General features: G+C 34.5%; 11 protein-coding genes, 2 long non-coding RNA genes, 1 other non-coding gene and 1 pseudogene across 16 annotated transcripts in view; 9 read left to right on the top strand and 6 right to left on the bottom strand.

Annotated features, from left to right (window-relative positions):
• Positions 1 to 6,552: 6,552 nt before the first annotated feature.
• Positions 6,553 to 11,002, top strand: LOC125201301 (mucin-5AC-like). Its single transcript, XM_048099361.1, has 6 exons — positions 6,553 to 6,778; positions 6,948 to 7,284; positions 7,580 to 7,700; positions 8,673 to 8,787; positions 9,408 to 10,457; positions 10,532 to 11,002. Exons 2-6 carry the CDS (start codon positions 7,119 to 7,121, stop codon positions 10,781 to 10,783), a joined length of 1,704 nt encoding a protein of 567 aa, XP_047955318.1. The 5' UTR covers positions 6,553 to 6,778; positions 6,948 to 7,118; the 3' UTR covers positions 10,784 to 11,002.
• A 2,496-nt stretch (positions 11,003 to 13,498) lies between these two features.
• Positions 13,499 to 15,086, bottom strand: LOC125212802 (clathrin light chain 2-like). Its single transcript, XM_048113064.1, has 3 exons — positions 14,756 to 15,086; positions 14,143 to 14,296; positions 13,499 to 13,970 (listed from the first exon to the last, which is right to left on the bottom strand). The coding sequence occupies exons 1-3, from the start codon at positions 15,016 to 15,018 to the stop codon at positions 13,692 to 13,694; spliced, it is 696 nt and encodes a 231-aa protein (XP_047969021.1). The 5' UTR covers positions 15,019 to 15,086; the 3' UTR covers positions 13,499 to 13,691.
• A 2,533-nt stretch (positions 15,087 to 17,619) lies between these two features.
• On the top strand, positions 17,620 to 18,355 carry LOC125208021 (pleckstrin homology domain-containing protein 1-like). Its single transcript, XM_048107568.1, has one exon. It carries the CDS (start codon positions 17,724 to 17,726, stop codon positions 18,156 to 18,158), a length of 435 nt encoding a protein of 144 aa, XP_047963525.1. The 5' UTR covers positions 17,620 to 17,723; the 3' UTR covers positions 18,159 to 18,355.
• A 17,344-nt stretch (positions 18,356 to 35,699) lies between these two features.
• Positions 35,700 to 35,772, bottom strand: TRNAK-CUU. The gene has a single exon. It is a non-coding gene; the product is annotated as a tRNA-Lys (tRNA).
• A 1,570-nt stretch (positions 35,773 to 37,342) lies between these two features.
• LOC125212821 (xylan O-acetyltransferase 1-like) lies at positions 37,343 to 39,909 on the top strand. Its single transcript, XM_048113087.1, has 5 exons — positions 37,343 to 37,704; positions 37,967 to 38,138; positions 38,431 to 38,630; positions 39,329 to 39,487; positions 39,561 to 39,909. The coding sequence occupies exons 1-5, from the start codon at positions 37,343 to 37,345 to the stop codon at positions 39,907 to 39,909; spliced, it is 1,242 nt and encodes a 413-aa protein (XP_047969044.1).
• Positions 39,910 to 40,763: 854 nt separating this feature from the next.
• On the bottom strand, positions 40,764 to 42,141 carry LOC125204880. The gene is made up of 2 exons (XR_007173656.1): positions 42,049 to 42,141; positions 40,764 to 41,242 (listed from the first exon to the last, which is right to left on the bottom strand). It is a non-coding gene; the product is annotated as an uncharacterized LOC125204880 (long non-coding RNA).
• A 1,656-nt stretch (positions 42,142 to 43,797) lies between these two features.
• Positions 43,798 to 45,427, bottom strand: LOC125204875. Its single transcript, XR_007173654.1, has 2 exons — positions 45,290 to 45,427; positions 43,798 to 44,273 (listed from the first exon to the last, which is right to left on the bottom strand). It is a non-coding gene; the product is annotated as an uncharacterized LOC125204875 (long non-coding RNA).
• A 4,515-nt stretch (positions 45,428 to 49,942) lies between these two features.
• Positions 49,943 to 52,380, bottom strand: LOC125204864 (annotated as a pseudogene).
• A 3,133-nt stretch (positions 52,381 to 55,513) lies between these two features.
• Positions 55,514 to 58,360, top strand: LOC125204857 (xylan O-acetyltransferase 1-like). Its single transcript, XM_048103612.1, has 5 exons — positions 55,514 to 56,053; positions 56,426 to 56,597; positions 57,133 to 57,332; positions 57,719 to 57,877; positions 57,954 to 58,360. The coding sequence occupies exons 1-5, from the start codon at positions 55,584 to 55,586 to the stop codon at positions 58,300 to 58,302; spliced, it is 1,350 nt and encodes a 449-aa protein (XP_047959569.1). The 5' UTR covers positions 55,514 to 55,583; the 3' UTR covers positions 58,303 to 58,360.
• Positions 58,361 to 61,840: 3,480 nt separating this feature from the next.
• LOC125208098 (probable protein phosphatase 2C 25) lies at positions 61,841 to 63,625 on the top strand. The gene is made up of 4 exons (XM_048107658.1): positions 61,841 to 62,323; positions 62,655 to 62,990; positions 63,076 to 63,255; positions 63,342 to 63,625. Exons 1-4 carry the CDS (start codon positions 61,922 to 61,924, stop codon positions 63,504 to 63,506), a joined length of 1,083 nt encoding a protein of 360 aa, XP_047963615.1. The 5' UTR covers positions 61,841 to 61,921; the 3' UTR covers positions 63,507 to 63,625.
• Positions 63,626 to 66,116: 2,491 nt separating this feature from the next.
• On the top strand, positions 66,117 to 77,554 carry LOC125201663 (clathrin heavy chain 1-like). Its single transcript, XM_048099870.1, has 30 exons — positions 66,117 to 66,390; positions 66,666 to 66,870; positions 68,395 to 68,483; positions 68,597 to 68,675; positions 68,759 to 68,886; positions 69,720 to 69,818; positions 69,909 to 70,017; positions 70,162 to 70,241; positions 70,341 to 70,568; positions 70,662 to 70,727; positions 70,934 to 71,050; positions 71,166 to 71,363; positions 71,473 to 71,589; positions 71,677 to 71,736; positions 71,871 to 71,957; positions 72,089 to 72,172; positions 72,265 to 72,399; positions 72,518 to 72,580; positions 72,655 to 72,759; positions 72,967 to 73,079; positions 73,176 to 73,428; positions 73,511 to 73,647; positions 73,726 to 74,004; positions 74,093 to 75,095; positions 75,220 to 75,705; positions 75,819 to 75,989; positions 76,068 to 76,253; positions 76,596 to 76,718; positions 76,837 to 76,947; positions 77,037 to 77,554. The coding sequence occupies exons 1-30, from the start codon at positions 66,346 to 66,348 to the stop codon at positions 77,202 to 77,204; spliced, it is 5,124 nt and encodes a 1,707-aa protein (XP_047955827.1). The 5' UTR covers positions 66,117 to 66,345; the 3' UTR covers positions 77,205 to 77,554.
• Positions 77,555 to 78,634: 1,080 nt separating this feature from the next.
• On the top strand, positions 78,635 to 81,786 carry LOC125206788 (GDP-Man:Man(3)GlcNAc(2)-PP-Dol alpha-1,2-mannosyltransferase-like). Its single transcript, XM_048106014.1, has 7 exons — positions 78,635 to 78,956; positions 79,435 to 79,721; positions 79,994 to 80,180; positions 80,445 to 80,513; positions 80,627 to 80,820; positions 81,166 to 81,275; positions 81,348 to 81,786. The coding sequence occupies exons 1-7, from the start codon at positions 78,654 to 78,656 to the stop codon at positions 81,599 to 81,601; spliced, it is 1,404 nt and encodes a 467-aa protein (XP_047961971.1). The 5' UTR covers positions 78,635 to 78,653; the 3' UTR covers positions 81,602 to 81,786.
• A 4,682-nt stretch (positions 81,787 to 86,468) lies between these two features.
• On the top strand, positions 86,469 to 87,431 carry LOC125202137 (transcription factor bHLH51-like). The gene is made up of 2 exons (XM_048100484.1): positions 86,469 to 86,696; positions 86,811 to 87,431. The coding sequence occupies exons 1-2, from the start codon at positions 86,508 to 86,510 to the stop codon at positions 87,225 to 87,227; spliced, it is 606 nt and encodes a 201-aa protein (XP_047956441.1). The 5' UTR covers positions 86,469 to 86,507; the 3' UTR covers positions 87,228 to 87,431.
• A 4,153-nt stretch (positions 87,432 to 91,584) lies between these two features.
• Positions 91,585 to 92,314, bottom strand: LOC125202258 (RING-H2 finger protein ATL66-like). The gene has a single exon (XM_048100623.1). It carries the CDS (start codon positions 92,242 to 92,244, stop codon positions 91,786 to 91,788), a length of 459 nt encoding a protein of 152 aa, XP_047956580.1. The 5' UTR covers positions 92,245 to 92,314; the 3' UTR covers positions 91,585 to 91,785.
• Positions 92,315 to 107,353: 15,039 nt separating this feature from the next.
• The window catches only part of LOC125220301 (disease resistance protein RGA2-like), a 4,361-nt gene continuing 169 nt past the window's right edge, over positions 107,354 to 111,545 (top strand). The window contains exons 1-4 of one of the 3 annotated variants that reach the window (XM_048122469.1): positions 107,354 to 110,773; positions 110,967 to 111,001; positions 111,200 to 111,287; positions 111,377 to 111,545. The exon at positions 111,377 to 111,545 is cut by the window's right edge and continues 169 nt beyond it. In XM_048122469.1, the coding sequence (XP_047978426.1) occupies positions 107,483 to 110,704 (3,222 nt within the window). In that variant the 5' untranslated portion in view covers positions 107,354 to 107,482 and the 3' untranslated portion in view covers positions 110,705 to 110,773; positions 110,967 to 111,001; positions 111,200 to 111,287; positions 111,377 to 111,545. The remainder of the gene's footprint in view (positions 110,774 to 110,966; positions 111,002 to 111,199; positions 111,288 to 111,376) is intronic. The other 2 variants (XM_048122474.1, XM_048122463.1) reach the window with 2 other exon arrangements.

The following is a 111,545-nucleotide window of genomic DNA, read 5'->3' as shown; positions in this document are numbered from 1 at the left end:
ATCATCATCAACAACAACAAAAATAGTTTTTCCACAAATCTTAACTACACATTCTTATAAACAAGATCTATAATTAATTAATGGTTGGTTAAGAATTAATATGTCTAGGATTTAACATTGAGTTGCATCGCTGTAACCTTATTACAAACCCAATTTAGAGTGTGCTTTAAGGATAAATCATAAATGGATTAAATAAAATAGATTCTGTTTTAAAGTATTTAATTCTGGTCATAATGGTTGGGGGTGGTTACGAATGTTTGGTGAGACATTATTAATAAACAAATCTAATTAAATCGGAATAAAACAAGAAGTAGGTGGCCTTGATAACATTGGTCAGTGTCTCAGTGCCTGTACAAGACATTCTTTACTGCAATAATCAATTATTGAAATAATGGATAATATATAATACCCTCTCCCATGGATAAATACGGTGTTTTGACTTAGGTACATTTTTAAATAAAAAAAATATTATTAAAAAAAGTCAATAAAAATTTAGAAAGTATAATGAGTCAGTGAAATGAAATAGTACATTACATTTATTAAAGATCAAATTTTTATAAAAATCATGATTTTTTTGTTGAATTTTGGTTTTTCCTGCAATTTTATATTTTAGCAGAAACAAGTCATAAAATATGGATTTATTCTCAATTATTCTATGACGAAAAAATACAGTGACTACAAGTAAAATATTGATGATGTTTATCAACCAAATAACGATTATGTATAGATGATATTTAGTGACGTCTATGTATGATTTAGGACTTCCATATTTTCATTATTGAATAACTGAGAAAAAAAAATCAAATTGAATGATTTTCCAAATATTAAAATTAAATGACCAAGACTTGACTAAACTTTTGAACAATTCATCTTCTACTATAAAATAGAAATATTTAATAACGGGTGAAAGAAATATGATATTTAATTAATGTTCGTGTATTTTAAAGATTCCATCATTTTTATAGTATAAAGTGTAAAGTACAAAATGGGAAACTCCACGTATCAGATTTAACAATTGACATTGTCTCTGTCCTTATTTTAAATATTTATTTTAGTATTATATTTTTGATTAATTATTATTTTTTGATAGAGATATTCATCATGTTGCATACCCTTTGAAGTAAACTGGTTGCTATGGATGATGCTATCTTGCTTCCTACTTATGGAGCCCCCCATCTTCTCTCTAACTTGGCCAAATAATGATTGAAAAGACCAACATATATGTAAACTAAAAAGATCAAATAATGCGTTACATAAATTATGAAAATTGCATATTTACAACGTGTATAAATATGTTAGTAGTCTACAAATTTACGAAAAATACTCCCTCTGTCCCATTAGAAACGAAACGTTTGCTTTTTCACACATGTTTTGAAAAAATAATAATAAATAGTTAAATTAGAGAAAAAATAAAGTACAAATAAGAATAATATAAAGGGGACTCTCCTCTACATTATTCTCTCTCTTAATTTATTTTTTCACCACTTTAGTTATTTATTATAACTTTTCCAAAACAAGTGCGCAAAAGCAAACGTTGCATTTTTAATGGGACGGAGGGAGTATTTCTTTTTTGTTTGTCCCACGCCTTTTTAAAAGTTGAACGGAAAATTGCAAATTTTCAAATTTTCGTAATTATCACATCTGACCAATTTTTATATTTATTACTCCTTCCGTCCGTTATTAGGAGTCTCATTCATGGGCAGCACGGGTTTTAAGAAATGTTAAAAAAAGTGAGTAGAAAAAAGTTAGTGGAATAATGGTCCCACTTGTATATATTAGTTTTAAATGAAATGTGGGTGGAATGAGTTAGAGCATCTTCAATGTCGGCTAGCCAACCGGCTAGCCGAACCATTGCAGCCGGCCAGCCCGAAATCGGCGTGGGCTAGCCAATCGCGTGGCGCTGGCCGCCATTGTGGCGTGCCGATCGGCCAACGGCCTATTTCGATTTTTTTTTTAGAAAACCTATATAAACGCGATTTTATTTCAATTTCGTAAATTTAATTCCGTAATTTAATCGTAATTTTAATTCCGTAAATGTAGTATTTTTTGAATTATTTTTATTGCGGCTAGCCTATGGCTGACCTAAATCTGATATGGCAGGTGGATTTTTAGTGCTGCTGACGTGGCAGGGAGAGAGAGTGGTTGGCCTATTTGCATTGGAGATGCTCTTAGTGGAAGGTGAGACCCTATTATCATTTATGGTAAAAGTGAATCGGGACTCCTATTCGCGGACGGATTAAAATGCAAAAACGGAACTCTTATTCTTAGCATCAAATACAGTCATTCCATGTCATCATATTATTGCACATTTGTGTTACTATACATCCATATCATAAAAATATTACATATGTGCTTCAATTAGGATCAGATTTTAAGAAATAGTACTCCATAAAATAAAGTTGGTGGAAAAATAATGTGAATTGAGACTCCTAATCACCGACGAACCAAAATGGCAAACCGGGACTCCTAATTTCAAATGGAGGGAGTATTTTTATTGAATTTCTTTATATGTATATTAATGCACATAAGTTTACATTATCGTCTATGCCTACTCTTCATATTCTATTTATTGATTTCTTATATGAACTCTATATAGCTTGAATTATTGCAACTATAATTAATGATATGTAGACAAAATTTGATGTTGAAACATAAATTCTAATACTTCCAAAATTGTAGTTATTGCACTTATGGGAGCTCTTGCAAAAAAAGTTCGTGGACAAAATTTATGCGTTGTGCATTCATAGACAAAATGTGTCACATCTAATTCTAGGAGAAGAATGCCATAGAGGTGGATTATCAAGACATTTTCTAACTCATTAGGAAAAATGTTAGTAAAAAGGAAAATCGAGATATAAAATTTCATCTTTGTTATAGTGAGCAAGTTTTTGTCGAGAGACTTAACTAATCAATGATTCTCCTCTCTATAAAAAGTGAAAAGTCTTGAATTCAATCTCAATACTCCTTAGGCTATCTAACTCATACAAAAAAAAAAAAAAAGTCATCCAAAAATTATTATTCACCTTTTGAGGCCGATATTTTAAAATTTAGCCACAATATCAACAATTCAGTCACAAACAATAATACTACTACTAGTTATCTCTTTAAATTCATTATTTTTTTTTAATTAGTCTCTAATTTTATATATTTCTTTAAATTACTATATTTGTAAATACATTTATCTATATTGTGAATGATTGAAAATATCATTTATACAAAAAATAAAAAAGAAAAAAAAGGAAAGAGAAAAAGGAACCAAAACTGAAAATACAAAGTAAAAACAAATTAAAAAACCTAGCGGCTCCGTTCCGACGCAACGAACACCCCAAACACGGTTTTAGCTGCTGTGCCGCACTCTTCCCCCTCGAACGCCACCACGACTCCCGTTCATGTTGCATGCTGCTTTTATGAATCCGTTGCAAATGCTTGTATACATAGTTTATATAAGGTACTATAAGGATTTGTAAGATAATGATATAGGTTTGTGTTAAAATGACCCTTCCCCTCGGATATTGCTGGATAAAGACAGCAAATTGCTGACCGTCTTTTTCAGTCTTTTTTTTTTTTTTTTTTTTTTTTTTTTTTTTTTTTTTTTTGCCACGTGGCAGCTTATTATTCATCCACGTGTACAAATGATTGACTAGGAATGGTGGTATGGTGTTATTTTAAGGAGTGATAACACCCTAACATGTCCTTAATGATATATTCTTTGGATATCATATATAGTTAAAAATTAAATTGTAGGAGCAATAGTATATACTTATATGATCCAACATGAATTGAGAATAAAAAAATACTCCATATTATTGTCGAGGGAGCACGTGGAATATCAATGTACTACTTCTTAATTAATTATGTATCCATACATGTACGAGGGGAGTAAACTATGTGGAAGAATATATGGTACATTCCAAAAAAAATTATTTTGTCTTGCTCTTTATATGTGGTGTACGTATTGGCAAATAATTAGTGTTTAATTGAGAATAATGGTACCACTTTATCCAAATTAACTTCGAGTGGTCACAATATTTTCTTCCATGATGAATATAATCCGTTCATGTAAGTACAAATCAATGAATTATAGAACCTTTCACATCTTATAAATTATTGTCTAGTAACCGTTGTAGCTTGTAATAAATTAAGTACAAATTAATGAATTATTGAACCTTTCACATCTTATAAATTATTGTCTTGTATTATAACCGTTGTAGTAACTTGTAATTTGGATTATTCTCATTTAACTGAAGACAATTTTTCATCAGTGATTATGTACCAAAATTATGAGCTACATTAATTTAATGGCAGATCAAAAGAGTAAAAGTTTGTTATTAGTGTAGAGAAGAGCCAATTGCTAATATGATCACATACTAGGCACTTTCGTCAAAACATTGATAGTTATTTCATATGAAAATGAATTTTATCTTGCTAATAAAACTAAATATTTTCTCCATACAAATTGTATATTAAATACATTTCCATGAGTGAAAAATTAGATTTCGGATTTGATTTTTTTCATAACTGATTCAAAATTTCAAATTTTGAGGGAATATGAATTTGAAGTGATCCTAAATATTTGAAAATACGAATCTGAAAATCTAATTTTTAAAAATTCTCTCCAAACATCAAATGATATATCCAAACAATCCCAAAAGAAAAAGCAAAATTCCAAAAATCAGAAATACTACTATAATTTATTAATTATTATACATGCATTATGTTATATATATGATAATCATTCATATGAATTAAGTATTTTATGCAAATATAGTAAATACACCATAAATATATATATACACTAAATTAAATAAAAAAAACAAATCCAAAACAAACTTAAAATCCAAATTCTTCAGAAATCAAAATTCGTTTTAAACCGAATTTAGTGGTACTTGTTCAATATTCACTTTGGCCTATAGCAACAAAAACAAAAAATAAGGTCCAAAATATTATCTCACCCAACACAAATAGCTAGAAAATGTGACAGATAACAAAGAAAATAGAAAGATACATAAAAATTGGAGTATAAAAATGGGCTTATCCCATAAAGATAAATTGGACCTTTTTCCATCTTCCTATATCAAATTTTCCAATCACAAGTATCTCTCATAATTTCTCTCGTGATGGACCACTTACTTTATTCAACACCTCCAAATTAAATTTCTGAACTTAATATCGCATTTCTAATTATTTAAATACATATTTATTCGTCCACAGTCAATAGTCATGTATTTTTCATATTGAAATATATAAAAAATAATCCATTCATAATAAAATTATTCTTTCTTATTAGACCACCTTTATTTATATCTCTCTTATACTATATCAATTTTTTTTTATTAAAATCGATATCGTCCACCGCCACGACTATTGATATTTAATATATGTAGTAAGATATTTTTATATGAAATTATAGTCATTTTGAATCTTGAACCTATATAATCACAAGATCTCTTAGAACCTATATAATCACATTTAATATATGTAGTAAGATATTTTTACATGAAATTATAGTCATTTTGAATCCTGAACCTATATAATCACAAGATCTCTTGGACCTATATAATCACAAGTACTGTATCAATTTTTCGTAATCATCTCATTCATATAAAATGAGGTGAAATCAATTAAGTATATGGCAGTAAAATTGTCACAGTGTGCCTAATTCCAACCTCTATCTCCCACATATTTTATTGATTATATATTAAAATTCATAAAATTACTCCCTCCGTCACGGATAATTTGTCCCATTTTTCCATTTTAATCCATCACACATAATTTGTCGTGTTTCACTTTTTACCATTTTTTTTGTAGTAAACCCATATTCCACTAACTCATTACTACTTACATTTTATTATAAAACTAACTAATACTCCCTCCGTCCCTGAAAATTTGTCACATATTTCTTTTTTCCGTTCGTCCCTAAAAATTTGTCACCTTTCACTTTTACCATTTTTAGTAGTGAATCCTACATTCAACTAACTCTTTTACACTCACATTTTATTACTCCCTCTGTCCCACATAATTTTACATAGTTTGACTTGGCACGGGTTTTAAGAAATGTAATAGAAAGTGAGTTGAAAAAATTGGTGGGATTTTGGGTCCTACTTTTAAAGTACTATTAGTTTTATAATAAAAGGTGAGTATGAATGAGTTAGCGGTAAAAGTGAAATGGATAAAATTATGTGGGATGGAAGAAGTATAAAACTAATATATAAAAGTAGGACCCACGTGCCACCAACTTTTTCAACTCACTTTCTATTGCATTTCTTAAAACCCGTGCTCGGTCAAATGGTGACGAATTATGGGGGACGGAGGGAATATGTAAAAGTAGAACCCATATTCCACTAACTTTTTTAACTCACGGTTGCCCAGTTAAAATGAGACTAATTATCCGGGACGAATGGGGTATTTTGTGTTTTCTCCAATTAAAAAAAAAAAAGAGAGAAAGCAATTCCCTTCATCTGAAGAAATTCGAAAATCATTACAACAGGTGGGGAGTATAAATTGAAAGAAAACCGCCGAATATTCCCATTCTACCCCTCATTTTCCCTCAAATTACACCCTCTGCCACTCTCTTCTCCATCTCCTTCAAATCTCCTTTCTCTCTCTCTCACTGACCCACCGTTTGGTTGCAGGATGTTGTAGAGCAAAACCGAAGCTTAATTCATGACTTTTCTGTGTTTTTTACTCAAACATTCCGGTGATCCGAGATCTGTCCTCGCTTAATCGCTGCTGCAGTCGACGTTTTATGCTGAGAGATCCGCGGCCTAAGCTCCTCTCGGTACTCTCTCTCTACATTGAAATTATTGCACAGAGGTGTTTCGTGTGTGTGCGTTTTCTCTATCTAGGTTTTAGCGGTGTGTGTAAATGCGGAAATTTCGGGTTTTAGTGTGAAATTTTGGAATGTGGACTGATTTTGAGCTGCTTTTTGGTGTTAATTGTTGCTCCAGGTGGTCGCGGCTGGCTCGTCGATCTTCGTCGGTTTTTTTTTTTACTGAGGATTAAGCGGTTTCTGAGCTGGAGAGAAGCTAGGGTTTTCGAATTCGGGGGTTATGGAATGTGGATGGAGGATTAGGGTTTAAATTAGGCGTTATCGTGTTGTGTTTAATTAATTTTTGGGGATGAATCGGAGTTTTAGGGCTCCTGAGAGGGGGCAGATGGGGAGTCTGAGGTTGAGGGATAATAAAGATGAGGAGTTGGCGTTGTTTCGGGAAATGCGGAGGCGCGACAAGGAAAGGAACGATCTTCTTCTTCTGCAGAACTCCGATGAGTTCGATGCTCCACTTGGTAATTTGAATTTGAATTTTCGAATTTTTTTTTTTTTTTTTTTTTTTTTTTTTTTTTTTTTTTTTTTTCCCCCCTTTTTCTTCGATGAAGAAGGCTTGGTGTTTCTTGATTAGTTTGCCAATTGATTGTTTACTCAATCAATTTGGCAGATTTTTATGTTTGAATGTTTCTTTTGCCTGAATATTGTGTTTGGTTGATTCATGTATTGATCTGATTCTTATTTGTATCAGATTAGGATTATAATTTAAGAAAAAAAGAAGTATTATTGTTATTTCTTACGAATCCGTGTTTGCAGGACAAAGGAGTGGTAGTTCGCCAATATTTAACATAAATTCTGGTACCACTGCGCCACCAGTCCGGAAGAACGTTGCTGACGAGTTTCTCAATTCGGAGAATGATAAAAATGATTATGATTGGTAATTGCAGCTTACTTCTTTTATGTGATTGTGTTTTGTACTATTTCGTTTGCTATCCTGTGGTGTGCTGAGTCCCTATGAAGGTGAAGTCTTGAATTATTATGTGGAAGGGCTTAAAACTTGATGTGAACTCTTAGTAGTTGGAGCTCAAGGAATGGCACTGTGTACATTATTGTAATGAAAACTTAGTACTCCTAATGTTTTCTAAATCCTCTTACTATGCATTATCGTAATTAGCAAGCGAATTTAGGAAATATGTTCTTGACTTCACAGTCTCCACTGTAAACGCAGTCAAGATTTTGTTGGTTTTTTAGTTGTCTGGTGTGGAATTTATCAAGGATCAACCTTTCCACACATATTGGGATATCATAAGACTCTATAATTTATAAATTCCATTTCTTCATATATTTTTATGGCAGCTTTTGTTAGTAATTGTGTAATCTTGCTTTGAATGTATTCATTCATGTCCTTCCCAAATTCATAAATCTATTTGTACGTGATTTGCTCTTTTTTCCCACTAGTAAGTACTCCACTAAATAATGTTCTGTTAGAGGTTGGCCACTGTAAATTTGGATACCATTCTTTCGTTTTGCTCCAGTGGTTGATATTTCTCTGGAGGGGTTACAGACTAGAGTCTGACTAGCCTGACAATGGCTACTGCACAATAAAGTTCAGCCTTGATTTTCTTAGCCCATCTGTTTTAATTATATTGTGGTTTCTTCCTTTTTTTTTTCTACGAAGAAAAATGTGTTACTTCATGGACATCTTTGCATCTAGAGATGATTTAGCATCTTTTGGAATAATTCGCATTTTATATCAAACTGGATATTTAAGTGTGATTTCTCAAAGTTATATTCACTGCTGCTGGTGTTTAATTGGATTTCTGTTTCGATTATTGTTCAAACTTTCTGTAGAGTACCCTTCATTGTTTTTTTCTGTAAAGTATTTATGCATAATCGTGTATATTTTCAGGCTTTTAACACCTCCTGGCACCCCACTTTTTCCTTCACTAGAAATGGAAGGACAAAAAACCGTCATGAGCCAGCTAGGCACTCCAAAAGCTCGCCCTACTGCTCTTAAGTCTAGAGTAAGTAATCCTACTTTTTTTTATTCTGTGCTGTAATACTAATAACTGAAAACTGTTAAGTGGCTTCACCTTGTTTGGGCCGATATATGACACTAGGGGTGACCATTCGGATTTTCACCCGATCCTATCTGAAAATCTAAAAACTTTCTGATCCGAATTGTCTGAAAATCCCTAATCTAAATTATGAAATCCGATCCGAACCTAAAAACCATAAAATCCAATACCAAAAATCCGAAAATGAGAAAATCCAATACTAAAATCTGAAAATCTAAAACTCTCAAACACTATTAGAATTGTTCCACACAAAGGTTTTATATTCGTTAAGTTTACCATTAGAATTGGTAAATTCGTTCCAATCATAATATTCATGTAGCAAATGCCAGATGTCATTGACTAATATGTGATCTGTATTTTTATATTTCTAATGTGTTATATCTGCTGGAGCAGTTAGTGGAAATATATATAGCTTATCTTTTCAATGTTTAATTCAGTGCAAACCTCTTCTTCTTGTTCTGTTATGTGTGCGGTGGAAGCACAATCTATATCTGCCATATACATATTATACCAGCATTTTTTAAAATTAATCTAACTCTTTCTCCAACTTATTTCTGTGACTGAAGCTTGCCAATGCCCAATCGGAGCCTGCTGCTAGGGGCAATTTGTCATCTAGACAGCAAGTCTCATCTCCTGGGCTAAATACTTCAACTGGAGGACTTCGCCGGCCAACTTCTTCCGGTGGTCCTGGGTCAAGACCTGGAACACCAACTGGTCGCCCAACTGTGAGCTCAATAACCAGATCCACCTTGACCTCAACGTCAAATAGGGCTGCAATGAACACGTCAGTTAGAATAACCTCCAACACTGCATCTAAAATGCCAACTACAACATCAAAACCTTCAAGATCTTCTACACCCACTTCTCGCCCCACGTTGTCTTCAGCAAAGCCCACAGGTCCTCCAAGATCTTCCACCCCGACAGGCAGGTCTACTATAAGATCCTCAACACCGACAAGCAGCGTGTCTCTACCAGCATCTAGGTCGACATCCAGAGCCTCGACTCCTACTCGCAGACCAACACCATCCTCTGCTACAAAAACGCCTGCTGTTTCATCAAAGTCTCCAACGACCTCTTCAGTTTCCAAGCCAGTTTCTACTGCCTCGAAGAATCCAATGCAAGCACGGTCCAATTCTCCTACAGTGAGACCTAGACCGTGGAAGCCTTCAGAGATGCCTGGATTTTCTCTTGATGTTCCACCAAACCTGAGAACGTCTCTGTCCGACAGGCCACCTTCAGCCACTAGAGGTAGACCAGGTGCACCAAGTTCCCGGTCATCATCTATTGAGCCTCCTTCAAATGGAAGGATTAGAAGACAATCCTGTTCTCCTGCAAGAGGCCGACCTCCTAATGGTATGAGCCGTAACAGCGGAAGCTCTGTGCCTGTTCCCGCTGCAAGTCGGTTGCATGCTAAGGCTAATGACAACGTGAGCCCTGCTCTAGTCGGAACTAAAATGGTCGAAAGGGTGATAAATATGAGGAAACTAGCTCCCCCCAAGCAAGACGATAAACACTCTCCCCACAGCAGCTTATCCGGAAAGTCCTTATCGCCAGACAGTGCAGGGTTCGGAAGAACACTTTCAAAGAAATCCTTAGATATGGCCATGAGACATATGGTAATATAATTATTCATTATCACCACACGCACACAATTTTTGTCGACTTGATACCTAAGTGTCGCCCTTTGCAGGATATAAGACGGACAATTCCAGGCAATCTGCGGCCTCTTATGACCAACATCCCTGCATCCTCGCTGTATAGTGTGAGATCGGGACCTAACAGAAGGACAACCAGCATCTCAGATTCTCCGCTTGCAACGAGCAGTAACTGCAGCTCCGAATTGAGTGTCAACAACGGCCTATGCATGGATGGAGGCGAAGCAGATGAGGATGTGAGCAGTGACAAGTGCCTCCGTTCTCCACGAAGCTTACGGGGCAGGTGATGATGGTACGTATTTTCTGTTGTAGACACCGATTTCAACTGAACCACTACTGGCAAGCAAGAGTAACAACTGAAACATAATCAGTAGTATGCCATTCAACTATCCTGTATTAATCTGTATCAGCTGTCTTCCAGTTTGTTGTTTGTCGGCTAATCGAATGTAACACCTATTATTGAATCTCTAATTTGTTCAAAGCTAATTTGGAAAAGTTTCTGTCAACATTTTGATGCATGTTAACTGCATAATTTCATTGTTTGTGGGGCTGAGTTGACATTTGTATAGTTCATAAGGAGTGGTAATGCTGAAAACTTCCTTTAAACAGGACCACATTGTCTCAACTTTTCCCCTTTTTATACTAATGCTAAGGGTGCTTTTTACTTCAAAACTTACATTATTAACGTGTTACATTATCTTTTAGACTATGCCTCAAACACCCATGTCCCACAAATTAGGTTATGCCGCAAAAATTCTAACTATGAATACTATTAAAATAGAAAGAAGAAACAAAGTTGGGGTCATGTGACACTTAACAAATTAGGTTATGCCACAAAAATTCTAACTACGAATACAATTAAAATAGAAAGAAAAAACAAAGTTGGGGTCATGTGACACTTCCGGATTGGCCGAACCCATGGACTAAGCAGAGGAGGCGGTTGATGGGCGGCTCGGTGCTGAGCCACCGATGGTGCGTCATGGCCCGCGTAGTATTAGATATCATCAATCTCATAAGAAAGTCCATCCACATAATCAATTTTGTGTAATCGAAGTATATGTCGTAAAACCATGCCGGACTAGAAAAGAGACTCTAAGCAATGTCTATTGTAGGGATCAGACTAGGAGCGGATTCACTAATTACCAAGACCTCTTTGTTCTTCATTATGGGAGCTCAGTCAAACTCCAACCATGCGACTGACATGTATCAAAGATTACAATAAAATCCCTCACAACTATTACAATTACAGTAACTAGTTCTAGCTAGGGTTCTTGAGTAATCTTGACTCGTTGGTAAACCTGCACACTCAAGCAACTTGTTATTACACCAACACCAAATCCTTGCGGATCTTAAACAATTACTAACAAGAGAAACGAAGCAAAACAGAATAGATCACAAAATATGGCTCAAAACCCGCCACATAGCCCAGATCTATTTAACTAGAACCGAATCCAAGGGAGCACCGATGAATTGACTGGAGTCTACCCTCACACCGTCAATACCTCCACCACACCGCCCCTTCACACCAGATTAGTTCACCACACACAACTCAGAGAAGAAACCCTAGTTCTCACAAACGCTAAGCAACCGAAGAAGTTGCCTTCCAACAACTTACACTAGATTAATCATACAACAACTGTGAAGAATCTCAAGGAATCAACCGGAGAAGCCATCAGAGAAGCAGAGAGAAAACAGAGAGTCTCAGAGAGTAGAGAGAGAAAGAGTAGAGTGTAGAATGAGAATCAGAAACAGCTCCCACTCTCACTTAACAAACACAACACACAAACCCTCAATCCAACGGCCAAGAAGCAGGATCCAAGTGAAGAGGTACGTGGCAGCCATCCAGGTGTGAAGGATAAGCAGCTGGGCTTCTGGGCCAAGTCCGGTAAGGATAAAAAACCCAGACACAAATTAAATCAGGCCCAACAATAATAGTCTACATATATTTAAATCTATAAATACTTAAAGGTTAAGATATAGGTGTAAAGAGCTTTGCAAGTAATGATGCAAAAATATAGATGCAATATCTAATTGAAAGAATGGACCTCAATGATCAATATATATGCTCTATCTTGAAGGTAATATTATAGAATAAGTATTCCATATCGGTTAATGTCTCTTGTATTATGTACACTATATATGTTTGCTTTGTAAGTGATGAAACATACCTACTATTTTTCTCAAAAAAAGAGATTAATGTTATAAAGTATACATTGGATATGTGTCTTAGTCAGACTTGAGATTCTTGTAGTTTTTCTTTATCTTTGGAAGTTTTTTGGTGTATCTTTTTTCCTTAAATACCAACAACCCATATTCCGTAATTCACGAGAGGCACGCAAAAAAAATTATTTATCACCCAACTCTTAACCACATTTGAGTAACAAGAAACAATTAAACAGTTGCAAAACTATACCAATCACAAGTGTTTGCTCCAATCAATTATGATTATATATGTTCCTGATTCACAAATACATTAGCGAAAGGTTGGGAAATTAAAATAGATAACAACAATACAAAAGAGATGAACACACAAATTGCTTACCTAGTTTCCAATTTGATACGATGATTGAGGATGCCAAACTAGTGATTTCACTACATACATTTTGGAGATATTTCAGAAAAAATGTCTCAATTCGCAGGTCTTTCAAAATTTGAGATTAAATTCGTTGACCTTTCGAAGTATGGGACTGTGGCATGAGAATTTTTCGAAATAACGGATTTTCGAATTTTCATGTATTTTCACTTATGATTTCTATTATAATATTTACTCCAATTTCATTTTTTAACTCCAATTTTATAAATTACCACTAATAACTTCCTAAGGAAATATATGGTAGGTAGATATTGAGTCTGATTTAGTTCCTTTTATTTTCTATAATGAAAGATCAAACTTCATGATTCATTTCTATTCCTGTGTTATTCACTTTCAATGTTGAAATATAATTTAGTATACCAAATTACCAATTGTTTGCAGTTCATAATATACTTTTTAAGATTTCAACTTTAGACGTTTAATCATCTCTTCTTGGATATTTTATTTCTCAATGTAATAAAAAAACAAAAGGTAATCTCCAAAGATGATAAAAAGATGCTACATTCTTATCTATGAATGTAATAATTAAACCTTGTGATGTGGCGTTCTAGGTTGAGCTTGCTCCATGGGCTGTGTCTCTTCACAGGCCGCGTTGGATACGGCTAGGCCCGTGTCACGACGGGCACAGCGGGAGACTGGTTGAGGTGGGGAGGGGTGTTTTGCTTCAGCTTCAGCAGTAGCTGCCGCATTCTGGACAAATCAGTCGGTCTCCCCGGCTTAGGCCCTTGCACCACCACGACCGACGCCTTCTTCTCATCCTTCTCTTTCCCGCCTCTTCTCTTCTCGACTGCAGCAACCTCCTTCGGTATCAGCTCTGCGATAGATTTCCAATAATCCTTGTCAGCTTCAGCGTAAAATTTCTCCAGCTCAGCAACAAATACCTGATCAAACAAGAATCACTCAATTATTCAATTCTTGATCAACAACACCACCAATCAAACATCAACCCTTTCACAATAATCCACTATTGTTTGCTTTTCTACAACATACTAATCGGGCTTGCATGAGTATAGACTGGAATAAGGTAAATCGACATGATTCTTTAGCGTGTACCTGCTCCTTTTCGCGGTTAGTCAATCTGTTGGTTTCCGAGGTGATTTGCCTCTTTCTGTGAAACTCAACCTTGTAGTCATCAGCCTCAACTATGATTCGGCTCAGCAATTCCCTCTCTCTCTTCTCCTTCTCCTCTAACCGAGCTGTGTTTTGTCTGTTAACCGAATTAAACAAACGAACACATATCATACAAACTCCCTTCAAGCTCTAGACTAAATAGCATATAACATAAATTAAAATGTAAACAACTTGAAATATACTAATCCAAAACCCATTCATTTTACATCCATCCATGATCCATTTAACACTAATCATTAGAATTCATAATAAAACCAACAATTTAAATTTGTCAAATGATATAATCAACCTGAATTAACAATACATAAGCCTTTTTTGTTTCCAAGAAACGATCTTTCCCCTAATAATTAAAATTATGCATCCCAAACCATTCAAAATCCATCTAATTGCAATAATTAGAAACACAATTGAAAATCCAATCAATTTCTAAAAAAACGCAATCAGAAAATAAAGAGCACTAAATTCATCTGTAAAACCCTAACACGATCATAAAAATCCCCAATTCGATAACCAGAGATTCAAAGAAAGACTTTACCTTCTCCACTCTCTGAGCGCGTAGCTCTCCTCGTGCTCCATCTCCGCCGGTGGCGGGAGAATCGGATCGTTGTCAATTGCTTCCGACGAGAAGTGCGAGGGATCAGTGAATTCTCCGCCGGAGGAGTAGGACGGCGGGGGGAAATCGGCGACGGTCGAATCAAATGTGGAAATCGGCTGAGCGCCAAAGCCGTCGTCGTAGGAGGCGGCCGCCGGGAAATCACCGCCGAATTGATTGAGCGAGTGAGTGAAGGGAGACGACATCGTTTTGGAGAATTATCGGTTTTGCTGATCTAATTCTTCACCAATGGGTGGTGATATAATTATAATCCATTAATATATTGCCTTTTGGTATGTTGTAATAAATGAATTTAATGGTGTTGTGACGAAGATTTCCTGCTATTATTATTGATTAATTTCATTTAGACCTGAGGATTTGACAATCAAAATAGGTCATTTTTATTAAATAATAATAATAGTACTTATTACTCCCTCCGTCCGCCATTATGAGTTTCATTTTCCAATGTCACGGGTTATAAGAAATGTTAAGAAAAGTAGATGAAAATTAGTTAGTGGAATAGTGGTCCCACTTGTATATATTAGTTTTAAATAAAATGTCAGTGGAATGAGTTAGTGGAAGGTGAGATTTTATTACTCCATTTATGGTAAAAGTGAAACAGGACTTTTATTCACGGACGAACTAAAATGAAAAAACGAGACTCCTATTCGCGGATGGAGGGAGTATGATATATTCAATACTGATAATATTGGTAATAAAAGTTAATGCAAATTGCCAAAAAAATTTGAAAGTTAATTAATTTTTGATCAATCTCACAATTTAAATAAATACGTGTATCATAACTTTTACATTTTTCTTAGTTTTCCATTGATAAAATTTAATGTGACTAATTGTATTAGTTTTCCATTGATAAAATTTAATGTGACTAATTGTATTGAATGATATCGTTTATATATCCAAACATTTTCCATATAGAATTGTTCGTTTACCACATCATGGGTACTTTTTTCCAAATACTACTATGAAACTATAAAATCATTGAGAAATATCTCAAACTTGTGATATAACCAATGTTTTAAAAATCGGATCGGCCGTTGAACCGGTGAGGCTACTGGTTCACGGTTCAACCGGTCCGACCGGTTCAATCACTGGTCGAATCGTTTTACCTTGCAAAAATTAAATTAAATATGATCTTACAAAATATATTAAATTTGGTGAGCATATATTACAATTAATATTAACATATAACAAAAATATATATTAAACATTTTAAATAAATTAAATATTAAGAGTATTTAAAGTAAGTGAATGGTAAAATTTAAATATTTATTAAATATATAAAATTTTAATTAATGTAGCCAAAAAAAGTACATATTTTACATATAATAAATAGATAAAATTCATATTATCTCAAAACATTTATATGGTTAAATAATATTATAGACAAATATATAAAACTAAATATCAATTTTTAGTTACTTTGGATAAATATATACTATAATAGTATTATTAGTTATTACATAAAATTAAACTTGAATTATTAGTAAATATGAAGTAATAAACTATATTAATAATATATACTCCATATTGCATCAAGTAAAATAAAATTTAGTGGCTTATAATTAAAATTAAACATATCATAACTAAAAATTATTTTTAAGTATAAAACTAAACACAAATTATTAATTTGTGTGGACAAAAAATTATAGAGTTAATATATAACAATAATTAATGTTCACAATATTTCATTCAAGACCATGTGGTGGAGTGGTAGAAGTGTTGGTTTATTACCTAGAGGTCTAGGGTTCAATTCCCTCTAGAATCATATTTTGAACAAGCTTTTAAATATAAAAACCGGTTCCCGGTTACTGGTTCAACCGGTCTGACCGGCCGGTTCCAGCGGTTCAAGGTGGCTCAACACATGAACGGTTTTAGGGGCCGAATCGGACCGGACCAGCTGCCGGTTCGCGGTCCAACCGGTTGAACCGGCCGGTCCGGTCCGGTTTTTAAAACACTGAATATAACTAATCATTCTTCAAAAGTGATAGAACCGATAAAAAATGACTAAACTTGATAATTTTTCCGACGATTCATAAAAAAAGTCTTTTATACATGGGCAAAAGGGCAACACACTAGAGTTCAAACTCAGTCTCTATATTAGCTCACGTCACACACTAATTCTTTGTTACGGACTCAATTTCCACATCGGTTGTGAGAGCAACTAGTGTGGGATATATAGGCTAAATAGGCTCTCTCTCCTAACAGATTAGTCTTTTGGGATGAGTTCTCATGTTTGGTCTGTATCATTCTTCTACGAAATTTTACTCCAATTATATCATAATTCGAAGGTTTCTCGACTCTCGTCAACACCAAGAAATTAAATCAGTTACCCTATGATTCAATCAAAACATCCCTACTATTAGACCATTTCATTGTATTCTACAATAAAATCAAAAGTTTTGTATAAGTGAGGATTTTCTTCGTATAATAGAAAGCATTATTAAACTTACAACAACAACATATGCTATCCATAATACATACTCCCTCCGTCCACGAATAGGAGTTCCGTTTTACCATTTTAGTCCGTCCGCGAATAAGAGTCCCGTTTCACTTTTACGGTAATAGGGTCCCACCTTCCACTAATTCATTCTACTCACATTTCATTTAAAACTAATATATACAAATGAGACCCATATTCCACTAACTTTTTTCTACCCACTTTTCTTAACATTTCTTAAAATCTGCGCCGCCCATAAATGGAACTCCTAATGGCGGACGGACAGAGTAATCAAAATTCTAAAACAAAATTAAATTTTTAATTTTAAATATAGCTAAGTCACAAACAAGCAAACAGCATCAGCTCGTGCTGTGACAGCTCTCTCCACTCTCCCCCTTTTCCATCGCCTCATCTCATCTCATCTCCACCACCAAATCCCCCAAATCCGCATCAATGGTGAGCCTGTGGCGAGCGGCGATGGGCGCCGCCCAGCCCAACGCCGACGACTACGACGGCGTCGAGTTCTGGTCCGCGGCCGAGCGCGCCGGCTGGCTCACCAAGCAGGGCGAGTACATCAAGACCTGGCGCCGCCGCTGGTTCGTCCTCAAGCAGGGGAAGCTCTTCTGGTTCAAGGAATCCAACGTCACCCGCGCCTCCCGCCCCCGCGGCGTCATCCCCGTCGCCGATTGCCTCACCGTCAAGGGCGCCGAGGACGTCCTCCATCGCCAATTCGCCTTCGAGCTCTCCACTCGGAGCGACACCATGTATTTCATCGCCGATGCGGAGAAGGAGAAGGAGGATTGGATCAATTCGATCGGCCGATCTATCGTTCAGCACTCGAGATCGGTTACCGATGACGAGATCCTCGATTACGATAGCCGGAAATAGTTTGAATTCAGTAGCAGGTACTGTTTGTTGATTCCGCCTTTTTTTTCTTCTGAAATTATAGGTGTTTCTCTGTTTATATTGCTGGTTGATGTATGATCCTCCATTTTCTGGTTTTAAATTGGGGGTTAGGGTTCCAAACATTGATGTGTAATTTAATATTGATTATATGAGCTGCAGTATGATTTCCACACTGAAAATTGGGGTGAATAATAATTAACCTCAAGCTTCAAGCTTATGGCATATTCAAGTTCCAGTTATGGATTTTGATTGCTTGTTTTTCTGTTTATATTGCTGGTTGATGTATGTTCCTCCATTTTCTGGTTTTAAATTGGGGGTTAGGGTTTCAAACATTGATATGTGTAATTTGATATTGATACTGCATGATTTCCACTTTGAAAATCGGGGTGAATAATAGTAATAACCTCAAGCTTCAAGTTTATGGAAAAATTCAAGTTTGGTAAATATTTCCTAATTTCTGGAATTTGTAGGAATTATAGTTGTTTCTCTGTTTATATTGCTGGTTTTTGGTTTGGGGGTTAGGGTTTCAAGCATTGATGTGTGTGATTTGATATTGATACTATGAGATGCAGTATGATTTCCACTTTGAAAATTGGGGTGAATATCTCCAGTTATGAACAGAAATCTGCTGGTTTGATTCCTTGTTTCTCAATGTTATTGTTCGGTTTTGGCGCGACACATTCAGTTGTTTGATCTCCTTTATCATTCTTCCCGAAATTAGTTTAGTTCAGAATTGAAATTATAGCTGTTTCTCTGTTTATGGATTATGTATATTGCTGGTTAATGTATGCTGATTTTGATTTGGGGGTTAGGGTTTCGAAATTCGAACATTGCTGTGTGAAATTCGATTTTGATAAGCTGGAGTGTGATTTGCACTGAAAACTGGGGTGAATTGCTTCAAGTTTGGTAAAATCTTGTTTCTCGATGTTGTCGTTCCATTTTGGCGCGACATATTCAGATGTTGTACTGAGATCGTGTTATGTTTCTGAGCACCATCTAAACCATTCTCGCCCCTTCCGACGTTTAGGCCAATTATCATACATACCCTATTTCATCGTTTTTCTCCAACTACTTACATGGAGAAACTCGGTTCTTGGCATTGAGCACCTTTTCGTATTCAAAAAGGGTGCTATATTCACCATTTGAATTGTTGTTTAAACTGTAGAATATAATACACTTTTTCGAAAAAAAAGTATTGAAGTATTAAGCTTTTATTCCGCCCCCTCCGATTCCTGGGCAATCAGCATTCATATGAACAAACACAATAAGTTCTGGATATAATATCTGCATTGCAAAAGCTCCATTGAAGATGTGCCGGACTAACCGCATTTTGGCATGGTCCATCGCAAAAGGATTCAATGTTTTTGTCACATGGAATATTTGTGCCCAATTTGCACGACGCTCCATGAACCAGACAATCTGAAACGAATGAAAAAAGGGTCATTCGGCATATACATTTTTATCGATAAATCAACGACACTGGCTGAAGTTCACAACCAAGAATAGTTCAAACCTAACATACATCAAAACAAGCAATAGCAAATTTTATAAGTATATATTTGAAAATGAAAATCAAATTTAATACCAGATGCAAGAGCAACGAGGACGACCATAAACAAAATTGACTTAAAAAACTTTGCCATTTTGAGGTTTCGAATCCAGTGACTGTATATGAATATGGGACTAATAATTCGTTATGGGATTTGCTTTAAATAATAATTTAGGATATATCGACATTATGAATTAGCTGTTGACATTACTATTAGGTTTGTTGGGATAGTGGAATTTATGGCTATTATCAATATTTAGTTTTGGGACTGATGGATATAAACACATTTAGTATTGGGATTGATGGATATAAACAACTTTTAAACTTTATGGGTTTTAGTTAATTTTTCTTAATAAATTCATTAGTACCTAGCTAGAAGTCTTCTAAATACATATTGTAATTTTATAAGCATAAGCAGTAATTCACCCGTCCTTAAAATTTTGTCACATATTTTCATTTCCATCCGTCTTATAAAATTTATATCATATTTCACTTTTTATCATTTTTGATAGTGGACCTCACATTTCAATACCTCATTCTCAATCACATTTTATTAAATATAAAATTAGTAGTATTTAAAAGTAGGAACCACATTCCACTAACTTTTCCAACTTGTTTTCCATTACATTTCTTAAAACTCGTGCCCAGGCAAAATGTGATAAATTTTAGGGACCGAGGTAGTGCCTACTAATAATTATAAATAATAAAAATTGAGAGATAAATAACTTTAATTATATGATGAAATTTTAAAAATCAATTTCAAAAGTATTACTGGCTATATATCAAGATAGTTTATTTATTATTCACGTAAAATTTAAACAATGAGAATGATACATGGAAAGTAATATTTTTAATTTGATTTTTAGAATTTAAACGATCCTGATATGCAAGTTGTGTGCATCTCTATCCAAAATACTCTTTCCATGAGAAAAAAAAATAATCATTTTGTTATAGTGGACGTGTGCAATTAAAAATTATTTTTATTTTTAGTAAACACATCTTACTACAATTTAATAAATTATTTTACTCATATTCTGTTATAAAATTAATATTTCATATAAAAGCAGACGTTAAATTTTATCAATTTTTTCACTTATCTTTTTAAAAAATGCAATGAGTCAAAATAAGACTTTATCTAGATATATAGTTAAATCAATACAAACTTATTGGACCAATTGAAGTTATAAAAGCAGCATATATTTATAAATAATTGTCGTTTTGTAAACACCAATTGAAATTGTTACTTCAGAGCGAAATTATAAAATTATCCAACTATATGAAACAATTTATATTTGAGTTACACAATGACAAATATGCCAACTAGATTTTGGATCATATTCATCATTTCATAAAGCAATAATTAAGATGGGAGTAATTAAGAAAATACTAACCAATTGTTGTATAATTTGCAAATTAACTGAAATATTCGTTTGTTGAAGACTAATATTTGTATTTCATAATTAGTTGAAACTGTAGAATACACTTGTGTATAAAAAATACATTGAAGCATTACATTTAAACTCTTATATTCCGCCCCTCTGATTTCGTGGGCAATCAACACGAATACGAACAAACACAATAAGTTTTGTCTGGATTATCTGCATTGCAAAAGCTCCATTCAAGATGATTTGGACTAACAGCATTTTGGCATGGTCTAACACAAAATGATTCATTATTTGCGTCACATTGAATATCCGTGCCCAATTTGCACGACGCTCCACAAACCAGACAATCTGAAACGAATAAAAAAGGGTCATTCGGCATGTACATTTTTATCGATAAATCAAAGACTCCATCTGAAGAATAGTAAGCAATTAATCCAAATTATCCCTAATAGAGAAGTTCACTACCAAGAATAGTAAAAAATAACAAAGGTCAATTGCCAACACACAGACTAAGAGTGTCCACAATAGGACCGCCGCAGTGGCCGCGAAATGAACAAAAAGTCATAGCATGCATCTTTAGGTACTATATATTTAAAATTGGAAATCAAAATTTATACCAGATGCAAGAGCAATGAGGACGACCACAAACAAAATTGACTTCAAAAACTTTGCCATTTTGAGGTTTTGAATCAAGTTTTGAATCTAGACACTTATATGAATATGAGACTAATAATTCGTTATGGGATTCGTTAAATACTAGTTTAGGACATGTAGACATTATGAATTGGTTGGATTCTTTTTAACTATTGAGATTACTATTAGGTTTGTTGGGATAGTTGAATTTATGGCTATTATCAATATTTAGTATTTAATGGGATTGAGAACCTTAAATTTAGTTAAATTTTTTTATGAAATTTGAATTTTTCTTAACTATTTTATGTGGAAAAAATCTGATTGTGTGCATCTAATATATTGATCAGATTGCTATTAGGTTTATTGGGATGGTGGAATTTATGGCTATTATCAATATTTTAATATTTGGGATTACGAAATTCGAATTTTGTGCATTTAATATTTGGGATTACGAAATTTGTGTCAAGTATTCTAAGTCGAAAAATCTGATTTTGTGCATCTAATAGTTTGCTTATGCGTTTTGAATCAAACGATTTCGTTTTCTATATAAATAGACGAAATTGTTTCACGTGATGCGATGAGATTAATGTATGATTTTTAATTTATAAAATAAAACTAATAAAGTATATGAAAGGGGAACTTAAATTTTACCAAATTTTTTTTTCAAAGAATGCGACGGGAGTTAAAATAAGACTTTATTTTAGACCAACTGAAATTATAAAAGCTGCATATATTTGTAAGTATTGCCGTTTTGTAAGGATATTATTTATACTAAAATGACAATCCAAATTAATATGACAATCTATCACTAATGGGGACCCTTAGAGTGTCCACTATAGGAGAGCCGCGGCTCGTGGCTCTCCCGTGGCCCAGCCACGACTCCCTATAGTGAGTATCATGGGTGTTGGTGGCCGGGGGAGGGGGGGCGGGGCACGAGAGCGCCACTCGCGTGGCTCGGCCGTGGCTCTTGGGCGGGAGCTGCGGCTCTCCTATTGCAGCGGCCACGAGCCGCGGCTCTTCCTGTTTTCAATTTTTTTTTCTTAATTCTATAAATATATCTATTTTTTAACCCATTCCTACACAAATTCTATAAATATACCCATTTTCCCCATTTTCTTAATTAAAATATACACAAATTGAAAAAAAATAATTTATTTGGTGGCTTGGGCATGTCCACCATAGTGGAAAACAAGTTTTTTGGTGGCCCGGCCACGCTTTGTGGCTTGGCCGGCCAACTATAGTGGACACCCTTAGATTCACGTGGCAGGCTTGCTTGCCTATGTATCGCAAATTATTTGTTTATCTTTGATTTCGTATCGCCGATTGCTTGGAACCATTTGCCAAGTTACTTGCCTATGTATCACTGATTGTTTGCCTATGTATCGTAATTGCTTACCTAGATTATCATCATAACTATGGTGTCACCATAATACTCTGATTTCATATTGTTTATTGCTTGGAACCATACGCTTGCCGTATTGCTTGCTTATGTATCGTAGATTATTTGTCTAGTTTGTCATTTTAGCTATGGTATTACCGTAGTGCTTCTTTATGGTGCTCACCTATGGAGTAATTATTAGAAATACCAATTGAAATTGTGAGTTCAGAGTGACACTATTAAAATATGAAACAATTTAAATTTGAGTTGCACAATAAAATAGACTAATAGAGGCCAACTAGATTTTGGATTTTCTACTCATCATTTCATAAAACAATAAGATGGGAGTAATTAAGAGTAAATTATTGGTTAGCTTGTGATTTTATAGTTTAACTGAAATATTCAATTACTGACTGACAAATATTTGTATTTCATAATTGTTGAAAATACACTTGTGTATAAAAATACATGGAAGTATTACATTTAAACTCTTATGCTGCGCCCTCTGATTTCCTTGGCAATCAACACGAATACGAACAAACACAATAAGTTTTGTCTGGATTATCTGCATTGCAAAAGCTCCATTCAAGATGATTTGGACTAACTGCATTTTGGCATGGTCTAACACAAAAGGATTCATTATTTGCGTCACATTGAATCTCCGTGCCCAATTTGCATGACGCTCCACAAACTAGACAATCTGAAACGAATAAAAAAAGTGTCATTCAGCATGTACATACAAGTAAAAACTCATCGCACATCGGGAGTCTGAGGAAAGTTGGAAAGTGTATATAATTCCTATCTAACCCCTAATCAGTTTGAGACTATTTGGGATTGGGCATGCCATTTGGGACAGAAATTATATACACTTTTTTCCTCACAAACCACGCAACAAACTCACAGAACAAGCAACACTGAAGAACAAAAATAAAAAACCAAACAATCTGAAATGAAAGAAAGTCATGGCATGCATCTTTATAAGTGCATATTTAAAAATGGAAATCAAATTTTATACCAGATGAAAGAGCAATGAGGATGGCTACAAACAAAATTGATTTCAAAAACTTTGCCATTTTGAGGTTTTCAATCAAGTTTTTGAATCTAGTAGTGACTGTATATGAATATGAGACTAATGATTCGTTATGGGATTCCTTAAATACTAGTTTAGAACATATAGACATTATGAATTAGTTGGATTCTTTTTAACTATAGAGATTACTATTAGGTTTGTTGGGATAGTGGAATTTATGGCTATTATCAATATTTAGTATTAATGATGGGATTGATAACCTCGAATTTAGTTAAAATATTTTATGAAATTTAAATTTGTATTAACTATTTTATGTGGAAAAAATATGATTGTGTGCATCTAATATATTGAAATTACTAGTATTAGGTTTGTTGGGATGATGGAATTTATGGCTATTATCAATATTTTAATATTTGGGATTACGAAATTTGAATTTGTCTCAAGTATTCTAATTCAGAAAAATCTGATTTTGTGCATCTAATAGTTTGCTTATGCGTTTTGAATCAAACGATTTCATTTTCTATATAAATAGACGATATCGTTTCACTTCACTGTGATGCGATGAGATTAATGTATAATTTTCAATTTATAATATAAAACTCATACAGTATATGAAAGCGGAACTTAAATTTTACCATTTTTTTTTCGAAAAATGCAACGGGAGTTAAAATAAGACTTTATTTTGGACCAATTGAAATTATAAAAGCTGCATATATTTGTAAGTATTGTCGTTTTGTAAAGATATAGTGTATGAGTTATACTAAAATGACAATCCAAATTAATATGCCAATCTATCATCAATGGGGACCCTTAGATTTAGGAGCAGATTCAACTTGACAGGCTTGCTTGCCTATGTATCGCAGATTGTTTGTTTATCTTTGATTTCGTATCGCGTATTGCTTGGAACCATTTGCCAAGTTGCTTGCCTATGTATCACAAATTGTTTGCCTACGAATGATAGATTGTTTGACTAGATTATCATTTTAGTTATGGTGTCACCATAATACTCTGATTTCATATTGTTTATTGCTTGGAACTATATACATGTTGTATTGCTTGCTTATGTATTGTAGATTATTTGTCTAGGTTATCATTTTAATTATGATGTCATCATAGTGCTCTCCCATGCAGTAATTACTAGAAATACCAGTTGAAGTTGTGAATTTAGAGTGAAACTATTGAAATATGAAACAATTTAAATTTGAGTTGCACAATAAATAGAGGCCAACTAGATTTTGGATTCTACTCATCATTTCATAAATCAATAAGATGGGTGTAATTAAGAGTAAATTAATGGTTAGCTTGTGATATTAAAGTTTAACTGAAATATTCAATTACTGACCGACAAATATTTGTATTTCATAATTGTTGAAAATACACTTGTGTATAAAAATATATTGAAGTATTACATTTAAAATCTTATTCTGCCCCCTCTGATTTCGTGGGCAATCAACACGTATACGAACAAACACAATAAGTTTTGTCTGGATTATCTGCATTGCAAAAGCTCCATTCAAGATGATTTGGACTAACTGCATTTTGGCAATGTCGAACACAAAAGGATTCTTGATTTGGATCGCATTGAATATCCGTGCCCAATTTGCACGACGCTCCACAAACCAAACAATCTGAAATGGAAAAAAAACAAAGTCATGGCATGCATCTTTCTAAGTACATATTTAAAAATGGAAATCTAATATTTATACCAGATGCAAGAGCAATGAGGACGGCCATAAACAAAATCGACTTCAAAAATTTTGCCATTTTAATTTGAGGTTTTGAATCTAGTGATTGTATATGAATATGAGACTAATAATTCGTGATGTGATTCGCTTAAATACTAGTTTAGGACATATAGACATTATGAATTAGTTGGATTCTTTTTAACTATTGAGATTACTATTAGGTTTGTTGGGATAGTGGAATTTATGGCTATTATCAATATATAATGTGAATGGGATTGATGGATTAAACAACCTTAAAATTAGTTAAAACTTTTTATGAAATTTGAATATGTCTTAACTATTTTATGTCGTAAAAATCAGATTGTGTGCATCTTATATATTGAAATTACTAGTATTAGGTTTGTTGGGATAGTGGAATTCATGGCTATTATCAATATTTAGTATTGGCATTGATGGATATAAACAACCTTAAAATTAGTTAAAAAAATTTATGAAATTTGAATTGTCTTGATCATATTATGACGAAAATAATAGTGATTGTGTGCATCTAATATATTGAGAATAATATTAGGTTTGTTGGGATGGTGGAATTTATGGCTGTTATCGATATTTAGTATTGTGATTAATGGATATAAATAAATTTAGTATTGGGAATGATAGATTTAAACAACCTTAATGTTAGTTAAAATTTCTTATGAAATAGTATGAATTATTTGCAACTATTTTACGTTGAAAATATCTGGTTTTGAGCATCTAATATAATTGCTTATGTTTTTTAATCAATCGACATCATTTATATAGCTTATGTTTTTTAATCAAACGACATCATTTTTTTATATAAGTAGACGACATCGTTTCACTCTCCTTCTCTCCTTCGATGTGATACAAGGAGATCAATGTATGATTAGTTTAATGATTGTTGTCATCAAATACAATATAACTACAAAAATTTATTGTTTGAATAATTGAGAACAAATCCAAATTCATGTTTATTCCAAGTGATTCTTAAATTTGCATTACAAATCAAAATTTTTGATAATTAAACTCAGGTTTCAGTCAGTTTTCCCTTCATAGCTAAGCTTTATTATATTGATTCGTTAAAATTTGGAAATATTATGTTTGCACGTCATCGTATTTTGAATCATTTTAAAATAGAATGGGGAAACTTAAATAAAATATAATAAAGAAAATTAACTAAAATTTAGGCAGTGAATTGCAAGTTACTGAGATTTTTGTTTAGTTAATGACAAGTACTTTTGCTTCATCAATTGTTGAAACTTTTGAGTGCACTAGTAAATTATTTATCAGAAAAGAATAATATAAAAATCAAATTGATGTATTTCATTAAAATTTTTAATAGTTTCATTTTGTCCCCTTAATTTTATAACTAATCAAGAGCAATGAGGACGGCCATAAACAAAATTGACTTCAAAATTTTTGCCATTTTAATTTGAGGTTTTGAATCTAGTGATTGTATATGAATACGAGACTAATAATATAAAATCAAATTGATGTATTTCATTTAAATTTTTTATAGTTTAATTTTGATGGACATTCATACACCGCAAGTATATGCACAAACACAATAAGTATTATTTAAATTATCTGCATTGCTAAAGCTCCATTAAGGTGCTGGACTAACTTTATTTGTGCATGGTCTAACACAAAATATAATATTATGTGGGCCGGGACATTTAATCCTTGTCGTTTTTCTGCACTCCGTTCCACAAACCCGACAATCTGAAATATATATTTAAAAAAGGTCATTTGGCATTCACATTTTTTTGTTGAAATGTATTAGAAATATCAACACGAGACATTAAAATGTCAATACATTATTTTGTTAGTTGACATTTCAATTAACTGTGTTGACATTATGTGTTGATATTTTAATGTCACTGTGTTGATATTTTTAACAAACTGCATTAATGAGTTAACAGAGTTATCAATTAAAAGGTTAGAATTAGAAATTTAACGCACCCCATATATACTATAGTTAAATCAATACAAACTTATTGGACCAATTGAAATTATAAAAGCAACATATATTTATAAATAACTGCCGTTTCGTAAAACACCAATTGAAATTGTGACTTCGAAGCGAAATATCAAATTATCCAACTAAATGAAACAATTTATATTTGAGTTACACAATGACAAAGATGCCAACTAGATTTTGGATCCTATTCATCATTTCATAAAGCAATAATTAAGATTGGAGTAATTAAGAAAATACTAAATTATTGGTTAGGTTGTATAATTTGCAAGTAAACTGAAATATTCGTTTGTTGAAGACTAATATTTGTATTTCAAAGTTGTTGAAACTGTAGAATACACTTGTGTATAAAAAATACATTGAAGTATTACGTTTAAACTCTTATATTCCGCCCCCTCTGATTTCGTGGGCAATCAACACGAATATGAACAAACACAATAAGTTTTGTCTGGATTATCTGCATTGCAAAAGCTCCATTCAAGATGATTTGGACTAACTGCATTTTGGCAATGTTGAACACAAAAGGATTCTTGATTTGGATCGCATTGAATATCCGTGCCCAATTTGCACGACGCTCCAAAAACCAGACAATCTGAAACGTATAAGAAAAGGGTCATTCAGCATGTACATTTTTATCGATAAATCAAAGACTCCATCTGAAGAATAGTAAGCAAGTAATCCAATTTATCCCTAATAGAGACGTTCACTACCAAGAATTGTAAAAAAAAACAAAGTTCAATTGCCAACAAACAGACTAAGAGTGTCCATAATAGGACCGCCGCAGTTTCCGCGAAATGAATAAAAAGGCATCCATGATGCATCTTTTTAAGTACATATTTAAAAATGGAAATCTAATTTTATACCAGATGCAAGAGCAATGAGGACGGCCACAAACAAAATTGACTTCAAAAACTTTGCCATTTTGAGGTTTTCAATCAAGTTTTTGAATCTAGTGACTTATATGAATATGAGACTAATAATTCGTTATGGGATTCGTTAAATACTAGTTTAGGACATATAGACATTATGAATTAGTTTAATTCTTTTTAAGTATTGAGATTACTATTAGGTTTATTGGGATAGTGGAATTTATGGCTATTATCAATATTTAGTATTAATGGGATTGATAAACTCAAATTTAGTTATTTTTTTTAATGAAATTTTAATTTGTCTTAACTATTTTATGTGGAAAAAATCTGATTGTGTGCATCTAATATATTGATCAGATTACTATTAGGTTTGTTTGGATGGTGGAATTTATGGCTATTATCAATATTTAATATTTGGGATTACAAAATTTGAATTTGTTTTAAGTATTCAATGTCGAAAAATCAGATTTTGTGCATCTAATAATTTGCTTATGCGTTTTGAATTAAACGATTTCATTTTCTATATAAATAGACAACATCGTTTCACTTGACCGTGATGCGATGAGATTAATGAATGATTTTCAATTTATAAAATAAAACTAATACGAAAGCGGAACTTATATTTTACCACTTTTTTTCAAATAATGACGAGAGTTAAAATTAAGACTTTATTGTGGACCAATTGAAATTATAAAAGCTGCATATATTTGTAAGTATTGCCGTTTTGTAAGGATATGGTGTATGAGTTATACTAAAATGACAATCCAAATCAATATGACAATCTATCACCAATGGTGACCCTTAGATTTAGGAGCAGATTCAACGTGACAGGCTTGCTTGCCTATGTATCGCAGATTGTTTGTTTATCTATGATTTCGTATCATGGATTGCTTGGAACCATTGCCAAGTTGCTTGCCTATGTATCACAGATTGTTTGCCAATGTATCGTAGATTGCTTACCTAGATTATCATTTTAATTATGGTGTCACCATAATACTGTGATTTCATATTGTTTATTGCTTGGAACCATACGCATGTTGCTTGCTTATGTATTATAGATTATTTGTCTAGGTTATCATTTTAATTATGATGTCATCATAGTGCTCTCCTATGTAGTAATTATTAGAAATACCAACTGAAGTTGTGAATTTAGAGTGAAACTATTGAAATATGAAACAATTTAAATTTGAGTTGCACAATAAATAGAGGCCAACTAGATTTTGGATTCTACTCATCATTTCATAAAACAATAAGATGGGTGTAATTAAGAGTAAATTATTGGTTAGCCTGTGATTTTAAAGTTTAACTGAAATATTCAATTACTGACTTGACAAATATTTGTATTTCATAATTGTTGAAAATACACTTGTGTATAAAAATACATTGAAGTATTACATTTAAAATCTTATTCTGCCCCCTCTGATTTCGTAGGCAATCAACACGTATATGAACAAACACAATAAGTTTTGTCTGGATTATCTGCGTTGCAAAAGCTCCATTCAAGATGATTTGGACTAACTGCATTTTGGCAATGTCGAACACAAAAGGATTCTTGATTTGGATCGCATTGAATATCCGTGCCCAATTTGCACGACGCTCCACAAACCAAACAATCTGAAATGGAAAAAAAACAAGTCATGGCATGCATCTTTCTAAGTACATATTTAAAAATGGAAATCTAATTTTATACCAGATGCAAGAGCAATGAAGACGGCCATAAACAAAATCGACTTCAAAAATTTTGCCATTTTAATTTGAGGTTTTGAATCTAGTGATTGTATATGAATATGAGACTAATAATTCGTTATGGGATTCGTTAAATACTAGTTTAGGACATATAGACATTATGAATTAGTTGGATTCTTTTTAACTATAGAGATTACTATTAGGTTTGTTGGGACAGTGGAATTTATGGCTATTATCAATATTTAGTATTAATGGGATTGATAACCTTAAATTTAGTTAAAAAAATTTATGAAATTTAAATTTGTCTTGACTATTTTATGTGGAAAAAATCTGTTTGTGTGCATCTTATACATTGATCAGATTACTATTAGGTTTGTAGGGATGGTGGAATTTATGGCCATTATCAATATTTAATATTTGGGATTACTAAATTTGAATTTGTCTCAAGATTTAGTTAAAATCTTTTATGAAATTTAAATTTGTCTTAACTATTTTATGTGGAAAAAATATGTTTGTGTGCATCTAATATATTGATCAGATTACTATTAGGTCTGTTGGGATGTTGGAATTTATGGCTATTATCAATATTTAATATTTGGGATTACTAAATTTGACTTTGTCTCGTGTATTCTATGTCGAAAAATCTGATTTTGTGCATCTAATAGTTTGCTTATGCATTTGAATCAAACGATTTCATTTTCTATATAAATAGACGACATTGTTTAACTTGACCATGATGCGATGAGATTAATGCATGATTTTCAATTTATAAAATAAAACTAATACAAAATATGAAAGCGGAACTTAAATTTAACCAATTTTTTTTCAAAAAATGCGACAGGAGTTAAAATAAGACTTTATTTTGGACTAATTGAAATTATAAATGCTGCATATATTTGTAAGTATTGCCGTTTTGTAAGGATATGGTGTATTAGTTATACTAAAATTACAATATAGATTAATATGACAATCTATCATCAATGGGGACCCTTAGATTTAGGAGCAGATTCAACGTGGCAAGCTTGTTTGCCTATGTATCGCAGATTGTTTGTTTATCTTTGATTTCGTATCGCGGATTGCTTGGAACCATTTGTCAAGTTGCTTGTTTATGTATCACAAATTGTTTGCTTATGTATGATAGATTGTTTGGCTAGATTATCATTTTAATTATGGTGTAATCATAATACTCAGATTTCATATTGTTTATTCCTTGGAACCATATACATGTTGTATTGCTTAATTATGTATCATAAATTATTTATCTAGATTATCATTTTAACTATGGTGTGATCATAGTGCTCACCTATGGAGTAATTATAAGAAATACCAACTGAAATTGTGAATTTAGAGTGAAACTATTAAAATATGAAACAATTTAAATTTGAGTTGCACAATAAAACAGAGGCCAGCTAGATTTTGGATTCTACTCATCATTTCATAAAACAATAAGATGGGTGTAATTAAGAGTAAATTATTGGTTAGCTTGTGATTTTAAAGTTTAACTGAAATATTTAATTACCGACTTGACAAATATTTGTATTTCATAATTGTTGAAAATACACTTGTGTATAAAAATACATTGAAGTATTACATTTAAAATCTTATTCTGCCCCCTCTGATTTCGTAGGCAATCAACACGTATATGAACAAACACAATAAGTTTTGTCTGGATTATCTGCGTTGCAAAAGCTCCATTCAAGATGGTTTGGACTAACTGCATTTTGGCAATGTCGAACACAAAAGGATTCTTGATTTGGATCGCATTGAATATCCGTGCCCAATTTGCACGACGCTCCACAAACCAAACAATCTGAAATGGAAAAAAAACAAAGTCATGGCATGCATCTTTCTAAGTACATATTTAAAAATGGAAATCTAATTTTTATACCAGATGCAAGAGCAATGAGGACGGCCATAAACAAAATCGACTTCAAAAATATTGCCATTTTAATTTGAGGTTTTGAATCTAGTGATTGTGTATGATTATGAGACTAATAATTCGTGATGTGATTCGCTTAAATACTAGTTTAGGATATATAGACATTATGAATTAGTTGGATTCTTTTTAACTATTGAGATTACTATTTGGTTTGTTGGGATAGTGGAATTTATGGCTATTATCAATATATAATATAAATGGGATTGATGGATTAAACAACCTTAAAATTAGTTAAAAAAATTTATGAAATTTGAATATGTATTAACTATTTTATGTCGTAAAAATCAGATTGTGTGCATCTAATATATTGAAATTACTAGTATTAGGTTTGTTGGGATAGTGGAATTCATGGCTATTATCAATATTTAGTATTGGCATTGATGGATATAAACAACCTTAAAATTAGTTAAAAAAATTTATGAAATTTGAATTGTCTTGATTATATTATGACGAAAATAATAGTGATTGTGTGCATCTAATATATTGAGAATAATATTAGGTTTGTTGGGATAGTGGAATTTATGGCTGTTATCGATATTTAGTATTGTGATTAATGGATATAAATAAATTTAGTATTGGGAATGATAGATTTAAACAACCTTAATGTTAGTTAAAATTTCTTATGAAATAGTATGAATGTTTTTTGCAACTATTTTACGTTGAAAATATCTGGTTTTGAGCATCTAACATAATTGCTTATGTTTTCTAATCATACGACATCATTTTCTATATAAGTAAACACATCATTTTACTCACCTTAATCGATGCAATGCAAGGAGATCAATGTATGATTTTCATGATTGTTATCATCAAATGCAATTTAACTAAAATAATTTGTTATAATTGAGAATAAATCCAAACACATGCATGTTTATTCTGAGTGATTCTTAAAGTTTCCTGACAAATAGAAATTTGATAAACTCTATGGGTTTCAGTCGATTTTCCTTTCATAGTTTAAACTTTATTATATTGATTCGTTTAAAATTTGGAAATATTATGTTTACACGTCATCGTGTTTTGAATTATTATAAAATAGAGAAGGGAAACTTAAATAAAAGAAAATAAAGAAAATTAAAAATCGAATGGATGAATAAATATAGAAAAAAAGAGATAATATGTAAAAAAGAATAAGATATGAGAGATGAAATATTAGTTAGGCTGTGAATTGCAAGTTACTGAGATTTTTTGTTTAGTTAATGACAAGTACTTTTGCTTCATGAATTGTTGAAACTTTTGAGTACATTATTTATCAGAAAAAAATAATATAAAAATCAAATTGATGTACTATTTCATTGAAACTTTTATAGTTTCATTTTGTCCCCTTAATTTTGATGGACATTCAAACACCACAAGTATATGCACAAACACAATAAGTGTTGTTTACATTATCTGCATTGCAAAAGCTCCATTTATAAGGTGCTGGACTGACTATATTTGTGCATGGTCTAACACAAAATACAATATTATGGATCCCGGGGCATTTAATCGTTGTAGTTTTTCTGCATTCCGTTCCACAAACCCGACAATCTGAAATGTATAAAATAGATCATTTGGCATTCACATTTTTTTCAATAAATGAGAGACTCCTATTGAAGAACAGTGAACAAGTAATCCAAAACATCGCTTCAGATAAGACAAGAGACGAGAAATATAGCAAGTACATATTTAAAAGTTAAATATTATATAAGAGAAATCAATATTATGGAAGTTAAATTTGATACCAGATGCAAGAGCAACAAGGACGGCCAAAAATAAAATCGACTTCAAAATTTTTGCCATTTGACAACTTGTGGTTTTTAAATATTATTCATTTTGGAATTTGATTAAATAATAGTTTAGAACACATCGACTATAGGAATTAGCAACGTTTTAAATATTTTTATTTTCATCAAAACTACTAGATCGTAAGGAACTATCACATAGTGAGGGAAAAAGCCATTTATAGATATATATATATATTGTTCATATTCACATTGATTTAAGGATTAATAAAAAAGTGGAAAGAATGGCAATATTTTGTTTTCCAAAGGAATAAGATCTGTGTGAGACTTCTTAATAAATATGGAAAGAATAGATTTAATACTTATTATTTTTAATTGTGCAGTGATTCGGTGTGAGGATTTGGAATCATCACTATACAAGCATTATCAAGATTATTAAAAGAATCATATTCATTATGAATATTAATTTAGTTAATGATTAAATCTATCGCAATCTCAAATCGTTTTGTTAACTTTATCACAAATCTTTGAACTTTGTTCATTTTATCCAAACCTTTAACAATCATATCAACTCTATTCCATTTTTTTACTCCTTTCACGTACACAGATAGAGATTGAATACCCGATTTCATGCTTAAGTGATGAGGTGTTGAACCACCACATCAACGATATTGGTGGTGCAATTGCACTTTAGATTCCATCTGATAGTTTTGTTTTTTTTCCTATAAAGTTTGTAAATGCAAATCATGCAAGTGTCAATAAGTTATACATGTGAATAATAGTCACTTAAATCATGAAATTTGATCAAATTTTGAAACCAGAATACTACTTCGCTGAGTTTTAAAATGTATTTCATTTTTTTAATCAAACAAAAATATTATAATTATTACCAAAGATGCTATTTTGTAGTACATGAATGATACAATTAAGAAAAAGTTGAAATTTTGTGATTTCATTTTGTTTCATTTTTTTTTCCAAACCTTGTGGGACTGAGTCTCTTGAGTAATATTGCTTCATTGGTTAAATTGACCAGTTGTTGAAGCCATATATAGTCGGGTTAAAGTTCGTTTGGCCGGTCTCAGTCTGCTTACCCTCAATTTCACAATGCTTTGATTATGAAGTCTGAAACCATGTCATTGCCACTAAACTTTGTTTCGATGTGTATATATATTCATGACACGAACGAACTTTTGATCCGTTCGTATTAGGTTAATACAACTAGAGTTGTCAAATATTACCAAACTCCAGTTTCACAATGCTTTGATTCGATGTGTATATATTCATGACAGTACCGACGACCTTTTGATCCGTTCGTGTTAGGTTAATACAACTAGAGTTGTCAAATATTACCGACCCGTCCCAATTCGAGTTCTCACACTAGTCATGTTGGCCCAAGTGAAGCTGGATACAAATTCATTTGACTCCTTTGGTTATAGGATGATTAGACTACATACATTGTTCGTTTTTGAAATGGACAAAATTAAATAAAGACGTTATTGAATTGGAATATTTTGGAAGTGCCACAATTTATTATTTTAAACATAAAAAGGGTGTAGGACTAGAAATTTTTAGTAGTATATTTTTATATTAATGGCACATATTAATTTCAACAACATAAAATATTTTACTCCTTTTAAATGCAAAAAAATAATCGCCCACCGTGGGGCTCGAACCCACGACCACAAGGTTAAGAGCCTTGCGCTCTACCAACTGAGCTAGACGGGCTTGATGTCTTATAAAATCTTCAATTGATTAATAATCTCTCTGTTGTATTCTTTTAATAGAAAGAGTCATTTAATTTAATATGAAAAAACAATATTATGGAAATATACCTCGAGATAAAAGATAAATCAAAGAGTTTTTCCAAGTTCTAGTTAATCACATGTAGTCGCAGTCGTGTGTAAATAGTGTCGTTTGATGATAATCAACATCGAAAACAATGAAACAAGTAATCCAAAATATTCATATACTAGAAGAGATCACAACCAAGAACAGTCCGAAACAGAGGCATCTTGGTCGGGGGCGTCATGTTCATGCTAACGATGTTTGATTTGTTTCTAGGTAAGGTAATTTCATAAATTCGAACACACTGAAGATGAAGTTATGAAAGGTTGAAAATCATTTTGGAAGGTGAATTTCATCGTTCAACTTTCTTCTACTGGTAAGAACACAAACAACAAATCTTAGTAACATAATAATCACACAAAAAAAAGTACGTAAAGTATTTGAATATAAAAAAAGTGCTATTTATAAAGAGCAAGAACCGCACCAATAACAAGTTTTTATTTTCATAAAATTTAGTGATGCAATTGGAGAAGGTAGTGAATAATTCTGAGTTACAAGCTAGCAAATGACATATATTTATTAATTTATAGCCATAAATTCAAATTGTATCTTTTAATTCTCTATTTGTACTAATATTAAATGGTGCAACGAACAAATCAATTGTTAGGAAAATATATTTATAACCTAAATATATTTTATTGGGTGACTTAATCGCATTGCCGACATAATAATATGCATTGTATGTAATGTGTATCAACAAATTATACAATGTTTATTACATGGTAATAAATCCAAACATTTCCCAAAGTGGAAGGTAAATTTAATTATTTTCCCACACTACGGCGGTTACTTCATTTTTTAGTCACGTATTTGAATTGGATGCAAAATTAAGATAATTTAACGATTTTTTCACACCACAATCGACGGTTATATTATTTTTTGGGTGCATTTTCGTAATTAAATTGGTCCAAAGTGGAAGGTAGTTTAATGAGTTTACTTAGGCCATCTCCAACCATTTACGTCAAACTCAAACCCATTTTTGAGTATACGTCACACCAAAAAGTAGTTTTACTCCAACCATTTACACCATCTTTAAGTTTACACTATTTTTGAGTATTTGTCTAACAAAATTTTGGAGTAAACACCATATTTGGTGTTATTCCATTGAAAACCCCAAAAATGGGTTTGAGTTTGATGTACGGTTGGAGAAATTATCTACACCAAAAATGAGTTTTGGTGTACGATTGGAGATGGTCTTATTCTAAATATTAAATAACCGTTTCAATATTGAGAAAAAAAAATGTTAGACTATTAAGAAAATATTGTACATCTTCTTCATAATTTTTTTGGCTACTTTTATATTGTATATAGAAGGTGATTTAATGATTTACTTATTCTAATCAATCGAGAATCATATCAATAATCATTAAGAAAAAATGGTGAGACTATTGAGAAAAAATACGAAAACCTTTTATACTACCTTCCCTTAGTAATAACATCGCCGGTTAATATGAAATCACGGCTACATCATTTTACTAACGGCATTAACATCCTCCCGATATTCATCGCCCTCGCCTCCGTCTCCGCCCTCACCTGCTTCATCCGCAACGAGTCCTTTGCCGAATTCCCCTTCTCTCTCTATGAAACCCTAGAAACCCTAGAAAACCTAGAAATCAAAATAGATGAAAACCCTAATGACAAAGACTGCGATTTGTTCACCGGGAAATGGGTGTTTGATAACGTCACCCACCCTCTCTACATAGAGGATGAATGTCGGTTCTTGTCGTTGCAGGTCACGTGCCTACAAAACGGGAGGAGAGATTCGCTTTACCAGAACTGGAGATGGCAGCCGAGAGATTGCTCACTTCCTAAGTAAGATTCAAAAATAAAAGTTCGGGAAAAAAATCAGAAAATGCTAAATGTTCGTGTATTTACTGGAAAATAATTTCTTGAATATACTATTTTTTTTATGTAATAAATAAGAAAGTATTGAAAGTTCGTGTATTTACTGGAAAATAATTTCTTGAATATACTATTTTTTTAATGAAAAAAAATTCTCATTGCCTAAGTAAGATTACTTAATTTCTTTAATATTTTATTAATTAATTAATTAATTTTGTTGAATTTGGTTTAGGTTTAGGCCAAGATTGTTGCTTGAGAAGTTGAGGAATAAGAGGATGATGTTTGTTGGGGACTCATTGAATCGAAATCAGTGGGAATCCATGATTTGTTTGGTGCAATCTATTGTCCCTCCGGCTCGGAAAAGCTTGAACAAGAATGGTTCTTTGTCCATTTTCAAAATCGAGGTTATTAATTTTTTAGTGTTAATAATAAAATCTATCTCGACTTTCACTACCTTAATCGATTTCTTCTCGAACTTTGAAATTGATCGGTTTCACTAACTAAAACGATCAACAAAATTACCTATATACGTGTGATAATAGTTCTATTTTGATCAAAATTCTAGTATATAATTAATCAGGATAAATGTCATTAACCTAATTATTTGATGTATTTATTGGTCTTTCAAAATATAATTATTGCTATTCAAGTAATGTTTTCATTGTTTCTTTTTATATTTTGATTTGGGTAATGAAGGATTATAATGCCACGGTGGAATTCTACTGGGCCCCATTCTTGGTAGAGTCGAATTCAGATGATCCTGATTCGCACAGCGTTTTGGATCGCATCATCATGCCTAAATCAATCCAAAAACATGGCAACAATTGGAAAAATGTGGACTATCTCATCTTCAACACTTACATTTGGTGGATGAACACCCCCACCATGAAAATTCTGTAAGTTACTTTATAAAATCATGAAGTTTGATTGAATTTTGGTTCGTCCGGCACATGTCAATTTGAATGATAAAACCCAAAGTTTCAAAATTTTATTAATTGTCTCGTGATATCATTTTTTAATGCAAAAAATCGATGCTAAATTGGTTAAAGTTTTGGGGTTATCAATGAAAAGTGAGGTAAATGTGCAATGACGAAAAAACATGGATGACTAAAACGATGTCGTTTTGGGCTTAAGAAACTAAAATGAATGGCCCAAATTTGGTCAAATGAGATGATTGAGAAATTTTGAAACTTCATTATTTGTTCGTCAAATTTCATCAAAGTTCATGATTTTATAAGCAATTAACCCTTCAAGCATATCTGTAACGATGGAACAAGCACGTGTGGACAAGTGTAGTGCGAGGGTCCGCTGAAGCACCTTCGGCATAATATAATAATGACATGATTTCAATGCTCAATTAGTAAAGCAGAACATAGATAGATAGATGAAGTTAGCTGAGTATAATTAGTGGAAAATGTGATCCATCTTACTAGAGAGAAAAATGTTGTCAAAAATAGAAGCGGGACTATTTTTATGGGATAACGAAAATGGAAAAAAATAGTGTCGATTTTTATGGGACGGGTGAGTATTTATTTGGTGAAGTCTTTTTTTGTCATAAAAAAAACTAATCATATGCCCTCACCCCTCGAAACAGGCGAGGATCGTTCGCCCAGAACTCGACCGAATACGACCAAGTTGAAAGACCGGCCGCCTACAGAAGCGTACTCGACACGTGGTCGCAATGGGTCGACCAAAATGTAGATCCAAACCGCACCAGAGTTTTCTTCATGAGCATGTCGCCTACTCACAACAAGTAATTAATTTAAACTATATTTATTCCATCTAACATAATATGATGTAATTAATTAATTAATTAATTATAATAGGGGCACGGATTGGGGCAGCACGGAGGGCGTGAAATGCGCTAAAGAAACGGCGCCACTTGTCGACACCGCGGCGGCACTGGACATGGGTGTGTACCAGAGTCTGTTTGCCGCGGTGGCGGATGTGACGGGCACGATGAGAGTGCCGGTGAGCTTCCTCAACATCACCCGGCTGTCAAAGTACCGGAAGGACGCGCACACATCGCTGTACACGACCCGACACGGTAAGATTTTAACGGCCGAGGAGAAGGCGAATCCGGCGAAGTTCACAGACTGCATACACTGGTGCCTGCCCGGATTGCCGGACACGTGGAACGAGCTCCTTTATGCTCGGATCATTTCCGATTCTTGACCGTTGACGGACTTCTGTAGATTTTTTTTTTAATTGCTACTTCGTCAGTCATAAGGTAAGTCAGATATTACACTTTCCTTTTTAGTTTAACATAAAAAAGGATGTTACATTTTTTTTAGTAATAATTCTCTTTCATATTAATATGTTGAAATATATTTATCTCTCTATTTACCATACATTACCTCCTATAAAATCCCGTGTCATCACTCAAATACAATATTTACCTCGGGAGGGAGAGATTAAAATAAAATATAAAAAATAGAAAAAAATAAAAACTTGCTGTGAATGGGATGGAAAAGAAATGAGATTGTAAGTAATTGATTTTTTCGATTTTGGGTATAAAAGAATTTGTCGGCCCAGTTCCGAATTTAATTGTTTGGGCTTTTAAATCAGTAGCCCAGAATAATTTCTTGGGCTAGTTTAAAATTAAATTGTTGAGCCCAGGTAAGTTCATCTTTTCATAATAAAATCTTTGGATTAATTTAAGGAAAAATGAGATGAAATCTCCATAAGTAAGATTTTAGGGATGAGAACAAATTTTTGTTTTGACATCAAGTATTAAGAAATCAATCTCCGAATTAATTGTAAATCAAATCTAAAATTGTGTGCATGTCTATCCCTGATATTGTTTCAATGCGAAATACATCTCATTTTATTATAATCGATGTATGCGATTTAAATATCCATCCAATTATTTTTATTTTCAATAAATATATCAAATATTCTACTAAATCATTTGACTCATATTCCATAATAAAATTAATACTATATGAAAGTGGAACTCACACTTGGCCAACTATGTTCACATTCCAGACTTTTTAATTGGGGTGAAAATTTCATAATAAACAAATACATAACACACAACAAAAATAGATTGTATATATATAAAGAAACAGAACAAGTAGATCAAATTACAATGATAGAACTACAGAATATAAACTACCTAAGATCTATAAAAAAGAAACAGAGTGAGTACAGTAAAAGAATTGCAATGGTAAAAATACAAAATAGAGAAACGCGAGTCTATTAGTTGGAGAGAGAAAGGTATAAATTTGTAAATTGCAACTCAATACTACTTTAAGAAGCTAATTATTTTCGGATATAGTTGCATCACCTTGTTCCGGGCTGGGGCTACTACTAGCCCGCACTCCGGCACCACAAACAAATGCACAATCACAATAAGGATTGTTTTCTTTATCTATTTTGCAATGGCTCCATTGATAAGGTGCTGGTTCAACTACTTTCATGCATTCTCCGCGACAAATTTCAGGATTGTTTGGGTCACATTGTGCGGGATGATATTTTCTGCACACCGCTCCATGAACTAAACAATCTGAAACGAGTAAAAAAAAGAGTCGTTCAAATTATATTAAAAGTATGACTTGAGATAATAAACATTTGAATCGAGATGTTCCAAATGTTAAAAATTTGGGCATCTACAAGACTGATTTAATGCATATGACTATTTTTCGATTGCCCAATTAAAATGATTCACTAAAGATTAAGTTTGTGCTAAAGTGTATTTAATTTGTTTGGAATTAAGTGTCTATACCATATGTCATTTTCTATTTATTGAGGGATCGAATAGAAATAAAAGAATCTTATATGTTTTATAAACATAAGCTAGGTTATGGTCCCCACGCGTTAGAAGAATGATTCGATATCCCTATATATTATGAAAGATCCATAATCATCGTAAAGCAATTCTGTCATTCAATTCAATATGGATCAATCTTTCTCCCGTTGTTAGTGGCTAATCATCACAGAGAGGTCTATGGAATTGTTCATTAAAATTATTTCACATTTTCAATTTTTCTTCCCTCATCAGTGCACAAATGAGTGTATTGGTGTTGAACATTTTTGAAAAACTTATCTTAATAAAAGATGCCATATTGAGCATCGCCAAAAGGTCTGAAAATAGAATATAAAATAATGAAATTTCAATATTTCTTGATTGTCTCATTTGTGTACAAACAACGTCGTTTGGTGATGCCGCTCAATACGACGTTGTTTCAATCAAAAGAAAAGAGGGAGGAAAAGAAGATTAAAAAATGTTTATTTATGTTTTGAGCATTACCACAAGACATTGTTTTTATATGAATTTTACATGATTCTGATTTAAATGACAAAACTTGATACCTGACGCAAGAGCAACAAGGACGACGATGAATAAAATCAACTTCAAAAATTTTGCCATTTTGAGATTTTGAATCCTGTGATAGTATGAATATGAGACTAATAATTAGTTGGGTTCTTTTTAACTATTGAGATTAGATTTGTTGGGATAGTTGAAGTGGAATTGGTGGCCATTCAATATTTAGTATTGGGATTGATGGATATAAAATAAAATTAATTAGTAAAAAAAGGCATGAAGTTATGGCCATTACAAATTATTTAGTAAAGGAATTGATGGATATAAATAATTTTTAAAAAGAGGAATGAAGTTTGAATTTGTTCAAAATTAAAGTCCAAAAAATCTTATCATTTTGTGCATCTAAATAATGCCTATATACTGCTTTTCTATATTTTTTTTTCCTCAGAACTATTAGATTGTAAGGATTGTGCGATAAAAAGCCAATTAAAGAAATAATGTTAATATATATGTTAATTTAAGAGTACTTAATAAATATTGAAAGAATGGTACCATTTATTTTCTTAAGAATAAATTTTAAACTGCCACATTGTAAACTGCTTAATAACATGGAAAAATGGATTTCATAATCATATTTATTGTTTAATGATTCGGTTTGAAATACGATGTGCTCTGATTTGGGCCTCTTTAATTTTTCTTGAGGGGAGGGGGATTTGGGCTGCAAGAATTAAATAGGAGAACCATTTGTGAAATTAACATCTTCGTTTAATTTACTGTTTTCAAATATAAAGGGATTGGCTTTATTTTATGAAATTTTGTGATTTAAATACTCCCTCGGTCCAAAAAAAAATAGAGCACAATTACCATTTTTGGTCATCCACAAAAAATAGAGCACATTCATTTATCCAAAGTTTTCAACAAATAATAACCCTATACATCATTCTACTAAACTACTTCTCACTTACTTTTTCTCCTTCTCTCTTATTTTTTTCCCTTCTTTCTTTCTTTCTTTTCCAATTTTACATTAAAACTCGTGTTATACACAAATTGCTCTATATTTTGTGGATGGAGGGAGTATCTATTATCATCCTTATAAATCGCGAGATAGGTGGTAATAAATTTAAATTCATTGTATGAATTTAAAAAATTACTCCCCTGCTTTGACTTCATGACTCGTGGTTATTAAGTGGTGTGAGAGTCTATCCCAAATATAAACATACATATAGTTTAATTAAGTGGTGTGAGAGTCTATCCCAAATAATAAACATACATATAGTCTAATACTTCCTCCGTCCCATTAAAAATGTAATATTTGAAAATTGGCACGAATATTTATATAGTAATGTTTTATAAGTTAATGAAATGAGAGTAAAGTAAGAGATATGAAAAAAGTAGAGTCAGAGATATTTCAATTTTAGGAAATGTTTCATTTTTAATTGGACCGAGGGAGTATATAATTTACATTGGTTAAGTTGTGATAAGTTAATTGAGACTTTTTGTTTGGTTCTGACAAATATTTTTGTTTAATGAATTGCCAAAACTATAAAGTATTCATATTTCACTAAATAAGTGGGCATATTTATGCATTATTATTATAAAAAATACATTGAAGTATTATATTTAGTTTTTTTATGATTTTATTTTGGCCTCTTCATTAGTGGCAGGTCCAGACTTTTAATTGAACTATGAATTTCATACAAAAAAAAAAATATTTAAAATATTATTATGTTACAACGACAATTTTATATATGCAAAACTCAATCTTACAACAATATTCACTTTTAAATCACATATACTAAAATTCAAAGTAATATTTTAATAGCACAATTAAAATAAAAATACATATTACATACAAATAGTAAAAAAATGTAAACTCTCTAATAGTCTAAAAAATAAATAACGATGGTGAATTACATTTTCGATTTCTTACCGAAATTAATTATAAATAAAATAAATTGTAACTCACTAATATCTAAAATAGAAAAAACATATATTATGTAAATTATAACTCAATATTACATTAAGAAGCGATTTATTTGGGGTATAGTTGTACCACCTTCTTATGAGCTGGGTCCGTCATCACCATACTTATTAGGGCAAACATATGCACAAACACAATGAATATTGGTTTTATCATCTGCATTGCAATGGCTCTTTTGTAGATTTTTTGGATTAACTACTTTCATGCATTCCCGGTCACAAAATTGAGGTTCCTTTGAGTAGCATTGAATGGGATATTGTTTCTTGCACACCTCTCCATGAACTAGACAATCTGAAACGAATAAAAAAAATTCATTCAAATTAGTGTAGTAAGTATATGAGAATCCAAGATTGTACTATGTCTGTCCAATGAAAATAGGAACCTTTTCCTTTTCCGCCCGCCCCAGAAAAATAGCATGTTTACATTTATGAAAGTTCTGTCCAACTCATTACTCATATACATCAATTTATATCGTGATGTACATGTTAGAAATTTGAGCTTCCACGTGACTAATTTAATGTATATGACTATTTTTCAGTTGTTCAATTAAAGATCCATTAAAGATTAAGTTTTGTTAAAGTGTATTTAATTTATTATGGAAAAAGTGTTGATACCATATGAGATTGTCTATTTGTTGAGAGACCGAATAAAAATAAAAGTTTGAATAAGTATAAGCTAGAGTTATCAAAAGAACGATTCGATATCTCTATACTCTCTCTACATACTATTGTGATGAATTTCTCTGATCGTTTAAAAGATCTATAACCGTTATAAAGCATTTCCGCCATTCAATTCAATGTGGATCAATGTAGCTTCCGTTCTACAGTTTCTCCATTTTTCTTGACTAATCATCATAGAAAAATTTATATAATTGTTCATTCAATTATTTTAACATCAAACATTTTGGCCAATTCCTTGTGATTGAAAAGTGAAACGGAAAATTAAAGTAACACATTTTCAATTTTTCTTCCCTCATCCGTGCACACATGACATCTTTTGGACTTGTACATCTCCAAACAATCTTTCTAACGAACGATATCATATTGAGCATCGTCAAAAAGTTTGAAAAAGGAATATTAAATAACAAAATTTAAATATTTCTTGATTTTTTCATTCGTGTACAAACAACGTCGTTTGGTAATGCTGCTCAATGCTACGTTGTTTCATTAAAAAGGAATAATGAGGAAGAGAAAATGAAAAAATGTTTATTTTAATGAAACGGTGTTGTTTTGAGCATTACCAAAACACGTCATTTCACACTAATTTCACCTGATTTAAATGACTATTATCGCATATCAACTTGATACCTGATGCAAGAGCAACAAGGACGACGATGAATAAAATCGACTTCAAAAATTTCGCCATTTTGAGGTTTTGAATCCAGTGGCAGTATATGAATATGGGATTAATAATTTGTTATGGAATTCACTAGTTTTGGACATATATATATCTACCTTATGAATTAGTTGGGTTCTTGTTAACCATTGAGATTAGGCTTGTTGGGAAAGTGGAATTAATGGCCATAATCAATATTTTACTATTGGGATTGATGGATATAAACTATTTTAAAATTAGTAAAACAAAGGCATGGTTTGGATTTGATGGCCATTATCAATGTTTAGTATTTGGATTGATGGATATAAACAATCTCAAAATTAGTAAAAAAATTAGCATGAAGTTTGGATTAGAATACAGGTCTTGAATTTTAATATAACATGGAATTAAAGATAAGCTTAATATATTGGAATTCTTATTATATGGTTTTCATAATTTTGCTCATCGTAATTATGTACAATATGTCACAAATATGAGTAGTTTGCAAAATACTGATACTAGAGTACTGTTGTAATTTTATAGTATTATTTTCCTTTGGTACGCGGATATGAAATAGTTATATTAAATGATATTTAAATTTATTTAATTCGATTAAATTGACTTTGTGGTATAATTCAAATTTAAATAATATTAGTTCCGTTTCTAATTTATATTTTGGAAATTGACTAAAATACTCATATCTGTAATATCCAACACATAATTAGACTGCAATCCGAATTTCATTCAATTAATTCAATCTAGACCTCCATCGTATAGATATAAGGGCTAGAATTAGTGGTATAGTGTCACTCTAAACATGATGGCACCCTAATGCTCCCCTATCGAATAATTTATACATATGGATCACTTGTATCACAAAATTGAATAAAATTTAGCCAGTACAATAATATTCGAAAATATAATATTAATTGATGAGTTACATTTATCAATTGTCCAATCAATATACAAAATGATATCTTTCGGTGATGCTCAAAACGACATTGTTTCATTAAAATAAACATCGGTAATTGGACATCCTGGTTTGCAAGTTGTGTGCATGTCTATCCCAAATACTCTTTTCAAGCGAAATAAATCTCATTTTATTATAATGGGCTACATCAATTATTTTTATTTTTAGTAAATATATTTAACATTCTACTAAAAGCTGCATATATTTGTAATTAATTGTCGTTTTCTAAGGATATACTAGTAGTTATTACTTATTAGAAACACCAATTGAAATTGTGACTTCAAAGCGAAACTATCAAATTATCCAACTAATAAATGAAACAATTTAAATTTGAGCTACACAATAAGGCCAACTAGATTGTGGATTCTATTCATCATTCCATAAACAATAAGATATATGGGAGTAATTAAGATAATAGATAATTGATTAGGTTGTGATTTGCAAGTTAACTGAAATACATTTACTGATTAACAAGTATTTTTCCGTACGTTCCACTACAAATGAGGCGTTTCTTTTTTACCATTATTTTGCGAAGATGATAATAAATAGCTGCAGTGGAGAGAAAGCAAAGTAAGAGAGAATATTATAGAAGAAAGTCGTATATACATATATTATTCTTTTACTCACTTTACTTTCTCTACATTCTAACTATTTATTACTATCATTTTTGCAAAACAACATCCGAATTGAATCGCCTTGAAATTGTAGAATACTCTTGGTCCTGGATATAAAAATACATTGAAGTATTACACTTAAACTCTTATTCCGCCCCCTTTGATTTTGTGGGCAATCAACACTCATATGCACAAACACAATAAGTTCTTGATATAATATCATAATTGCAAAAGCTCCATTGAAGATGATTTGGACTAACTGCCTTTTGGCATGGTTTAACACAAAAGGAATCATTATGTCTGTCGCATTGAATATCCGTGCCCAATTTGCAAGACGTTCCACAAACCAGACAATCTAAAACGAACAAAAAAATGGTCAATAAAGTGTCAATAATATAGAGAAGAGTCTTTGTGAACATTTTTAGTATAATAAAAAGTACTACTAAAAATCAACAAATCAAAGACAAAAGAAAGGATAAAAGTATAAATTTAAAAATTGAAATCAAATGTGATACCAGATGCAAGAGCAACAAGGACGACCATAAACAAAATCGACTTCAAAAATTTCGCCATTTGTGATGTTTTGAAAGATGCGACTAATTATTCATTTTTAGGATTTGCTTAAATAGTATAATATCGACATTAGGAATGAGTTTATTATTTATTAGGTTAATTGGATTGTGGATTTACTAAATATTCTGATGGTGCGACGCGATCTCATGATTGTAATAATTTTATTTTCCTCGAATCTATTACTAGAATGTAAGGAACAATCTTATGCATTTATAAAAATAATGTTAACAAATATGGAAAGAATCTTAATATTTTATCTGCCTAAGAAATAAGATCTATCACGTTTTGATACTCTTTGATTGAGTGGTGAAGATATTTAATTGTCATTATTAATTATAATTGATTGTGAAGGGATTTTTTTTAATCAAAAACACCTAGTATGGGCGGGGGTTTAGGCAGGTGAATAAAATAAAATATGATGCTTGAATCAAAATATATTATAATTTAAAATTGTTAATAATTCCTAATAATAATATTGATAACAAAATAACTTTATTTATACAATATTTATACTAGTAAGTCCCATTATTTATAGTTAAATTATTGTTAAATTATACTGCTAATCATATTTATTGCTAAATTATTTATTTATTATGACTGTTAATAGCTGTGATTTTTTATGTTGGAGAGCTCAAACTGACTGTTAACAATTTTATGTTGATATTGCCAAAAGCCATTGTAGCATTGGTAGTCAGATTTGCACGAACGAAATAACTATTAAGAGTGAACGAATTATACGATAAGTAATAAAAGTAGAGATACGTAAAATAGTTATTGAGTGAAGAAAAAGAGACATAGATTATGTGCAAATTAAAAAAATAAGAAGAAAACATATAAAAGTGAAACATAGAAATAACGACGTTGTAAGGGAGGATAGAACTCATCACCTAATGCTTCTAACAGTATGAAAATGTCAAACTGCACCATAATTTCTAATTATAATTATTATATGCATATATGATTATAAATTTGGTGGGGACCATGGCCTTCCATTTCGCCCCAGAAAGTACTTCCTCCGTCCCATTAAATATGCAACATTTAGAAAAGGCGCAAGTTTTTATGTAGTGTTGTTTTGTAAGTTAATGGAGAGAGTGTAAAGTAAGAGAGATGAAAAAGTAGAGTATAGTTGTTTCCATTTTAGAAAACGGTTCATTTTTAATGGACAATCGAAAAAGGAAAACGTTTCATTTTTAATGGGACAGAAGGAGTATTACATTTAATTTTTATCGTTTTTCGGGCCTCTTCATTTTCGGGGGCAATCCACCACTGCATGGAAATGCGCAAGCACAAAAAGTATTGTTTAGTTCATCTGAATCGCAAAAGCTCCATTCACCAGGTGCTGGAGTAACTAATTTCTTGCATGTTCGAACACAAAATTCTTTATCGTTTGGGTCGCATTTAATAGGATGATTTTTTCTGCATACCGCTCCATGAACCAGACAATCTGAAACATATTAGGAAAATAGTCATTAAATTTTCTATATGAGGACCCAATATTATGGAAGTATAACTTGAGATAATAGTCATTTAAATCATGATGTTCTAAGCATTCTGGTCATTTCCCTATGGTTTGAAAACGGAATATTAAAGTAACACATTTTCAATTTTCATTGCCTCGTCCATACACAAACGATGTCTTTTGGTGTTGTAAACTGTGGTGTTTTTTCATTTAAACACAAAAAAAAACCTTATTTTAATGAAACTATTCATATTGAGCATCGCCAAAACGTTTGAAAACAGAGCATTAAATAACGAAATTTCAATATTTCTCGATCGTCTCATTTGTGTACAAACGACGTCTTTTGGTGGTGCTGCACAATATAACGTTTCAATAAAAACAAGAGGAAGGAAAAGAAAATAAAAAAATGTTTATTTTGATGAAACGGTGTTGTTTTGAGCATCACCAAAAGGCTTCGTTTATACGAATTTTACATAATTATGATTTAAAAGACTATTATCACATATCAACTTGATACCTGATGCAAGAGCAACGAGGACGACGATGAATAAAATTGACTTCAAAAATTTCGCCATTTTGAGGTTTTGATCCGGTGAAAGAATATGAATATGGGACTAATAATTCGTTATAGGATTTGCTTAAATAATAGTTTAGGACAAATCCACCTAGTTGGGTTCTTTTTAACTATTGAGATTATTATTAGGTTTGTTGGCACAGTGGAATTGAAGGCCATTCAATATTTAGTATTGGGATTGATGGATAAAAAACAACTTTAATATTAGCTAAGATGCAATTTGGAATTAAACAAACAACTTTTACGATAAAAAGATATGATATAGATGGAGTATTATTTTAATAATAAATATTAAAACGCCTAAGGTTAAGAAGAGCCTTGCGGTCTACCAACTGAGCTAGACGGGCTTTTATATATCGTATACTATAGTTTGAAGTTTGTACAATATTTAAATATTGCATTTGTTACATTTTTACGTACCACGTAAGATAGTTTAATTCTAGTCACTTGAGAAAAAATCCTCAAACAATATATGTATAAAAACTTGAATAAGACAACTTTATAAAGACAGAACACGAACACGAACACGAACACGAACAAATTAAATCTAAACACATGAAGAGACTGCAAAACCCAATCTACCCTTACCAATATCAAACTCCCACAAATGATTCTGCTGCATAATATTCCCAACAATCGAGACACCCGGCCACGCCGCCGCCGCAAACCCGAGGCATTTCACCTCGGGAGCCGCGTCGATCACGTAGCTCTTCACTGGGGCCTCGAAACTCGCCCCGTCCGCAAAATGCAGCACCAGCCCGGGCACCCTCGCCGCATCAAACCCGGTCGAGTTGAAACAGTACTCAAGCGGCTCGATACCCAAATCGAGCCGTTTGAAGCCCTGCAGCGCCCGCTGCAGGGCATCCATCACCGCCTCATAAGCAGGCCGCGCCAGCACCGCGAGGCTCGTGCCCGAGTCCACGATCACACCGCCACCGCGGTTCAAGTCCCAAACCTCGGCCGGGATCTCGAGCATTGCACCCCCGGCCGAGATGCCTCGGACGCTGACCGCGTAGAACGGGTTGATCACGCCGAGCACGAGCCTCGTGTACTGCATTTCGGCCACGGAGATGTTGGATGCATCTCCGTGGGAGCCGAATATGAGAAAGCTGGAAATATTCGTGGGGCCCAGGGAGTCGACGAGGCAGTACGAGAACTTGCCTCCGAACCTCCCTGCGGCCTTCACGGCCAGCGAGGGGTTGCTGTATCCCAACCCCATCACGCCGTCCGCGGCTTGGAAGCTTTGGCCGCGGACGGAGTTGCTGCAGCCAAAGAGGACGTCGTTCAGCCTCGCCTCCCTCCCGTTGGCGAGGCTGAATGTGACGGTCTCGTTGGCGAATATGCCTAGCGTGGCTGAGCCATCCGAGTAGCTAGTCATGTGAAGAGAATAAATTTAGATTAGATGCTATAATTAATTCAATTTAAAAAGAAGAATCTTACTTTTAAAATGATGAAGTTTAGTAAGATTTGATCAGTATTGTTATATTTCAAAATTTGAATTACAAATCACAAATTTCAAAGTTTGTAATTATTCCAGGCAAATGCAATGTTGAGTTGGCAACACGTGTGAGATTCTGGTACTATGAATGAATAGTGGTGCGAATGTGTATTAATATGACTTATGTATACAATTAAACGACTTTGTTTTGTGGTTTAGAAACTTAAAACTAAATACTCCCTCGTCCCACAAAGATTGTCCCATTTTTCCATTTCCGTCCGTCCCACAAAGTTTGTCCCATTTCACTTTTACCATTTTTGATAGTGGACCCCACATTCCACCAACTCATTTATACTTACATTTTATTATAAAACTAATACTTTAAAAGTAGGCCCCACATCCCACCAACTTTTTCAACTCACTTTTCATTACATTTCTTAAAACCCGTGCCGGGTCAAAGTGGGACTATCTTTGTGGGACAGAGGGAGTAATTTTGATTAGATTAGACAATTTGAGAATTTCTTAAACCCCGTGATTAGTACTTCATCCATCTGTCTCATTAAATATGCAATATTTGGGAATCGACATAGAATGTTATATTAGAGTGAGAGAGATGAGACAATACAAAAAAGAAAATGTTTCAATTTTAATGGGACAGAGAGAGTAGTCCTTTAATTTTTATTAGTTACATGATAAACTAGAAACGACTTACTCTTAATTTTTTATTTTGATTCGTCTCATATTTATTATTCTATTTCATTTTTACTATTTTTGACAATAGACCTCACATTCTACTAACTTTTCAACTTATTTTTTATTATATTTATTAAAATCCGTGTAAGGTCAAAACAAGACACATAAAAATCGAGAGAGTATGCAATTAATTTTCTCTATGTTATGATAAAATACGAGTAAAATGAGACATTTATGAGCAGATATCTACCTGTAATCATATGCGCATGGGTGGAGCATAGAAGGACAGCGTGAGAGAGACGAGAGCTCAGCAAGATCAGTCTTGCAGACTGCGGAAGAGCAGGGAAAAGTCCGGAACGACGACGAGCGGTCCGCGCGAAGACGTGGCCGCCCTGCACCTCGCCGCGGCTGCATTTGCTCCAAGTCAGGTCGCTCCCCGTGTCGGCGATCAGCACCACCTCCTGCGGCGGCGATCCCACTCTCAACTTCACTAGATACTCCCCGGTGCCGTAGTCCGCGGCCGAATAAATCGGCAGCTCGCCAGGAGATGGCTCGGCCCGAGTCTCCTGGACTTGCCGCCTCGAAAAGCCCTCTTTTAGCCTCACTTTCCTTGATATCGCGCGTGCGCGAACCGTGTCGCGTTCGACTAACCTTTTTAGCCGCTCCACGGGAGCGCCACCGCGGCCCCCCCGAAACATCTCACATTTCACCCCTCGGTGGCCATGGACACAATGGGAGGTGATAAAGAGGAGAAAGAAAATGAAAAGTGTTGCGTGCGAGATGTTTACTGTGTCTGATCTCACGAGTTATGTTTTATTGTACTAGTTTGAATTAATTGTTCAAAACATTTTTCTTCAATGTTCACACCTAATTTATATTGATTTAAGGAATAATAAATGATGGTGTTAGATTGAGTGAAGAGGATTATTAAATTGTCACAATAGTATTTGATTATGTAATGATTAAGTTTAAAGGGAAATGATATGCTATATATATATATTGTAGGAATATCATCCGTGATCATTGACTCTCGTTCATTGCATGTTTATTCTTATTTTTCTTTTATTTTATATATTTAATTCGATTCTAATACATTAAAATTGTTATTAACATAAATAATTATACATATTTCTAAAAGTGAAACTTCAATTTACTCGTGTTATCAATAACTTGAAATAAATTAGAATGACGAAATTTGAATTTATGAAATTTAAAAAATCAATAAATTTTAAAGTACTGCATGTGTAAAACAAAACAAATAACGCTACATGTACACGTGCATTAAATCAAATTAGTGTTCACGAATGATACCAAATAAGATACTTCATGTAGCATTTCTTTTTTTCATGAATTTGAATAGATGTTCGTGATTATAATGTGTTAATAACCAAATTTATTTTAAATTTTGTCAATTATTATGTTGGTCAAAAACTAAGTTGAAAGCCTTAGTGATATTTCACTTTCAAATTTTTTATAAAAAATAATTACCTAAAAAACTATTAATAAAATATATACAAGTTGAAAAAGTAATTAAAAAAGTGATGATATAATTGGTAAGTTGGAAATAGTATAATAGAATTGATAAAATACCAGGATAGTGAGAAATATACATACATGCATAAATATACTTATAAATAATTTAACATTTTAGATATTTAAATTAAAATAACCTTACAAATATTACTAATTATTTTAAAATAAATTAATGGTTCATACTCCTAATATATATTAACCCTTGTGCAACATACGAGGAACACTAAAACTTAATAAGTCAAATTAAACTAATCATGTGTGATATTACAAGATTAAGTATTACACTCTCCCTCCGTGAATAGAAGTCCCATTTATTTCCGACGCAGTTTTAAGAAATGCTAATAAACGTGGATAAGAAATAGTTAGTGAAATATGAGTCTCACTTATATATATTAATTTTAAATGAAATGTGAGTAAAATAAGTTATAAGTAGAATGTGAAATCTATATATCGAAATGAAAAAAGAAACTCATATTCATGTACATACAGAGAAAGTAGATCTTATCTATTCAATAGAAAAGTGAATCTCAAGATGTTTGGTGGAACGTGTACATAGTATAACATGGACAGTCCAATTCTTGTACAGTTGTACTAATATAACTTGGATCCAACGAAAAGTAAATATCAAGATGTTGGTTGAATATACATATACGTACATAACATACATAGAGTCATAGACAGTTCAAGTACATATATATACAAAGATTTCTTTTTCTTTACTTTTCTCAAACTCAAAGCTACCACTAATTGATTATGATCTTATTAATCAATTTTAAGAATCTTAATGACATATCAACTGATCAACTTGGGTAGTTGCTCGAGGAAAATTAGGATTTCATTATCTCATAATTAATAATTAGGCATTCAAAATTAATTAAAAAATTATAACTAGCACCTATAATATCTATGATGTTATGTTCTTTTTTTCTCTTTTTCCCCTTCATATTCGTTGTTGGCCGATGAATTGCAATTCGCAACCAAGTTACCAAAAGTGTAGTTTTCTAGATTTAATAAGATTTCTAATTTTCGTGACAATTTGTAATTAAGGGTGTTATAATTAATAATGACTAATCAATCAATTGGTATACAATAATGTGATCATTAAAAATTAATAATGTGGTGTGCATGGGCCTTGTGGCACGTGCTACACCTATATTATAATTAATAGATATAATTAAACTAAAACTTATCAAAAAATGAAAAATGAATTTATTCATACTGACTTCACATACTCTAATGATGTTAAGGGGTTTTATTAGATTATTATTGTCAACCACGCAGATTGTGTGGAGATTGGGAGTTGGAATTACTTTGTCGAACAAGTATTTTATAGCAAGAAAAGAGAGGCTAGTTGTTTAAATAATGAAAGTTGCATAATACTATTTGACATTGTAGAATATTGTTTGTAGTATCCAATTTTGATTAATTATGATCATATGTAGTAAAATTAGTGACAACGATTGAGATGCAATATTTGACCCTTAAATAATCCACTACATATATAATCATCATCTATTTCCCAACAAAATATACATTTATCTAAATCATCACCTCTAAGATCATCAAATGCAAAACATCAAAGCATGAAATTCTTGAGAAATGGACCGAAATAAATAAAATAGGCGATTCCTATTAAGTAAAATGATGATCATGCAACCCCATAATGATTCATCGGATTCAAGGAAAACTCTATTAAATTCAATTTTTATATCCGTTGTCAACCTCACTATCTCAGGTTGCAACAACTCGCCGTCACCACTTCAGTGTTGAGTTCACTTCATTCTTCATCTGCTTCACTGCCACGACAACCGCTATCTTTCGACACTGGCCCCACAAGTTATGTGTCCTGACACTAACTACAAAATGATGAACCCCCCCATCGTCGACCAATGAGAACCGGAAAAACTTCTTTAAATCAGGTTTAATTTGGAACTACCGCCGACTTTACAACGTCAGTTCACTTACATGATCCATTAATGTCGCACCACTTCCACCTTCTGACACAAGCCCTACGAGTTCTGTTTCCTGAATCTGTCATTGAATCTGTCATTGTCAGATACAATAAACTAACATTGCTGACCAACTGAATCTTCAACTTAACTCTCTCTTCCAACACACACACACACACACACTCAGAGCAGTTAGCTAGCACAGTAACTAAGCTGGTGAGAACGACAACCAGCCCGCCACCATCAACCTAAAACCCTTTCCTTTCAAGACACCCCCATTCCACCAAATCCCTCTCTTGAAACATAAACAAACCAATCAACCATCACCATCAACAACAGCAACCTCTCCATCAAAGTCTATGCAACCAGAAAAAAACCCCTACTCAGTCACTTTCTCCCACCCCTTGCTTCTCTGATCATCAAACCTTCCCCATATATCCCCCCAAAATCAATCCATTTCTCACCACCAAAACCCTCAAATTCAATGAAGCCCGCCGCCTCCTCCTCCGGCCGCAAGGCCGGCCCCACCCTCCCGATCTTCATCGCCCTCGCCTCCGCCTTCATCCTCGCCTGCTTCATCTACAACGAGTCCCTCCCCGAATTCCCCTTCTTCCCCTCCAAAACCCTAGAAATTCAAGAAACTGAAACCGTGGTGAATTCAAGAACCGTGGTGGAGGAGGAAGTCGACGTTGCTAACTCCACTGCTGAAGACGGAGGGGATGGCCCGAAGAAAGAGCCTGAATTCCTCGAAGAAGACGGAGAAGTCGAAAACCCTAGTGACAAAGACTGCGATTTGTTCACCGGGAATTGGGTGTTTGATAACGTCACCCACCCTCTCTACAGAGAGGATGAGTGCCGGTTCTTGACGGCGCAGGTCACGTGCCTACGCAACGGAAGGAGAGACTCCTTTTACCAGAATTGGAGATGGCAGCCAAGAGATTGCTCACTGCCTAAGTAAGATTATCTAATTTCTTGAACATTTTATAAACTAATGAGTAAAGGTAAATTTTTGTCCAAAATATATGACAAAAATACGAATTTTGTCAAAAACATTCACTTTTTTGAAAAATAGATCCATAACAAATGAAATTATTGTCGGTGTAGTTCCGTCAAAAAACTAACAGTCATGCCACTGTGCAATTAGCGTTGACCGTTAGTTTTTGACGAAAACGTAAAAAAATGACTATTTGGGCGACATTTTCATTTGTTATGGACCTGTTTTTCAAAAAGTGTAAGTTTGGGTCAAATTCGAGTTTTGGTTATATGTTTAGGACCAAAATTGACCTCTCTTAACTAATTTAATGAATTTTGTTGAATTTTGTTTAGGTTTAGGCCAAGATTGTTGCTTGAGAAGTTGAGGAATAAGAGGATGATGTTTGTTGGGGACTCGTTGAATCGAAACCAGTGGGAATCCATGATTTGTTTGGTGCAATCTGTTGTCCCTCAAGCTAGCAAGAGCTTGAACAAGACTGGTTCCTTGTCAATTTTCAAAATTGAGGTAAGTAATTTTTTTGCGATAATAATCAAATGTATCTCGACTTTCACTACCTTTATCGATTTCGTATCGAACTTTGAAATTGTTCGATTTCACTAATTAAAACAATCAATAATATGACCTCCGTGTGATTCAGTAATGAACCTTTGTGGTTTCGTTATGTAGTTCGGCATTAGGAATTAGTTCTATTTTGATCACAATTTTATATAAGTAATCAGGACATACATATTATTAATCCAATTATTTGTTATAGTTGTTTGGTCTTTCAATAATATAATTATTGCTATTTAAAGTAAAGCTTTCTGTCTGAATCATTATCTAAACCTAATAATTCATTGTTTGTTTTTAACTTGTTTTGCTTGTGTGACAATTTTGGTCCCATATATGTTAGTTTCCCCCACTTTCTAAAGTACTATAACTGTTTCGTGATGCTTATATTACAAGTAAAGTTAAGACTTCCATGTCAGCAGCACCTTCCAAAAAATGTGACACTTTTTATTCCAAGTCATTATTTGTTAAATTTTGATGTGTAATGCAGGATTATAATGCCACGGTGGAGTTCTATTGGGCCCCATTCTTGGTAGAGTCCAACTCAGATGATCCTAACTTGCACAGTGTTTTGGATCGCATCATCATGCCTAACTCAATCCAAAAACATGGCAACAATTGGAAAAATGTGGATTACCTCATCTTCAACACTTACATTTGGTGGATGAACACCCCCACCATGAAAATTTTGTAAGTTACATTCTCAAAATAACCAATTTTTTATCGTATCTTTGTCCCATTCTAAGTGAAGCATTTCGTATTCGCCACAAGATTTTATACTGATTTGTTTTATTTGGTGGAATAAAGTATATAACTATATATAATGATATTTCCATTTTGAAAAATGTGTCAGATTGTGACATTCAAAAAGAAAAATGTACTACGATATCACTTAGAGTGAGACGGGAAAAGTATTTGTAACGTTGAACAAGCGCATGTGGATGTGGACAAGTGTAGTGTGAGGGTCAACTGAAGCACCCTAGACCACAAATATAACTTTATAACATTTATTTTGTCTGTTTTCGAGGTATTTTTTATCTTAAAAAACTAATCTTCTGCCCTTGCCCTCGATGCAGGCGAGGATCGTTCGACCAAAACTCGACCGAATACGACCAAGTTGAAAGGCCGTCCGCCTACAGGAGCGTGCTCGACACGTGGTCGCGATGGGTCGACGAAAACGTAGATCCAAACCGCACCAAAGTTTTCTTCATGAGCATGTCGCCTCTTCACATCAAGTAATTAATTTACATAATTAACATAATTAGATGAAGCTATTGAATTAATTACTAATTAACTAATTAATCACGTTAGGAGCATGGATTGGGGCAACCCGGAGGGCGTGAAGTGCGCTAAGGAGACGGCGCCGGTCGTCGACACCGCGGCGGCGCTGGACGTGGGGACGGACCGGAGGCTGTTCGCGGCGGCGGCGGAGGTGACGGGTGCGATGAGAGTGCCGGTGAGTTTCCTCAACATCACCCGGCTGTCGGAGTACCGGAAGGACGCGCACACCGCGGTGCACACGATCCGGCAGGGGAAGATTCTGACGCCGGAGCAGAAGGCGGATCCGGCGAAGTTCGCCGACTGCATACACTGGTGCCTCCCCGGATTGCCGGACACGTGGAACGAGCTCCTTTACGCTCGGATCATCTCCTATTCTTGACCGTTGATGGATTTGTGGAGTTTTTTTTTTTTTTTTTTTTTGTCAAGTGTCTTTTTTTTGTGAAAAAAAAAAAAAAAAAATTTGATGTAAAGATGAAATTGTTTTATGGAATGGAAAAGAAAATGAAATTGTAAGTAATTGAGTTTTAGGATTTTTTGGGTATAATTGTATAAACATGAGAATGTTCAACATTGTTATTGATATGCCATGTATAAATGGAGATGTCTATATCCAATTAAAGTTTATGGAGTATGTGACTATGTTCTATGGACCATGGTACTATTGGCTCTTTAACATTGGGACGATATCAGTATGAATTTGTGATGGATCGAGGTAACAGAATTCGTGGAGTTGGATACAGTGAATAGTTAGGGTTCGTCGTCGGTGTCGGAAGGTTTTTGGTTTTTTTGGGTATAAACATGAGAATGTTCAACATTGTTATTGCAATGCCTTGTATAAACTGGAGTTGTCTATATCCGATATAAGTTTATTGAATGTGTGACTATTCGTTCAGACGTATAGTTAAGATCTATATATGGTCTATGGACCATGTTACGGTTTTTATTTGTGCAAGATGTTATCGGTGTGATTATCTTGTGTAGATTCTGACTTCCTTGATTTCGTTTTATTCTTGGATCGAGTTCTGTTTGTATCTGGTATGTCGTTCAAGAGATCGACTATCTCTCATTGAATTAACTAAAATATACAACCAAAAGAAGTTTCGGCAAGTAGTGAATCCAAATGAATCAAATGGATAATATTATCATATAACTTGGTGTGATAAAACTTTTTCTTTTTCTTTGAAGAATATTGGATAAAAAATAGTGTGTCAACAATTAAAATGTGATAAATGTTTTAGACGATGAACAATATTGCGACTATTAAAATTTTGCATACGTACCTTTGAACATGTAAGAATCATGACTGCATTATTTTGTTGATTCTCTTTGCATTTTAAATCTCAATAAAGTATAAGATTTGCATATATTATGGTAGAATGAAAATATGGTCACCGACGTTACAGCATTTCTTTTTTGAATTGGGTCCAAGAAAAGACATTGACTTCCACCTTTTCAAAAAGGAAAAATAAAAGAAAAAGAACATTGATCTCTAAAATAGACATATACTTTATTCTTCTTCTATTAAAATATAGCTTTGTGTCATCAATTATTTATAGCTTACCCTAAATCATAGTTTACTACATAGACATATAATGACCACATTTTGGTACAAGTAGCAAATATATAAAGAGACCATATTTATAACTAGAAGTAAAATTCAACCCAAACAACCTCGACAAAGATTTCTTCAATAAGTAGTCAAATATAAGGAGATATCAATGTAATAACGCGTCAAACTAGAATTTCATTTCTATATTAGAGTTTCTAAATAATAATACTAGTGGTATAGTCGTATGGCTTTTATTAGTGGTGAATATTTGGATTTCATATCAATATTTGCCCAATCTAAATCTGAATTGGCCGTGATTCAAGAAAATATAAACATTATCCGAAAGTTTAAATCTTATCCATAATTTTATAATAAATTTCAACCAAGGAAATATGTGCAAAATATAAAAATAAATCCAACATAAATTTTTATCATTATATTTATTAGACTTAGTTGATAATATATTATTTAAATTAAATATCTGATGGTGATAAATGTACGTAAATTTTGCATACATAATCAAACTTTTTCAACATTTTTCATTGAAAATTAATTTATATATATGAATTAACTTAAAATAAATTACATAATGTACTAATCATTCCATAACAATTTAGGGAAATATTAAAATTTTAAACTAAATATCAAAAAATTTAAGAAAAAAGCTCAAAATCATGTGAAAATTTATTATAAAATTTTCATACCACTTCTTTTATATATATTGGCATATAATAATATTACGAAAAATAATAATTTATAATATAACAATCAAATTTAAAATTTAGAGATATTATGTACAAATCAAATTTAAAATTTAGAGGTATTATGTACGTGTATAATTTATGTAATTCAGTTTATTCTTATCGGAATGTTGGATTTACTCGATTTTAGAATTCAATCTGTAACGATTCGATGTCATCCGAAATTTTGACTTTCTTAAAAAGTAAAATTAGATTCGGTCTAAAAATAAAAAATCCAAATTAAATTTAATTGTTGGATTGGATTCAATTTAATTATTCAATCCATGAATATGTTACTCTATTTTCCCCAATTTAGTGCTTGCAATACTTTTTGATTAAGAAATAAGAAAAATTCTCAGTAAAAACAGCGGAATATGCGTGTTTGACCATTGACAAAATTTAGTCATTAAAATCTGCCTCCTCACTCAGTTGACCGCTTTTTGCGGGAAAGAACCTCTCGCTTTACCCACTCTCATTTAAACTCCACGCTCTCTACTTTTACTTTTTTTTTTGGTTAATTAAGAAATACTCCATCCGTCCCAGATAATTTGGGACACTTTGATCCGGCACAGATTTTAAGAAATCTAATAGAAAGTGAGTTGAAAAAGTTGGTGGGATGTGAGTCCTACTTTTAAAGTATTAGTTTTATAATAAAATGTGAGTATGAATGAGTTAGTGGAATATGAGGTCCACTACAACAAATGGTAAAAGTGAAATGAGACAAATTATGTAGGATGACCTGAAATGAAATACTGGGTCGAATTATCTGGGACGGAGGAAGTAATAATCATTTCTTTTTCTTTTAAATTTGATTGTTAGAATTTTTGAAGTCTTATTTATTTTCTCTCTGGAAAGTATGCAATAATAAAGAACTACTCCTAAAATATGACGAATTTCTAATTTTAATAAACAATCAATTGGGCTAAACCAATTTTTATATATAATTTTTTGGATACTCCAACTAAATTAGTTTTTTTTTTTTGACAAAATTAATTATTTTTATTTTTTATTTTATTATATTTTCTATTTTATTTTTGTAAAATTATTTAATTAATATGTATCATATTTTATGTTCCGCTGAATTCATTAAATATTACTCCCTCCGTTTCGGATAATTCATCTCATTTTGACCGAGGACATATATTAAGAAATGTAATGAAAAGTGAGTTGAAAAAGTTAGTAGAATATGAGTCATACCTTTATATATTAGTTTCATAATAAAATGCGAGTAAGAATGAGTTGGTAGAAATAAAAAATGATAAAAAGTGAAATGAGATGAATTATATAGACATGACTGAAATGAAAAAATGAGACAAATTATCTGAAACGGAGGAGTATTTCTTATATTTAACAAAAAAATGTTTTAAAAATCTAGAAAGAATAAAGTACAGCCTTTAGACAGACTGTATAATTCAATCGAGATAATCATGAAATAATTACCAAATATTTTGAGCAAATAAAGTCTTTACTTATTAGCGAGTGATTACAAGCGCCTTACTCGAGCGCGTGAAAGTTTAAGTATCTCTTCACCTGGGAAACGACGACGTTTACGGGCTTTCCTTCACCACCGGCATCACGCTATATATAGCCCGAATTTCAGAGCTGAAATTTATATCACTGAAATTGAAGAAAAACGCACAGCAAAAGGCTGAATCAACTCGCAAAAAAAGGATCATATTCATTTGACTCATAAATTGGGGGAAAAAATCATGCATTGTGCTGTAGCAGCAGTAAGCTCTCCGATTTTCACGCCTTCGCCGAGAAAGATGTCGCCGGTTTTCTGCAAGGCTGCCACCGCGCCGCCGCCGCCGCTGTCCTCTGCGTCGTCGTTTTTTCTCAAGCAAATCGCGCAGCCATTGGATGGAGAGGAGGAAGGAGCAGCGGCGACGAAGGCGCCGCAGGTGTTGAAGCGGAAAAGGCCGGGGAGGATTGATATTCCCGTGATTAGCTTGAAAATTGAGGAGGCTAAAACGACGTCGGATTCGGATAGGTCGAGCGAGGTCGTGTTTGAAGGGGAGGCGTACTCGGTTTACTCCAAAAGAGGGAAAAGAGGTGGCGATTTGGAGGATCGATATGCAGCTGTTGTGGACATTCATGGCGATTCTAAACAGGTTAATTTTCATTTTAAGCCTTTTAATTTTCGATATATGTTGATAGATGTGAATTTGAGATGTTTTTGCCATGGATTGATTGTGTTTGAATTTACTGGAGATTTGAATTGATTTGGTAATTGGATGATTGGATCCATGGATATTAATGGCAAATTAGAAGGATAGATGCGTTTATAATTGATGAGAATTATCGTTGAAATCTCTGTTTAGTAGATATAGAATTAATGTTGATGAATGAGTCATTGATGATTGCTTGAAGATGTGAATTGAGGAGTTAAAGAGTTTTGGGGATTTGGTATAACCTAACATTGGCCTTAACTGTAAATTTCAGGCATTTTTTGGTGTTTTTGATGGTCATGGAGGAGCTGGAGCTGCAGAGTTTGCTTCAACTCGTTTGGAGAAGAACATAATGAAGGAAGTGGAGAAGAGAGGCGACGAGATGGAGGAGGCTGTGAAGGAGGGGTATCTAGCCACGGATTCTGAGTTTTTGAAGAAAGATATCCGTGGAGGGACGTGCTGCGTGACAGCATTGGTTCGTAAAGGAGACCTTGTGGTCTCCAACGCGGGAGACTGTCGTGCTGTGATGAGCCGTGGAGGCGTTGCTGAAGCCCTTACAGTTGATCACCGCCCTTCGTTGGTTGAAGAAAGGGAGAGGATCGAGAGTCTGGTGAGCATTCCATCTCATCGAGTATATGACTCAATTGTTTCAAATTTCAATCCATGTTTGCTGATGAGATTTGGATCTGTTGTAGGGTGGCTATGTGGACTGTTGCCACGGCGTTTGGAGAGTGCACGGATCTCTCGCTGTGTCAAGAGCAATCGGAGACAGCCATCTCAAGGAATGGGTTGTGGCCGAGCCGGAAACTAAGATTTTCAAGATTAGACCAGACTGCGAGTTCTTGATCCTGGCCTCGGATGGCCTGTGGGATAATGTAAGCAAGCAACCTTCATCCACTTCTTCATGTCTTCGTTTGCTGAAGACTGCCGATGCTGACTACTTTCGTGTCTATTGTTGCAGGTTAGCAATCAGGAGGCGGTGGACATCGTCCGTGATCTATGCGTGGGCGTGGACAAGCCAGAAACGCTCGCGGCTTGCAAGAAACTCGCGGATTTGTCACTGGCCAGAGGATCTCTCGATGACATTAGCATTATGGTTGTTCAATTAACTCAGTTCATTCAGTGAGGATTAATCCTGATGTAATTTGTACATTTTAATTACTACAATTTTTTGACTGATTATCAGTATGAGTTTCCAAATGAACAGTCATTTGGGAAGACAGACCTGTGATTTGGTTTATTTTATTTCAAATTCTATTTATGATTATGAAAATTATGATTGATTAATTGATTGCTTGATGATGAAGGGAGGGATTGGCTGTGTGTATGAAAACGTGTTATTGATGGGAGGAAATAAAGTTTATGTTAGAATAAAATTAATTATGAAATGAGTAAGTCATCATCCATTGATGCACATGGTCAATTGTGGCTGCTGATTCTTCCTTATGAAAAAGGATATTTGCTAGAAAACATGGACTTCTAGTTTTGTATTTTCTTTACAATTATGAAGTCTGAAAAACGTGTTTTTTTTGGCAATTATTTGGAAATATTTTAGTGTATTCAACAAATTAATTAGGATGATTCCAATTTCCATGAGAGGTAGCTTCTTTAACAACCCACTTTGGATCTATTGCGCTGAACGAATCGACTCGTTTATTGTGAGGGTTGGGGGATAGGTTGCGGACTGCTGAGCGTTCCATCCGCATCGAATCGGTCAATGCAAGAGCGACACGTGGTACCATTTTGAAAAATAAAATGGTTTTTTTTCCTCTTTTTTATTATAACCGTTTGATAATTACATAAAGAAAGTTGTGTGTGTGTGTTTTGGAGTTTGGGGTCTAGCTGTTAAGATGTACATTGAACGTAGAGTAGGCTTGACTTGGATTTATGGCATGCGTAGTAGCAAATGTTTTTGTTTATTATTCTTTATTCGGAATCCAAACGGTTAAGTCTGCATACACTACTAACTTTTTATAATTTTAAACTAAATATGTACCATACGATGTGTGTAACACTCTCGATCCGCCAAATAAAAAACGTTCATAATGCTTAGCGACACACATTTTAATAATTTTAGAGGGGTGTTAGTCCATGAAAAAGAATCTCACATTATTGCTAAGTGTTTGCAAGTGGAGAAAGAATACTAGTATTATTTTCAAAAAATTAAACATGTGCCAAATAGTGGTATTTGTAAAATTATTAGGTAGAATAAATTAATAATGTAAGAGATCTTTTGTGGGGCAATGTCCCAAATTATGGTACACATAAAAAGATGGATGCATACTATTATACGACCGAGTATCTGAAATTTGATGTTTTATGCATTATTATACACCTAGAAATCAATACATGCATGAAAATATTTTTTAAAATTTTGTAGTGATCATGAAAATATTTCATTGTCTAAAAATTTGAAATGGTTGGTCATATATTGTTCTCTCTTGGAAAAATAAATCATATAAATATGTGAGCAATGACCCAACTTGAAAATCTTTAACGTTAAACAACGTTGATAAATTGGGCCCGATTTAACACCTTTCTTGTCCACGAAGGAGCCCACACGAAGTCTGCATAAAATGATTACTAATTGCAATACTTATCTCTATATAATTACAAATATATAAATATCTTATAAATCATCTGTGAGATTGAATCGTTACTTATTTTAGAGTCATTTTTTAGTAGTATTTCATTAATTAATTTCAGTAGACCAGTTCTCATCTAAATTCTTACTTTAATTTAGAGTTCCGATATATGATGTACGTCTAGATCATAATACAAAGGTGTTTTGATGTGAGCCTCGCTGGTTCGCCCCTCTCCGAACGAATTAGCCTCTCATCGACCGTATGGTCTGCGATAGCTATGATAATCGAGTTTTGGCATGACACTCCGTGACTTGTAGCATCTATAACACGAACATGCTTCAGAGTTTGGATGAAAGTTGGAAGAACTCGTTGTGGCCATGACATTCCTACAATTTTACAATACAGACAATGTGAATTCGATGTAAAATATGGTGATGATTATGGAATGAATGACGCCACAATCGAATATGAACGTTCGATTGATAAGTCGATAAACTATTCAAAACCGAACATCTTACTACAAGAATTCAAATAGGAAAATCAAGAATAAACACTCCGAACACAATTTTTGTTAATCACAAAAAAATTATTCTCTGACAAGAAGAACGAACTTGCCTTTTTATAGGCTATACAACTTGGTTCATAAATAATAAAAAAAATCCTAAAAGATTAACTCAAATCCTAATAAATCTCACTAGACTTTTAAACGCAAATCCTAATAATATATAGACTAGATAATTTAAATATTAAATCCTATAATTGATAGATATAAATCCCAATAATTTTAACAAAACTTATTTGCTTCTTAATAATAGGAAATTATAACTCTCCTATTCGCTTCATCCAACTCAAGACTTCAGGCCAAACTATGTTTACTCTTCTCGTATGTAGCTTCGTGGTAGCGACGAATATCACATCATATTTAAAAACTTTGAAAGGACAAAATTTCTACAAATAAAAAGATCAAAACACACACTTTTATGATTGGGTCGAATCTGAAATAAGTTGTAAAATTAAATTAAATTAAATTAAATTAAATTATAGTAGTAATCTTTTCATTAATATTCCAATAATTAAATCCAGACGATCAGATCTCTCTCATTTAAAAGCGTGTTTGTATGTATATAACCAGAAAACAAATAAATTCATTTCTTAGTTTAGTTTCTCTCACTAGAAAGAAAGCACCCCTCCACTTGCTCTCTCCATCTCCTTTCTTCTCTAGATCTCACTCTCGTTGGTTACCAGAGGGTTCAAGGAGTTCTCTTCCGCTGCTCCAGATCTCAGAGCGCCTGTAGGCGCCGTCGTATTTCCTGCCAATTCGTACGATCCTCGGCCAGATCCGGAGCTCCGAACGAGGGATTTGACTCGCCGTCCGTCGTCATGGCGGCCGCAAACGCACCGATCACCATGAAGGAAGCCCTAACGGTATCAATTCGATCGTTTACCCGAGCTAATTTCGAACTTTGATTCAATTTCTAGCTGCTTTGACTATTCAATCGGGTGAAACGATTCAATTTGGCTTTATTATCAATTGGCGCGATGCGCTGGCACTGTCGATCACTGCGGAGCTGCTTTTGATAATCTCGTTTACTTTTGATCTCAGATCTAACGATTGTGTTGTTAGGATTTTGTGATTTGACTCGTTTGAGCTGGTTTCAGAGGAATTCATGTTTTTTGATTGTGTCTTGTGGTGATTGCAGCTGACTAGCATAGGGATCAATCCGCAGTTCATTACTTTCACAAATGTGACTATGGAATCTGATAAGTTTATATGTGTGCGGGAGACTGCACCTCAAAACAGCGTGGTTATTGTGGATATGAGCATGCCGAATCAGCCTTTGAGGCGTCCTATTACTGCCGATTCTGCTCTTATGAATCCGAATTCTAGAATATTAGCTCTGAAAGGTGAATGAGTTCTTATTAGTTCTTTCAGTTTTCGAATTTTTCTATATGTTAGTATATTTCATTTTGGATGTATAGAGTTGATTATAATTATTTCAATTTGGGGCCTCATATATGTGGAAATTGATAACTGAGTGACTATTTAGACTTTATAGTCTGCCTTACTTGTGGTGAACTCAAATTAGCCAAAAGCATATTTTTGTCTCTGCATATCTGACTCTCACGTGCCCAACTGCCATTTAACATAAGCTGGTATGACAAATGTTTTTCGATAAGCAACAATCATGAATACATAGAGAATATTTGAAGCAGAACCAATGGACCATTATATAATGAGAAATGAGATGCAGTTCTAGGTAGGGAATTTAGAAATGAACTATGCTGACTATTATGGGTTTAATATGCCCCAGCATCAAATATTATTTTTCTAATGGAAACTTCCAAAGCAGCTAAAAGAGTAAGGGTCAACAGCTATTAACATAGGAATTAGGAAGTGAGTATTTTGGGATTCTTATGTCAAGGAAAATTCCCTTGGGTAACTTAGGATTTTATGTCAAGGACTCGAGAAGTATAATCATGATTGCTATTTTGACTTAAAGTAGGGATCAGAGTACAGTGTTTGATGTTTAGGAGACTGAAGATTATTTGCACTTATTTATTGTCTTAATGCTTGCGAGTTTATGGTCATAATTCTTCTATGAAGACATCTGTGCATTGATGTCCAATGCAAAGACATGAGAAGTTGAGTGATAAGAACTGATGGGAACTTTTTTACTTGCTCAAACGGCTTTTTCTAACCACAATTTCTTGAAGGCCTCACATTTGTGGCAGAGCCTGATTGCAGATTTTGTTCTACAGGGTGTAGACTCTGTCTGCTTTGTATTCTGTTTCTCACTCTTTTATTTCTCCACCAATTTTCCGCTTCTTCCTAAATTCCTGTCAGTGATATCTTGGTGGGTGTCAAGTGGTCGTAAAAGGGGTGGTATAGGCTACCAATAGTCGGCTATCCTAATTTTAAGTAGCGAGGCCGTGAGGGAGCTGAGGTGGTGTCTCTTGTTCTAGATTGGTATTGTCTTGCTAAAGTCCTTGTTTCATGGGTGCACATGCTCAGGGGCATATTAACTGGGGGTGGGGCATATTGGTACAGACTAGGGCGGCTGGGATCTGAACAGCCACCAAAGAAGGCACCGGAACTTGACCGGAGAACTCACCGGCAGTTACAGAGTATTGAGAGAGGGAGATAAGAGAGAAAACGATATTTCATTTCATTAATTGGTTACCTATTGAAGAAGAGTACAATGCTATTTATAGAGGATTAGCTATTCTACTTGATAACCATCTAATTAACTAGCTAATTCTCTTAATTGGCTTGCTGCTAACTAATCCCTTTAACTGCACTTAACTAAATCTAACTGCCTCAACAAACTCTACTCCTTTTCATGTATCACATATCCATTTTTATAATTGGCATGCTTTTATATTTTTGGTTTGAATACTGATTGCTTTTCCCCTATAAATTTATTGAAGCTGGACTCCCTGGAACTACACAAGACCATTTGCAAATATTTAACATTGAGGCAAAGGCCAAACTGAAGTCGCATCAGATGCCTGAGCAGGTAAGAGTTTCTTACTTGTTGAAGGCTCTGGCCCATTTTATATATTGCATTATGTTTTATATCATTGCTAGATTCTAGGTGTTGATTTGCCTGGATATTACGTTTTTCAATAGGTTGTATTTTGGAAGTGGATTACACCTAAGATGTTGGGTTTAGTTACACAGTCATCAGTGTATCACTGGTCAATCGAAGGTAATGATGGCATACTCTTAGCTTCTGTTTCAATTTTGTGTTTTTATCTCTTTGTGCTTTCTTTTCATCTCTCTTTATTATAGGTGACTCTGAACCTGCAAAGATGTTTGATAGAGCTGCCAACTTAGCAAACAATCAGATAATTAATTATAAGTGCGACCCATCTGAAAAATGGTTGGTATTGATAGGGATCTCTCCTGGCTCTGCTGAGGTGCGTTCTTATTACAGTTTGATGTCTTTGAAGTAATGAGTTTAGATTTGGATGTGCTCTCCTGAGTCCTGGCTGTTACTCAATTTAAAACCTCTCATTAACATCAAGAGTTAACACTTTCAAGTTGGTTCCTGCATTACATTGTGTCTGTACATCATAGTTCTCATAAGTTATTGGTTTCTTCTATAGTGGCCTTTTGTATCTTAATTTATCAGACACATTGTCTGATCGATGTTGTACCTGTATGTACATTTATCTACATGCCAAAACTGGCAGTATAAATATAATTACACTACTTTCTACTAGTGAGACTATGTGAGTAATATAAATGTTCACATACTTGGTCGTGGAACTTTTTTGTGGAAAATTAATTCAATGATTTTACTTTGTGTGCTGCTGTTTTAAATTTTGTTGAGTACCTTGAATCAGTTGAACCAAATCGTAGATACTACTAGATGCCAGTATTTCGGGAAGGAAGAATGCGCTTGGGGTAGTCATTTGCGTCTTTTTACTGGATTAGAATAATTAGAATAATTTTACTTCTTTCTTATCTAACACATGTTAAGCCTTATCTAACACGTGTTAAGCCCGGTTCTGTACATATAAGTATATAACGATAATGCATAAGCTCATTGGATAATGATGTAGCTCCTCTTTTTCTCTTGCTGTCCCTTCTATTTTAGGTATTGGGACTCAGTTCAATAGAATCCAACTGCAGATATTTTGTGATTCAGTGACCATAAGATATTATTTTATTTCTATCTATCAGTTTATTTTTAAGTTACTATTCTTTATTATTGAAAACTTACATAGTAAGATGATATATTTCTTAGAGGCCACAACTCGTCAAAGGAAATATGCAGCTATTTTCTGTGGAACAGCAACGTAGCCAAGCCCTTGAAGCACATGCTGCATCATTTGCCTCTATCAGGGTATGTATTAATTTCCTTGGATTTGTGATATACAATATGCTGTTGCAATGAACAAATTTTGTTTTATACCTTCCTGTCTACTTTGAACAGGTTCCGGGTAATGATAGAGATTCCATTCTAATTTCCTTTGCTACAAAGACCTCCAATGCTGGCCAGACTACATCTAAGTTGCATGTTATTGAGCTTGGTGCTCAGCCAGGTGGGTTTATTTTCCCTTCTTTTCTTGTTTTCTGTCATTGTCATATATTCTGTATATAAGTGGTTGGGTAATTTATCACAAGTGCCTATTTTCTCATGATCCTTTTCTCTTATTCGTCATCTTACAACTGCCAACATTTTTCAGGAAAACCAGCTTTCACCAAGAAGCAGGCTGATCTTTTCTTCCCTCCAGATTTTGCTGATGATTTTCCGGTGGCCATGCAGGTACCCTTGTTGGAGAACTTTTATAAATGCTAACCATGTCACTTGGCATCTTGTTATTGTTTCACAGTGCTTATTATATATATATTTCATTTTTTGCAGATCTCCCATAAGTATGGCCTGACATATGTGATCACAAAGCTTGGCCTGCTATTTGTATATGACCTTGAAACTGCAACGGCGGTTTACAGAAACAGAATAAGCCCCGACCCAATATTTCTAACATCTGAAGCTTCATCTGTTGGAGGTTTCTATGCAATTAATAGGCGTGGCCAAGTTTTACTTGCCACAGTGAATGAATCGACTATTGTCCCCTTTGTCAGTGGGCAAGTACGTTTTCCAACTTCAGAACTTCTACACATAGCATCTTTTTTTTGAGAAGTCCGTGTTTCAAGAATTTAAGGCTTAAATGGTTATTGGCAGTTAAACAATCTGGAGCTTGCTGTAAATCTTGCCAAACGAGGAAACCTACCTGGTGCAGAGAACTTGGTAAGTTTTTTTCTTTGAGTTTGAAGGTTACAACTATCTTCGTTCCTCATGTTATTTGACAAGCCTGTGAACAAAAAATTCCTAGTTTTCTCCTTGCATTTGTTTGTATGCTTTTTTTTCTAGACATTTCTGAGTGCAACACCATCTTTTTCTGCAGTCAAATTTGGGGCATAAATAGATTTTATATTTCTCCAATTTATTTTCAGGTTGTTCAGCGTTTCCAAGAATTGTTTGCTGAGACAAAGTACAAAGAGGCTGCAGAGCTTGCTGCAGAATCTCCACAAGGCATCCTTCGGACACCTGATACTGTTGCCAAATTTCAGGTACATTATGTTCTTTACCAATCAATGATTTTCCTCAGTGCCAACTGCCAAGTGTGCAGCTGGTGGAACTAATGTTCGAATGATATCATTCATTAACACGCGCTGTTTTGTTCAGAGTGTTCCTGTACAAGCTGGGCAGACGCCACCTTTGTTGCAGTATTTTGGAACACTTTTAACCAAAGGAAAGCTCAATGCATTTGAATCTTTGGAATTGTCTCGTCTTGTGGTCAACCAAAACAAGAAAAATTTACTAGAAAACTGGTTGGCTGAAGACAAACTGGAATGTAGTGAGGAACTTGGAGATCTTGTCAAGGTGAAAACTCAAAAGATTTAATGTATCTACTGCTTTACTTGTTTACCTTTACCCTGAGAGCCCCATCTCTTTTTCCTGACACGAATCTGCTTCATGTTAAACCTTCTAGACTGTTGACAACGACCTTGCACTGAAAATATATATCAAAGCCAGAGCTACGCCAAAAGTTGTGGCTGCTTTTGCTGAGCGTCGGGAGTTTGACAAAATTTTGATATACTCGAAACAGGTATGGGTTTAAGATAGCCAGGTCTCGCTATTAATGTTCTTATCCTTTGTTTAATATGCTCAAAGAAAGTTATTTATCTTGAAACAGGTTGGGTACACACCTGACTATCTTTTCCTTCTGCAAACCATTCTTCGTGCAGATCCTCAGGTATACTAAACAAAATTCTGATCTTTTCATTATATTAGGATGTGTGCTTGTATTGTTTCAAAACTCTTGTTTTTTGATGACTTATAATATTAGGTAGTTATCATTTGGAGCTATAATGTTCTGTGTGCCTACAGGGAGCTGTTAATTTTGCTCTGATGATGTCTCAAATGGAAGGAGGTTGTCCTGTTGATTATAATACCATTACCGATCTGTTTCTTCAGGTTCGTATATGTCTTGTTTCGAAACTATTCTGACTTACATTGCCAACATTTTTAATCCTCTTCTCAGTTTGCTGTTTCTTGTAAGCCAATCTGGTAATATATATGTGGCCTTGAACTTTTTTTTGCACCAGAGGAACTTGATCCGTGAAGCAACAGCTTTTCTATTGGATGTTTTGAAACCAAATTTACCAGAACATGGCTTCTTGCAAACAAAGGTTAATAACGATTTTTCATCCTGTTTTTTAGTCAACATCATTTTACTTGAATCTTTCTAGAACATGGCATGACCACTTTTTTCTTTGTACAGGTCTTGGAGATAAATCTTGTGACATTTCCAAATGTTGCTGATGCTATTTTGGCAAATGGCATGTTTAGTCACTATGACAGGCCACGTGTAGCACAGCTATGTGAGAAAGCTGGTCTTTACATTCGGGCACTTCAGGTTTTGGCCATTGTCTTCTTCTTCTTCTTCTTCTTCTTCTTCTTTGGGATACCCGATACTGTCAAGTATATGAAGTATTTATTCATGTATGTCTTGATCAATTGACTTTTATTTGTAGCATTACTCCGAGCTGCCTGATATCAAGCGTGTCATTGTGAACACCCATGCAATTGAGCCACAGGTTTGTAAAACATTAGTTGATTTTTTCCTTGTCATAAGTTGGTCTTAATAGTGCTTTATGGCCAATCGTTTCAGGCACTTGTGGAGTTCTTTGGGACACTTTCCAAGGAATGGGCAATGGAGTGCATGAAGGATCTTTTATTGGTTAATTTAAGAGGAAATCTTCAGATAATTGTTCAGGTATGACTATGAAAAGTGTTACAAATGCGGTTCCATATTACTATTATATTTTGTCCCTTGACTCCCTTCAAAACTATGGTTTCTGATGCTTTTCCAGACTCCAACACTAAAGTGTTTTATAAAGTTACCCTTGGATTTAATCAAATGAATTAAAAATCATTGTCTGTGATAGTTGTCTTATGTTGTGTTGTTTTCTGCATTATGCAGGTTGCAAAGGAATATTGTGAACATCTCGGAGTCGAAGCATGCATTAAGCTCTTTGAGCAGTTCAAATCATATGAGGGATTGTATTTCTTCCTAGGATCATATTTGAGCTCCAGGTAATCTATTTACGAGGAGTCTTCTAGCATGAGTGGCTGACCTTTTCCACTCAACATGATTGCTAATTGGTTTACTAATTATTTATTACCTGGCAGTGAGGATCCTGAAATTCACTTCAAGTATATTGAGGCAGCTGCTAAGACTGGACAAATTAAAGAGGTCGAGCGTGTTACAAGAGAATCAGAGTTCTACGATCCTGAAAAGACTAAGAACTTTTTGATGGAAGCAAAACTCCCTGATGCACGTCCACTAATCAATGTGTGTGACCGCTTCGGTTTTGTGCCTGACCTCACACATTACTTGTACTCTAACAACATGCTCCGCTATATTGAAGGCTATGTGCAAAAGGTTTGTATTTCTGTTGAAAATTATCACTTGGACAAAGATTTTGTTAACCTTGCAAAGCTAACCATGCTGTTTCTATGAATAGGTGAATCCAGGAAATGCCCCATTGGTTGTTGGACAGCTGTTAGATGATGAATGCCCAGAAGATTTCATTAAAGGCCTTATCCTTTCTGTTCGCTCTCTGCTTCCAGTTGAACCTCTTGTGGAGGAGTGTGAGAAAAGGTACTCTATCTGCTCTCTCAGCTTTTATTGGATGCATGTTTTTCCTTGATATCCTTATGCATGACCTCTGTCGTGCAGGAATCGGCTTCGCCTGCTTACCCAGTTTCTGGAGCATCTTGTGAGTGAAGGAAGCCAGGATGTGCATGTTCACAATGCTTTGGGTAAAATCATAATAGATAGCAACAACAATCCAGAACACTTCCTCACTACCAATCCGTACTATGATTCACGTGTTGTGGGAAAGTACTGTGAGAAGCGCGACCCTACACTTGCTGTTGTTGCATACCGCAGAGGGCAATGTGATGATGAACTCATCAATGTCACAAATAAGAACTCTTTGTTCAAGCTGCAGTCTAGGTTTGTGATTAATGGCTTTATTCTATGGTTTCTTACTTAAATACCTTTTTTCTAGAAAGTTAATCTGCTGTCATCTTTTTCTTCTCAGGTATGTTGTTGAAAGAATGGATGGCGATCTCTGGGCCAAAGTTCTTGATCCTGAAAATGAATTCAGAAGGCTGCTCATTGATCAAGTTGTATCTACTGCTTTGCCTGAAAGCAAAAGTCCAGAGCAAGTCTCTGCTGCTGTTAAAGCTTTTATGACAGCTGACCTTCCTCATGAACTAATTGAGTTGCTTGAAAAGATTGTTCTTCAAAATTCAGCATTCAGTGGGAACTTTAATCTGCAAAATTTACTTATCTTGACAGCAATCAAGGCTGATCCATCTAGGGTGATGGACTATATCAATAGACTTGATAACTTTGATGGACCAGCTGTCGGTGAGGTGGCTGTGGATGCTCAATTGTACGAAGAAGCTTTTGCTATTTTCAAGAAGTTCAACTTGAATGTCCAGGGTGTTAATGTGTTGCTTGACAACATTCGGGATATTAACCGAGCTGTTGAATTTGCTTATCGTGTTGAAGAGGATGCTGTTTGGAGTCAAGTTGCTAAAGCTCAGCTTCGTGAAGGCCTAGTTAGCGATGCGATAGAATCATTTATTCGTGCAGATGATGCGACCCAATTTCTGGAAGTGATCAAGGCTGCTGAGGATGCTGATGTTTATCACGACCTAGTGAAGTACCTTCTCATGGTCAGGCAGAAATCAAAGGAGCCCAAAGTGGATAGTGAGCTCATTTATGCATATGCCAAGATTGAGAGGCTGGGTGACATTGAAGAATTTATTCTCATGCCAAATGTTGCAAATTTGCCGAGTGTTGGTGATCGCTTGTATGACGAAGCCTTGTACGAGGCTGCAAAGATTATATTTGCTTTTACATCTAACTGGGGCAAGCTGGCCTGCACTTTAGTTAAGTTGAAGCAGTTCCAAGGGGCTGTTGATGCAGCTCGCAAAGCTAATAGTGCAAAGACATGGAAAGAAGTCTGTTTTGCCTGTGTGGATGCTGAGGAGTTCCGCTTGGCTCAAATTTGTGGTCTTAATATCATTGTGCAGGTAGTCTATAGTTATACCGTTTATATTTTGTATTCATAAGATAAAATCAGTTTCCATTATCAAAATAAGAGAGCTATGAACTTATAATATCATGGGACCATTTAACATTATCTTGGTCTTGTAGGTGGATGATTTGGAAGAGGTTAGTGACTATTATCAGAATAGAGGATGCTTCAATGAGCTAATATCCCTGATGGAGAGCGGTCTAGGTTTAGAACGTGCACATATGGGTATCTTTACAGAGCTGGGTGTCTTATATGCTAGATACCGCCACGAGAAGCTCATGGAACACATCAAATTGTTCTCCACTCGTCTCAATATCCCCAAGCTGATCCGAGCATGTGATGAACAGCAGCACTGGCAAGAACTTACTTACTTGTACATTCAGTATGATGAGTTCGATAATGCAGCAACCACAGTCATGAACCATTCACCTGAAGCCTGGGATCACATGCAATTCAAAGATATTATTGTCAAGGTTGCCAATGTGGAACTATACTACAAGGCCGTGCATTTCTATTTGCAAGAGCACCCAGATCTCATCAATGATGTCCTGAATGTCCTTGCTCTTCGCGTGGATCACACTCGTGTTGTGGACATAATGCGAAAGGTTCACTTTGAAATAATATGTTATATATGCCTATTAACTTTGCAAGTGTTTGGTATTGGATTTTTTAGCATCAGCATTAATATTGTTCTAAGGACATCATTTTCTCCATTTAGGCTGGTCACCTACGTCTTGTTAAGCCATATATGGTTGCAGTCCAGAGCAACAATGTCTCTGCAGTGAATGAAGCTCTGAATGAGATCTATGTAGAAGAAGAAGATTATGACAGACTACGTGAATCGATTGACTTGCATGATAACTTCGACCTGATAGGCCTTGCCCAAAAGGTGAGTTAAAATAGTTATACATACATCATCTGTGACCCATTAATTTTTTGAAATATCTTATCTTTTCTGTCCGAACAGATTGAGAAGCACGAACTGCTTGAGATGAGGCGTGTAGCAGCCTACATCTACAAAAAGGCGGGCAGATGGAAGCAGTCAATTGCATTGTCGAAGAAGGATAACCTCTACAAAGATGCAATGGAGACAGCTTCACAATCTGGTGATCGTGAACTTGCTGAAGAGTTGCTAGTTTACTTCATTGAAAAGGTACGCCACTGAATTACATATAAGATCTTCCTTTCTGAAGTTATCAAAATATTATGATTAGGAATTACATACAATATATCTCCTCTTTTTACCTTAACACATTTTTTTTCTGTAATCAACCAACAAATTGGTTTACACAATGCTTGTTGCTCTTAGCAGTTGGTCGACTATGTTTTAATTTGTGCTAATCACCTCACATTTTGAAATTTGTTTTTAATGTTTGTGGCAACTTATCATAGTGCATGAGATACGTGTTTCAAATTTTCTTGTGGAGCCATGTGAAATAGTTATTGTCGATGTTTGGATTTCTGGTGTCTTAACTATTGTTTTTATGATTTGTAGGGGAAAAAGGAGTGCTTTGCTTCTTGCCTATTTGTTTGTTACGATTTGATTCGCCCGGATGTCGCACTTGAACTAGCCTGGGTGAATAACATGATTGACTTTGCCTTCCCCTATCTGTTACAGGTAACAATATTCTCTCCTCACCTTAATAATACGCACATCCCTAGGTCGCTCGTAATATTTACAGCGCTTGCTGCATATGTAAGTTCGTAACCATGTCCAACTCTTCCTCATATTGCAGTTCATCCGTGAATACTCTGGCAAAGTCGATGAGCTAATCAAGGATAAGATTGAGGCTATGAAGGAAGAGAAGGCTAAAGAAAGCGAGGAGAAAGATGTCATCATGCAACAGGTATATATATATACTAACAAGTTCGTTTGCAGATCATTCGTTGCATCTGTTCTTGTACTTAAATTACGATCATTGTCCTCATTTTGCAGAATATGTACGCCCAGTTGTTGCCTCTTGCTTTACCGGCCCCGCCAGGCATGGGTGGTCCGGGTATGGGAGGGGGTTACGCTCCTCAGCCACCCCCGCCCATGGGTGGCATGGGCATGGGAATGCCTCCAATGCCGCCATTTGGAATGCCATCGATGGGGTCTTATTGAGAGCCCGAGCTAATTCTCAGATAGTTGGTGAGTGAGAGGAGGATTTCCATGGTCTTTTTCGTGTTATCTAGTAGTCATTTGTCAAGTACCTCGCTTCCCTAGCAGTTGAAGGGGCCGGTGGTGGAGTGACCCGAGTCGTAGCTCGGGCTTGAAAATGTGGTAGGGTGTGGATATTGGGTTATATTCTTTGGTAGTGAGGCATTTTTTTGCAGCTCTAGGCCGCAAGCAAGCCGAGGTTACTTTGTATCTTTAAAAAGCAGTTGTTGGTAAACAAATATTACGGACTACTTTGCTTATTGTCATTTTCTTCCTTTGTTTGAATATAATACTTCCTCGATTTAGAAACATTATATTTTATTGCATCTATCAAATTAATGCTTGTAGCTTGTATTCTTTGTAGTGATGAGTTCAATCTTTCAATACTTGTCAACTTTGTACCCATTTTATTTTTAAGATTATGTGACTATTAGAGCTCTCTAATTTCAAGATAATGTGTGACTAAATTTGATCTTCAACTCGTTAGAGGTGAAATATGTTAACTAGTAGTTGTGTATTGTGATTATTTAGTCTTGAATTCTATTTGTCCACTAAATGTTCTAGTTTGACTTGGGTATGGATTAAAAGAAATTGGTTGGTATAGTGCACTGTAAATTTCACTTTTATATAGTCTATTTGTTTATAGATTAGTCATTTTTATTTAATTAGTCGGTAGGGTCTATTCTTTACTAATTTTCTTTTATCTCTCGCCTAATTTTGCTTGTATCAGTTAATCTAATGTATTCGAATTAGTCATAAATTGAGACACGAGTATAATACTTAAGGAATATCTTGAAATGGCAAAATAAAATACAATTAATTTGCACAAAATGGGTATATTTTTATGATAAAAATAATACTACTATATTTTATGCATTGTAATGAGAAATCAGTTGTACTCGGTACCTTTCCTTCCAAAACACACATCAAACAAATTTTAGAGTACCTTTCCTTCCAAAACACACATCAAATAATTTTTAGAGTATATATCTCGTTAAAATTTCATAATTTCATGCTCCTAAATACTACTTTTATTTTCTTGTTATTATAACAATTCAATTTTGGCATTTTATAATGTAGTACTCCCTCCGTCCCTGATTAGAAGTCACACTTTGACCGGACACTCGTTTTAATAAATGTAAAAAAAAGTTGGTTGAAAAAATTAGTGGAACGTGAGACCCATTTTTTTATATTGGTTTTGTAATAAAATGTGAGTGAATTGAGTTAGTGGAATGTGAGACCTACTTACTATTTATGGTAAAAATGAAGTGTGACTCTTAATTGGAGACGAACCGAAATGGAAAAGTGTGACTCGAGCACGGAGGGAGTAATGCATAATAAATAAAAACCTTAATTAACAAAGCCTTTGCTATTAATCTCCTTTTCAGCTGAATTTCAACTGCCGTTAGTTCAATGGCTTCACTCCGCATCTTGACTCTGCCTCTCACAACCCTAATTTTGGCGCTGTTCGTCAGAATCCTCTTCGCCGTAGTTTATCACCGCCGAAAGCGGAGGAATTCCGTCGGATTCTTCCATCCCTACACCAACGACGGCGGCGGAGGCGAGCGAGTGCTATGGTGCGCCGTCAAAGCCGTCCAAGAGGAGTCTCCTGACCTCGATTGTGTCGTCTATACAGGCGATCATGATGCTTCGCCTGAGACACTCGCCGCTCGAGCGATTGATCGATTCGGCGTCGAGCTGATCCGCCGTCCGAAGGTACATTCAGTTCCTACTAAATGCTGTTTTACGCTAATCTCCCTCAGTAATTTGCTATCCTTTGGTTTATATTGGTTATGTATTGCTTTGATGAGCTTAAATTGATGCACGATTTTTAATTTCCATGTAGAACAAAAGAAGCAGTGCTGTTTTTATGTATGATTTACCTTTGAAATTAGGTTGATTATGGTTTAGTGAATGTGGATTCCAGTAGCATTGTATGTGCATCAAGTGTAATGTTTGTGGAATGTTTTCATTCTCTTTGTAAAGTGGTTTCTAAGCAGGATTGGTAGTTTGGAAATCATAAATCTCTTTATGTTTTCTACTGCTTTGTTTTGATAACTAGCAGAAGATTATGCCAGTAGAGCTCCTACTGATTAAAACTGTGTCACTTTACCATGGCTTTGAGAATTTCAATTAGAAGACTGTAGCAATGACTTGCTCTGATAGGTTTTTTGGTAATCTTTTGCTTTGATAGGTGGTGCATCTTTATAAAAGGAAATGGATTGATGAGACTACTTATCCTCGATTCACTATGATCTGTCAGAGCCTTGGTTCGATGTACCTTTCATGGGAAGCCTTATGCGCATACACTCCTCTGTATTATTTTGATACCAGTGGGTATGCATTCACATATCCGGTTGCATGGATGTTTGGATGTAAAATCATTTGCTACACGCATTACCCTACAATCAGTTTAGACATGCTATCCCGGGTTAATGCACGGAACTCTATGTATAACAATGATACTTTGATTGCTAAGAGGTACGATTCTTACTTCAATCTTTGTTCACATTTCGGCATATTTTTCTATCAGGTCTCTGTTGTATCTTCCTGCTGCTGAAAATTTTGTGAATATATGATGCTGTGCCATTTATCTCCCTTGCGTTTGTTTTTTTATGTGCTCCTGATACCCAGATGAAGTTAATATGTATTTTTTTCCTTCATTTGGTGGCATATGCACAAGATATCATATGAAAATGATAATTTCCTGAATTTCCACATTTGATGAACCTAACACTACTTTCTCCTACCAGTGCCTTTTTCTCGCAGTGTAAAGTCATCTATTATAAGCTTTTCAGCTTGATGTATGGAATTGTAGGCTCTCATGCACATCTTGCAATGGTTAATTCATCATGGACACAATCTCATATTCAAACGCTTTGGGGAATTCCAGACCGTATCAAGAGAGTCTACCCTCCCTGTGATACTTCTGGTCTTCAGGTGTGTAGTTTATATCCCATTTTCTGTTCCATGCTTACAGATATTTGTAGTGATTATCCAAACAGATCTTCTTTCACTTGGTGAAACTGAATTAATGCTTCTTTAGCATATGATATATAGGGGAATGTAAAATTTAAGTACTAATACTATGTATGATGGCAATATTAAGATGGTTTATCTTGATCACATATTAGATGTCATTGTGCTTTATTTTGTATGGATTTCAGTCTGCTTCTATAAATCTTGGTATGTGTCTCTAAACAGATGCTGGCATTAGAAAGGTCAATGGAGCCAATAAAGATTATTTCCGTGGCTCAATTTCGTCCAGAGAAGGTGGGCATTTTTTCCGACCAAGGTACCCATGCTTATGGAATCATTCATTTCTGGGTCCGTTCTCCCCTGTATTGGTGAGTTTTCAACTTAGATTTTGATTTCTTATGAAACAGGCACATCTGCTTCAACTTGAGGCATTTGCTGCTGCCGTCAAGCTTTTGGATTCAGATCTGCCAAGACCGAAGCTACAATTTGTTGGGAGCTGCAGGAATGAAGCCGATGAGAAAAGATTGCAACACTTGAAGGATCGGACCAAGGAGCTTAAATTGGATAGTGATGTGGAATTCCACAAAAATGTAACCTACAGGTATGCACTATTTTTTATCCACGTTACATAGACTTGTCCGGAATGTGCAGTCTAAATACTGATCATCATAAGACCTGTCCAGTGCTTATGTATTTTCCTCATTGGAGTGTCAACCAACTATGCACTTAACTAGGAATCACAGCGCGTCTAGTGTATTAATTATTACATCTTCACAGCGGTATATATCTTTGAGATTACATCTTAGTTGCTAGCTGTCACAGGAGCTTTAGTATTGTTCTAATATCATATTCCCTACATTTCACATGCTTATAGTTTCGACAGCCTGTTTACTTCTTTACACGTTACGACGATAAGCTTGATATCTGTTCTCTTTATCCTCATCAGCGAGCTGGTGAGTCTTTTGGGCGGTGCTGCAGTCGGAATTCATTCCATGGTGGACGAGCATTTTGGCATCAGTGTGGTGGAATACATGGCTGCCGGTGCCATACCAATTGGTTCGTATCCATATTTAGTTTATGCAAAGCGCCTTCTCCTCACTATTAACACAGTCTCGTTCCTCTTTTCAGCACATAACTCAGCTGGCCCTATGATGGACATTGTGTTACCCGAAGATGGAAAGCAAACAGGATTTCTCGCGAAAACTTTGGAAGAATATGCAGATGCCATCCTTAGCATTATTAGAATGCCGGCATCCCAACGACTTGAGATGGCCGCTGCTGCGAGGAAACGAGCATCACACTTCTCGGAACAAAGGTTCTATCAAGATTTCAAATCTGCAGTTCGACCAATTATGTCAAATACCACTCACTCCGTGACATAATTTTACTATCACACACACACACACACACACACACACACAGCCTCAACAGTAAAATTTGTTCAACCAACTTTAGACTCTTTTTCTACCCAAAGTATAAATCGACTCTTTTTTCTTCATTGTGTTGTTATACTTCTCTCCGGATATTGATCTTAGTCGATAAAATATAAAAATTAGTTGTATTTTTATTGGCGTTCCAAGTTAAGTAGTACTCTCTCGGTTTTAACTAAGCTGAGTCGTATTCCTTTTTCGGATGTCACAGATAGTTGAGTCAATTCCTTTTTTGACAAAACGACAAAACATCCAATAACTCATATACTTTATTCCATCACCTACTTTCCTCTCTCTCTTTATCTTTTTTCTTTATTCATTTCCCCTACTTTTCAATACAATTTTTTAATCTACGTATCCAAAAGTTTTGATTCAACTTAATTGAGACGGAGGAGTAACACAATTCATCTTTTGGCTATACGAGGATGGATGCAAATGCTTGCTTAGACATTACATATTAAATCTAAGCAATAAATGTCGCTAAAATAACAGAGTTTAGGGCTTTTTTCAATAGTAATCACGAAGTTTGATTTTTCTTCTCACCCACAACGAAGCTTTTCAGACAAATGCAAAGCTGAGGTGTTTGGTTTTGATTTGGTTGGAACGATCCCATGTGTAATTATTACTCATTAATTGGGCATGTCAGTTCAAACTATGCAAGAAACTAATCGCAGTGAAAAAGTCCATCGATTTGGTGTGATTCAACTGTTTGAGAATAACCTCGTATTTGGATTCTAGCTTATGATACTGTCCTAATTTAGCCTCATTTATGTTCATGACATGGACGTGAGGATAGTGGACATTTTTCCAGTACAATTTCGTTTAATTGCACTAAACCAAGATCAACAACTCGTTACAATTTTGGTACTATGTTTCTAGATTACATGTGATGTGTTTAGGCCTTTTTTTTTACCACCATTTTGCAGCTGTTTAGGTTGTTACTGTGAGTTGATGCTATTCTCGAGAATTCGAAACACGAGACATGATATGAAAGATGATCAGATCCGTCGATCCTTGTAGGTAGAGATGTCAGTATAGTCTACAATCTGAATATTACACCAGTCAGTTGACATCATTTGCGCAATATTATTTTTCTACTTTATACACGTATTTGGTTTGCAACATTAGTGCTTTACTTGAGAGTCTGACGACTTAGAATGATGGCTCGTGTAGCGGTGGCATGGGGAAAGAGTTAGTCGCGCCAACATGTTTGTGACCAATGAAAACGTTGACCCTTATTTTCATAGACCAACTGAGTTCTCTCTCTTTATAGGTCGTTGGCTAAATTTTTTTTAAATGGATGGATTATCATAAAATTATTTTCAACTACGTGTATACATAATGTTGACGCAGAAATCAAATTTTCATTTCTAAGCACAATTGAAATACTACGAATCTTGATAAGTCACAATATTAGGTTCATTGGTATCGATAGTAGAAATTAATAATTCATCTTCCCTAATCCTATCCTTAACAATAATCTCTTTTATTGACAATAAATATTAACCATACAAAATTGACATAAATTATTTAAAATTGAAGATGATTTACTTAGACCTAAAGTAACACTTAAAGCCAAAATGTGAGCATTAAATAGATCATGTTAAACATTGAATTAAGTTCTCCCATCGTGTCACAACAAGGCCAACAACCGACATCTATGCTCTCTCTTTAAGATCCCAATAGTTGAAAAGAGAGAGAGAAGTGATCAACAACCAAACCTCCATACCCACTCAAGATTCTCTATACCCCAATGATATTATATTATAAATAGAATTTTGCTTCTTATACATAAAATATAAGAGTACATGCATCTGATAATAAATTGAAGAACGAAGTTTACACAGTACTTCCTCCGTTCCATGTTAATAGAGTCATTTTTCTATTTTTCTACTTTTGGTAAAAAATAATTATCCTTTTTATTTTATTTTTTCTTCATCTCTCTTACTTTTTTCACCATCAATTTAACATACTATTCTTAAACTTCGTGCCGAAAAAAATGTCTTTATTAACAAGGAACGGAGGGAGTATGTATATTTCGGGATATAAAGAAGAGAGAAAATTTACCTACACGTACGATAAACTGGCTTAATATTATTAGTAGTATTTATTATTAATTTGCTAGTAGCTAAAGACTGGAGTGTAACACACATTCAAATTCTCAAAAAATGTTGATTGATATACTTCAATGCTAGTATTATTTACCTTCACTAGTTATCTGGTTTTTACTTTCGTGTGTTTTGTGTATGTTGTTTGGAACTTCTTCTTCGACTTGGAACTGATGTGAGACAAATATTCTTTAGTAAATGAGGATGACATATATTATTAGCTGTTCATTTGCTTCTGTTTTCTTGTGTTTATTTGTTGCTTTTCTTCTATGATTGTTTTTGATAGAACGTTTGCTTTTTTGTTTATACTTTTGATTTTACTATTGCTTTTTATAATGAACTTTTTGTATACTATTATTATATATGTTCATTGTCATCTTTTGACTTCAAGTGTTTTATAACACAAAAAAATTACCTCAATAAAATCCTTTCAAAAAAAAAAAAAAAAAAAATAGTGGGGAAAAGAGTACTCGTCATTAACAAATAAAACGAGATCACGAAAATGTGATCAAATTATATAGTTACAAGTAGCTAGGAAATGTGAGAAGGGGACCTACACAATGACTTAGGCGTGAAAGTAATAATTGAAGGAGTTTTGTAGTGTAATGAATCACTATCTTTTTCAGCCGTAATTTGGTTCATGTAAAGTGAAATGGACCACAATAGTGAAATGATTGAGTTAAGGAGAGAACAAGTATGTTTTGCATGCCTTCACTTGGATAGTTATCATCAAATTCAAACAATTTATATCTACCACTTATTTGTCCAAAGATCTTATTCTCAAAGATCTATACTTATCTCTTCAACATGCACTGTTGATTTAGATAGCCTTCACATGATTTTTCTCCACTTATTATTCTAAACCACACTCCTACGCGGCTCTCGCACAACACACGCAGTCAGACCGTCCTATCTTAATTAAGTCAATTTCTTAAGAAATTGTGAATTTTTGTGAAGAACAACAATCACTTTTAACAAAATCAAATGAAAATGAAACTCTCTTTCCAATCATAGTATATCAAACATTTTTATTAAAATTTATGTAGCCTAATTTATAGTTGTTGATAATGTTACAATGAAATCATGAGAGTGTGAACTAAAACCATGACCAAAAATTTCCTATCCTTCACATTTAATGTTGTTCACTTACCATCAATTAATATGTTATCCGCATTTCGCGCTCAGCCATTCGAAAATAAATACAAAAAATAATAAATACGATTGAAATTTCAGAAAATAATAATAATGTTTCAAAAAAATATTAGTTCAATCACTGGTATATGACAAATATCTAGTCACTTAACACTGTTACATTAATTATTGATAGTATAAAATAGAGCGATAAGATTTCTTGAGACTGTTTAGTTGCTCAAAATTAAATTAAAATCCGAGATTAAATGAAATTTACATCTCTATTTGACATTTTGTAACGTGCTAAATCTATACAATCAAACAATATTCGTAAAACAAAAAAGTTGTGTTGTGAATTTAAAGTAAAAATGTTCCATTTTGAAAAATGAACCACTAACACTACGATAATCAAAAAGTAGATCAAGAGATTAATATGGAGTATATATTAAAGTTTAAATGCTTAAATCATATTGCATCATCACCTCACACATGAGTCAAAGCAACAATCTCTCCATCCAAGACTCCCCCAACTTCAAATCTCATCATGTCTACATAATCCATTATTTATATACTTTCTCTATTTCCTAAAATAATCCATTCTATCATATAACATACATTATTCTACAATAAGTTATTTATTTCATTTATATATCTTCTCTATTTCCTAAAATAATCCATTTTTACATTTTTGATATACCTATTGAACATAGTCCATTTTGATTTGTCCTACAACATATCGATTACTATCCTTAATTTATCGTCTGACTTACTATTTCTACCACGATCACAACTTTCTTCACTCACAACACTGCAACGCATGTGACAATTTTGTCATTCACAATACTTCAACCACCTTTATTAAAATCCATACATGAAACTTTTAGGCCCATTTCACTGCAGCACAGCAATGTTCGCAGCCGTCACTAAAATTTACCAACTATCAAAATTCAACGATAAATTTTCCAAAAACCGCTTCCATTAACATTGCCGATCCTTTGGTAATCCATCGATAAATATTTCATCGACATGCTTTTAACTTATCGTCAATCGATTGATAATTCGCAGTTTTCATTATTATCGAAAGATTTTCAAGACTTACTTACGAAATAATCCGTCGGTAATCTCAGTTTTTTTTTAGTATTGTGTATTTATCCAAAATTCCAAATATTATACACCCTCCGTCCCCGATTAAGAGTCACAATTTTCCATTTCAGTCTGTCCCCAATTAAGAGTCACACTTCATTTTTACCATAAATAGTAAGTAGGTCCCACATTCCACTAACTCAATTCACTCACATTTTATTATAAAATCAATATAAAAAAATGAGTCTCACATTCCACTAACTTTTTCAACCTGCTTTTCTTTACATTTTTTAAAACCCGTGCCCGGTCAAAGTGTGACTCCTACTCGGGAACGGAGGGGAGTAATATCTTAAACACAAACTAAATAATTACTATTCACAAAGAAATAAAAAATGGCAACAATAGAAGAAAAGGACAATCATATCGTTACCATAATATCCCCTTTGAATATAGTGATATCCAATCACCATCTCTCCATATATAAACCAACCTCTCTTCACTCTCTCACTCACCATTTTTCCCCCTTCTCCCAATCAATGGAAAATTGCTATTTCCCCATCTTCAATCACGCCGACGAACCGCCGTGGCTCCTCCCTCCCTCCGCCGCCGCCGACGACCGAGCCGCCTCCGCCTCCCGAAGCCACAGCGAAGCCGAAAAACGCCGCCGAGACAGAATCAACGCTCAGCTCTCCACTCTCCGCAAACTCATCCCCAAATCCGAAAAGGTACTTCTCTCAATCAAATCAAAATCAAAATCAAAATCAAAATCAAAATCGAATCAAAATTGAATCAAAATCGAATCGAAATCTCACTGAATCGATCGATTCCGATCAATGCAGATGGACAAGGCGGCGCTGCTGGGGCACGTGGTGGATCACGTGAAGGAGCAGCGGCAGAGGGCGAAGGAGGCGAGCGAAACCAGCGGCGGCGTGCCGAGCGAGACCGACGAGGTGATCGTCGGTGAAGTTGAAGACGGATCGGAGCAGATCAAGGCGTCGATCTGCTGCGACGATCGGCCGGAGCTCTTCGCGGAGATCGGGGGCGCGCTGAAGGCGCTGGAAGCCGCCGTTGTCGAAGCCGACATCACGAGCTTGGGAGGGAGGATCAGGGCTAATTTCGTCATTTCCCCTTCTCCTTCCGCCGCGAACCAGAGCGGTTCGATTAAAATGGCACTTACCCGGCTCCTCATCTCGTCCGGGTCGGGTTACGGAGCCCGGAGCAAGAGGCAGCGGTTCTTTTATCCCACTCCGCGTTGAACTTACTAAGGGAAATCGCCGGGAAAATTATGAAATCCGATCAAATGGTCCGTTCTACGGGTTTAAAAATCAACTTGAGAAACCATACAATTTGAACGCGATTATACCACGACGAAAAACTGATCGACTATATGTAATATATTGTTGATGTATTCCAACCGACCTACGCCCTTTCTTTAAAAATAGACGGCATCATTCAATTCACCAGTGGTACATCCACGTATGATTTCTCGACTTGTCACATCGAATACAATTTCTCCAAAAAATCATCGTGGGAAAATTGCGAACAAATTCAACATCAATCATAGTTATTAAATACAATCTCATTGAAAATTTGTCATGGGAAAATTGTGACAGTAAATATAATAATGATTCAGGCTTGATGTCAAAGTTAAGTATGTTGTCCACAATTTGGCTTAGGCACCTTATTCGGCACGCATGAAACCCCACTTTCTAATTTAAAATTATGATAATGTTATTGGCATCATTTTTACGTCATTGTTTTTTATTCATCCAAATATTTATCAATGGGTGACGTAATTTGGATCGAAATAAATTTAGTACTAATATTGGATGTGTGATAAAGGGGTAGAGTTTTTTCATGGGTTTGTACCTAATCATGTAGAAATGTAATGTTTGGACCATATAGATTGTTTGAAAAGTGGGATTGAGTGAAGTAGGAGGTTTCTTGGTATTTGCCTAATAATTGCAAGCATGTAAGAAGATTTGGCCAAGCATTTCCGGAATAGGAGGGAAATGTTATTAGTCAAGTTAAGGCCAAGGGAAATGATTAACATGGTGCATTATTAGGCCATCAATTATGGTGGATATATATATTTTTTTTGAGAAACATTCTTAAAAATATGGAAAACACTTTGGGCAAGTTGTTGGATTAGAAGCATGAAGCAGGGATTTGTGCCTCTCCGTCAAATGCCCTTTGTCAGTGGCGAACACAGAAAACAATATTGTGTTCGCCATTGCCCCTACTCAGCATAAGGCGGGCGCGGGCAGTCCATCTCACTATGTGCAAGTGGGAGGGCTCAAGAATGGAATACTATATTTTATTTATAAGTGTTTTTATACTAATTAATTTTATTTTATAAATGGTATAATTGATTTTATAATCTAGTTCCTATTTGACAATTAGATATTATAGTGCTTTTAATATTTATAAGAATAAAATATGTTACGATAGAATAATAAAATGTAGAAAAATGTTGAAGATCCAAATTTTGTTTGGAGAGGATCCAAATCCCCAATTTTGATATATTATGAAATTTATCATATGATACTAATCAATTCAATCCATTGATTAATTTAATTCCGGTCCGATCTCTTTAAGCCCGTGTGAATATGGGCTCAAATTATATCACTTTGTTTCTTGGTATCACTACTATTTTAAGATTCTAAAAAATATGGACTTAGTGACTTAGTCTGTTTATTTTAGAGAAATTAAATATTTCCCTATTCTTTTTTATAGGAGTATTTATAAAGTAGAATAAAATTTTCATTTTTAAAGATTAGTGTTATAGGGGTGTATTAGGGTGCTCACAGCTCTTTAGTGTTAAGTTTCAAACAGATCACAATCCTTGGATCCTTGAATTGGATGGTTGTGATCAACTGCATTATTAGACTATAATGTTACATTATTAGTTAGTGTACATTATTAGAATGAAAATCTGCATTATTAAATGACACGTGACATTAATCTAACCGTTAGATGACAAAATCGTGGGCCTGAGATTCAGTTGAATGTTTGGACAGTATATAGAAAAAAGGATTTGAATGCATATATTTATGGGTATATGTACGTGCGTGTCATGTTCAAATTAGTTCCTTTTATTTATTATCAATCCATTAGTCACCATGCATAGTTATTTGAAGTTAATGTAGGTAAATTATTGAATTCGGTGTGTAATTTTTTGGTACTAGTAAACAAATAAATTTACCAATAAGAGCATCTACAATATATGCCCTCTCATATTCTCTAATTGGCCGATAGACGCAAGTGTGTCCCAAGCGCATGTGGTAGCTCGAGCCTCCGAGTCTATAAGCCGTCATTGTGAATGTTCTAAATCACACTACAAATTCAGTATGTACAGTAGACTAACACACTAACGATAAGACGATGACTACTAATAACCCGGCTTGCCATATGCACTACTTTATTCATGACTTATCATGTAATGTTATATATATTTAGATGGACTTACAACTAATTACTTAGTTTATAGCACTAGGTTTAATTAGTGAAATTGAAGTGAGGTTTAGGTGTAATACTTAACTTTCGTCTCGTTACAATTATCAAAGCAAAACACTTTAACAAGCTGTAAAAGAATAACTATAAAGTAATGTCTAATCCAAGTAACCAACATCAATCTCCAATGTGCATTATACAGTCAACAAGTTAGGCATAAAGTAGATAACATAAAATAAAAATTAAATTATTAGGCACATGCTTGAGTTACTATCACTAAAATAAGTAGGTGAAAAGCACACACAGCCAAAAAAAGACAAATGAAAAATAAAATAATAACATAAAAAAAGACGAAATGTTTTCAACTTGAAAGAAAAATTAGTAATCATCAATCATCCATCAACATCGTACTCTACTTGTTTAATTTATGTTATCATTAAATTTTTAAAAAAAGTCGTTAATTTTAAAAATAAAATATAAAACAAAGTTCCAATTTTATATTATTAATTTTTTGAAATTATATAAATAATGGATAATCGAACTTTGATTTTTGTTTAATTTTTGAAATTAATGACAGTAATAATAATTTTAAAAGAAACTTGAATCATACTTACTAAATAGATAAAATATAAAATTAATTCTAACCTATACTCTACTAAACTAGAACAATTAAATAGATTTCCATTCGATATGAATCAAACATTGTTCGCTACAATTTTTCCACTCTCGCATTTGAATAAATTACAAATTTATTTAATTATCTTTTTATCCTCAGCCAAAATGAAAACGATCTTTTACTTTATGATAACTTAACCAAGTGGTTTTGATTTATTTATTATTATGTATTCCACGTTTCACTTCTTTAAGAAAATGGGACCAGCCAATTTATCAGAAGTTCCGATAATGAAATTAGGCCACATTTTTTATTTAATTTTATATTTGGTGGATGGAAGATCTCTATAAAATAAGATAAGTATGCAATTAGGCCAAATGGGGAGTATATATTTTATTTAATTTGTACTTTAACACCTTTCTTGAGTTTTGGTCAATTTTCTAGGTATGATATTGTCCATTACAAAATTGATTGACCAATTTAGAAAAATTGACTTATTTAATCTATTTAGGAACAGAACAATATATTCTTTTAGATTTACTCAAAATCTAAAATGCATGCATGTTCGCGGTCTAAATTTCATTTTGAATGTGATTATAGCATATCCATGTTTACGATTATAAAAAAAAGTTTAAAACCTCAACTCTAAGGGTCCCATACATCCCGATCCGACAGTATTATGAGAGGTGTTAAATCAGAGTACGTAGTGACCTGCTAAGGGGGAGGGCCTAACCCATTGTCTGCTAGAAGCCCGTCTCCCAAGGTCTCACACTTGTGCCTGAGAGGTGTTGCAACTATACGACAATAGTGAGATTTGATCCTTGACCATTCATACAAATCTGCCCCTCCGAAATCAACTGCGCTGCCCTTGCGAACACCTATTTGAGGAGTGAAAAGGAAGCCAACTGTGCTACTGAACTCTTTAGCCTTGTTTACTATTGTATTATTAAATGATGACATCATCTTTACTAAATTAATTGAAGTAGTGGTATAATGTAATGGATTAATTATTTAGTTTGATAGACACTTGCCCTCTTTATTAGTAACACCCATAGTAAAATATTATTATGAAATTTCTAATGTTTTTAAAATATGACATATAGTAGTATAATTTTTATGCTATAGACTATAGTTGATTCTCTTGTGCATGGATGCATCGTTATGATAATATTCTATTCTTCTTTCTTTAATGCATATTTATTTATTAGTATAATATTTTTGATAATATGGTGTTGAGACTTGAGATGACTCAATGAGATAGAATCCTCTATTGACTAGAGGAGGAATTTTGTATATTTAAAGTAAACCTTAATTTAACTAAGAATGCAAATCAAATTGATGAGTTAGTAATAGAGTGATGACTATATAAAAAATGACATCAATATTATTAGAAGTAAACCTTAATTTCACATTTTAGCATCAAATATATCAATGCGTAGCATCAACCTTCACAAGTCTCAACATAGGAATAAAGTTACTACTACAAAAATTGCGAATCCATATGTATAAAACAAAAATTCTCACCTAAAATCAGTTACCCAACGACACAACAACAGAATTATCCATATATATAAATTTTTCATTTAAAATTATCCAATTATCCACAATGCAACAATATCCCAGCAAAATAGATTCTCCTTAAATCTATGCAAAAAAAAAGAGAGAATCTCCCCCCATTTTGAGGGCCTCTTTTCTTTTTCTTTTTCCTAAAATAAAAAAATAATAAAAAATGAAAAGAGCGAGTCGAGTCAAACGGGCGAGTCGACTCGGATGGCGGCGCGGCAGAGCGGGCAACTCGAGTGAGTCACGAGCCACGCGTCGACGCACTCGGAGTGGAAGCAATGCCGGCACCGCGGCAGCAGCTTCACCTTGTCCCCGTCGCCGAACACTCCGAGGCATATGCAGCACTCGCCGTCGGAGCTGATCGGCTCCGATTGGCCGTGGAGGACGATCGGGAGGCTGGCGATGGAGGCCGCGTCGAGGCCACGCGCCGGCGCGTGAGGAGGCGGCGCGCGTGGAGGAGGGGGGGAGGAGGAGGAGGAGAAGCGGCAGACCCAGCGGGCGTAGAGGAAGAGGAGGGCGACGAGGAGGATGACGGAGAAGAGGACGACGACGAAGAAGAGGGTGTGGCCGCGGATTTGGAAGCTGCGGTCGTCGAATTCGGCGTAGTGCCACTTGAACGGCTGCTCCGGCGACGGCGTCGGCATCGGGATTGGATCTTGTGATTGAATTAATTTCGGGATTTGGACGGAGAGAGAGGGGGTTTAATTGAAGTTGAGAGTGGCGAGTTTAAGTAGAGAAGTTTTGGCATTGCACGAGGGGAAATGGGCACGCGCGGACGGGGCGCGTGGAGGGATGAACAGAGATCTAGTTGAGTTGAGCTAAAAAGTTTTGGTAGATTTCATAATATTGATGGATATTGTATTAAGAGCGTCTCCACGTGCGGACGTCGCAGAAGTCCGACTGGATATCCGCTATTGTGAAGGTTTAGGTCGGAAATAGACGTTCGTGAGGACGTCGGATATCCTCGCGACGTTCGATCGGACGTCCGCCATAGTGGCGTCAGTCGGACGTCACGGTCGGGCGTCCGAGTTAAAATTTAATTTTTTTTAAAACTCTATAAATACAGCTCGTTGAACTTCATTTCATTTATTTTAATTCCGTAAATTGAGTAATTGTGAATTTATTTTATTGCGAGAAGTTCTAGTGAAAGTCCTACATTGTGCAGTAGGATGAGAAGTCCTAGTAACGTGGCAGGAGGTTTTTGTGGGAAGTCCTAGTGGGAAGTCCCCACCGGATATGCTCTAAGGTAATAATATTGTGAATTTAGCATCGATTGTGAAGTGTAATTTAGCGGAGGATTTCGGACATGAGGAATATGGATAACGAATCAATTGTTAAAAATGGGATAGTTAATCTAAATCAGGTAAGTTAGGGAATAAATCTTACGATAATATCGTATTACGTTTGTTTATAAGATTGAATCTCACAATTTAATTTTGGATAGATAATTATCACATGATCATGACGCAGACCCAAGTGTGTATTAGGGGATGGGCTTAAGTCTTAAACCCCCAATGTTTTTTTTTTCTTTTTACTTTTTTTTTTCTATTAATTATTTTTAAAATTTATTCATAAATTATGTGTAAAAGTCCCTACAAATTATCTAAATTACTCAAATATATAGTTTAAAACAAAATTTAGAAATCCCAACCCCTATTGATAAATATTTCTGCGTCTGCCACTGCATATGATAATGAGTCGTAGTCATCTCATTCGGACTAAAATAGTCTTACAACTTAATCTCAGATCAATAAACATATAATAATGAGTCATAGCTACTGAACGATGTAATTGAATTTGGATTTTTTCTCAGTTATATTAGATGAAAAAGGTTTGAATTTTTCTTTATCTTACACTAGTAAATGTTAAGAAAATAATATTGGCGGTGTTGAAAATAACGTTGGTTAGTTAAAATAATAAAGAAACCTAAAAAAACTATCATGAACACAAAGGACATAGTTCTGTACACGGATAGAACAATTTTAAAATATTAAAACTTCATAATTTAATATTCAATTTTAAAACTTGATTAGATTGATCAGCATTCTTAATTTAAACTTATATTATCCTATTAAAAATGCTAGGAATCAAACATCAAGTAGTTACATTTATACCGACAAATGATCAATGATTAAACAAGTCTCTTAATATCGCATTTATGATTCAAAACGACGTTTAGTGTTGAAAAAGAGTCAATATTATATCTCTGTCATGGGGTATTTGAATGAGCTGGTCTAATTTCGTCGAATATTATCTAGAAAATTTGATAGCAAAAGAGAAAAGCTATACTAAAAGTGATTAGACGCTATATAAATATCTTCCAATTAATTATAAGGACATGGGATATTTGACAGAAAATATAAAATATCTTCTCAGTATATAGTATAAGGACCTGTGATATTTGACAAGCCAATACATCTGAACCTTGAAGCACAAGTGATGGATATTATATGGTCAAAAATAGCAGCTTATAAATTGTAAAAGTGTTTTGTATTTTGTACAGCTTGAGATGAGTCATATTAATAATACTAGAGTTGTGAAATTTTATAATTCAATTTAATAAATGGTATATAGTGCTAATTGGTAATTAATAACATGTGTTGAGCATGATAAAATTATGTCACACTGAATCGACTAACTTACACAAAATAGATCAAATTTTGTTACACATCACCTATCAGTTTGCGCCAATGATGTTTTAAGGTTTTAACCTTACTCGGTGTCTCACGCGTAAAACTTGAATTTTCTCGATTTTTCGTTAATATTTGTAAGATAAGACTCTTCATAAACACATCTATTTTTAAAATGTGTTTATATAGATTGAAAGGATACGAATGAATAAGCGCCAAGCAAACAATTTTAGACTAATATTCAGAAAAGAAAAACCAAAAATATTCAAATTAAATAGTACTTTTTTGTCCTAAGAAACGAGTTATCTGCAAAAAAAAAAAAAAAAAAAAAAAAAAAAAAAAAAAAAAAAAAAATAGCCCAACCTTCTTATCGATTGCCTAGCAATATTTTTCAGCTAAGAATAGAGAAAAATATGAGAAATTAATTACTATAAAATTGAGTAGTATATAAAAAATATTGATATAATCATTTCAAACAAATTTACGTGTAAAGTCGTTTTCAGACGTTAATCATGAATGTTGAATGAGATTGAACTTGACTATAGGAAAAGTAACACAGATTTCATTATTATAAAAACCAAAACACAACTGATTGCTTCTAAATACCAAGTTAGAAAAGAAAGGATTGTGTCCAGTTATGAAAATATATCTCATCAATAAATCAAAAGACAAACGATTCCACCAACTAAATGACAAACAAACAATGACAACTATAGAGTGAAAATGTGGAAATTGACTGACCAATTTCATATTAGTAGAAGATTTTTTAATTGAAAAAAAAATGCTCATAGCTATAAAAAGAGCGACGAGAAGGAAAGTTCCATGCGCATACCTCAAAAAAAAAAAAAAAAAGCTTTGCAATCAACCTCTAATCAATGAAACGTTGAATTGTGCCCTTGGTGGAGCGAGAATTTTGTAGGCGAGATGACTTTGTCTACTATTGGAGTTGGGGTTCTCGTGTGTCCAATCATTGAGTAACATGCATTGTAGGAATCAGATTAGGTACGGATTCACTATTTACCAAGACCTCTTTGTTTTTCGTTAGGAGAGCTCAGTCAAACTCTAACCATGCGACTGATTTTGTTGAATTATCAAGATTACAACCAGAGAGCTATCAACTATCACAACAACAGTCTATGTACTAAACTAGAGTTCTTAAAAAATTCTCCTAATGACCTGCACACTGGAAAAACCAATTAGTAACACCAAACAAGATCCTGTCGGATCTAAAGGAGATAATCCAGATAACAAAAGAATCAAGAGAGAAACAAAATAGATCAGAGGGTGGCTCAGCAACCCGCCAGTAACCAGATCTATTCTACCAGAAACCAATCCAAGGGAGCACCGTCGAAATCTGGCTAGAGATCAACCTCTCACCGCAGATACCAACACCACAGAACTCCAACACACAGGATCTGGAAACCTCGAACACAAACTCATCCAGAAAGTTCTCACACACTAAACCATAGTTCTTCACAACACTCAACAACCGAAGTAGTTGCCTTCTCCACCACTCACACTCGGTCAATCACTGAAGAAACCGTGAAAGATCACAAAAGAATGGCAGAAGATCCATCGGAGAAGAAGGGAACAAGAGAGAGAGAAAGTAGGGTTTGAATAATGAGAGACTCAAGAGTCTCTCTACTCACATAACAAACACATTCCACAATCCAACGGCTCAGTACCGTGATCCAGGTGAGAGTCCACGTGGCGGCATCTGGAGAGAGAGATAAATGGTTTGGGCTCAGCCCAACTTGATATCACATGGCCTAAACAAATGACCAGCCCAAGAGAAAGTCCACCAATATTCAACATACTCCACCTTGGACTTTATTCTAGGAAATCAATCTGGTTACAAGCTAAGGTTAAACTCATCACAACCTACAAGGTAGTTCCCTCAGCACCAAAGACTAAGTCCACTAGCATATTGAGAACAACCAGGTTGCCTTTAGACACCAGAGGGGCTGACATCCATTATTCTAAAAGGACTTCATGCCCCCAGCCACCTACCACCCTTACCACAGCTGATAAGGTGGCTCAGTGGCTGAGGTCTTTTCCCCGGGACATGCAACCTATCCTAGATCAAAGTGCAAGTATTTAATGCAGAAAAGAAGTTTTTCTAAGGGTAAGGGCTTGGTTCCCATGTCAGCTAGGTTTTTGTCAGTATGCACCTTTTGAAGAAAACCTCACATTTTTCTACAATATCTCTTACGTAATGAAATCTCACATCTATATGCTTTGTCCTATCATGGAAAACATGATTTTTACACAACTGAATAGCAAATTGAGAATCAGAGAACACAACAGGAGAAGTTTTCACAAACTTAAGTTCAGAAAGTACCCCCTTTAACCATACAACTAGGGCTGGCAAATCGTGCGGATTGGGTCGCTATCGGGTCAACCCAATATCTACCCAATCTTATCGGGTCCCAACCCAACCCAACCCAAATCATCGTGTTCTTATCGGGTTCAACCCAAACAGATTCGTGTCGGATTCGTGCGGATTTCGTGTCATCCAAAAAATATTTTTGGTCATCTTTTAATGATAGGAAGTTACTAGGGTTTAAATTACTACACAATATAAACTCTATACGATAACGACCGACATATGATATTGTATAATTAAAATTTGATATTACACTATAAAATAAGATATTACATAATTAAAATAATTAATTTAAATAATGTTTAAATTCAAATAATAAAATTAAAGTATATTAAAATTAAATGTAATAAATAAAGTTAAAATAATTATTTTTTAATAAAAACTAAGTATGCAGTAGTATTTTTTTATTATAAAAAATAATTAATAATACTATTAATCATATTTTTACTAATAAAATTAAAATTATAATATTTGTTATTAATAAAAATAATTAAAATTAAAATTTAATATATTATTTTAATTAATAAAAATAATCAAAATAAATTTTTTTTTCTTAACGGATAGACCCAACCCGACCCGCATCCGACCCAACCCAACCCAAAATTTTCGGGTTGTTATTGGGTCGACCCTATAAGGACCCAAATCTTAAACGTGCGTGTTCGTGTCGGGTTAATTTCGTGCAGATTCGTGTCGGATTATCGTGTCGGATAAAAAATTGCCAGCCCTACATACAACCTCTTTCATTGCCTCAGTAATAGCAATATACTCTGACTCAGTAGTAGACAAGGCCACTATATGCTGCAATTGTGATTTCCAACTTATACAAGACCTACAAACAGTGAACACATAGGAGGTTGTTGACTTCCTCTTATTCCTGTCATTTGCTTAATTGGAATCCACAAAACCAGTTAGTAAAACACCATCATCACATTTAGAATAGCATAAACCATACTTAGCAGTTTGCTTCAAGTATCTAAGAAGCCATTTCAGAGCTTCCCAATGAAAATGATCTGGATTTGACATATATCTACTAAAACAAGAAACAATATAGGCAATATCAGGCCTAGTGCTAATCATCAAATACATCACAGATCCAATAGCATTAGCATAGATAATTCTCTTCATAGCATCAACTTCAGTCTGAGACTTAGGGCACAGATCTTTACTCAACATAAAATGAGCAGCTAAGGGCACAGAAGTAGGCTTAGCATCAAACATGTTAAACTTTTTCAGAATTTTGTACACATAAGGCTATTGATGCAACACAAGGGTAGAAGCTTTCCTATCTCTAAAGATGCTTATCCCTAAGATTTTCTGAGCATCACCCAGATCCTTAAATGTAGGAATTCTCACTCAAAGCAGCTTGCACACCCTTTATGGTTTTCAAACAGGGGCCCATAATAAGCATGTCATCAACATATAACAGCAAGAACACAGGCAAAACATCAAGATTCTTAACATATAAGCATGCATCAAATGTACTTCTTACAAAGCCTAACTTCTGCATACATGTATTAAACTTGATATTCCACTGCCTAGGGGACGGTTTTAAACCATACCAAGGCCTTTTTTAACAAGCAAACATGATTGGGAAACTTGGGATCAACAAAGCCCTCAGGTTGTTTCATGTAAATAGGCTTATCAAGATTACCATGCAAAAAGACAGTTTTAACATCCATTTGCTTTAATTCCCAATCAAAATGAGAACACAAAGCAAGCATCATCCCGACAGTAGTAAATTTAACAACAGGGGCAAAGATTTCTGTGTAGTCTACCCCCTCTTGTTGAGTAAAGCCCTTTGCCACTAGTCTGGTCTTGTACCTAAGGCCCTCCTGACATACTTGGATTTTGCTTGGTTTTAGAGAGTAATCTTGCATGGTTTTGATCGCATTTTGTCTATTATCGGATAAGATTATGATTACTTCTCTATTATTTTGGTATTTGACCATTTTGTTAAGAATGTGTAGAAAAAGGTACAAAATATGTGGATGTGCAGCAGCCTTGGTTTGATACAATATTAACTGGAGGTTTTGAAGTCCAATCAACCCCCAATGCATATCAATCTCTTCGTCTTCGAAAGAGCTTCGTGTGGATATCTTGCACGCCTCAATCAGAGTTCAGTAGAAGAAGTTATGGCCGTTATAAGAACACTGCGCGTTCCAGAAAATTTCACCCGGCCGGGTGAATTAACCACCCGGCCGGGTACGGTGTTCTGCGAGGAAACCGTCAGAAAGTGGTAAAAAATGACCACCCGGCCGGGTGAAGTTTGCTATTTATAAATCCACCCGGCCGGGTACGCTATTTTGGCGTATTTTTATGCCAAAAATGCGATTTTTTATCGGGGATTAAAAAGGAAGAACGCCTAGGTTTCATAATTCAACATTCCACCGCCTACCACACACTCTATACTTCCCCAAGAACACTTTGAAGAGAGATTTGAAGATTGAAGACTACAAATCGAGAGATTGGAGTCTCTAATCCATAGAATCGTTCCACAGGAGTATCTATTTCCTTTCTTTTATGTATTTGATTGAATCCATTGTTTTGGTTTTCATGAAGAACATGAGTAGCTAATTTTATTGTGGAGTTTTGGTGAAGACTACAATGGATGTTTGTGATTAATTCAAGGACTTTTTTTGATTGCTTAGCTCTTGTGATTTCTTTGTTCATTCTTGTGCCGTTTCAATTCAATTGCTTAGCTACCAATTGGGTTTGTTTACCTTTATAGTTGTAATCGAGAGATACCTATCTAGGTTTGATAAAAGAGTGAGCATCACTTTGATAATCTACACTCGAGAGAGGGGAACCTTAGTGAGGGCTTGGGTCTTTTGTTCTTTGGAGTTAATCTAAACATATTAGAAGGAGACTTCAATATTAAGGGTTAATCAACGGGGTGAGTACACTACCGCAGCGGAAGACACGGAAAACAAACAGGTCCTAGACGGATCTATTTAGGTGATTATGCATTCAACTCCAATTTCATGCAATAAACATAGATCTATAGATATAACATCAAATAAACACATAATCATGCAATTTGATGTAGATACGATTGTTACCTCTTTTTGATCCATGATAGGATCGAAGTTGCTAGCTGCACCACCCGGAGATCCTTGGTTTATTGACCACGAATCTTCCGTACTATTCCCTCGTCCTTGATTCTCCATCCGTGTGGGCGGATCTTAGAAAACCAATTAAATAACTTTGAATGGATCTAGGGAAACCCAATACAAACATGAAATTGTCTAGATCTAATCCTATGAATTAGGATAGATCAAGAACAATAATCAAAACCCTAATTCTCCCACGTGCTAGGCACAAAAATCGAGACAAGTGAGAGAGAAGAGGGAGGCGCCGACTTTGCCTCCTAGGGTTAGGGTTTGAGGTGTCTTGGATTGTGTGCTAGGGTTTCCCATTCATTCATTATTTATAGTGGACCTTATTGGGCTAGTAAGGGGATCCATGGAATGATTTAAGTGTTGGGCTCACCCATTAGATAAATTACTAATTAAATCAAATGAACCATGATTTAATATATTATAAATGGAATATTATTTTATTCCACTAAAGAATAATATTGCACTCCCACTTAAATCACCAAATTACAAATAACTTGGGTCCATTTTATTTTATAATATTTCCCGCGTTTAAGATTATCTTGATCCGTCAATTTAATTCTTTTGTCTGCTATGTGACTAGAATTAAATTAATTCTCCAAAGAGTTTTTCTAGTTTGAAACTTTATTTATTATTCGTGGAATAAATTCCAACTGCGCAGTTTTCTGAATAATAAATTCCTTTTTCAAACACCTCTTGGGGATCACCCCTTAGGGATTTAATCATACCACACTGGGCACGCGAATTCTATGAAATAATATTCCAATACCTTCATGTTATTCAACTACTACCATCCAAGATATCATGAACTTGAGTTACGTACAAACTCTCACATATTGATAAGTCAAAGTGGCGTTTGATTGAATAAACAATATTGATATTAATATCATAGACTAGAAAATACTAAACTTTCTTGAAATATATTCTTTCAGTAGATAGCAATAAAGAATACATTTCGGATTAGATCCTTTCAGTGCTTTACCACACCGGTGTTACTAATCTCATCTTAGGTAAGAGAGAATTATCACAAACACCGCAACCGTACCAATAGGTAGCCAAAGCCTATCTAGGTTGTGAATACGTTTTTCTTCTTACTAGATCTGGCCAAGTCCCCTACTGGAAAACTCATGAGGAGATTCATCGAATTTCCCTACTTGACCTTCTTAGTAAAAAGCCTTAGACTTGTTTATCATATTTCAATAATAAACCATTATATTATATTATTTATTCTCATAAATAGGTAAACAAGTGGACGTGACGTTTCTCGTATACATGCACAAGCTGACTGTACAAAGGCATGTACGCTCGAAGCATCTTTTAGTATACAAACCCCAACAGTGAGTACACTCGCGAGGGGGCTCAACCTAGACTAGCGACTTTCCTAGTAATCCTAGAGACATAAAATGGGTCGAAGTTGTTGAATTAATCACAATTGACAATACAATTCCATTCTAGTTGGATCCAAAACTCTACTCTCCTCTTCGTGGTATCTTTTCACTTGTGTTTAATTCCTCTTGTTACTTTTAATTCCTTGTTCTTTGTTATATGCTTATAGTAGAGTTAGAACAAAACCATTTCTCTTTGGATTGTCTAGATAGTAGTCGAAATTTGTTCGTGGTACTTGAGTTGATACAATCTTGTCTCTGCGGGATACGATACTTTTGCTTGATAATTGCTACACTAGCCTCGTACACTTGCAGGTATTATTTGTGTTAAAATAAGTCGAGTCACCTCCACCTCATTTTTCAATTTGTAAAGCCACCTGCAATCCACCAAAGAGGCACCAGGAGACAAAGGTACAAAGATTCAAGTAAGGTTTATTTTTAGAGAATGCATCTCCTCCAACATGGCTTTATGCCACTGACTCCAAAACTTAGATTTAGTAGCCTACTTATAACTTTGGGGCTCATCCCCATCAGATTCATACACATTGAAAGCCAAGTTTATAAGAGAAACTAAACCAGCAAAGCCATCAAACTTAGAAGGTTTTTTCACATTGACTCTTCTATTTCTATCTCTAGATAACACATAATTCTGCAAGTTAATATCATCAATAGCATTTTGAATGCCACTGGGGCTATGTATCACATTCTGAGCAGGAACATGAGGAGTATTTCTAACAGGACTATCATGCATGTTAGGCACATTGTCATCAATATTTTGGGCAGGCACATCATGAACAATATTTGGATTTCCTTCATCAGGAGTCTCATTAGGTGTATAGACTGGATAGGTGTTCCAAAATGGCTGCTTCACCTCACTTGGAGCATCACTAGGATGCTCCACACCAGTGAGTGTAACTGTGGACTCCACCTCAGTGAGGGGTTCATTGTCCACATCTATAGGACCTAGGTTACTTGTCAACCTTAAGTAGGACAATTCATCTTCATTGAAGACTACATCCCTACTTAATATGACCTTGAACCCAAGTTCATCCCTTAGCCAGACTCTATAACCTTTGACACCCTTAGGATAACCTAGAAAAACCCCTTTCCTAGATCTAGGCTCAAGTTTATCAGACTTAGTATGCACAAAAGCAGCACAACCAAAAATCCTTAGATGAGAAAAGTTAAGAGGCTTTTCAGAAAACACATATTCAGGGCACTGACCAACCAGAGGTACAGAAGGAGACCTATTCACCAAATAAGTAGCAGTTAATCATGCCTCACCCTAAAACTTTTTTGATAAACCAGGCTTAGAAAGCATGCATCTAACTTTATCAAGCAGAGTCCTGTTCATTCTCTCAGCAACCCCATTTTGCTGAGGGGTATAAGGTACCGTTCTATGTCTTTTGATTCCAAATTCATCACACAAGTCATCCATTTGTTTATTACAAAACTCCAGACCATTATCAGTTCTAATAGACTTAATTTTCTTGCCAGTATGAGTTTCAATCAAAATTTTCCAAGTTTTCAGTTTTTCAAAAACCTCAGACTTATGTCTCATGAGAAAATACCAAACTTTCCTTGAAAAATCATCAATCACAGACAAGAAGTAAACACATCCAGAGTGAGAAGACACAGAAGCAGGTCCCCCAAACATCCATATACAAATATTCCAGAATACATGTACTCACATTTGCAGGTGCAGGAGTAGAAGGAAAGAAGACACTATGCTGTTTACCCAGCACACAAGAATCACAGAAAGACAACTCCCTATGAACATCATTATCAGACTGGATGACATGTTTTTCAGAATATTCAGACCTTTAGCACTCATGTGACCTAGCCTATTATGCCACAACATAGTTCTATCGGATTAAACAATATTGGCAAAGTCTTTTTCACATGTAAGGGGCACAACAGTACAGACATATAAACCACATTTCTTTTTGGCCTTAAACAAACACATAGATCATTTGTAAATTTTCATACAACCTTCCCCCCACTTTCCCCCATACCCTCATTTTCAAGAGTAGTACATGACATCAGATTATAGCAAAGATCAGGAACATATCTCACATCCTTCAAGTTGAGCACAAAACCATTCTCAAACTTTAAACACACAATGCCAATCCTAAGAATTTCAAACTTCTTGTCATCAGCCATTGACACAAAAGTTTTAGTTACAGGTTTCAGCTCAGAAAACACTTCCTTAAAATGACTCACATGATAAGTACATCCAAAATCAAATAGCCAATCATTGGATATAAAAGAGCAGACAGGAAAAACATTCACAAATTGCAGATCATGCAACATGAACAAAGAGTCATTCACATTATCATAGGTAGCCACATTAACAAGGGTTTCAACCTGGGAATTATTGTTGGGGAACTTATTCTTTTTAGGCTTAGAGCAATCTTTCTTATAATGCCCAACTTCCCCACAATTGAAACACTTACTATAGGTTTTAGGATCCTTACTCCTAGACCTAAACCTAAACTTTTTCCTAGAATTAGAGCTATTACCAGAACCTCCACTAGACTCATAGCCCTCTCTAGATTTAGATCTACCTCTGACATTTAAAACCTTGTTATAAGCATTCTTATAAAAAACCCTCTACCTAAGTTAAAGTTCTTTAGATTTCAGGGAGCTAATAATAAGGTCTAGAGGAGCAGAATCTCTACCATACTTAATGGCAGCCTTAACATCACTATTGGAATCAGGTATGTCATTCATCAGAGCTATACTAGTGTATTCATCTATAGTTTTATCACCTGATCTTAACGTCCTGAACAAGCTTCTGAAAACTATCCACATTGTCATCAATATCTTTTGCAAGATCAAGCTTAAATTTAAACAACTTTTCAAGCAAGTACATCCTTGATGTCATAGAGGTTACAGTGAACAGAGTATCAAGTAACTTCCACATTTCAGCAGCAGATTCAACATGATCAATCTTCCTAATCACAGAATTAGACAGATTTAACACAATAGTAGCTCTTGCCAAATCATTCATTTCATCCTTTTTGTCCTAAGCAGTATCCTTAGGTAAAATACCATGAACAACCTTGAAAATCTTTTGTTGAATCACACACTTCATTTTTTTGTTTCCAAATAGCAAAATCATTTTTACCATTATAGGGAACCAAAACAACAGGTTGAGCCATTTTTGCAAGAAATTTTACAAGAACACAGGAAGCAAGACAGAAACACAAAGCCTTACACACCTGAAAACACAGAGACATGTACAAGCAACACAAGAACAATCACACAGCTTTCACACAACAGATAGGACCTCAAATCCTTGACTGTCACGAGCAAAACTGGCCAAGGCTATCCCAACTCGTAATCACTCACTACTGGAGGGCGCAGGGGGTCACTTGGGCAGTACAAGATGCTTGGTGGTCAAGTAAAATGAGATCACAAGATCGCAGAGAACGAGAACCAGCAGAAGCAACACACCAAAGAAATCACAGAAAGTCCTAAGCCCTTCTTGCCAGGGGCTGTCTACCAGAAAACAATAGCCCAAGCCTATAATTGGCACTAAACAGAAAAGTAAAACCAGGAGATAAAGCCAATTTACCAGAGCGAATCCCATCTCCAAGGAGGATTCCACTTGCCCACCTTCTTTAGCGACTTGGCGTGCCGACCTAATCCCCCCGTGGCTCTGATACCACTGTACGGATCAAATTAGGTACGGATTCACTATTTACCAAGACATGTTTGTTCTTCATTAGGAGAGCTCAGTCAAACTCTAACCATGCGACTGATTTTGTTGAACTATCAAGATTACAAGCAGAGAACTATCAACTATTACAACAACAGTCTATGTACTAAACTAGAGTTCTTAAAAAATTCTCCTAATGACCTGCACACTGGAAAAACCAATTAGTAACACCAAACAAGATCTTGTCGGATCTAAAGGAGATAATCCAGATAACAAAAGAATCAAGAGAGAAACAGAATAGATCAGGCAACAGAAGACTGGAGACTGAAGATTCAACCTTGGGTTTTATCTATTTCTTTCATGTCTCGTACTTTATTTGTAGTTTTTACTTGTCTATGAGTAGAACAACTTTTGTGGATTTTTTGGTGAAGAATTAAATTGATTTTTCCGTGTTAGCTCTTGCAGTTATTTGATTTATTCTTGTGTCTTCTATATTCAATTGATTAGCTACCTCTTGAATACATGTTAGAGTTGATTAGAGTACTCGGGAGACGAAATAATTGACTTGGACGAGGGATAATTCACACTTTAATTCAATAGAACTCGGGAGAGTTGAGGTTTCACGTGAGGTCATTGGTCTTACAATCTTTTAGGAGTTAGGTCTAAGAATTAGAAGAGGACTTCAATTATTACACCTAATCTACGGATTTCTCACCTCGGGAGGGGGTTTAATCTAGTTAAGTGACCGACTTAATAACTCTAGAGACCGTAATTCAAGGAGGTCGATTGTGTTTTGGATCCTAAAATTCTACATTCATTCGCCTGTTTTGTATCATATGATTTTACGCTTTCTTTTATTTGTTTATTTATTTTCTGTCTAGTTTGATAATCCAAACCCAAAAAAATCTGGGTCTCTAGATAGTATGTGATGCTTAGTATATGGTAGTCAGTTGCAATCTTATTCCCTGTGTTCGATATCCCGGTACTGACCTTTAGCTATACTAAATTTACCTTGTATGCTTGCAGGTATTTTTAGTGCTAATAAATAGTGCATCATGGCCACCTCATGTACTTCCTCGTATTCATGTTTGCGTCCTCTCATTCATCATTTGGAAATCTCCACTATGTTATATATTGTGATAAAACTCTACAATTTTCTTTGTAACCGTCTTTGGTAAATGGTAATAATAGAAGTGAGACGTTCTTGATTCAAATGTTTTTCCAATATACTCCCTCCATTCCATAGTAGTGGAGACATTTTATTCCGGCACGAAGATTAAGAAAAATTGTGTTAAGTGAGTTAAGAAAACAAAGAATAAACTAAAAAAGAAAAGAAGTAGAGAGATGATGAGAATAAAGTAAGAGAGAGTAAAGTAATTGAGAAGAAATGTGTTGACTTTCACAGAAAAGGATGTAACTCCAATACGATGGAACGTACCAAAATTATAAAATGACTCCACAATTATGGAAAGAAGGGAGTAATTTTTTAGCTTGTGGCCATGTTTTTCAAAAAATTCCCAAGTTATGTTTAACAACTAGGGCTGGGGAAAGAATACCGAAATACCGAAATACCAGCCTTATCGTAACGAAAAAATACCGAAAATACCAAATTTTTCGGTATACCGCGACTTTCGGTATGTTATGATACCTTACGATACCTTACCGAAAGATTCCGGTAAGGTAACAGTATGAATTTTCAAATACCGCGGTATACCGCTACATACCGAAATTCGGTATATACCGTAAATTAAGGTATATACCGTAAATTAAGGTTTATACCGTAAAATAAGGTATATACCACAAAAATATAAACACAATTATATATAAATTATATTTTATATATTTTTAAATTATAAAATCTATTGTGAAATATAAATATAATTATGAATAAATTATATTTAATTTATTTTTAAAAATATAAATTATAAAATAATATTCTAAGAACTCTATTTCTATTTTAATTGATGTTTTATACCGCAAAAGTAAGGTATACCGATCTTCGATACGGTATACCGAAAATGAGGTATAGTATCGGTATGGAAATTCGCCATACCGAAAATAAGGACTCTGATAAGATAAAGGTATGACTTTTTCGCATACCGTATTTACGGTAAGGTATACGGTATGATGATTTCGGTAAGGTATACCTTCCCTACTCACCCCTATTAACAACCATCAGTCATATATCTAGGATTTTGAATTTAATATTACAATCGATATAATTTTGCAGAGCACGTAATAATGAGATCGAACCACTTAATTTTGATTCATATTTATACTTCTAATTTTATTTCCATTTGAGATAGTAAGTTAATTGAGGCCCGGACAAAAAACAAGCCCAAAGAAAAAAGGAACCCAAATGTACAATTTTTTGAATGAGAAAAAGGGAACTCCAATACAATACAGTGCAATTGCATCAACCATTCTTCATCTTTAAAGATAACTGTGAACGAAGATTGTATTGATTTAGTCAAGAAAAGAATCACACATGCCTTGTTTCCCTATTGCTTTTATAACTTTATATCACTTTGTTTATGTTGAGTTAGAAAGAAAGCAAAAGTGGTGGGAATAACTTATAATGTGATGAGTGGGAAACATAATGCAGGAGTTAGAATATTGTTAGCATACCATCCACAAGTTTCCAGACATTCTTCATCTTCATAGATAAACTTGCAACCATATTTTCTCTCTCTGCGCAACCATGGAGGGCGTGTCTTCAGCAGCCATTGAAGTTCTTGTCCAAAACCTCATCAACCTTTTCAAGGATGAGTACTCTCTGCTTCGAGGTCTCGATGAAGATGCCCAACGGCTGCAGAGGACTTTGGGGACGATTCAAGCCTACTTGACTGACGCTGAGAAAAAATCCATCACACAAGATTCTGTCAGGATTTGGTTGAGGGAGCTTGAAGCCGTGGCTTTCGATGCTGACAATGTCTTGGATGAACTCAGCTATCATCTTCTCCACAAAAAAGTTCACAAGATGAAATCATCCAAGGATAAGGTACTATCATGCTTCTCATCCTTTAATGGCATTTTGCGTCGGCGTAATATGGCTCACACAATCAAACAAATCAATGCTACTTTTGAGTGTATGAACAAAAGGGCAACAGATCTTGGCCTTCAAAGCATGATTGTGAACGCACCTGCTATTGCTCATACTTCCATTGAGACGGATTCGATCAGTCTAGATCCAATCTTTATTGGAAGAAACGATGATGTGTCTAAACTGGTTGACATGCTCACCCAGATCCCCGAAGATCGGATCTTTTCCATGGTTGCTCTTGTGGGAATGGGGGGTATAGGGAAGACTACGTTGACTAGGAAAGTCTTTAATCATGAAAGCATAAAGGCTCGATTTGGATCACTTATTTGGGTTCATGTTTCTCAAACATTTGATCCATTTAGTCTTTTCAAAAAAATCCTTTCGGAATTGACTTCAGATGTTGATGGAGTTGAGAGCAGGGAACTAATCCTGAAAAGGCTTCATGAAGTTCTCAAGTCTAAAACTTATCTTCTTGTTCTTGATGATATCTGGAATGAAGATGTTGCAATGTGGGAAGACTTTATAAATTCCATGTCTGGAGTTACTTCCACTACGGGAAATGGAATTTTGATCACCACCAGAAGTGAAAAAGTTGCTTCTACTGTTAATCCATTTCATATTCATCATTTGAATGGCTTATCAAATGAAGACTGTTGGTCCATAATCAAGGCCAAAACTTTTGATATAAATGGTGAAGTTCCATATGGATTTGAGATGATTGGAAGAAAGATTGCAACAAGATGCCAAGGTTTGCCCTTAGCTGCCAATGTAGTTGGGGGAGTGCTTCGCGGTAAGTCTGAAGAAGAGTGGCGCTTCATCAATGAAAATTGGCTTTCAGATGGTGAAGGAGGTGAAAATATCTCAAAAATATTGAAATTGAGCTTTGATCACCTCTCTTCACCATCGCTCAAAAAGTGCTTCACGTTTTGTTCGGTTTTCCCCAAAGGTAAGTATTTCGATAAGGAGGAGTTGATTGAACTATGGATGGCAGAAGGGTTTCTTCAACCAAGCCCAAGATATGACATGGAGTCTGTGGGCAACATGTTTTTTAATGTACTTGCACAAAACTATCTGTTGGAAGTTCAATGGATTGATAATGTTTGGTTTTGTGGGATGCATGATCTTGTGCATGATCTTGCATCTTATCTTTTATCCAATAATGCAGATGGCAGTACCCCTGTGCGATATATGGTTCTGAAAAAAGAATCAAGTCCCATACCAAAAAATGTGGCCAAGCATTTGCGTACATTATTCATGAAAAGTGGAATTCCTGGCACTATATTCTCAAACTTTGAATGTCTGCATAATCTGACTCTTTCCGGTGATTATAAAGAGTTGCCCAATTCAATTAGGGAGTTGGTACATTTGAGAAATCTGAATATTTATGAAACGAGAATTGTAAACTTGCCGAAATGGATTGGTAAACTCCATCATTTGCAAACATTAAGAGCAAGCTGGGAGTTAGAGAATCTGCCAAGTACGTTGAAGTATATGTATAGCTTAAGGCATCTTTATATCTGGTCTCTTACAAAGTTGCCAGCGAAGATCGGGGGACTAACTAGTCTCCAAACACTACCTTACTTCACAGTAGGCAAAAAGAAGGGTTATCAAATTGAAGAGCTTGGAAGTTTAATGAATCTCAAAGGATCACTAAAGATTCAAGATCTGGAGATGGTGCATGATAAGGAAGAGGCTCTGAAAGCAGATATATTTCATAAACTGAACTTATTTGATTTGGCGTTTACATGGAGTGATGATAGAGAAGATGAAAGAAATGATGCGAGTGTATTGGAAGGCCTCCAACCTCATGCCAATCTAAAGAAGTTGAAGATTTCAGGATTCAAAGGAAACAAATTTCCAACATGGGCTGAGAAGATGGCAGTACGTGATGGGCTTCAAAGCTCTTGGGTTCCACTTGAGAACTTGATTGAAATAACATTCTCCAATTGCTCAGAAATTGATGAAATCCCAAAGCTGCAACACTTGCCTAATCTCAAGTCTCTTTCTTTGAAAGAATTGAAGAAGGTGAAGTTCATAAATACTTCATTCAATCATTTAACGTCACTCGACATAGACAAATTAGATGCATTGGAATGTTTGCCAGAATGGTTATTCTATAAGAATCAGAACCTATCATATTTGGACATATCACGATGTCCTTTGTTGAGAGAATTACCAGATGGCTTGGACACCCTCAATTCTCTGGAGTATTTGTGTATTTGGGATTGTGAAAATCTGAAGTCGATTTGGAATCCAAGTGGTGGAGCAAGACAATCACAGGGGATCCTCTGTGAGCTGAAGATTGCAAGGTGCGGAGAGCTGATGGAATTGCCGTGTGAAATGCTAGAGTCGTGGGCCCCTACAATTGAGCATCTTGTACTGAATGAATTAAGGAGCCTAAAGAATCTACCAATGCTAATTGACTGCCTCGCTAAATCATCTACTCGTCTCACATATTTGAGTATTTTAGGTGTTCCTAAATTGATGGCTGCTAGTATTGGTAGTGTTGAGAGTTGGGATCTTAGCAGCTTGCAATCATTATGGATAGATGTGAGTGTGGAATGGTCAAGAGAGGATAGTGTTGGCATTGCAGAGACTGTGGATGGGATGCTGCAAACATGCTGCAACTCACTTACTATCTTATATTTGAAGGGGGTGGAAAATTGGGAGTGGCTGCCCCAATCAATTCAATATCTCACCTCTGTTTCTGTATTAAGGTTGGAGAATATAGGAGTAGAAGAATTGCCCCAATGGTTGGGGAACCTCTCATCTCTAAGAGAGTTATATCTAAATAGTTGCAACAAGTTGAAGCGCCTTCCCTTTGTAGATGCATTGAAGCACCTCATGGTTAATGATTGCCCAGAACTACGTATTGATTAGGAGTGGCGCAACCACCATCGCCATCTGAGAATCAAGGTCGATGGCCAACTCATATGAATGTTGTAGCAAGTAAGTATCATTTTCTTTTCATATTCCGTTTAGGAAAATATTTTATTGAAGCTATGGACTGCTCTCTGTTTTCTGCGGTTTTGCATGTATTTCCTAAACTACCAAATTGTAAAAGTTTTAAGATAGAACCATCTAATCATAGATAAATTAATTGAAATATATTAATAGTAGTATATGATTTTTGTTGTTATAGGTATTGTTGTGTGATGATTGAAGGAAGAACACATGGTAGGAAATGAGGGGAATGCTATGAAACTATATATTCAGAATATGCAAAGTCTTCTAGTTAGTTACAACTTTCTAATACTATAAAACAAGGGGAATAAAGAACGAGTAGATTTTCCTTTATTAATTTTTCATTTCGTTTGAAATTATATTGTATTTTTTCCTCTGTTTTTGATACGTGTGGTTTTTGGTGAATTGCAGCGTGGAGTACAATGTTTCGTATGTGTATCACGCAATGTTCACCTAATTTGACAGAGACAGACAATGTTGCTCTCAAAGGACTGGCCAAGTAAGCTTCTAAGGCTTTGTTTTGGTTTGAGAACTATTTCGTGCTGTTATTAATTTCTCATTGGAGTAAATTTTGAATGATTTTTCTAGAACAGACGAGGCCGAAAAGTGAAGCTGCATGCAGTCGATTGTGATGCCGCTTTCAGAGTTTGATCATGCGAAGAAAGGAGATGCATTATATGGCAATGCTTCTTTCCTGATTATGACGCAATATTTTGAGTCTAATGTGAGGATATTATAGGCGGAGGGGTAAAATTGG

The sequence above is a fragment of the Salvia hispanica genome, chromosome 1, assembly GCF_023119035.1.
Source record: "Salvia hispanica cultivar TCC Black 2014 chromosome 1, UniMelb_Shisp_WGS_1.0, whole genome shotgun sequence".
Classification (NCBI taxonomy): Eukaryota; Viridiplantae; Streptophyta; class Magnoliopsida; order Lamiales; family Lamiaceae; genus Salvia; species Salvia hispanica.
Note: the sequence above shows the minus strand (reverse complement) of the source record. Positions and strands in the feature narration are given on the sequence as shown.

Bases quoted from the DNA above. Each gene is read 5' to 3' on its own strand.
- LOC125202137 (XM_048100484.1), top strand. From the start codon at position 86,508: ATGGAAAATTGCTATTTCCCCATCTTCAATCACGCCGACGAACCGCCG. The intron at 86,697-86,810 runs GTACTTCTCTCA...CGATCAATGCAG, and splicing joins TCATCCCCAAATCCGAAAAG to ATGGACAAGGCGGCGCTGCT.
- LOC125208098 (XM_048107658.1), top strand. From the start codon at position 61,922: ATGCATTGTGCTGTAGCAGCAGTAAGCTCTCCGATTTTCACGCCTTCG. The intron at 62,991-63,075 runs GTGAGCATTCCA...GATCTGTTGTAG, and splicing joins GGGAGAGGATCGAGAGTCTG to GGTGGCTATGTGGACTGTTG. The intron at 63,256-63,341 runs GTAAGCAAGCAA...CTATTGTTGCAG, and splicing joins CGGATGGCCTGTGGGATAAT to GTTAGCAATCAGGAGGCGGT.
- LOC125201301 (XM_048099361.1), top strand. From the start codon at position 7,119: ATGAATCGGAGTTTTAGGGCTCCTGAGAGGGGGCAGATGGGGAGTCTG. The intron at 8,788-9,407 runs GTAAGTAATCCT...CTGTGACTGAAG, and splicing joins CTACTGCTCTTAAGTCTAGA to CTTGCCAATGCCCAATCGGA. The intron at 10,458-10,531 runs GTAATATAATTA...CGCCCTTTGCAG, and splicing joins ATATGGCCATGAGACATATG to GATATAAGACGGACAATTCC.
- LOC125206788 (XM_048106014.1), top strand. From the start codon at position 78,654: ATGGCTTCACTCCGCATCTTGACTCTGCCTCTCACAACCCTAATTTTG. The intron at 79,722-79,993 runs GTACGATTCTTA...TTCTCCTACCAG, and splicing joins GATACTTTGATTGCTAAGAG to TGCCTTTTTCTCGCAGTGTA. The intron at 81,276-81,347 runs GTTCGTATCCAT...TCCTCTTTTCAG, and splicing joins TGCCGGTGCCATACCAATTG to CACATAACTCAGCTGGCCCT.
- LOC125212802 (XM_048113064.1), bottom strand. From the start codon at position 15,018: ATGTCGTCTCCCTTCACTCACTCGCTCAATCAATTCGGCGGTGATTTC. The intron at 14,297-14,755 runs GTAAAGTCTTTC...TTCGGTTAACAG, and splicing joins GCGCTCAGAGAGTGGAGAAG to ACAAAACACAGCTCGGTTAG. The intron at 13,971-14,142 runs GTACACGCTAAA...TTGTTTGATCAG, and splicing joins CTAACCGCGAAAAGGAGCAG to GTATTTGTTGCTGAGCTGGA.
- LOC125204857 (XM_048103612.1), top strand. From the start codon at position 55,584: ATGAAGCCCGCCGCCTCCTCCTCCGGCCGCAAGGCCGGCCCCACCCTC. The intron at 56,054-56,425 runs GTAAGATTATCT...AATTTTGTTTAG, and splicing joins AGAGATTGCTCACTGCCTAA to GTTTAGGCCAAGATTGTTGC. The intron at 56,598-57,132 runs GTAAGTAATTTT...TGTGTAATGCAG, and splicing joins TGTCAATTTTCAAAATTGAG to GATTATAATGCCACGGTGGA.
- LOC125208021 (XM_048107568.1), top strand. From the start codon at position 17,724: ATGGTGAGCCTGTGGCGAGCGGCGATGGGCGCCGCCCAGCCCAACGCC.
- LOC125201663 (XM_048099870.1), top strand. From the start codon at position 66,346: ATGGCGGCCGCAAACGCACCGATCACCATGAAGGAAGCCCTAACG. The intron at 70,569-70,661 runs GTACGTTTTCCA...GGTTATTGGCAG, and splicing joins TCCCCTTTGTCAGTGGGCAA to TTAAACAATCTGGAGCTTGC. The intron at 76,254-76,595 runs GTACGCCACTGA...TATGATTTGTAG, and splicing joins TAGTTTACTTCATTGAAAAG to GGGAAAAAGGAGTGCTTTGC.
- LOC125202258 (XM_048100623.1), bottom strand. From the start codon at position 92,244: ATGCCGACGCCGTCGCCGGAGCAGCCGTTCAAGTGGCACTACGCCGAA.
- LOC125212821 (XM_048113087.1), top strand. From the start codon at position 37,343: ATGAAATCACGGCTACATCATTTTACTAACGGCATTAACATCCTCCCG. The intron at 37,705-37,966 runs GTAAGATTCAAA...AATTTGGTTTAG, and splicing joins AGAGATTGCTCACTTCCTAA to GTTTAGGCCAAGATTGTTGC. The intron at 38,139-38,430 runs GTTATTAATTTT...TGGGTAATGAAG, and splicing joins TGTCCATTTTCAAAATCGAG to GATTATAATGCCACGGTGGA.